General features: G+C 40.6%; 2 protein-coding genes across 2 annotated transcripts; both read right to left on the minus strand.

Annotated features, from left to right (window-relative positions):
• Window positions 1-2,859: 2,859 nt before the first annotated feature.
• On the minus strand, window positions 2,860-21,793 carry LOC137652050 (mitochondrial import inner membrane translocase subunit Tim13). Its single transcript, XM_068385260.1, has 3 exons — window positions 21,491-21,793; window positions 18,959-19,027; window positions 2,860-3,484 (listed from the first exon to the last, which is right to left on the minus strand). The coding sequence occupies exons 1-3, from the start codon at window positions 21,599-21,601 to the stop codon at window positions 3,386-3,388; spliced, it is 279 nt and encodes a 92-aa protein (XP_068241361.1). The 5' UTR covers window positions 21,602-21,793; the 3' UTR covers window positions 2,860-3,385.
• A 4,444-nt stretch (window positions 21,794-26,237) lies between these two features.
• LOC137652376 (propionyl-CoA carboxylase alpha chain, mitochondrial-like) lies at window positions 26,238-109,544 on the minus strand. Its single transcript, XM_068385746.1, has 16 exons — window positions 109,384-109,544; window positions 98,775-98,969; window positions 89,576-89,686; window positions 81,996-82,164; window positions 81,465-81,703; window positions 77,040-77,134; window positions 74,106-74,256; window positions 72,003-72,072; window positions 67,787-67,935; window positions 59,289-59,433; window positions 56,565-56,701; window positions 56,232-56,411; window positions 54,287-54,423; window positions 52,887-52,968; window positions 33,266-33,371; window positions 26,238-32,428 (listed from the first exon to the last, which is right to left on the minus strand). The coding sequence occupies exons 1-16, from the start codon at window positions 109,453-109,455 to the stop codon at window positions 32,313-32,315; spliced, it is 2,154 nt and encodes a 717-aa protein (XP_068241847.1). The 5' UTR covers window positions 109,456-109,544; the 3' UTR covers window positions 26,238-32,312.
• Between the last annotated feature and the right edge of the window lie 5,061 nt (window positions 109,545-114,605).

A 114,605-nucleotide genomic window follows, 5' to 3' on the forward strand; every position in this document is an offset into this window, starting at 1 on the left:
CCTCCGACGACAGTGTTTTACCCTGACTTCCTCCTCCGACGAGAAATAAACATCCGACGAACCCGACGACACTGTGCTTATCGCATGTCGGCCGGTAGCGGGGACTGCGGGGGACTTCTTCGGGCGTTGAGTGCCCGAGGTCGACGGCTGGAGGAAATCTTCGGGGACTTCCGTGAGGGGGGCCGGGAACGATTCAAAGCGTTCCATGCCAGGGAGCCAGGGGTCCAGGGCCACTTCCATCCTTAAGGGTGACCTACCTGGCGTCTTCGGAAGCCTCCAACCGAAGGCATCATTACCCGAAGGTCGTAACTTCTTCTGGTTGTCTCCGCCTAACGAAGATCCAGAAGCACAGGCCCACGAGGGCGGTGAAGATACAGACACCACGTTACTACCCCACAAGGGGTCATCGGAGGACACGTGCCCCCCGAGCACAAGGGCCGACTCTCCGGACGCACTACTGGGTTCTTCACTAGCCCTAGAAGGGCCCGCAATCGGCATTGCACTTTCACTAGGTTCCTGGGGAAGGACGCCTTGTTCTTTCTCTACACCAGTCTTACCTCGTCCCCTACTCTGTGTAGGGGACGGCGAAACAGAGGCCCCGTCGGACCGCTCACTGGGTGATGGTAGCGACGAAGTAACACTAGCTTTCCTGGGGGAACGTTTCGCCGATTTTCTCTTTCGTACCGTACCGTACCCACTGGATATCGCTCCAGTCTACACACTCGGGGCACGTATCTGCTGACGAACAAACCCTTCCCCTACAAGAGGAGCAAAGGGAGTGAGGATCCACTTCAGGCTTGGAGAGGAACGCTCCACACGATTTACCGGCTCTAGGCCCCGGACAACGGCGGATTTGCTCCATAATGCACACAACGCAAGACACAAGCACGAAGGGAATCAATGAAAACATTGGGTAAACACACGGGTGGAAGGTGAACACACAGGAACACCCGGGAAAAGTACACTGGAAAACACAAGTTACCACACGAAGGACACGTGGGGCACTAGAACACACACAAAGGATCGATAGAGAACGAGGGCGACGTGTTTACACGTCGCGACCAGAGAACTTACTGATGAGGCTGACCCGGCCGGACATCGACCTACGATAAGCCTACCCTCGGGGCACATTCCTTAATGCCGGGGGTAGGCCTCCTTAGAAAACGGGGTTGGGGGTAAACTACACAAAACTCTGGTCGGTAGAGAGGAGGTTACTGGTAACTCCTAAGAAAGTAGTTCGAGGTAAGTATTCGTGTTGGAACAACTTCATTTTAATAAATTTCTGTACCTTTACAGTTGTGAGATATAAACACTAATAGATTAAAGAACTGTGTATTGTTGACTATAGACTTAACTAAAATAATTAAAAACCACTTACACTTCTAACATTAAACACCACTGGAACATAAAAAAAAAAAAAATCAGTTTACATTATTTCATATTTTCAAGTCTTCAGGTCTGTTAAGTTAGACAATTTAATAATCTTTTACTGCTTATAGTAATTTAGTTCACAACTGCCTTTTATTTTCAATTTCTAAAATATAAAAAGGGTACAATACTGAATATCAATAATTCGTAATCCAGGTTTGTTACTAATCCAAGCCAGGCCAGTGCATAAAAAGAATTTAGTGTTTTTTGCTAAAATCTAACTTTCCTGATTACTATATGGTGCAGTGTATAGTTATAACATTGCTTCAAGATGTTTTATAAAGTAGGTAAGTAATTTTCTGCAGATTAAAAGTAAATACACTACCTGCTTATATTAGTTATAAAAATCTCAATCTTATAACATAAACTTATCAGTACGAAATGATTTCTATCGATCCTGAGCTGTGTATTGTGCAGACGTTTCTGATAGGCTAGTTTACATACATACGTAGCAAGTGTAAATTAGCTTCCTAACTGGTTCACATATATTAGAAGACTTAATACTTGATAGCCCAACAATCATAAAATTAAGTTTGTATTGATATGCCAACTTAAGTTATCCTAAGCCAAGTCTGTTGATGCATAATCTAACCTAGAGTACTAACATTCCTGCCAATAAGCTTATCCACACAGCTAACCTCAAATTAATCAGAGTTATCAAGATTTTAGTGTACTCAATGCTCATCGTGTCATAAGAGTTGTCAGTTCACGAGGATTGGTCCCAAAGCTAGGAAAAAGGTTGATAACTTTCCCTTTACTTAATAAAAAAAGATACTGAGGATATATTTCACATGTGAAGCAGTTTATGTCCAACCTCCCTCTCCTTAATAACATTCAATGCTTAGTTCGGATCAACAACAAATATTTGGTCATGACAAAGCAAGAATTAAAAATTAAGCATTAAAAAGAGAAAGCCTGTCTACTTCAGTTTAGGGAAACCACATCAGGCCGAGTAACAAAAGTTAGCTTTAGAAAGCTGCTGGAATCCAAAGACAAAGGGATAATAGTTTCTAGCCCCAGTGAAGTGAATTTGAAAAAAAATGACATACAGAAAAAGAAAATCTTGTTATTCAACCATTGAAAAAAAGACTTTTAAGAAATCCAAATAAATCACACGCTGGCACTCAGCTGTATAGACAGCGAGAAAGGTGGTAGATCATAAGGTGGTTTTGATTGATCACTGTTGACTAGACAGTTTGAATTCACCAATGGAACATGCAACACTGACGAATAAAAACTTTTGTGAACAATGTTTAACCCCATCTATAAACCCAATGACATTACTGACATTTAATAAATAAAGTTAGTGATATTCACCTATAACATTTTGGGATGTAGCCTTCTTTTTAAGATTAATTTCCTCATTTTAGAAAGATAGTATTCGATGCAATCCAGCAGCGTCTATCATCTATATTGGAATGAAACAAAATCAACTTTTCAACAATTTATTTGTAAAAAGCAGCATATTGTACAATATTACACATTACCAGCAAAGCTGCCCCATGTTGCCTTCCAAAATCTAAAGAACAAAGTTTTCATATGAAGTATGCAAAAAAATTTTAAGCAAATTTTATCTAAATGCTCTCAGTATCTATTCAATGACATGATCAGAAGAGAGAGAAGTGAATAATATTTTTTGCTCCATTTAATATCATTGATGTTGAAAACACATTCCAAACATTTTTCTCCAAGACAATATTGAGATTATCACTGATGTGTCTAATGGCTTCTGATAAGAATGAAAACAAGTAAAATCAAGTACCGATTATTAAGTTGACAATAAAAAGATAAGAGAAAATAAAATTTCAATATACTTGAAACACTATAGTAAAGAAGTAGATGTCGGATATGACACAGTCCATTTCTGATATCAAAGAGAACTATAAAAGAAAACAATAGCTAAATATATATAGTTCTAGTAGCTTACTTATGTACAGATCCATTCTTAAACTATCTATCAATGGAAATTCTTCTCTCGCTGAAGTCGAGTAGTATAAGTGCGCGAAACTAAATTCCAGGAGTCCATATACCTATCCATACACATTGCCAAACATTTCTGAAAATTTAAATACAGTACATTATCTATGTAAAACAGTCATTAAAATATCCCTCAAAATCCATACAAAATAATGCATCTGTATTACCCAACTCTTGATTCATTCAAAGCAATTTCATGTTGCACTTTCACAGACAGTATTAACCCTTTTACCCCCAGGGTATTTGGAAATTTCCAACCCTTAACCCCCAGGGATTATTTTTTTTCAACCACATTTTGCAGTAATATGTTATTTTTATTAATAAAATAAATTTTTGAATATACTTACCCGATAATCATGTAGCTGTCAACTCCGTTGCCCGACAGAATTCTATGGAGGGATACGCCAGCTATCACAATACTAGAAGGGGGTGTATTTACCAGCGCCACCTGTGGCCAGGTACTCAAGTACTTCTTGTTGACACCTCCTCAATTATTCCTCGGTCCACTGGTTCTCTATGGGGAGGAAGGGAGGGTCGATTAAATCATGATTATCGGGTAAGTATATTCAAAAATTTATTTTATTAATAAAAATAACATTTTTCAATATTAAACTTACCCGATAATCATGTAGCTGATTCACACCCAGGGGGGTGGGTGAAAACCAGTGTACAAGATTAAAGGATAGCTAAGTATCCCATATTTCATATAATCAGTTATCCACAATAACAATGAAATAATAAGTACCTGGTAAGGAAGTCGACTTGAACCGCTACTCTGCCTTTAATAAGATCGTCTTCCTTACTGAGCGCAGCGTTCCTCTTGGGAGGCTGAATCAACTCAAAGGTGCTAAAGTATACAGGGCTGCAACCCATACTAAAGGACCTCATCACAACCTTTAACCTTGGCGCTTCTCAAGAAAGAATTGACCACCCGCCAAATCAACAAGGATGTGGAAGGCTTCTTAGCCGACCGTACAACCCATAAAAAGTATTCAAGAGAAAGGTTAAAAAGTTATGGGATTATGGGAATGTAGTGGCTGAGCCCTCGCCTACTACTGCATTCGTTGCTACGAATAGACCCAGGGTGTAGCAGTACTCGTAAAGAGACTGGACATCTTTGAGATAGAATGATGCGAACACTGACTTGTTTCTCCAATAGGTTGCATCCATAACACTCTGCAGAGAACGGTTCTGTTTGAAGGCCACTGAAGTAGCCACAGCTCTCACTTCATGTGTCCTTACCTTCAGCAAAGCAAGGTCTTCTTCCTTCAGATGAGAATTTGCTTCTCTAATCAGAAGCCTAATGTAGTAAGAAACTGAGTTCTTAGACATTGGTAGAGAAGGCTTCTTGATAGCACACCATAAGGCTTCTGATTGTCCTCGTAATGGTTTTGACCTTTAGATAGTACTTAAGAGCTCTAACTGGGCAAAGTACTCTCTCCAGTTCGTTCCCCACCATGTTGGACAGGCTTGGGATCTCGAACGACTTAGGCCAAGGACGGGAAGGAAGCTCGTTTTTAGCCAAAAAACCGAGCTGCAAGGAACATGTAGTCGTTTCAGATGTGAAACCTATGTTCCTGCTGAAGGCGTGGATCTCACTTACTCTTTTACCTGTTGCTAAGCACACGAGGAAAGAGTTTTTTAATGTGAGGTCCTTAAAAGAGGCTGATTGGAGCGGTTCAAATCCTGATGACATTAGGAACCTTAGGACCACGTCTAGATTCCAGCCTGGAGTGGACAACCGACGTTCCTTTGAGGTCTCAAAAGACCTAAGGAGGTCCTGTAGATCTTTGTTGGAGGAAAGATTCAAGCCTCTGTGGCGGAAAACCGCTGCCAACAAACTTCTGTAACCCTTGATCGTAGGAGCGGATAGGGAGCTTACGTTCCTTAGATGTAACAGGAAGTCAGCAATCTGGGTTACATTGGTACTGGTTGAGGAAAACTGCATTGGCCTTGCACCAGCTTCGGAAGACTTCCCATAAAGACTGATAGACTCTGAGAGTGGATGTCGTCCTTGCTCTGGCAATCGCTCTGGCTGCCTCCTTCGAAAAGCCTCTAGCTCTTGAGAGTCTTTCGATAGTCTGAAGGCAGTCAGACGAAGAGCGTGGAGGTTGGGTGTACCTTCTTTACGTGAGGTTGACGCAGAAGGTCCACTCTAGGAGGAAGAGTCCTGGGAACGTCGACCAGCCATTGCAGTCCCTCAGTGAACCATTCTCTCGCGGGCCAGAGGGGAGCAACCAACGTCAGCCGTGTCCCTTTGTGAGAGGCGAACTTCTGAAGTACCCTGTTGACAATCTTGAACGGCGGGAATGCATACAGGTTGAGATGGGACCAATCCAGCAGAAAGGCATCCACGCGAACTGCTGCTGGGTCTGGAATCGGAGAACAATACAAGAGGAGCCTCTTGGTCATCGAGGTAGCGAATAGATCTATGGTTGGCTGACCCCACAGGGCCCAAAGTCTGCTGCAAACATTCTTGTGAAGGGTCCACTCTGTGGGGAAGACCTGACCCTTCCGGCTGAGGCGATCTGCCATGACATTCATATCGCCCTGAATGAGCCTCGTTACCAGCGTGAGCTTTCGATCTTTTGACCAAATGAGGAGGTCCCTTGCGATCTCGAACAACTTCCTCGAATGAGTCCCTCCCTGCTTGGAGATGTAAGCCAAGGCTGTGGTGTAGTCGGAGTTCACCTCCACCACCTTGTTAAGCTGGAGGGACTTGAAGTTTATCAAGGCCAAATGAACTGCCAACAACTCCTTGCAATAGATGTGAAGTGTCCTTTGCTCCTGATTCCATGTTCCCGAGCATTCCTGTCCGTCCAGTGTCGCACCCCAGCCCGTGTCCGATGCGTCCGAGAAGAGACGGTGGTCGAAGGTCTGAACAGCCAATGGTAGACCTTCCTTGAGAAGAATGCTGTTCTTCCACCACGTTAGAGTAGACCTCATCTCTTCGGAAACAGGAACTGAGCCCGTCTCTAGCGTCATGTCCTTTATCCAGTGAGCAGCTAGATGATACTGAAGGGGGCGGAGGTGGAGTCTCCCTAACTCGATGAACAGGGCCAGCGATGAAAGTGTCCCTGTTAGACTCATCCACTGCCTGACTAAGCATCGGTTCCTTCTCAGCATGCTCTGGATGCATTCTAGGGCTTGGAAGATCCTTGGGGCCGACGGACAAGTCCGAAAAGCTCGACTCTGAAGATCCATACCCAAGGAGACAATGGTCTGGGATGGAACGAGCTGAGACTCCTCAAAATTGACCAGGAGGCCCAGTTCCTTGGTCAGATCCATAGTCCATTTGAAAATCTCCAGACAGCGACGACTTGAGGGAGCTCTTAAAAGCCAGTCGTCTGACGGAGCCGGACACAAGATCATGATACTGCTGCACAGTCTGTAAACTGTCAATCATGGGCAAGCGAGGAAGTACAGTGACAACCCGAATCTGTCTAGACTGTCTGGGTCGTACAGACAACTCCTTAACGGGTTGCTGAGGTTGCCCACTGCGTCACAACAAGTCCCTTCTGTTGGTTGTTGAACGTCTTCCCCGTGACACATTGACTCCGTAAACAAAAAATCCTCTAACAAGGACTAAGCTTGGACTGCATGTCATGCAACACAGCTCAAGGTCTATGGGAGCAGGTGTGGTAACAGACGGGATTAGCGGCTGAAGTGTAACCATTACCTTCCCTGTAAGCATGTTATGCTTAAATAAAAGTCCATAAGAGGTTATGCAGCTAAAGGCTCCCTCCAAATGACAGAGTCTTCAAGGGAATATCAGAAGGAGGGAGAAAAGAACTTTCTCATCTACAGGGACCTTATCCTAGAAAAGCTAAGTTCTCTGAGTGAGGGTTCACTGGTGCAAAGCAGCAGACTAGAAGGCAACGTTATGAAACTGCTTGACAGTCTAGTGAGTTGGCAACAACCCAAGATGTGTTGAGAAGCATGCGGTAAGGTATGCAGAGCATGATGTATGCAGAGTATGCTGTATGCAGAGCATGCTGTATGTAGAGCATGTTGTATGCAGAGCATGCTGAATGCAGAGCATGCTGTATGCAGAGCATGTTGTATGCAGAGCATGCTGAATGCTGAGCATGTAGTAAGCAGAGCCTGCTGTAAGCAGAGCCTGCTGAAAGGAAAGCAGAGCATGTGCATGGCGTTCCATGACCAGTGCTAGAGTGCTTTATGCATGCTTGCATGGGGTTTAAACCATGGTATGCTGAACAGCAGAGTCAGAACGAGCTGGAACAACAACAGAGGTTTCCTCAACTTGAGGGAAAACCTGAGGTTCAGACTGCATAGGCTGAACAACAGACGGAGCAGAAGGCAGGTGCAAGGGTGAAGGAGGTTGACTCCTAGCAAGAGTTGCACCCAAGGATTGCACCAGCTGAGCGGAGGACGGAGGCGGAGTAGTCCGTTCCTGTTCCTGAGAGATGAGTGGAGCATGAGAAGGTTGAGGCTGCGCAGAACAAGGTAACTGAACTTTAAGTGGTTTGTACCTGAAATACGCAATTCTATCCTTTCTCAAAGTTAGTAATTGCGAAAACAGAATTACAATGTAACAGAAAATTCTAATGAAAGATAATTCAGTGGTTGGAAAGAGACTAAACACTAGATCACTCTAGAAACGTTTAGTTTCTTCCCCTAAAGAGACTAGGGAGAAGAGCAAAAAACGATAACGACGTTACTCGTACGCCTGGCAGGCTTGAATGAAACGTTTACCCTCTTTCTCCCTCCGTCTCTATCTCTCTCTCTCTCTCTCTCTCTCTCTCTCTCTCTCTCTCTCTCTCTCTCTTGACTTAGAACCTGAGAGAAGAGCCCAATCATATATATCGTTAAAACATATTATTGTTAAAGGAAAAAAACTGAAAAGTTCCTTTATTAGGATCAAAACCATTAAGTTAAGAAAGAATGAACAAAACGCTAGACACGGTTACTCTTACTGCAACGTGAAACCGTGAACATTCTTTCTCTATCGTAACGATAGAGTGCAAGTTGAACGTTCTGAACGTCAACAACTGCAGAGACAAAACAAAACGTTAGTTCAACTTTGAAAACAGTACGAGACTGTCAAAGAAAATCTTTCAAACTCTGTGGTGGAAATAGCATAATATGTTAACAGGTAAAACCGAAATGACGGGCTCAAAGTTTATTAACTTCGGTAAAAGACCGCCTACTATTAGGAAGGTCGAATATAAACAAATATAAAAATTAATTTTAATGAGTTTATAATAAAAGGAAGTTAATCGAAGAGGCCTATAAGAGGCGGAGAGATATAAAATAAATCTATAACTTTTGTTAAGCAAAATTAAGAAAGAGAGTCTATACTCTCTTAGACACCAACACTTCCGTCTAAGGGAAGGGTCGGCCATTGAAAGGTGAACGAGAGTTCATACTCTCTCGTCACCAAAATTAATCAAATTAATTCCAAAAGCTAACTAAGCTAATATAGAAGTTTTCCAGTAAAGCGACAGCCGAAATCAAAGAGAAATACTTCACCAAAGTCGTGAAAATACTCCAAGAACATAAGCGTATCCCAGAACGTCTTGCCGGAAGCACGACAGAGGAATAATTGAGGAGGTGTCAACAAGAAGTACTTGAGTACCTGGCCACAGGTGGCGCTGGTAAATACACCCCCTTCTAGTATTGTGATAGCTGGCGTATCCCTCCATAGAATTCTGTCGGGCAACGGAGTTGACAGCTACATGATTATCGGGTAAGTTTAATATTGAAAATTTTTTTTTAAATTGCTCTAACAGCCTTAATTTTTGTCATAGAGAGATCAGGTTGGTCTCATTCTCTTGGAAAATTCCTGAAGTTTCTCAAAATATTATCAAAAATGTCAAAAAAAAAAAAAAATTAAATAGCAGTTTTTTGCAAGGACGTACCGGTACGTCCATGGGGGTAAAGGGATGAGTTTTGTGAAACATACCAGTACGTCCTTTGGGAGTAAAAGGGTTAAGAAAGTTCCCAAACTCATCTAAAATAAAAACAAAAGTAAGTCTTATGGAATACTGTACATGAAAACCTCTACTATAGAAGTATCCTAATTTCTCAAAAAATTTAACTGCAATCAATATATTTTTCAATAAAAGAAAAACATTACTGATAAAAACCCAAAGAAAATAAGATTTAGTTAATGTAATGATAATAGCACAATTGCAGTCTTTTTATCAATCATATTATTACCGTAGAGTAATACCCCACACCGAGTCATTAATTGATTCCAAGAGACAAGACGTGGTCAACTTTCCATGTAGGTTGGATTTTCACCTTGTAAGGGGACTTATATATTCCCTATAAATGTATTGGATGCATTCAAGTATAGTATTTACAACCTGCTTTTATTTTATAAAAACCAGATACCTGCATTAATAATATTCCATGTGAAGTACAGTACTGCACATTGCAGCTCTTCATTGTTATTTTACGGCATAAAACCAAGGTAAGGTCTGATAGAACAGTGTATAGTGGATTTAATTTTTCTATTTAATACTTACGGATGAGCAACATAAAGTTGGAACCAACATAAGGGTTATTATTGTATGAAGTATAGTTAAAATGTTATTTTCATTAGTAAAATAAATTTTTGAATATACTTACCCGATGATCATATAGCTGTCAGCTCTGCTGCCCGACAGAAAAACCTACGGGCGGAATACGCCAGCGATCGCTATACAGGTGGGGGTGTACATCAACAGCGCCATCTGTCAACTAGGTACTCAAGTACTCGATGTCAACATAGAACCAATTTTCTCCTCTGTCCACTGGGTCTCTATTGGGGAGGAAGGGTGGGTCCTTTAATTTATGATCATCGGGTAAGTATATTCAAAAATTTATTTTACTAATGAAAATAACATTTTTCAATATTAAACTTACCCGATGATCATATAGCTGATTCACACCCAGGGGGGTGGGTAGAGACCAGCATTACATGTTGACATTATTATGAGCTAAGTATTCCGTATTTCATTTTAGCAGTTATTCAAAATAACAAGCATAAAATAAATAAGTACCTGGTAAGGAAGTCGACTTGAACAATTACTCTGCCTTTTTAAGTACGTCTTCCTTACTGAGCCTCGCGATCCTCATAGGATGCTGAGCGACTCCTAGGAGCTGAAGTATGAAGGGTTGCAACCCATACTAAAGGTCCTCATCAAAACCTCTAATCTAGGCGCTTCTCAAGAAATGACTTTGACCACCCGCCAAATCAAGTAGGATGCGAAAGGCTTCTTAGCCTTCCGGACAACCCAAAAATATTAATAAAACATTTCAAGAGAAAGATTAAAAAGGTTATGGAATTAGGGAATTGTAGTGGTGGAGCCCTCACCACTACTGCACTCGTTGCTACGAATGGTCCCAGAGTGTAGCAGTTCTCGTAAAGAGACTGGACATTCTTAAGATAAAAGACGCGAACACTGATTTGCTTTTCCAATAGGTTGCGTCGAATATACTTTGCAGAGATCTATTTTGTTTAAAGGCCACGGAAGTTGCGACAGCTCTAACTTCGTGTGTCCTTACCTTCAGCCAAGCTTGGTCTTCCTCATTCAGATGGGAATGAGCTTCTCGTATTAACAGTCTGATAAAATAGGATAAAGAATTCTCTGACATAGGCAAAGATGGATTCTTAACTGAACACCACAAAGCTTCAGACGGGCCTCGTAAAGGTTTTTAAAATAGAACTTAAGAGCTCTTACAGGACATAATACTCTTTCTAGTTCATTTCCAACCATACGATAAGTTTGGAATATCGAACGATATTGGTCAAGGCCGAGAAGGCAGCTCGTGTTTGGCTAGCAAACCAAGTTGTAGAACATGTAGCCGTTTCGGATGAGAATCCGATGTTCTTGCTGAAGGCATGAATCTCACTGACTCTTTTAGCTGTGGTTAAGCATATCAAGAAAAGAGTCTTAAAGGTGAGATCTTTCAGGGAGGCTGATTGAAGCGGTTCGAACTTGTCTGACATAAGGAATCTTAGAACCACGTCTAAATTCCAACCAGGTGTAACCAAACGACGCTCCTTCGTGGTCTCAAAAGACTTAAGGAGGTCTTGTAGATCTTTATTGTTGGAAAGATCTAAGCCTCTGTGACGGAAGACTGATGCCAACATGCTTCTGTAACCCTTGATAGTGGGAGCTGAAAGAGATCGTTCTTTCCTCAGATATAAGAGAAAGTCAGCTATTGAGTTACAGAGGTACTGGTCGAGGATACGGATACTGACTTGCACCAGTTTCGGAAGATTTCCCACTTCGATTGGTAGATTCTAAGGGTGGATGTTCTCCTTGCTCTAGCAAACGCTCTGGTTGCCTCCTTCGAAAAACCTCTAGCTCTCGAGAGTCTTTCGATATTCTGAAGGCAGTCAGACGAAGAGCGTGGAGGCCTTGGAGTACCTTCTTTACGCGTGGCTGACGTAGCAGGTCCACCCTTAGGGAAAGTGTTCTGGGAACGTCTACTAGCCATCGAAGTACCTCGGTGAGTTATTCTCTCGCGGGCCAGAGGGAAGCAACTAGCGTCAACTTTGTCCCTTCGTGAGAGGCGAACTTCTGCAGTACCTAGTTGACAATCTTGAACGGAGGGAATGCATATAGATCTAGATGTGACCAATCTAGTAGAAAGGCATCTATATGAACTACTGCTGGGTCCGGGATAGGTGAGCAAACTATTGGGAGCCTCTTGGTCATCGAGGTTGCGAAGAGATCTATGGTTGGCTGGCCCCAGGTGGCCCAAAGTCTCTTGCATACATCCTTGTGGAGGGTCCAATCTGTTGGAATTATTTGTCCCTTCCTACTGAGACAATCTGCTATGACATTCAAGTTGCCTTGGATGAACCTCGTTACTAGTGAAAAGTCTAGACCTGTTGACCAGGTGAGGAGGTCTCTTGCGAACTCGTACCATGTCAGAGAGTAGGTCCCTCCTTGCTTGGAGATGTACGTCAAAGCAGGGTGTTGTCCGTGTTCACCTCCACCACTTTGCCTTGAAGGAGAGACCTGAAGCTTTTCCAGGTCAGACGTACTGCCAGTAGCTTCTTGCAGTTGAAATGCATTGTCCTTTGACTCGAGTTCCATAATCCCGAGCATTCCCTACCGCCTAATGTCGCACCCCAGCCTACGTCCGATGCGTCCGAGAAGAGAACGTGGTTGGGAGTCTTAACAGTCAGGGGAAGACCCTTTCAAAGGTTGATAAAGTCCTTTCACCAAGTCAGACCAGACTTTATCTTTCCGGAAACCGGGATCGAGACCGCTTCTAGCGTCTTGTCCTTTTCCAGTGAAAAGCTAGATGATACAGAAGAGGACGGAGGTGTAGTCTTCCAAGTGACACAAATTGAACCACGGATGACAGTGTCCTAACCAGACTCATCCACAGCCTGACAGGGCAGCGTTCCTTCTTCAGCATCTTCTGGATGGATAGCAGGGCTGGGGGTTGATCGTCTTGTTCAGCAACGTCCTCATCAGAGGGTTCCTCATCCGAACTGATAAGGAAACGGCAACGGAGTGGGCAACGTCTGACTCGCTGAATCCGGTCGCACTGGTGGATGCGTGACGGAGCCGGACACAATATCATGGTACTGCTGCACAGTCTGTGAACTGTCAACCATGGGGACGCGAGGAAGTACAGCGTCAACCCGAAACTGTCTAGATTGTCTGGGTTGTGCAGTCAACCCCCTACCGGGTTGCTGAGGTTGCCGCACTGCGTCACAACAAGTCACCTCTGCTGGTTGTTGAACGTCTTCCTAGTGACACACTGAACGTCCACAACCACCTCCGAGAGTCGCTTAACGTCAACGTGCGACTGGCAACCCGCACTGGGTCGCATCGGTGGAGGAACCACCTCAACTGGCGGACGCGAGTAGGATACCTCAGCGTCAACAGGGCGCACAACCAACCGGTAGGAAGGTTGTTGGCCAGAAGGTTCTTCTCCGTAAAAAATCCTCTATCAAGGACACAAGCTTGGACTGCATGTCTTGCAGCAAAGCCCATTAGGGTCTACGGGAGCAGGTGTGGCAACAGACGGGGTTAGCGACTGAAGCGGAACCATTTACCATCCCTGGAAGCCTTGTTATGCTTTAATTAAAGTCCATAGGAGGCTAAGCAGCTTAAGGCTCCTCTCCAAATGACAGAGTCCTCAAAGGAATATCAGTAGGAGGGAGAACAGCACTTTCTCATCTACAGGAACCATGTCCGAGAAAAGCTAGGTTATCTCAGTGAGGGTCTCACTGGTGCATAAGCAGCAGACCAGAAGGCAATGTTATGTAACTGCTTGACAGTCTGTGAACTGTCAAAAACTGAACTGTCAACCACAACAGGTGCGTGAAGACATGCAGCACTGGTGCATTAGCAGCAGACCAGAAGGCAACGTTATATAACTGCCTGACAGTCTGTGAACTGTCAACCACAACAGGTGCGTGAGGACATACAGCACTGGTGCATTAGAAGCAGACCAGAAGGCAACGTCATGTAACTGCTTGACAGTCTGTGAGCTGGCAACAACCAAAGCTGTGTGGGGAAGCCTCAACTCCTGACTGACTAGTCTGCTGCGGGCGAGTGGCGGTAACCACAGTGGGTTGCGGAGGCTGACACACCGTGTCAAAACACGGCAGCTTGTGGTAGCTCACGCACGGCAACGGAGTGCTCCGTGTGTCTGTGGGAGTCAGCATGCGTCTGGCAGGGTCGACTGCGCATGGGTGGAAGAGCTCTCACAACAAGAGTGTGGGAGCAGGCAGCCGCAGCGTCTGCTGGGCGCACAACCGTGGCAGGTTGTAGGCAAACGGGTGCATCGTCAACCTTCTCCGCAGTCGGAGTGTGGGAGCAGGCAACCAAAACGGAGTGGTGGTGCGTGGTGGGGACTGCCGTGGGTTGCGGAAACTAACGCATCGCGTCAAAAAACGGCAGCTTGACTCCACCTTCCCACTGCTGATGCGGTAGCTCACGCATGTCAACGGAGGGTGCCGCACGTCGGCTAACGTCAACATGCGTCTGGCAGGGTCGACTGCGCATCGGTGGTGGAGCTCTCCGCAGCCGGAGTGTGGGAGCAGGCAGCCTCAGCGTGAGCTGGGCGCACAACCGTGGCAGGTTGTAGGCTAACGGGAGCAGTGTCAACCTTCTCCGCACGAAACTCCTGCATAACCGCAGCTAACTGAGTCTGCATAGACTGCAGTAAAGACCACTTAGGGTCTACAAAAGCGGCAACAGACGGAGCTACTGTCCGTTGTGACTGAGGGTCTAAAACAGCTGGTGCGGCAACAGACGGAGTTACTGCCTGTTGCGGTACCACCTTGCCTCTCTTGGGAGGTGTGCAGTCGTCGGATGACTGCAGCGAGTCCGAACTGACCCAGTGGCTACACCTGGGCCGATGGACTTGCGCGGAAGGGACCGACTTGCACTTAAAAAGCTGCGAGATGTGGTCCATGGTTTCTTACGAGAAACCTCTTCCGCAGACGAGGAATAAATGGGCTCTCTCGTCTTTGTGTGGGTGGGGCGATCTTGGGTAGATACGCCCGAAACCACGGAGGGAAAAACGTCTGTTCGTTGATCAAGGCCTGTGGAACCCATAAGTCGTTCGACATTACTTCTCCCCTGGGCTTGGGAGCTTGTAAGAGGTCCCGGACTAGGTGAACGACTGGCACGAACAGACGAACCCTCGGACGCAACACTGTAACACTTTGCGCATATCACTTTATCACTTTGATTTTCAGTTTTGCACTTATTTCACTGAAATCGAAACTTTAACTGATTTCTACCTGAAACACGCAATCCTATCCTTCATTAAAAGGTAGTAATTGCGAAAACAGTCGTACAATGCAACAGAAAACATATATAAAGATAAAGAATTCAGTGGCTGGGAAAGAGACTAAACACTATATCAAATAAACTACGTTTACAATCTCTCACCGCACATAGCCTGGGAACAAGAATAAAACCCTAGAAACGTTTTACCTTCTTCCCCTACAGCGACTAGGGAGGAGAGTAAAAAACGAGAACAACGTTACCAGCTTGAACGAAACGTTTATTCTCCTCTCTCTCCCTCCGTCTCTATCTCTCTCTCTCTTTCTCTCTTGATTTCGCACCTGAGAGAAGAGCCCAATTATATATCGTTAAAACATGTTATTTGCTAAAGGAAAAAACTGAAAGGTTTTCCAAATAAAAAGTTCCTTTAATTTAGAATTTAAACCATTTAAGCTAAGAAAGAATGAACGAAACGCCAGAATCGGTTTACTCTTACTGCAAAGTGAAACCGTGATACACTCTCTCTCTATCGTAACGATAGAGCGCATGTTGAACGTCCTGAACGTCAACAACTGCGTAGACTAAAAACTAAACGTTAGTTCATCTTTGAAAACAGTACGAGACTATCAAAGAAATTCTTTCATAAAACATTAAAATTTAAAAAGTATTAAATTCTTTAAAGGTTAAATACGATGTAACGGGCTCAATGTTAATTAACTTCGGTTCCAAGTTAGGACCGCCTACTATCAGGAAAGGTCGCATATAAACAAACATAAAAATTTATTGTTATATGTTTATAATAAATGGAAAGTTAATCAAAGAGGCCTATAAAGGCGGAGAGATATAAAATATATAGATCTATAACGTGTTAAGCAAAATTACCAAAAACCTAAACACACTTCCGTCTAAGGGAAGGGTCGGCCATTTAAAAGTGAAAGAGAGTCCATACTCTCTTCGTCACCATAATTAAATTTATCCAAAACGAGTTCAAGTTTTGAAATGAAGATAAAACCCCTGCATAGCGAAAGCTCAAAACTGGAATAGTGTACTTCACCAAATCGTTGTGAAAACAAATCCAGTTAGTAACAGCGTATTTAGTAGGTCTTGCCAGTGGCACGACAGAGAGAAAATTGGTTCTATGTTGACATCGAGTACTTGAGTACCTACTTGACAGATGGCGCTGTTGATGTACACCCCCACCTGTATAGCGATCGCTGGCGTATTCCGCCCGTAGGTTTTTCTGTCGGGCAGCAGAGCTGACAGCTATATGATCATTGGGTAAGTTTAATATTGAAAATTAGCATTACTCCCATCGAACCCTGAACAGCTTTTCATTGCTAAAGCTTACCCTTAGAAAATTAACTAAAGGACATAAATTTCCAAAACCAATAGCCATGAAAAACTTAGTTCTTTCCAAAAACAAACGGTTGTAATTCACTATCAAAGTGATATTACTGTGCTGTATCACCCTAGCAGTACCAGCTGAACTCGGTTGAGTCCCTTGTTAGGCTGGGAGTAACGTAGAGAGTAGAGGTCCCCTTTTTGTTTTTGTTTCTTTGTTGATGTCGGCTACCCCCCAAAACTGGGGGAAGTGCCTTGGTATATGTATGTATGTATCATTAATGAGCAAGCTTTTTTACTGAAGATATTGAAAAAAGTCAAAAGGCCATGAACTGAACAGAAAACTTTCACATAATGGATAGCTCTAATGAAAAACATCATTATATTTTCTACCACAATCATCTTCTAACCAATGAATTAGGATAAACTCTCAGTACATAAAACAAAACCTCCATTGCACAAGTTACTTTGTAACACCTTCCTAAACAATTTATCATCCATCCCTACCTCCTGTGCATTATTGCACTTCCTGAACATCAAAGCCTTTCTTTTAAAACTGTAAGCCTTTTCTATCCAATCCTCTTCTATTTCCTAAAACTTCTCTAGTATTCACTTATCTATAGTTGCCCATCCTTTCCACATGACTGAGTCACCTAAAAGTAACTTAATTCACCCTTTCACATGATTTTTCTGCTGAAGTGATCAGCGGCATCATCATTTTTCATAATTTTTAATGGCAACCATCTGTTCCCTCATCCAGCCCAAGACTTGAATTTAGTTCAATTAGCTTAAGCTATGCCCTCTACAGACAGATAGACAGACAGACAGACAGAGAGAGAGAGAGAGAGAGAGAGAGAGAGAGAGAGAGAGAGAGAGAGAGAGAGAGAGAGAGAGAGAGAGAGAGTACTAGTTTCTTGCATACAGTCTAAAGAAAGCTCTATAGGTTACATAGATAATTTCTTATAATAGAAACTAAAATATCTAAACTAATTCTTGTTACTGAAAATTCCTTATGTACCCATCTATATTATGGATTAGTTTGACAATTTAAATCTTCCAAAATGGTACCTTTGTTGAACTGGACAGATATTGTGGGAGATATTTGTTTCTTGTACAAAGCTGGAGGCCAGAGGCATTCAACAGACGACCTTTAAATGATTAAAAGTCGTCCATGAATAGCAGAGACAAGGGACAGTGACAATGCCCTGAAGACTGACAATATACATAGAAGGTCAGTGCCAAGACCCATCTACACCCAATCTAGAGGCAAGGTCAGACACCCAATCTAGAAGCAAGGTCAGACAATGTATGGTGAGATAGACAATACAAGTCTCAAACCCCAATCCAGCAAATTGCCCACCAGGGACTTTTTCAATAGGCTACCACAACCACTGAATGTACCCATTGAACTGGTAAGTCTTCTCCAAAGTAATTTCAATGAGGGAAAAGTTATCCCTAGACAAATAAGTTCTACTAGTCCCAGTGGGATTCCTGGCTGAAGGTTTCTATAGTATAATTCTGATAGCCTCCCACCAATACAAAGCCAATCCTTAGGAAGTAGAAATCCAATCACTCCTTACACACTACACAAAAAGATTTCGACCAGTGGCAATGGACTCTGCATGCCAGACACAAAGTCTGAGAAACTACATCCACTCGACTCGTATTTCATTCCACGTTGATTTTCCATCAACACTAGGACACATACACATCACAGCAACTTGCTTCATACTCATTCTGAAACAAGAAAAAGTAATCACAAGAAAACACTTCAAAGGCCAGATGAAAGGCATAAAATGGTAAGTTACAATGCTTTGCCAAGTGTAAGTCAGACCTTGCCCAACATACGAACTAGTGGAAGGAGGCTGTTTCAAGGTTTCACTAGAGCATACCCTTTGAAAAGATGAAGGTTTGTTTCACATAGGAACAGCTGGATGTAAAATCCAGCCTCCCACAATGAGTTTCATGCTTCACAATAACAATAAATAGCTATTGCTCCATCTCTGAAACAAAAAGAAAATGAAAAATTCACTTGAAGGCGGATATGTACTTCCATACTCGATATGGCCGATAACTCAAGTGAAACTGTTGCTTGAGGGTGCACTCAGGCATACTATTCTACCTGTTTTCCTCTTTCCTTTCAACACTTAGAACCCTTGGCCTTACAGCCTTCTGTTTTCCCAAATGGGGTTATAGCTTAGCTAGTAAAAATGATAACAATAATAATACAGTAATAGTAATGAGACTTTGACAGATCTGGGAGTGGGGCTCATTTCCTGCACTCCCACCTATCATTAACTACCTTATTAACAATTTCAACAGTAGTTCCAGCTTGCTCAGAAATTATCCCTATATAAAGGAATATGGTTTGTATCTCTGTAGGAACAATATATAAATCAGGGATAGAAGTACAGTAAACAAATGTAAAGTGATTTATCAAGTAAATCACATACCAAGACATGTCTCAAACAAAATATTCATACTACAGTACTTACTTGTTCCGAACTATCTAGGGATGATCCTGGTTTTGATATACATTTAGAGAAACATTTCTCTCCCATTTTCTGGAAAGAAAAAAGATTATGATGAAGCATAACTTTATTCACTAAATCTGTCAAGAGATTTATTTCTTACACTGGTATATATAGTATTGTACATAATGTTACGCACTCCAGAGCTCATGACCTTAATAACAAAATCACAACAGTAAATATTTTCTTTTAAATTTCAAAGAAATTTTTATTTTTCCTAGATATACAAACTTGGGTACTTTAACATAAGGATATATTTTCAGTGGGAGCTGCCCCAGCCAATGAATTTGTTAATAAAGTAGTCAACAACAGATGGTGAGCGAGGGTGAGAACTATTAGCCTTCCACCAATCAGAATTTAGTCACTTTTGAATTTTAGTCAAGGGCTAATAAGGTTATTGAGGTGGTAACTCAACTTTTAAAGGTCTCAAGTTTGTATATATAGGAAAAATAAAAATTACTTTTAGAATTCACTATTTGTTCCTACACATATACAAGTGTTCCGCCCTTTAAAATAGGAGGTCCACTGATTGGTGGATCAGAAGTCCCCTTAACAACAAACTAGCTGGTTCTTTTTCTTTCCTTAAAGTGTCAATCTACTAGGTAAGTAAGGGAGCAAAGGAGTTGACTCTAGCCACCTTCTATCTACCTTACCCAGGAGTGAGAACACTGATAGGACCTGGCCTGTCCAAGATTGGTTCGGGGTAAAATGAGGGACCCCTTCCCGTAAAAGATAATACCAGTCAAGAATAATATACCTTGCATATAATAATTACTGGGTTGATATAAATTCCACCATCCTTCCCATCAGCAGAAAAGATGGGAAGATGCTTACTTAGATCTATAGAATGGAGCTCAGAAGGATCTAATACAAGTAGGCTATATAGAATGGAGCTCAGAAGGATCTAATAGAAGTATAAGTACAAGATTTTTTAACATGCAAGACTTAAGAAAGTTCTGATAAAAAGTCTAATCAACTCAATTCTGCGCCAAACCAGCCAAATCTGACAAGGCAGCTCCAAGGATGGCTTCAACCCATGAGGGGCCCCAAAGTGCCGATCAATGACCAAGGTTCTCCCTGCAAGAGGCTCCAAAGGTCACACATCCCAGTCCATTGCTCACAGGATTGAGTGCATGGGCATCCATGTAGAAACACTGGTTTGGGACTACAGTATTCGCCTCCATCCTTACCGGTCCAAGGTACGGTGTCTTAAGCGCAGACAAATCACGCAATCAGGAGTGAGCCCCAACCAGCCTTCCATTTATCTGACAACAGTTGCATGTGTGGAGGAGGGGAGTCAAGGTGAAGTTTTAGTTGTTCAGCCAGCGGGTATGAATAACCCGAGCCTCCTGCCCAACCGACTTGAACGAGAAGGTAAAGGTGATCCCTGGAGGCTGACAAGTGATTCTTCAATAATGCTGAAGGGATCTCTGATGAAGGCACCCACGAGGACCAAGCTTCTTCACCAAGAAAAAATGACAGAGAAGACTCTTATACAGAAATGGTTGCATTACCTACTTGACCGTGCTGATGCAAACATCTGATGGAAAGCCTCTCGCTGCTACTTTATCTATCAGCATGCCCAAGTACTTCAACTTTGGTATGAGATCTGACCTCTCCCCGCTTATCACAATCCCCAAGTTGTAACTAAACGTGAAAAGCCAATATCAATGCAGTAGCACAGCCTCACAGATGTGGTCAGGATCATTGTCGAAATGTGACAGATGTATCCCTTTGCAAATGGACCAAATTTGCTACCATAGTGAACACTTGAAGAGCAGTACACAGTTTGAAGTACAGTCTTGAACTCATTAACCGTAACTAAGAGGCAGAAGTGGAGGTACTTTCGAGAGGATTGATGCACAGGTACTTAGAAGTATGCATCTTTCAGAAACAAGGAAAGTATTAAGTCTCCACTGACGGAATTCAGCACAAAATGTACTACAGTATTTCCATCATGAACTTCATGTGAAGCACAAATTTGTACCGTGGAGAGGTCAATAACTGGTCTCCAGACCCCAGTTCATTACATATCTTGTAGTTTAATTACCTTGCTTTCTTTCCTCACTGGGCTATATTTCCCTGTTAGTGCTCTTGGGCTTATTGCATCTTGCTTTTCCAACTAGGGTTGTACCTCAGCTTGTAATAATAATAATAATATTAATGATAATAATATGGTGCTGTGGGTTAGTCTGGGGAACAGGAGGTTTGTTAGTCCCTAAACAAAAGGAGGACTGAGTACCCTAGATTAGGTTAGGTGGCTGGGTTTAGGTTACTCAGATATGTATTTTTTTTTTTCATTGGTGGTTTCAAACGAGTCCTGTGTCTATGAAACTAATCTTTATCTATGGAAATGAAGACCAAATTTACCTGAAACACATAATGTACAGAAATTAGATTTTACACAAAAAGATGCACTCCGTAGCCTACGGTCAGAGAAGCCTAATTCAATAACTTGATTTGAAATCTAAATTGTTTTTTAAATCTTATACTTACTGTCAATAATTCTTGTGTATTTGCTATGACAATTTGCTGTTTAACTTGGTCCATTAATTCCTCGCGCTGAGAGGACGATAGTCTGCCACCGGCACCACCTAAACTCTCCATTTTTACCAATTTTCTTATTCGATTTCTTGACTATCAGTGATTCTGTGCCAGAATATGTGCTCTTTTCGATCCTTTATAACAATCTATAATCACTATTCTAAATAAATATCTATTAATTGTTACAAAAAATTTTCAGAATTGTTGTCGGTCGACTGTAGGTATGATTACAGAAGACCTGACTCTTCGTTCTTCTACTTCTTGTTTTCTTCTATGAAAACTGATGGTCCTCTATATTGAGCAATCTTCCTCTCGATTGCATCACAAGATTTCAAGTTATGAAATTTATCTCATTTTGAGCATAAAAGCCTTAACTAAAAAATTTCTGACACTACTACAGAGTTTCGAATTGCTGTTCACATATGAAGATCTCATTAAAATATCTTTTTAAGCATAAAACCCTTAATTTAAAAAATTTCTGAAATTACTACTGAAATTAAAATTGTTGTTCCCATGTGAAGATCTTAATAAAATATCTTTATGAGCTTAAACCCCTTAATTATTTTTTTCTGAAATTACTACTGACATTACAATATGTTCCCATGTGAAGATCTCAGTAAAATATCTGATAATATCAGGTGTTTTCCAGAAACGTTGTGTTGGAGCCTACAATGATTTCGAAGATAAATTGTTTACATATATTGTGCAATGCTTTTGTATCTCGTGAACTATTGCAACTCAGTCTATAATGATTCATCTAAAATAGTATAATAAAATAAACTAAATTGAGGTGTAATACTAATAAACGTTGTCACACCTCGGGATAAGATTGTTTTTACAATGTTTGAGTCGCACTGGCTGCCTATTTAAGCCATTATAATGACTGAATTTATGTGATGACCGCTATAGCTATTATATTTCTGTGCATAAAATATATGGTATCATTACAATACCAGTTACAGATCATCTATATATTATTTCAACAAACTTTCAACTGGGCTCCACAAGGCACTAGAAGAGTTGGAAGACCCATGTCTACATGGCTGAATGGAGAAGTATGGATTTAAAAGCTCAAGATAGAGACAACTGGTGGCATCTAACCGGGGCCCTTTGAATCAATAGGTGTATGAGATTATGATGAATTGATGATTATAATGAATACATTTTGCTCATTCACCCAAATACTCGCAAAAGTTTGATTAGGCCTAGTTGGTCTAGAAATAAAGTGCTCAACTATCAACTGCAAAACAATTGACATAAATTTCCCTATATCTTAAAAACTGTCTCTAACTCTGTTTACTTTTGATCATGTGGTAAGTCGAAAAAAGAGTGCTGCAAATGTTTGAAAAGTGTTTTTTCTGGTATTTTTTGAGCCATTGTTCCTCAGCCCAACGTTCAGTAATTGCATGTTTTGCTGGCTTTTTCACAGAAACATTTCCTTCAAGTTTTAAACTGAGGTTCCATTGAACAAAGTCTATTACTATTGTACAATATGGATTTTAGAATGCGGATCTCTTATCCTGGGTACTTATATATCCGAATATTAAATTTCTTGCCACTCAGTCATGATTACCATAGTAGTGGACTATCTAATCTTTCTAAATTCATTGTAGCCATTCATATTTCATTTGTGATTTGGAGGAGTTCAATTTTCTAATTTTTCCTCCACATGATTTATTCAAACGTCTAGTAGTCTTCCTTCTCTTCTGCATTCATTGGTGCCTCAAATTATTCATATTTGTGACATTCACTATTCCCTAAGTTTTAATGACTTATACTTGGTCGTTGTTGTTTTTTAAAAGGGTTCTAAAGTGAAACACATAAGTATGCCATTATGCATGGTCAATATATATTTTCAATCTAGCTTTTCTCAAGAACAGATCATTCTCATATTTTGATCCGAAATCTTTATAAATAATGTAATGTATGAACATGAGTTTTAAATTTGAGTACCAGCATGGGTTGTGTCTTGTTACAGTGCCCTTTTGTGGATTCCTATTCAATAAGAGAGACCTATCAAATAAGGTGCAATGACTAACTTTATTATTATAGCTATCAGAAAATAGGCTACAATAGCTCCATGATGTAGTCGTTATGCAAGTTACATAAGATTTTTCACAATTCTGATCATCCTTTACATTAAGATCTTCCCAGACAGTTCCATCCTGTTTGTAACACTAGGCATGCAGTTAATTCTAATAGTCGAGCCTTCTCCTTCATCAGGCTCAATACTACACAGTTTTCTAGAAATTTTATTCCAGCTGTGACAAGTTGTGGAATGATCTTTCTAATCGGGTAGTTGAACCGGTAGAACTTAAAATGTTCAAACTTGAAGCAAATGTTTTTATGTTGAACAGGTGGACACAAGTCTTTTTATAGTTTAATTGATATCTGTTTTGATGTTGTTACTGTTTATAAAATATTTTACTAATTATTAATTATTTCTCATTTTTATTTCTTTATTCTCTTTCCTCGCTGAGCAATTTTTCTCTGTTGGAGCCCTTGGGCTTATAGCATCTTGCTTTTCCAACTAGGGCTGTAGCTTAGCTAATAATAATAATAATAATAATAATAATAATAATAATAATGATAGTAATAATAATGATAATAATAATAATAATCCCATCCATCCATATACCAAGACACTTCTCACAATTTTGGGGGTTAGCAGACATCAAACAAATGAACAAAACGGGACCTTTCCTCTCTACACTCCTCCCAGCCTGACGCGGGACTCAACCGAGTTTGGCTGGTACTGCTAGGGTACCACAGTCCACCCTCCCTCGTTATCCACCACAGAGGAAGCTTCATAACGTCTAATCCCCTACTGCTGCTACCACCATGTCATCCAAGGCGGCCGTACGAAGCAGCAGGGCCTACCGGAACTGTGTCACAATCGCTCGCCATTCATTCCTATTTCTAGCACGCTCTCTTGCCTCTCTCACATCTATCCTCCCATCACCCAGAGCTTTCTTCACTCCATCCAACCACCCAAACCTTGGCCTTCCTCTTGTTCTTCTCCCATCAACTCTTGCATTCATCACCTTCTTTAGCAGACAGCCATTTTCCATTCTCTCAACATGAACAAACCACCTCAACACATTCATATCCACTCTAGCTGCTAATTAATTTCTTACACCCGTTCTCACCCTCACTACTTCGTTACTAACCCTATCTACTCAAGATACACCAGCCATACTAATCAGACACTTCATCTCAAACACATTCAATTTCTGTCTCTCCATCACTTTCATTCCCCACAACTCCGATTCATACATCACAGTTGGTAGAGTCACTTTTTTATACAGAACTCTCTTTACATTCATGCCTCATCCTTTATTATTTACCACTCCCTTCACTACCCCCAACACTTTGCATCCTTCATTCACTCTCTGATGTACATCTGCTTCCACTCCACCATTTGTTGCAACAACAGACCCCAAGTACTTGAACTGATCACCTCCTCAAGTTCTCCATTCAACATGACATTCAACCTCGTACCACCTTCGCTTCTCGTACATCTCATAACCTTACTCTTACCCACATTAACTCTCAACTTCCTTCTCTAATATACCCTTCCTGATTCTGTCACTAATCGGCCAAGCTTCTCTTCCGAGTCTGCAACCAGTACAGTATCCTATGCAAACAACAACTGATTTACCTCCCATTCATGATCATTCTCGTCTATCAGTTTCAATCCTCGTCCAAGCACTCGAGCATTCACCTCTCTCACATACAAGTTAAACAACTATGCCGACATCACACATCCCTCTCAGCCCCACTCTCACCGGAAACCAATTGCTCACTTCATTTCCTATTCTGACACATGCTTCCTACCTTTGTAGAAACTTTCATTATAATAATAATGATAATAAAAATAATAATAATAATAACACAGTATTTAGAAATAAGTTTGTTAAGATCACATCCAAAGCTGTGGGGCAAACTATCCTTCCTGGTCTGAAACTAATCAAATAATTTTCAGTGTTGCATCAAGTTCGCTAACCCAGGATCAATCACAACTGGAAATAAGAAAAAAGGTAACATAGCCTTGGATTATTTGACTAAGGACTGTAAGATAATAATATCTGATGTACGTAGCTGTCCATATCATCCCCCCATAAAGCAACAAGGAGTTATGAATTTGAGGGGTAACACTAAAAATGTAAAACTCACTACAGCAAGAAAGTCAACCTCTTTTTTGGTGGTACAGGTATTTGTACAGTATATGATTTTACTACAAGTATATCAAACTTATAGCAGTATAATACTAGTTTCTGTAATGTTCCACCTTAACAATGTCATTTGAACCAGATAGATTTATGACTATAACCTTTTGGTAATGAATATTTGCCTTATTAGTTACACTGACATCTTAAGAGGCAATCACAGTACAGTAATATTGATTTTCACATTTGTGAAGAATGTCATGAAGGATTCAGAGTACTTTTCATATAAAAGACTCCAATAAATCTAGTATAAAAGGTACTTAATATAGCTTAGGTATATTTCCTTTTACTATAAGATGTTGAAGAATCATAGCTAGTATGGAAATAAGGTATGGGTGTCCATTGTTTAGAAACATTCAATAATAATATGAAAACAAGTAAAAACTACAGTATATTATTTTCATTAAAATTGTATATCATGACTCTATCAAAATTACAGAAAGCTCTGTATTTCCAATAAAACAAATGCATAATTTTGATTATTTTATTCTACAAATCTATATTCCATTCATGTCACAACATTTACTAATTGCTAAACCCAAAATATATAAATATATCTACTGTACATATTAATTAGTAAAACAGGCTGTCAAGATTGCCTTTGAACATAAAATTTGAGATGCAAGATATAAGATCATGTACATACATAGCTGGTCATTAAACTATTGTTATAATATCTTGTTATACAACTAAATGTATTTCATACAAGGTGAACCATTATTTACAATTCAGCAGTTTTACACCAAAATGCTAAGGTAATCAAACACAATGTTTACCAACATGACAAAGTGTCTAGTGGAACTCCTCTGTTGAGCAACAAAAGGCAGGGTCTATGCCCTGCTCTACCCCCAAGAATTCAGTTTTACTTCATCTGTTCTTTACAATTCACAGGCATCTATTTTACTTCCTCACTAGTCTTCACTCATTTTCATTTACCTTTCTGTGTATGTTACTAAACTTCCTTGTCCTCTAAATTTTGTTTTCCCTTTGAAATGGCACGGAATATAGAAGTTATGCTTAATGCCACACACTGGGACCCAAGTGGTCATTCAGGGCTGCAGTGAATTTGTAATGAAATGAAGTTATGAAAAACGGAATAAAATTGATATAGAAATATTTTACCCCAAAAATATAAGAATTCAGTAAAATTCCCAATTAAAAGTTCTGCAACTGCATACATGATATGCATGTAACCATTCATAAAAATAATAAATTAAATACATAAGTATAAAATAGCATTGTGATATACCAACCATATTTAAATTAAATTGTAGAAGTTTGTTTTGCAAACCCATGACATTAGAAATATCCATACTAGGACCTAGTATGTCCCCAATGCTTTTGTTGAAAAGTTCTTGTACATGGCATGGAACAGTGTTCATGATAATATTTTAACATGTTTTAAGGGCAAGGACACTCCCACTGCACACACATAGGTGTAGGTCCTCCCTCTAAAAGAAGTGCATTTATCAAGCAAGTCTGACAAATTCTTTGATAAAATTACTTATTTTCTTATTGTCAGATTATCAGTGAAAGTACTCTGTTTGGCAAATTTATGGCAAGAATGGTTACAATCTATGTTATTTTTTAGCCTGGTAAAAGAACCTATTCTTAACCTAAAGTTTGCCTTCTGGATATAATAATTTCTATTGTATTCTGTTTGGTTTTCACACAAGTTCACAACCCACAACAGATAAATCAAGACATTTCTAGCATTTGATGTGGATTTGTGTTACTCATCTAGTTTAGACAGACAATTTTCTTTCAATTTTTATGTTTCCCATCAATTTGGTTCACTTCTTTTGTATACCAACTCTACTGACAGTATGTTGCATTTTTCTGTGGCATTATGAATTATATTTTTTCCCATTTTGCTTTGCATAGTCATTCAATTTGAAAGTACTGTTTATTCGGGAGATATTCTAATGATGAGTCCATTTATTCCATCCTGAGTTCCAATAAGATTGATCTTTTTGCATCAATTACTCAGACACAGCAAGTTTGTAATTGTGTTCTTTAGGCTGTCATGCCTTATAATAGTTTACAATATATTTTCTCCAATTACATAACTTGGCTATGTTTGTACAGCAATCTTGCAATTGAAATCAGAGCTGCATAAATTTTGCTTCACACAATAACACTTGCCATCACACCCATCACAGCAGTTTTGGTTAAACTGACTGATATATCAAATGTCATGAAACTTCTTCAACCTGAAAAAAATCCTGTGTATCTTAAAATTCATTCCTACTCTCCATCACTTACTGAAAGGCCAGTATTTTTTCCCTTATCTTTTCATTACTTCTTTTTTTCAGTCTTGCATACCTCATGAACTGAGGCTTTCAAGACTTTTACTAACCATCTCACAAAAATACCAGATATCTGCAGCACATCTTTTGCCTATGTGTCATCAGCTTGCCTTTAAATGCTTTCATGGGATATAGTCTTCTATCAGGAGGAGGTCCACAGGATTTGAAAATTGCTAGATCAAACGTTGCAAATCTCATTTAGTAAAGTGGGCACAATTCCAAGACTACTTTTAGGGGAGGTCTTGATACTACAGACTTTTTTATTAAACAACCTTATTCTTCTCAGGGAATCTCAGCTTTCTGTCTCAGCCATTAAAAGTATGGATCTGTCCTTTCCTGAAGATATATGTCACATTTGGGATCTACACATGAAAAATACATATATAAAAAATTTTTCATCCAAGAGCAGGACTTTACTTTGGTTCTGTATAAACTGTTTCAAATTACACACTAGTTTTTAAGAGATAAAATCCATCATCCTACTTTTTATGACAAAGTCTTTCAGCTAAAGTGATTTATTACAGAGGTTGAAGGTCAGTGTATTGCCATGTTACCTCAAACTTTGTAGCCTTCAAGGGAATAATTACCATTCCTACCTCATAGATGCCTTTACCATTCCTGCACGTACTAATCTTTTGGGTAAAACCAAAGAAGAGTCCCATTAATGCCCAGTTCAGGCCCATAATGAAATGTTATTAGTTTACTCAAACAATTTCAACTAGTTATAGTTAGAATATTTCAACACAATCCTTTATGAAATGAAAATAACCTCAGAGATTATACAAGTACATGTTACAAGACCAACCCATAACCCTTTCTTGATAGTACCGAAATTAAGTTTTAGCTTTCTTCAACAACAGAAAGGTCAAATGAAGTAGTATTAAATTTCACATCACTTCTTCATTCTTAAAAAACAAGTTTTTTGAAATTAGAGTACAGCAAAGATCCATTTTTTAAATAATCAAATGGTTACTTTGATGTTTCATTATTCCTCATGTACCAGGCACACTATAATCATGAAAACTGATGAAATGGTAGAGGGCAAGGGCTCACACTCCCTTAGGATGATGTTTCTAATACTAGAGGACATCAAACTAGACCATCCTCTTTGGTAAACATTTTACTGATCTCCTATCAAGATATAGCAGAAATTCATTCAGTAAAAGTAATGACTTGTACTTGTAAACAAAACTTACTTTATAATCTTTTATATTTCTAAACTGTTATCAGACTTTAGAGGGCTCCGAATAAACATGCCAAAACAAAGCAAGATAACGAATGAGGCTACTTAAAGAAAACAGGCCCGAACATCTTTTTTTTTTTTTTTTAACCAAGTGGGTGTCTGAGCAGTAACTTAATCAGGCAAGCATTTAATCTTGAAAGAAAAAGCTTTCCCAATAACACTTCAGTACAACCTTTTGGGTGTAATATTATCATTGCCATTGATATTCTTTTACTTGGTTAAAGATATAGTCAAAATAAAAAATATAAAACCTTATCCACACTGCTGCAATAAAAAACCATTTGCTTAATCTACAGAAGCTTGCAAAACAAATGGGATTTCTATTTTGTAGTTATCTTGCTTTTACATTTTACAAGTATATTCTTAAAAAAATAGACATCTATTCTTGATAAGCATCTTTTGTGCATAGATGCATGGAGAGGTTTCATTTCTTACTATTGAATACAAAAACATTTACTACCTTTAAATCACCAAGAATAAAGAAGTTTCATAATTTGCAAACCTATGGACTCGAGTACAGTATTTCACAAATATCATACATTTTAAAATATCAGCAAATAATGTACAAGATAAGTGCTATATATAGATAAATTTAAATAACATTTCATATGCATTTAATGCAACAAATTTCAAAAACTTTATTACAGGTTCTGAAAATTTCCATTAATAAAATCTTCCCTTGAGTGTACCATACATTTAAGATAAATACATTTGTCTGAAGAAAAACAGTGATGTCATCTTTGGAGTGAAAAGAACTGAATTATTGTGAATTATTGCAGTTGCTAAAAGTTATAATGTAATATCAAAAATATGATGTTCATAGCAATTGACCTACCGGTACTCTAAATTCAAGAAATAAAAATAAAATACTAAAGAATATATCTATGAAAATAAATCTAGGAACAAAATAAATCTCTACAACTATCAAAATGGGGCCAAATACTTTTGGTAAACTGTTTGTACAAGTTTTCATTACAAAAGTCAAAAGATGGATTTTCCTTGAAAATTCACAAATTTAATTTGAGAAAAATTCATTTCTACTATATTATTCGACATTGTCGGTCAGCACAATATTTTCTGTAGAACTACAAGCATAAGTAGACAATTATGAAAGACATTCAAAACAAAATAAAAAACTAAACCATTTCTACTATAAACCATATCTAAAATACACTACAGCACATGGTTTCTCCAATTTCATCTCTAATTATACCATGGTATTAGATCTAGAATGAGAGAAAAATCTCTCACAAGTAGTTATTAGAACATACTTGGCATACATAAGTTTGAAGTTGTATAAAATATAGCAAAGTCACCCCAGTACATATTTTCTATACTTCAAGATAACTCAATTGACAGGTATCATTGGTCAGGAGGTAATTTACTCCACAAAACAAGATTCTGTGGAACAAAGGCATTTGACCATAATCTATTTATGTGCACCAGGAAATTGTGGTAGGAAAAAGGTTTTTTTAAGCTGGGCAGAGGCACAATTATTGATGAAGTAAAAATATGTTATTTAAAATCCATGTTATACTTCAAAATGAAGTTGAATATTCTGCTTAAATATGACATTCATAGACAACCGTTTATTACAAAAAGTTAAATAGTTATGGAAGAGCCTTCACTTTGAGGGTACAGTACTAATAACAATTTTCAGATGCATTGAAAAAGATATTTTATGTCTTACACTTAACCTCCTCATATTCTTTGTTTAGAATCATAAAGCCCAATACTGTACTCATTTAAAAACCCTACAGGAATTCCTATCAATTAACATTTTCATCTCTATTCATTTGAATTGCTACCAAATCGAAAATAAGAATATACGATTTCATTAATAAAACAAAACTAAATAAAATCAAGTAGACATGGTGGCTTGACTTTAGAACTCTTCCAGAATAGTTTGAAAGAAGCAACTACACTCTTAATATCCTTGAGATAAAATACATGTCAATTGAATAAACTTTTATTAATTCTTGATATTATCTTTATCATTCAAAATTTGACAACCTATGGGGGTAAGAAAACTTTTACTTTCCAATACAGCTCTTGTTTATATCTTAGAGAGACACTGTCAATTGGTCTCTCGATCTGTTTCTATGGTAAATAATAGATCCTCCTAAATCAGGACTGTTGGTTGATAGGAAAATTTCTTAATTGCCACATCATGGTACATTTTGTTCAAAGGGGTAACAATAAATGGAAGACAAAAAATATGTGAAAATGCAAGACAGGTCTAGCATGAGGTTTTTGAATTATCAAAGATTTAGTATTACTATATGCACTTCAGTTAGGAAAAATTTAACAGGTCATAATAGGATAAAATTTTTACTGTGATTTTCAGTTTAACCAACATGGGCTGTTAATCAGCTCAGCAGGATATAAAACTGATAGAAATTTGGCAATGAGTGAATCAGATGATAACAGGACTTGCAAAATTTCAATGATACGTACCCTCAAAAATCTTCAGGTTCTCCGTGGATAACAACTGAATATAGCATTGGATTTTATAGCATCAGAAGAGTCACTTGAATTGTAATACAGTATTTTATAAAAATTATGCCTAAGTACAAAACTACCACAAACATTATCAGTATCCTTTTCTTTCACATACCTGTAGTATCATGGCTTAGTAATAATGTACATCATATCTATTCTAAAGTATATGTTCAATGGACTACAGTAAGAACAAAATATATCATTTCAAAGGTATTTTCTTTCAGACAACTACAGAAATCAAATCACAAGTGCCCTGTACCAGAGATTTTCTATGTTATTAAAACCTAACATTCATAGTAAACTTGAAAGAGAAAAAAAGAATCCATTTAAATAATTAACCAAGGAATTAAATATATTTGATATTTTGTTAATTTAAATTTGAATTAAGTGTCAATATCTAATTACTATAGTATTTTCAAATCAATTAAGGCTTTGCACTTTCTTATCTATCACAAAATTCTACACTAAACAGTTTATTTACATGAAAATATCTATTCTAGCTCAACTAATACTTGTTCTTCTTCCACAGTATCACCAACCTTTACATGAACAGCCTTCACTTTGCCTGTTGCAGCTGCTGCAAGAGAATTCTGCATCTTCATAGCCTCTGTTAAAATCAAAGGAATAGATTTTAGAATTCTATAAATTTAACTACATAGCTATATAGTAATGCTGACAGTTAGCATGATAGTTAAACCAGCCCTTCGACCTAATAAGCCTCATTTCAGGACAATGTGTTAAATCAAGGAAAAGGAGTTGGGCATTGAGGATGGAATAGCTGATGTTAGCAAGTGATAGAGTGTTGACTGGTATTGTAATGACAAGCAACAAAGACTGGTGAAAGAGTTTAACAGTGTTTACAAAAAGAAAAATTTTTAAAGGTGAATGTTAGTTAGAGTTACAAAATTAAGGGAAATGGGAGTAAGGAAGACTGAGAAAAGAATGCATGTATGGATGGTAAAAAAAGTAATATAGATGTTCTTTCCTTGAATCAATTACAATTAACTAAATGCTACAGATTAAGGTCAAATAATTATTCTCAGTAAAGCCTCCTCATCAATAAGCATAAATGTGTAAAAAAAAATTACCATAAACGTAAACTAATAAGAGATTCTTTAATTGACAAGACAGTAACCTGCATTAGAATTACAACTCATAAAAGGTGATGTTACATCCCAACCCCCCATCAATCTAAAAATTCTAGATAACCTTCAAATTCAAAGCCTACTTCAGGGGACCTTTCAGTGTATAAGTAAATCTACACACATAAAACTTCTACAGTTAATGGTCTACTCTCCATAGTTTAAGAAACAAAATACAATATTAAAAAGCAATATATTTAATACTGTACAAAAACAATATTTGGTAATTAACATTAAAGTGACAGAAATTTAAAGTAAAGAATATTTCTTAAAACTAGAAACAGAACAGTAAAATATCATACCTATAACACAAACTTCTTGTCCCTCTGCAACCATATCACCAGGCACACATGCTACTGATTTCACCAAACCAGGCATTGGGGACATAACCTGTTTGCTCATATCAACCTGTGTTAAACAAGAAACAATTAAGAGGCTGAAAATAACTCATTACATACCAATACCTGAACATTCAATACTAAAGTAATAAGATTGATACATCTTTCAAGATAATTATAATGATTACCAAAAATTACAAAAAATGTAAACATTGTTTGCATTTCTCCTTGCAATACAAGCTTCAGTCCTTTGAAATAGGGAATACTATTGCATTTGTCAACAATGTACAGTAGTTCACAACAGGGGGTGTACATAGGCAAGTAGCCCCAGGCACCCAGATGCCTGTTGAAGACTTCACTTTTGACCTTCGGCTCAGAACAGAGAGAGATGGTTGAGATACGAAGTTTGTCTTTAAAGGATCCAGGTTTGTATAGCTATTAAAATTTACAAATTCTAAAATTAACTTTGATTTTTTCTAACTATTCACACACGAATCCTTTCTTAGGAGTATAAATTCAGCTAAGTTAGAAAATCGACTGTTAAAGTTTTACAAGGTATCAGTAGTCACTAGCAGGTGGCGGAGAAGCCCTGTCCCTTGACGGGATTACCGAGTAGCCACTTTGACCTTCACCAAGTAATTACAAGGTGGATTGAGGTGGCAAGTCGAGATAAAGGTCTCGGGTTTGTGTAGTTAGAAAAATTTAAAAATTATTAATAGATTTGTGGTTTCTTCCTAAATGGATACAACCCTTGTACAGTGATGCCTCAGGATACGAAAGTAATCCGTTCAGGATACGGTTTCGAATCCTGAGTCACGTTTTACATGTAAATAGCCTAATCCGTTCCAAGCCTTACAAAAAGTCACCTTTTCTTTCATAAACACGCTAAACTGTAGTGATAAACATGCAATGCAGCCATTTCTATCATTCAATAATTAACCCAACCTTTAAAAGCAGCCTAATCCATTCCAGAAACCACCATGAGATTATTCAATAATGTAGTTATAGCATAGTTATCCCCTCCAAGCCCTAAGAAAACGGTCCATTTTCTTTACTACTGTAAAAAAGTTACGGTACTGTATGTAAAGCATTTGGATCAGTGAAGGTGTATTGTTACCTGTACACCTAAATTAAGGGTTGATACCCTGAAAAAAAAGGTACTGTACTCTCGGCGACGAGTTGGGATCTCGTAAGCTTTTCGTATCCTAAAATTTTTTTCGTATACTGAGGCATAAAAATCTTTGTATCACTTTTCGTATCCTGAATTTTTCGTAAGCAGAAACTTTCGTATCCAGAGGTATCACTTACTTTGATAGGAGACTTATCCTTAGGAGGGAAGAAGTTTCTATGACCAAACTGGCTTGTGCAAAATCTGAGATGTTGGTGTATCCAAACGAAAAGAGGTGCAGGGTTTACCTAATATATTTAGGTTTCTGCTATTAGGTAGATGGTCAATTTAGGAATCTTTATACACACTGGGATAACATGTAAGAATATAAAGCTAATACTTCTTAGATTAACAGGTTTACATTTATATACAGTACATTCCCCCATATTAAAAGGATGGAGATCTTACTTGTACTTACCTGCATCAGTAACCACTTCAGCAACTGCTACACCACCAGGGATGGAAAGAAAAGAGGAAAAAGGCCAGACATTCTCGCTCTTACCCTAGACTGATCCGCAACCTTTACTACAATGATGATGCTTCTTGTCCTGTGAGAAGCTAAGTCTGCTACACTCCTTGTTAAGTAGTTACTGCAATTCCAAGAAAAAAACGTATTGAAAGACATGGGTACAATCCCTAAGGTAATGGGCTATGAAAGTCATCTGGTGCTTCCAGACTCTTTGCCTCCAAAACTTGCCCTACTGGCAGGTTCCTTTTGAAGGCTACAGTAGCGCCTACTTCACTGATTTCATGAGCGCAATTTTGGGATGGTTCTGGCATGTCATTATTGGCTCAAAATTTCTGCACCCTGGTCATTATGCTTCAAAGCCAGAAGATGGTGTTCTCTGAGACTTACTTTACACCTCATTGTACCATTAAGAGAGATTTTGGAGCTGTGGTTTGAAGGGTTGAGCGCATTTCAGATAGCATCTTGGTGCCTTAACAAGACAAAGAAGCATCTGTCGTAGTGGTCTGTTGCCTCTAACGATTCCCCACTCATAGGTGGTGGAGTCAAATCCTTCTGTTACACTGCTTTAGGTTTTATCTGGGCCAAGGACCAAACCTAGACTGAAGTCCATTGAAGTATAACGGGTTGGACTGTATCTTGAGGCCTGAGGTGAATTCTCTGGTCCCCATTCGCCTTAGGTAACTGCCTAAGGGGCTGTACCTACGAATGGCTTACTCTGCTGTGTCGCAATTGTCTTTCGACTGAGGTGTTCTTAGTATAGGTGGTTTCTTTTATAAGAAAGAACCTACAATGAGGTCATAGAGAATGAAAGTCTCTTTTCTGCCTTAACTTCCTGGAATCTTCTTCCAGACAATGACTTCATCCCATGCTCCTAGGCTGAGGAGATCTTGGGGTATGGAGGGTGTACTTGAGACTTCTCATAAGGATTATATGGATGACAGCGTCTGTTAGTTTACTCCATTATCTTGATGTTGTGGGGTCTTCCCCTACTGCTTATGAGCCATGAGGAATGCATGCCCTTGGTGATGAGCGTGCTCTAAATCCTGATGAGTATGGTCTATCCGAAGAGTAGTTGTGCGTTGCTGCATGGGATTGGAATGAAGAATGCTTCCTTGCCTGCTAAAGCTCCTCAAAAGGTAGGTGTTTTCTACTACCTTGACAAGTGTGGTCAAGTCACTTGCTCATACCCAGGAGAGTATTTTCTGAAAGGCAATTATACCTCTATGGTAGGACACCTGTGCTGCAGTGCACTTGCTAACTGTTCTGAAAGGTGTTACCTGATCCAGAGAATCATCTCTACAAGTGGGGAAAACTCTTATCTGATGAAGAAGAGTGCCCAAGCTCCTCCAACATATTTCTGATAGAAGGTACATATGGCAGTGCACCTTTGCCTCACCTAGCTACCTGGTTAGGGCTATGGCTCCAATAAACGAAGCATGGGACCATGGAATATTAGGGCATCGTCCCCATCCCACCCATCCCCAAGAGTGTTGGTGTCATAGGGAGCCCTCTCCTAATGGCTACCACTGGCTTCCCTGGACCTTTTTGACTTCTTAGATGGCACATCAGAATTAAAAGTAGAAGAGGAGGCAGACAAGTAGAAGTGGGAAGAGGAATGCAAATTTCTTCCACTAAGCGACCATCGACAACAAAGCTCCCCCAGGGGAGAAACCGCACTGGTTACCCTAACATGAACCACAAGACTGAGATGCATTGTACAGAGGAAGTGGAAGGCACACTCACTGGAGCCTGCAACACAGACGCAGGGGCTAAGGTTACATACACAGAGCAGGAAGGACCTATAGGTCCTGGAACCCCAGACACAGGGTTAACCAGATCAGGGGTTAAAACAGCAGGGGTAACACGAGGCACCAGGGCAACAAACACTGACAATTAAGCATCAGAGTCAACTTAGATTCAACTTTAGTCAAGGTACTAACTTATGCTGGAGCCTTCTTTTTCACAGGCACTGGCATATTTACAGGACAGTGGGCCTTAACAGTACATATGCGCTTGAGGACCAAATAGGGTTTCACCAATAGGTACATCGGCATTGGAGTCACTGTCGCTGGTTTCACTGCTGCACCCACACCTGAAATTACAAACGTCACCTCAAGAAACATTGGCATTGGGGATACCCGAGGCAAGGAAGACTTGCCTACCAGCTCCCTCACAATAGACAATATGGGCCTACCTGCCACACTTGAGTAAATTCAGGCCTTCCTTAGGATAAACTCGTTACAGCAATCTGCAAGGAAACAGGGGGAACTCCACACACAAGCAAATCCTGAAAAACATGACGGCACGGATCTGAGAAATCCTTGTACCCACTGCATATTCCCCTTGGACCGATCCAAGGACATATAGAAAGAAGCCATAGTAGCATGTGCATTCAATGATAAAAACAAGAGGTGAAAGACTTCCTAGGTGTCGTCTTGGGCATTGCCAAGACCGACCTTTGAAAAATGTTATTTTCATTAGTAAAATAAATTTTTGAATATACTTACCCGATGATCATGTAGCTGTCAACTCTGTTGCCCGACAGAAATCTACGGTCGGGATACGCCAGCGATCGCTATACAGGTGGGGGTGTACACAACAGCGCCATCTGTGGTCAGGTACTCCAGTACTTCTTGTCAACACCACCTCAATTTTTTCCTCGGTCCACTGGTTCTCTATGGGGAGGAAGGGTGGGTCAATTAAATCATGATCATCGGGTAAGTATATTCAAAAATTTATTTTACTAATGAAAATAACATTTTTCAATATTAATCTTACCCGATGATCATGTAGCTGATTCACACCCAGGGTGGTGGGTGGAGACCAGCATACATGTTAACAAAGAAGCTAAGTATCCCGTATTTTATTTTATTAGTTATTCAAAAATAACATAAAATAAATAAGTACCTGGTAAGGAAGACGACTTGAACCATTACTCTGCCTTTATTAAGTACGTCTTCCTTACTGAGCGTAGCGGTCCTCTTAGGATGCTGAACGACTCTTAGGTGCTGAAGTATAAAGGGCTGCAACCCATACTAAAGGACCTCATCACAACCTTTAACCTCGGCGCTTCTCAAGAAAGAATTGACCACCCGCCAAATCAACAAGGATGTGGAAGGCTTCTTAGCCGACCGTACAACCCATAAAAAGTATTCAAGAGAAAGGTTAAAAAGGTTATGGGATTATGGGAATGTAGTGGCTGAGCCCCCGCCTACTACTGCATTCGTTGCTACGAATGGTCCCAGGGTGTAGCAGTTCTCGTAAAGAGACTGGACATCTTTGAGATAGAATGATGCGAACACTGACTTGCTTCTCCAATAGGTTGCATACATAACACTCTGCAGAGAACGGTTCTGTTTGAAGGCCACTGAAGTAGCCACAGCTCTCACTTCATGTGTCCTTACCTTCAGCAAAGCAAGGTCTTCTTCCTTCAGATGAGAATGTGCTTCCCTAATCAGAAGCCTGAATTAGTAAGAAACTGAGTTCTTAGACCTTGGAAGAGAAGGCTTCTTGATAGCACACCATAAGGCTTCTGATTGTCCTCGTAAAGGTTATGACCTTTTTCGATAGTACCTAAGAGCTCTAACTGGGCAAAGTACTCTCTCCAGTTCGTTCCCCACCAAGTTGGACAGGCTTGGGATCTCGAACGACTTAGGCCAAGGACGTGAAGGAAGCTCGTTTTAGCAAAAAACCGAGCTGCAAGGAACATGTAGCCGTTTCAGATGTGAAAACTATGTTCCTGCTGAAGGCGTGGATCTCACTTACTCTTTTAGCTGTTGTCAAGCACACGAGGAAAAGAGTTTTAATGTGAGGTCCTTAAAAGAGGCTGATTGGAGAGGTTCAAATCTTGATGACATAAGGAACCTTAGGACCACGTCTAGATTCCAGCCTGGAGTGGACAACCGACGTTCCTTTGAGGTCTCAAAAGACCTAAGGAGGTCCTGTAGATCTTTGTTGGTGGAAAGATCCAAGCCTCTGTGGCGGAAAACCGCTGCCAACATACTTCTGTAACCCTTGATCGTAGGAGCTGAAAGGGATCTTACGTTCCTTAGATGTAACAGGAAGTCAGCAATCTGGGTTACAGTGGTACTGGTTGAGGAAACTGCATTGGCCTTGTACCAGCTTCGGAAGACTTCCCCTTTAGACTGATAGACTCTGAGAGTGGATGTCCTCCTTGCTCTGGCTGCCTCCTTCGAAAAGCCCCTAGCTCTTGAGAGTCTTTCGAAAGTCTGAAGGCAGTCAGACGAAGAGCGTGGAGGTTTGGGTGTACCTTCTTACGTGAGGTTGACGTAGAAGGTCCACTCCTAGAGGAAGAGTCCTGGGAATGTCGACCAGCCATTGCAGTACCTCTATGAACCATTCTCTCGCGGGCCAGAGCGGAGCCAACCAACGTCAGCCGTGTCCCTTTACGAGAGGCGAACTTCTGAAGTACCCTGTTGACAATCTTGAACGGCGGGAATGCATACAGGTCGAGATGGGACCAATCCAGCAGAAAAGCATCCACGTGAACTGCTGCTGGGTCTGGAATCGGAGAACAATACAACGGGAGCCTCTAGGTTATCGAGGTAGCGAACAGATCTATGGTTGGCTGACCCCACAGGGCCCAAAGTCTGCTGCAAACATTCTTGTGAAGGGTCCACTCTGTGGGGATGACCTGACCCTTCCGGCTGATGCGATCTGCCATGACATTCATATCGCCCTGAATGAACCTCGTTACCAGCGTGAGCTTTCGATCTTTTGACCAGATGAGGAGGTCCCTTGCGATCTAGAACAACTTCCACGAATGAGTCCCTCCCTGCTTGGAGATGTAAGCCAAGGCTGTGGTGTTGTCAGAGTCCACCTCCACCACCTTGTTAAGCTGGAGGGACTTGAAGTTTATCAAGGCCAGATGAACCGCCAACAGCTCCTTGCAATGATGTGAAGTGTCCTTTGCTCCTGATTCCATGTCCCCGAGCATTCCTGTCCGTCCAAAGTCGCACCCCAGCCCGTGTCTGATGCATCCGAGAAGAGACGGCGGTCGGGTTTCTGAACAGCCAAAGGTAGACTTCCTTGAGAAGAAAGCTGTTCTTTCACCACGTGAGAGTAGACCTCCTCTCTTCGGAAACAGGAACTGAGACCGTCTCTAGCGTCATGTCCTTTATCCAGTGAGCAGCTAGATGATACTGAAGGGGGCGGAGGTGGAGTCTCCCTAACTCGATGAACAGGGCCAGCGATGAAAATGTCCCTGTTAGACTCATCCACTACCTGACTGAGCATCGGTTCCTTCTCAGCATGCTCTGGATGCATTCTAGGGCTTGGTAGATCCTTGGGGCCGACGGAAAAGCCTGAAAAGCTCGACTCTGAAGCTCCATACCCAGGTAGACAATGGTCTGGGATGGGACGAGCTGGGACTCCTCAAAATTGACCAGGAGGCCCAGTTCCTTGGTCAGATCCATAGTCCATCTGAGAATCTCCAGACAGCGACGACTTGTGGGAGCTCTTAAAAGCCAGTCGTCTGACGGAGCCGGACACAAGATCATGGTACTGCTGCACAGTCTGTGAACTGTCAACCATGGGGAAGCGAGGAAGTACAGCGACAACCCGAAACTGTCTAGACTGTCTGGGTCGTACAGACAACTCCTTATCGGGTTGCTGAGGTAGCCGCACTGCGTCACAACAAGTCACTTCTGCTGGTTGTTGAACGTCTTCCCAGTGACACACTGACTCCGTAAACAAAAAATCCTCTAACAAGGACTAAGCTTGGACTGCATGTCTTGCAACAAAGCTCAAGGTCTATGGGAGCAGGTGTGGCAACAGACGGGGTTAGCGCCTGAAGCGGAACCATTACCCTCCCTGGAAGCATGTTATGCTTAAATAAAAATCCATAGGAGGCTAAGCAGCTTAAGGCTCCTCTCCAAATGACAGAGTCCTCAAGGGAATATCAGAAGGAGGGAGAATAGCACTTTCTCATCTACAGGAACCATATTCGAGAAAAGCTAAGTTCTCTCAGTGATGGTTTCACTGGTGCAAAAGCAGCAGACCAGAAGGCAACGTTATGAAACTGCTTGACAGTCTTGTGAGTTGGCAACAACCAAAGATGTGTGCCTGAGGAGCATGCGGTAAGGTATGCAGAGCATGCTGTAAGGTATGCACATGCTGTAAGGTATGCACATGCTGTAAGGTATGCAGAGCATGCTGTAAGGTATGCAGAGCATGCTGTATGTAGAGCATGCTGTAAGGTATGCAGAGCATGTTGCATGGCATGCGGCTTATGCTGCATGGGATGAGGCTCATGCTGCATGGGATGAGGCTCATGCTGCATGGTATGAGGCTCATGCTGCATGGGATGAGGCTCATGCTATAGTATGAGGCTCCTACCTCATGGGTTGAGGAGGTTGCCGCATAGCATGAGGCTCCTGCCTCATGGTTTGAGGAGGATGCCGCATAGCATGAGGCTCCTCATAGCATGAGGCTCCTGCCTCATGGGTTGAGGAGACTGCCGCATAGCATGAGGCTCCTGCCTCATGGGTAGAGGAGGTTGCCGCATAGCATGAGGCTCCTGCCTCATGGGTAGAGGAGGATGCCGCATAGCATGAGGCTCCTCATAGCATGAGGCTCCTGCCTCATGGGTTGAGGAGGATGCCGCATAGCATGAGGCTCCTGCCTCATGGTTTGAGGAGGATGCCTCATAGCATGAGGCTCCTGCCTCATGGGTAGAGGAGGTTGCCGCATAGCATGAGGCTCCTGCCTCATGGGTTGAGGAGGATGCCTCATAGCAAGAGGTTCCTGCCTCATGGGTAGAGGAGGTTGCCGCATAGCATGAGGCTCCTGCCTCATGGGTTGAGGAGGATGCCTCATAGCATGAGGCTCCTGCCTCATGGTTTGAGGAGGATGCCTCATAGCATGAGGCTCCTGCCTCATGGGTAGAGGAGGTTGCCGCATAGCATGAGGCTCCTGCCTCATGGTTTGAGGAGGATGCCTCATAGCATGAGGCTCCTGCCTCATGGGAAGAGGAGGTTGCCGCATAGCATGAGGCTCCTGCCTCATGGGTTGAGGAGGTTGCCTCATAGTGCTGGAACCCGGCAACTCCCGATGCGGCAACTCACGCATGAAAGCAGGAGGCGCAGCAAGAACATGCGTCTGGCAGGGTGGACTGCGCATCGGAGGTGGAGCTCTCACAGGTGGAGGGTGGGAGCAGGCAGCCGCAGTATCTGCTGAGCGCACAACCTCGGCGGGTTGTAGGTTAACAGGCTACATTGTCAACCTTCCAGCATGATACTCCTGTACGAAGGAGCAAGCTGAGACTGTATAGTCTGCAGCATGGACCACTAGGGTCTATGAAAGACAACAACAAACGGAGCTACTGTCCGTTGAGACTGAGAGTCTAAAACAGCTGGTGCGGCAACAGACGGAGTTACTGCCTGTTGCGGTACCACCTTGCCTCTCTGGGAGGTGTGCAGTTGTCGTACTGCAGCAAGTCCGAACTGACCCAGTGCTAATGGCTACACCTAGGAGTTGGACTTGCGCGGAAGGGACCGACTTGCACTAAAAGCTGCAAGATTTGGTCCATGGTTTCTGCGAGAAACCTCTTCCGCAGACGAGGAATAAATGGGCTCTCTCGTCTTTGTGTGGGTGGGGTGATCACGTCGGCTACGTGAGTTGGATACACCCGAAACCAAGGAGGGAAAAGTCTGTTCGTCGATCAAGGCCTGATGAACCCATAAGTCCTTCGACATTACTTCTCCCCTGGGCTTGGGAGCTTGTAAGAGGTCCCAGACTAGGCGAACAACTGGCACGAACAGACGAACCCTCGAACGCAACACTGTAACACTTTGCGCTTATCACTTTATCACTTTTGATTTTCTGTTTGCACTTATTTCACTGAACTCGAAACTTTAAGTGGTTTGTACCTGAAACACGCAATTCTATCCTTCATTAAAAGTTAGTAATTGCGAAAACAGTATTACAATGTAACAGAAAAACATAATGAAAGATAAATAATTCAGTGGCTGGAAACGAGACTAAACACTAGATCAAATAAACTACGTTTAAAATCTCTCACCGCATAAATCCTGGGAACAAGAATAAAACTCTAGAAACGTTTAACTTCTTCCCCTAAAGAGACTAGGGAGAAGAGCAAAAACGATAACAACGTTACTCGCTTGAACGAAACGTTAATCCTCCTCTCTCTCCCTCCGTCTCTATCTCTCTCTCTCTCTCTCTCTTGACTTAGAACCTGAGAGATGAGCCCAATTATATATATCGTTAAAACATATTATTGTTAAAGGAAAAAAAAAAAAAACTGAAAGATTTCCCAAATAAAAAGTTCCTTTATTAGAATTAAAACCATTTAAGCTAAGAAAGAATGAACAAATCGCTAGAATCGGTTTACTCTTACTGCAACGTGAAACCGTGAATACTCTCTCTCTATCGTAACGATAGAGCGCAAGTTGAACGTTCTGAACGTCAACAACTGCAGAGACAAAACAAAACGTTAGTTCAACTTTGAAAACAGTACGAGACTATCAAAGAAATTCTTTCAAAAACATTAAAATAGCATAAAATCTAAACTTTGTTAAGCAAAATTAAGAAAGAAAGTCTATACTCTCTTCGACACCAACACTTCCGTCTAAGGGAAGGGTCAGCCATTTAAAAGTGAAAGAGAGTTCATACTCTCTTCGTCACCAAAATTAAATCAAATTAATTCCAAAAACTTGCTAAGCTAATGATAAAGCTTCCTGAATAGCGAAGGCTAAACTCTAGAGCAAATACATCACCAAATCATGAACAATAACTCCAGAATCAACAGCGTATCCATGTAGGTCTAGCCGGTGGCACGACAGAGGAAAAATTGAGGTGGTGTTGACAAGAAGTACTGGAGTACCTGACCACAGATGGCGCTGTTGTGTACACCCCCACCTGTATAGCGATCGCTGGCGTATCCCGACCGTAGATTTCTGTCGGGCAACAGAGTTGACAGCTACATGATCATCGGGTAAGATTAATATTGAAAAAGCTTAACTCTCTCCCTCCCCTTCAAAACATACATTTCTTGCCAATGCACTGGAAGAAATTATTTACCTACAAGAAGTGCAGAGAAAGTATAGTTCTACAGGCAGTTAAGCCATAAACCAGTTGCAGTGGTCACCCTTTTCCAGGCAAGTACAGATCTTTTGCTTCACATCCAATATCAAAAGCCAGCATTCCAGCATTCACTTTTGAAAAACAAAAGAAAAAGATCAAAGCTTTTGGTTAGATTGTAGAAGTACATCCATAACTGTTGCAATTGAAGACAAAAGTGAAGTGTCTTCAATAAGCAACTGAGCAGGGCTACTCGCTTGTGTGCACCGCCAATCATTGATTACATCGTTAACGATTTCAATATCGTTCCAGCTACGCTGAAGAAATGCTGACAAAAGATTTATGAATGCATAGGAGCAAATTATCATCTGAATTAAATTTTTTTTAGATACTTCAGCTAGACCCCAAAGTCAACAATTTTAATTTCTATAAGATTGGATGCAGAGGCTTTGCTTTCAACAAATAAATGAGATCTTATTTATCAATTTGTAAATCAGAATATAATGAGTGGATAAAATGACAATCTTGAGGATGGCAGTTTTCATCAAGGGCTATGTTTTCAGACTTGCTATTTGTTTCTGGTTAAAAGTTACTTGATAAAAAAAATTACTGGCTACTGTTGAAGTTTATATATATTGTATTTTCTGGGCAAATGGAACATGTCAAAATCAAAGGCAAGACCAAAGTACAACAACATGGCACTCTCCGAAGTGAAGAATGTAATGATTCAACAAAAATTTTTTAAAATTTTCTAGTATAAGATTCATCATTACAAAATATTTATTATTTCTGAATGAGGAAGGGTGTTAAAATATTTAAAGATCAATGCCGGGAATAGCCATACTGTACTAGATCTGGTCACAGTTTAAGCTTTGGTGGGTTTGATAGCAATTTCTTTTCCTCTAATGCCAATGTGGCCCTGGATTACAAAAATCTTAACATTTATACTGCTTCACATAATTCAATATGTTAGAGGAATAAAAACTTAATCAATTGAACAATAAAATTTGTAAAATGTTATTTTTATTAGTAAAATAAATTTTTGAATATACTTACCCGATAATCATGTAGCTGTCAACTCCGTTGCCCGACAGAATTCTATGGAGGGATACGCCAGCTATCACAATACTAGAAGGGGGTGTACTTACCAGCGCCACCTGTGGCCAGGTACTCAAGTACTTCTTGTTGACACCTCCTCAATTATTCCTCGGTCCACTGGTTCTCTATGGGGAGGAAGGGAGGGTCGATTAAATCATGATTATCGGGTAAGTATATTCAAAAATTTATTTTACTAATAAAAAATAACATTTTTCAATATTAAACTTACCCGATAATCATGTAGCTGATTCACACCCAGGGGGGTGGGTGAAAACCAGTGTACAAGATTAAAGGATAGCTAAGTATCCCATATTTCATATAACAGTTATCTCAAATAACAATGAAATAATAAGTACCTGGTAAGGAAGTCGAATTGAACCGTTACTCTGCCTCTTTTTTAAGTTCGTCTTCCTTACTGAGCGCAGCGTTCCTCTTGGAGGCTGAATCAACCCAAAGGTGCTAAAGTATATAGGGTTGCAACCCCTACTAAAGGACCTCTACAAAACCTCTAACCCAGGCGCTTCTCAAGAATGAATAGACCACCCGCCAAATCAAAAGGATGCGGAAGGCTTCTTAGCCTACCGTAACAACCATAAAAACAACAATAAAAGCATTCAAGAGAAAGGTTAAAAAAGGTTATGGGATTTATGAGGTAGTAGGTTGGCCAAGGCACCAGCCGCCCGTTGAAATACTACCGCCAGAGAGTTATGGGGTCCTTTGACTGGCCAGACAGTACTACGTTGGATCCTTCTCTTTGGTTACGGTTCTTTCTCTTTGCCTACACATACGCCGAATAGTCTGGCCTATTCTTAACAGATTCTCCTCTGTCCTCACACACCTGACAACACTGAGGATACTAAACAATTCTTCTTCGCTCAAGGGGTTAACTACTGCACTGTATTTGTTCTGTGGCTACTTTCCTCTTAGTAAGGGTATAAGAGACTCTTTAGCTATGGTAAGCAGCTCTTCTAGGAGAAGGACACTCCAAAATCAAACCATTGTTCTCTAGTCTTGGGTAGTGCCATAGCCTCTGTACCATGGTCTTCCACTGTCTTGGGTTAGAGTTCTCTTGCTTGAGGGTACAATCAGGCACACTATTCTATTTAATTTCTCTTCCTCTTGTTTTGTTAAAGTTTTCATAGTTTATATAGGAAATATTCATTTTAATGTTACTCTTCTTAAAATATTTTATTTTTCCTTCTTTCCTTTCCTTACTGGGCTATTTTCCCTGTTGGGGCCCCTGGGCTTATAGCATTTTGCTTTTCCAGCTAGGGTTATAGCTTAGCAAATAATAATAATAATAATAAGGGAATGTAGTGGCTGAGCCCTCACCTACTACTGCACTCGCTGCTACGAATGGTCCCAGGGTGTAGCAGTTCTCGTAAAGAGACTGGACATCTTTAAGATAAAATGATGCAAACACTGACTTGCTCCTCCAATAGGTTGCATCCATTATGCTCTGCAGAGAACGGTTTTTATTAAAGGCCATCGAAGTAGCTACGGCTCTTACTTCGTGGGTCCTTACCTTCAGCAATGCAAGGTCTTCCTCCTTTAAGTGAGAGTGGGCTTCTCTAATCAGAAGCCTTATATAATACGAAACCCCGTTCTTGGACATGGGCCTCGAAGGTTTCTTGATGGCACACCATAAGGCTTCTGACTGTCCTCGAATAGGTTTAGACCTCTTAAGATAATATTTGAGAGCTCTGACAGGGCAAAGAACTCTCTCTAGTTCGTTACCTACCATGTTGGAGAGGCTAGGTATTTCAAACGATCTAGGCCAAGGACGTGAAGGAAGTTCGTTCTTTGCTAGGAATCCGAGCTGAAAAGAACATGTTGCAGATTCGGTCGTGAAACCAATGTTCTTGCTGAAGGCATGAACCTCACTGACTCTCTTAGCTGTTGCAAGGCAGACGAGAAAAAGAGTCTTGAGGGTAAGGTCCTTGAAGGAAGCTGACTGGAGAGGTTCGAACCTAGGTGACATAAGGAACCTTAAGACTACGTCTAGGTTCCAGCCTGGAGTGGATAGACGACGCTCTTTAGACGTCTCAAAAGACTTAAGAATGTCTTGAAGGTCCTTGTTGGAAGAAAGGTCCAAACCTCTGTGGCGGAGAACTGAAGCCAACATACTCCTATACCCTTTAATCGTAGGGGCTGAAAGGGATCTCTCATTCCTAAGATGTAGAAGGAAGTCAGCTATTTGGGTCACAGAGGTATTGGTAGAGGATATTGAATTGGCTCTACACCAGCTTCGGAAGACCTCCCACTTAGATTGGTAGACTCTACGAGTGGAAACCCTTCTTGCTCTGGCAATCGCGCTGGCTGCCTCTTTCGAAAAGCCTCTAGCTCTAGCGAATCTTTCGACAGTCTGAAGGCAGTCAGCCGAAGAGCGTGGAGGTTTGGGTGCAACCTGTCTACGTGAGGTTGACGTAGAAGGTCCACTCTTAGAGGTAGAGTCCTGGGGATGTCGACTAGCCATTGAAGTACCTCTGTGAACCATTCTCTTGCAGGCCAAAGGGGAGCAACCAGCGTCAGCCGTGTCCCTTCGTGCGAGATGAATTTCTGCAGAACTTTGTTTATTATCTTGAACGGTGGGAATGCGTAAAGGTCGAGATGGGACCAGTTCAGTAGAAAAGCATCCACATGAACTGCTGCAGGGTCTGGAACAGGGGAACAGTACAGCGGAAGTCTCTTGGTTATGGAGGTGGCAAACAGATCTATGGTAGGTTGACCCCACAAGGTCCAAAGTCTGTTGCACACACTCTTGTGGAGGGTCCATTCCGTGGGAATGACCTGATTCCTTCTGCTTAGGCGATCTGCTGAGACGTTCATATTGCCCTGAATGAACCTCGTGACCAGAGTGAGGTTTAGACCTCTTGACCAAATGAGGAGGTCCCTTGCGATCTCGTATAGGCTCCTCGAATGGGTCCCTCCTTGCTTGGAGATGTAAGCCAAGGCTGTGGTATTGTCTGAGTTCACCTCCACCACTTTGCCTAGCAGGAGGGACTTGAAGTTCAACAGGGCTAAATGAACTGCTAGTAGCTCCTTGCAGTTGATGTGGAGTAATCCCTGTTCCTCGTTCCACGTTCCCGAGCATTCCCGTCCGTTCAAGGTCGCACCCCAGCCCGAGTCCGATGCATCTGAGAAGAGATGAAGATTGGGGGTCTGAAAAGCCAACGATAGGCCCTCCCTGAGAAGGAGATTGTTCTTCCACCACAGGAGAGTGGTCTTCATCTCTTGGGTGATTGGGATAGAGACTGCTTCGAGAGTCGAACCCTTGTCCCAATGAGCTGCAAGATGGAATTGAAGAGGGCGGAGGTGGAGTCTCCCTAGCTCGACGAACAGGGCCAGTGATGAAAGGGTCCCTGTGAGACTCATCCACTGTCTCACCGAGCAACTGCTCCTCTTCAGCATGCTCATGATGCACTCTAGGGCTTGGCTTATCCTGGGGGCCGATGGAAAAGCCCGAAAATCCTGACTCCGAATCTCCATTCCCAGGTACACAATGGATTGGGAGGGAATGAGCTGAGACTTTTCTATGTTGACTAACAGACCCAGTTCTCTGATTAAGTCCAAAGTCCAGTTGAGATTCTCCAGACAGCGACGACTCGTGGAGGCTCTCAACAGCCAGTCGTCTAAGTAGAGGGAGGCTCTGATGTCCGATAAGTGTAGGAATTTTGCTATATTCCTCATCAGATGAGTGAACACCATAGGAGCTGTGCTTAGGCCAAAACACAGGGCTTGGAATTGGTAGACAACCTTTCCAAAAACGAATCTCAGGAAAGGTTGGGAGTCTGGATGAATAGGAACGTGAAAGTAGGCATCTTTCAAGTCCAACGAGACCATCCAGTCCTCCTGCCTGACCGCTGCTAGGACCGACTTCGTCGTCTCCATCGTGAACGTCTGCTTGGTGACATACGCGTTGAGCGCGCTGACGTCCAGCACCGGTCTCCAACCTCCTGTCTTCTTGGCCACAAGAAAGAGACGGTTGTAGAAGCCCGGGGATTGATGGTCCCGGACTATAACCACTGCCTTCTTCTGCACAAGTAGCGACACCTCCTGGTGCAATGCTAGCCTCTTGTCCTCTTCTTTGTAGTTGGGAGAGAGGTTGATGGGAGATGTGGTCAGAGGTGGTTTGAGGCAGAATGGAATCCTGTAACCGTCCCTCAGCCAACTGACAGACTGGGCGTCTGCACCTCTCTTCTCCCAGGCTCGCCAGAAGATCTTGAGTCTGGCTCCTACTGCTGTCTGGAGATGCGGAGAGTCAGTTTTTTCCTTTAGATGTCTTGGAGCCTTTCCTAGACTTGCTCCTGTAAGAGTCTGGACGGGAGCTTCCTCGGCTGGGGGCTCTACCACGAAAGGGCGGTATGAACCTCGTAGCAGGGGTATCAGCCACTGGGGAGCGATAAGTCTTGGGGACTGAGGTAGCAACCTTAGACTTACGAGCCGATGAGGCTACAAGATCGTGTGTGTCCTTTTGTATCAGGGCAGCAGACAAGTCCTTAACCAGCTCTTCGGGGAAGAGGAACTTCGAGAGCGGAGCAAAAAGGAGTTGTGACCTTTGACAAGGTGTAATGCTGGAGGAAAGGAAGGTACACAGCTGTTCCCTTTTCTTCAAAACCCCTGATACAAACATCGACGCAAGCTCACCAGATCCATCCCTAATGGCCTTATCCATGCAGGACATTAATAGCATGGCAGAATCCTTGTCCGCAGGAGAGGTCTTCTTGCTGAGGGCCCCCAGGCACCAGTCTAGAAAGTTGAACATCTCAAATGCTCTAAATACTCCCTTCAGTAAGTGATCAAGGTCTGAGAAGGTCCAGCAAACCTTAGAGCGCCTCATTGCAGTTCTCCGAGGCGAGTCTACCAGACTTGAGAAGTCAGCCTGGGCAGAGGCAGGTACTCCCAAGCCTGGTGCTTCTCCTGTGGCATACCAAACGCTCGCTTTCGAAGTGAGCTTAGTCGGCGGGAACATGAAAGAAGTTTTGCCAAGGTGTTGCTTAGTCTGCAGCCACTCCCCTAAGATCCTTAACGCTCTCTTAGAGGACCTTGCTAGGACTAGCTTAGTATAGGTGGACTTAGCTTGTTGTATGCCCAGCGAAAACTCAGATGGCGGAGAGCGGGGAATAGCAGAGACAAAGTGGTCTGGGTAAACCTCCCTAAGCAGAGCCAAGACCTTACGAAAGTCAATAGACTGTGGAGAAGGCTTGGATTCATCCACGTCTGACGAGGGATCCAGGTGTGCCTCCTCATCATCAGACACCTCATCACCAGAGTGTAGCGAAGAGATCGGACAAGAATGCTGAACAGCAGAGTCAGAACGAGTAGGAACAATATTAGTGGTTTCCTCTTCAAGTAACTGTTGAGGGAAAACCTGAGGCTCAGACTGCAAAGGCTGAATAAAAGACGAAGCAGAAGGAAGGCGCATGGGTGGAGGAGGCTGACTCCTAGCATGAGTGGTTGAACCCAAGGGTTGCGCTTGCTGAGCGGTTGGCGGAAGCGGAGTAGCAAGTTCCTGTTCCTGTGGTGTGAGCGGAGCGTGATGAGGTTGAGGCTGCGCAGAACAAGGTAAATGTCTCGCAAGCTGAGGCTCCTGAGGCGCAAGGCCAAGGTGTAGTGGTGCTTGCCTTGTGGAGGGTTGAGCTCGCTGCAGCGAGAGCTGAGGAGACCGACTCATGGACGGGAGAGGTTGTTGTACCTCAACCGAGTGTTGCACCACTGGTGGAGCAGCAAGGGGAGGCAGAGGAAGAGAGGTATAATCCTCCTGATCCCATTGTAAAGGTTGCCTTAAAGAAGGCGGAGGCTGAACACCACTGGGAACAGCAAACTCAGAGCGTGGCTCAACATCGTACGCCTGGCAGGTGGTACTGCGATCAGGCGGAGCGAGCGCAGGCGGAGCGAGCGCAGGCGGAGGGAGTGTAGGCGGAGGCGGAGGCGCAACACTCTCAGCCCGACACTCACGCATCAAGTCCGAAAGCTGTGCTTGCATGGACTGTAGTAGAGTCCACTTGGGGTCGGCAGAAACTACAGTAGGCTGAGGTAAAGCCTTAACAGTCGAGCTCTGTTGTGGCAGAACCTTACTCCTCTTGGGCGGAGTGCAGTCGACAGATGACTGCGGAGAGTCAGAGCTGAGCCAATGACTGCAACCTGGCTGAGCACTCGCGGACTGGACTCTGCGTTTAAGTGGTCTCGAGACCTGAGACCAACGTTTCTTCCCTGACAGTTGATCAGCGGACGAGAAAAAGACGGGCTCAATCGTCTGCAGGTGGGAGTGACGGTCTTTGGAAGACACGCCCGCAACCACCGAGGATACTTCTGTGCGCCTAACAAGGCCTGCCGAACCCTTATGCCCTTCGACATTGCTTCTCCCCTGGGCTTGGGAGCTTGCAAGAGGTCCCGGACTGGGAGGACGACTGGCTCGCACAGAAGTATCCTCACGCACCACACTGGCACTGACACTAGCACTTGGCACTGCACTGACACTAGCACTCGTCACAGCACTGGCACTAATTCCACCCACTGCACTCTTGACCTTAAGTTCCTTGACTTCGGCCATCAGAGACTTATGATCACTTACCACTGACTCTACTTTATCGCCTAAGGCCTGAATAGCACGCAAAACAACAGACATATCAGGCGGAGGGCAAACAGTAGGTTCGGGGGTAGCCACTACAGGGGTAGGAAAAGGTAGGGGATCATGAGGTGAGGAAAAAAGTGAAGAGTGAGAAGAACTCCTCCTAACTCTACCTCTCTCTAACTTAGTTGAATATTTCAAAAGACGGACAAATTCCAGTTCCGAAAGTCCGGCGCATTCCTCACATCGATTTTCTAACTGACAGGGCCTGTCCCTACAGTCAGAACAAGCGGTGTGAGGATCTACCGAGGCCTTCGGAATACGCCTATTGCAAGACCTACATCGTCTATGGGAGGGGGCTTGCGAAATGTCAGACATCTTGAATCCAAAGAGTTAGCCAAAGGGGGTTCCAAAATCAAGCAAAAGATCGTTAACCATTAATCAGGACTATATAAAAGCTATCTAGCTAATATAAGAAGGTTTCCAGTAAAGCGACAGCCGAAATCTGAGAGAATACTTCACCAATTAGCCGTGAAAATACTCGAAGATCATAAGCGTATCCCAGAACGTCTTGCCGGAAGCACGACAGAGGAATAATTGAGGAGGTGTCAACAAGAAGTACTTGAGTACCTGGCCACAGGTGGCGCTGGTAAGTACACCCCCTTCTAGTATTGTGATAGCTGGCGTATCCCTCCATAGAATTCTGTCGGGCAACGGAGTTGACAGCTACATGATTATCGGGTAAGTTTAATATTGAAAAATCCTCAAGTTAAGTGAAAATTTCTAGAATGGCCAATTTTTATTTAAAGTGTTAACTACATGGTAGGCATTTCTGTTGAGAAAACAAAAGCACTCTTATACATATTAACAAACTAACTGTGTGATGTTGCAGCAAATCTTACACCTAATGTACAATAAAAGGCATAAGTATAAAAAAACACACCCTCAGATAGACCGGACAGCATCTCCGGTTGGGGGTTTTTAGACTCAAGGTCATAGCCCCCAACTTAGTATAAATTATAGATGTGACCCTATATGACTAACATGTTTTGCCAATTGTTGTTCATGATGTTCAAAGGCAAATCTTTTTTGATGACCAATACTGTAAATGAGTACAGTATATATTAATTTTGAATTGTTCTATGAAAACTTACTAGCAACTTTCTTACAGTTATGTAAATCTACCCAAAATATATGTTTATACATAGTAAAGCCTTACCTTAGGTTTCTCTGGCATTAATGACCGATAATGGCTGGCATTTGCAGGTAGGACTAGAGTCTGAAAAGCAGTTCCTTTGTATCTGCAACAAAAATGTTTTTTAAATAAAATTATTACCCACAAAATTCTGAGTGATGTTTATACATGGATGTTTTTATTAAATAACATTCAGTCTGCTGCCATACTCATATACTATTAAGGTATAACAGAGTCGATGAAAATGGGTTTGATAATAAAAAAGCATAAATAATCAAATAGATACAGTTCCCTTGTAGACTGTGTAAAATGTTACAAATATCTCAGCATAACCCCATCATGGCTTTATTTTTTGCAAACATTTATTTATTCCAAATAAATTTTTGGTGTTATATAATTATAAAGATCTGAGTACCTTAACCTTTTGGATTTTTTGCAAACATTTATTTATTCCAAATAAATTTTTGGTGTTATATAATCATAAAGATCTGAGTACTTTAACCTTTTGGATTTTTTGCAAACATTTATTTATTCAAAATAAATTTTTGGTGTTATATAATTATAAAGATCTGAGTACCTTAACCTTTTGGATCTTGGCTCATCCAAATCCCCAACCCTGGGGGTGACCTATGACTTAAACTTTCAACTTGTTATTTTGACCTTATGTTCTCTACTTGCTTTTTGTAATTCACAATAATTATGCTTTAAAATTACAAAAGAATTTGTATCAAAACTTGAATATCAAATTTGCTTATGGTAAATAAATATAAATATAAACATAAATATAAACATTCCGCAATGTGCCTTTCTACAAACATTCTATTTCCCAAAAGTTCTAAAGAAGTTCCCACATATAAATAAATAACTGAATCTAAAACCTTCAAGTTGTGAAGCAGAAACTGCCCAAAATATCTGTAAGTTTATTTTAAACAACTGAATACACAATGCAGTATAATAATTGTATTCCTAAATTGAAAGATTTTCACATCCAACATAATTAGCCTAGGCATCCAGCTCATAACCGCCCATCACCCCCTACCAAATCGAAATACCACCAGTAATCTAGCTTTCTTATGTAAAAAATTATTACAGCTATTAGTGCATAATATGCCTTAAAAAAGTTACATTTAGCGCTCGCAGGTTTTTATCTTTGAAAGTTCCTTAGTTGAATGTTCCTATGCAAGTGAAATATTCTAAAACATTTTATTTTAATTTTTCATGACATCTCATATTGTTTATTTTCTTAGTTCCTTTCCTCACTGGGTTATTTTTCCCTGTTGGAGCCATTGGGCTTATAACATCTTGCTTTTCCAACAGGGTTGTAGCTTAGCTAGTAATAATAATAATAATAATAGTAATAATAATAATAATAATAGTAATAATAATAATAATAATAATACAGGAAAGAATTGTAGCATGTTTACCGTATTCTGATCTCTCCTGCTGGTCCCAACTTGATTAACTGCACAGTTTCCTCAACACCATTTATTTGAGCTTCAATTAAAGGGGTTGCCAAGTCAAAATTGCTGTTTACTGTGACTTCTTTACCTCCAACACTAACCTGAAATAGTCAAGATATGTATTAGCTGGTAAATATTGCCCCTACAAATATCTTACTTGGTCTAACTTTCAATAGCAAAAGAATGATAAAATTCATAAATAGGAAGAGAGGCCCATGCAATGAAAAAACAAAAACTAAGAAATTTAGGATTTAAAAATAAACACATTTTATACTTTATCAAAATATCTCAACATCATAATATTCAGCTTAAAACAGAAAATAAACTACAGTAAGTTCTATATGCGTTTCTGAAAATAAACAAAAGCACCACTTTTTTTCCAGGAAAAATAGCTACTACAAATAAGTAATATTCTACTGTCTATAAAGTTATTTCTATATATATATATATATATATATATATATATATATATATATATATATATATATATATATATATATATATATATATATATATATATATATATACAATTGGCTCACAACTGCCAATTAACCTTGAAAGTACCAGTCGATGTGTGAGCTCAGTATCGGTATGAACAATATCCCTATCAGCCTACAGTGCAATGTTAAGAGATCGGTCCAGGTAGGACCATTCCCCCCAACTGACAAATCAGTGGTGGCTGATACATCAAGCTTACGATAGCTAACCAACTCTGAAGGTACCAGTAGATGCATAAGCTCCATATTGGCAAAAAGCTGTCCACAAGGCTAAGGTCTTCCCATGTGACTTTCCTCTAGTCTTTTTCTAAAACAAGTAGTGTCTGACAGAGAGAGAAGAGGAATAATAGGTTGGCAGAGGAAGAAGAGAAAGAGCAAACTTCTACTTCTCCTTACTAACCAATTTTCCTTGCTATCACAGAAGAGTAATGGTCTAGGCAACCGATAAAGACTGCTTTTCTTCAGAGGAGAAAGCTACAAGAGCATACTCAACCGAAACATAAACCACTAAACTGTGGGTTTTATCCCAAGAGAAGCACATGGAACACTCACTGACACTGCACAAGACAGAGGTTAGTAACACCTAGTAAACACTGGCAGTATTTGGTATGCCGAGCTCGCAAAATATGTTAAGGGGGTGCTTACAGTTACCCTATTACACAGGTACACAATACATGGGGCTTCAAATGTTTTTAGGTCTATACGAACAAGATTCACTTAACCACATGCATAACTTTAGGTTCGCTTCCACTTGCAAGTGAGTGTTCACAAAAACAAAAACCCCATATTACAAACGTAAGTACAAAAGATCCAATAGTCGAGAGTGTAACACAACAGTAAACTGTATCTGTATCTCTGACAGTTGGGTGTACGGAGCATCCACCTAGTACCACCTGTCAACACAAACTCCTTTAATAACGATTCCATGGCTGTTCCAACACTCATGAAGACAGATACCCTACTTTCTATCTTGAAGGATTAAAGCTTTACATACATGTACGAACAAACATATGAACATAAAAGAACCGAGATATATACTGTAATAACATTTAAATATGGTAGTGCATAAATTAATTTGGAAAAGCAAATTATGGAACACAATACAGGACACGTATAACTGTAGAAACTAAAAGAATATAGTACATAAACTACAACTTGAGGAGTAAATTATTTCACAATATAATCCATTTCACCCATATAATGCTACTTAGGATAACAGCTTTGTCATAGTTGCCAAACATTTTGAGAAAATTTTCATTGATAAAACCTATACAGAACTGTAAGGCAAGTCCAAACTAACATTTATATTACCTTTTAAAATCAAATGATAATCTAAACATAAAATGATACACTAAAACAAAGAATAAGAATTCTAAGCACTCGTGCACAAATGGATTATGAGAATTACTTACTTTGAAGCTACCATCTAATACAGTGACGGAGCAAGGAGTCTCCGTGCCACCAACTTGAACAACGATATTCCAACAGGCAGGTAGTCTACTGTTGATTTTACCTCTAGACTCATTCAGTATGTTTGAAGACCGAAGGGAATTTTTAACACTAATTGATGCCAGCATAGCAATTAGTTCTTCCTGGAAGGTAAAAACAGCAAATTTATTACTAAACTTGAAGGTATCATCCCAGTATCTATCCAAAAGCATTTGTCATGAAACTGTTACTCACAAAGTAGAAAATGAAAGAAAAGACTGAAAAAAGTAAACTTTAAAATATTCATAGTGTCTTACTCTTTCTTGGACAGACAATTGTTTTCCTTTGAAGCCATCAGGATACACTTCAGGTAGGTAGTTTGTTGAAATGTCCCCCTTATTGAACCGTTCTTCAGTCAAAATGTCTCTTAACAACGGGATGTTATGAGTAACGCCTGTGAATACACAAAGTGTTTTAATGTGATTCTGCAACTAAATTCGGACTGAAATCAATAGGCTATCTCGCTAATATTACTCCACCATTAATAAGTGATTTGGTATCTTTCACTGGGCTATGACAAAATTTACAGAAGTTGGGATCACAACCATTTACATTCTATGATGGGAAATGGTAGCAGTCTGAAACATCACTGTACCACATTATTAGTCTCTATGCGATTTATTGAACATGTATAAAGAAAGTTTTTGAAAAACTACAAAATTTTATATAATTTGTATTTTTCCTGACTATACAAACCTGAATCATTTATATGGGGGTTACTTCTAGTTTCGTTTTCTATGAAGACAATGAAAAAGATATAGGTTTGATTATGTCCCGCTGCGTTGCTAGGCAACTGCTGCGCATGATGCAATACGTTTGTTCCAAGCTCTTACTTCTGGTCAAAGACTTGAGGGGAAGTTGAGGCGGGACCTTAGGTAAATGACCCGGGTTTGTATAGCTAGAAAAAAATACAAATTATATAAAATTTGTAGTTTATTCCTATGCAGATACAAACTTCTAAGTCATTTATATGAGGAGTCTTCTATAGTTGGGAGAAAGTCCCAGTGAAGGTATGAGGTCTGCCCTCCTCTCTGAAGATACAAATACTACAATAATATCAAGAGATCAAAGTGAATTATTTGTGAAGAGTGTAGCCGGCTCGTAACGAGGCAGGGCTATCTGTTCCCTTCTAGAGAGTTTTGTCAGGGTGAAGTGATATGAACATCAAGTGTTGCATATTGTTAATATATTCAATATATCCGCCAGTACATAAATCTAGGTATTCTTACTTGCATTAGGGTGGATACAATTAAGGGCTTCAAGATTGATCAAGATTGCCATCCACCTTAGTACTCATTATATGCCCTTATAATGCAGAGAATAACAAATGCCTGGGATAATAAAGGGATTTTGACGAAGGAAAAATATATTTCTGGGCTCAACCAGTGTCACCCAGTGAAATGCTCCTTAAAGCACCATTTCTAAGGTATAAATACTGCTAAATATACCAGAGAAAAAAGTGGAAGGAATGCCAGGAATATACCCAGCTCGCTCATCCTTATAGGGTGTCGGTATAATAACTGGGGCGTGTTAAAACTACTATCAGAGGTCCCTTACCAATTAGTCTTCTTCCTCAACATCCCCCGTTACTACGAGGTGCCGTTCTCTACAGCTACTGCCCCCCCCCCCACATAGCTCTGTGTTATTTTGTGTTTTTGAATATTGTCAGACGTTTTGGAGATCCCTGCTCCCAAGTTGAGAATCGTTACCTGTCCCATAAGAGCTTAATGTTAGACTACAGTATTCGCTCATCTATCGCTTATACAGTACTTGGTTCTGGGCAAATTGTCTTACTATCTTATCATTTATGTATATTTTAAACCTTTATAAAGCTCCCGCATACTAACATTAGACCACCCTCTATCTGTATTAACTTTTCACATGCTCTTATATAGTATCACACAGAAAACCCTTTTGTATATATGAAAATTTTCTTTGTGAACAGAACATACGTACTGCAAAAAAGTATATAAGCAGTTACAGTAAACATTATTAAAAGTTATTTAACCATAAAGCAGTTTTAATTTTACATTCTTTCTCTCTCTTTTAATTTTAAATTCGCCTTCTCTCTCTGAGTATGAGGTTCTACTTATGTAGAACATGGGCTAACTGTATCTAAAGGATCTAGTTCAGGAAGCACATTGTCCATAGCTAGGGGATCCACAATAAGAACAGGTTCAATCTAATAATGCACATTATCAACAGTGGGTGATAAAATGTTGACAAAATTACTGCCTTCGTCCTTCATGACTGAAGCCTCAGAGGGATCTGACACGAAGAACCTGGAGGGGAGATAAAGCTCGCTGCTGAACCCAACTTACGCTACTTCTCACTGCTAACAGAAGGCAAAGGAGGAGAACAATCTCTCCTAGATCATTTCTTATGGTGAGAACGATATCTCTCCCACTGAGAGAACCACCACTCCCTACAATACGCACATGGTGAGTCCACAGAACATATTTTACCCCTAAGTGAATAACAAACCAGGTGTGGATCCACTTCTACCCCGCTTATAAATTACCACAAGGGTGACCCTCTCGACCAGGGCAAGAACGCATCATATTCGACATAATGTCGAAAGGCATACACCCGTAACTCCCAAGTAATGAAAGCACACGTAACAAAGAATCTGAAAGACACAAGAATGAAGCACTATAAGGGTATCAAGTAGGCGATGCGGTTGTCTGATCACAGAAGAGAAGGAAGGCACATCTGACCTCCTTCCTGGACAGAAGCGTCGTGAGTAAGCACTTGGAACAGGCGTAGTGCATCATGCACAGCAGTTGGTTAGCAATGCAGCAAAACTTAATCAAACAGATTTATTTATGATTGTCTGACCGTAGAAAAAAAACTAAGTAATCCATATAACTGACTCAGAAGTTTGTATCTGTGTAGGAATAAATATTTTTTAATGTTTTCCCATTCAATTGTGTCTACCAGATGTCAATAAATCCTAGTATTTTAAATCAAAATATCAATACCTCTGATTACATAAGCATCCAAAGCTTTGATACTACGTTGTATTGCCTCATCTCGAGTATCCCCATAACACACCAACTTGCAGATCATGGGGTCATAGTAAATACTAATTTCACTTCCTTCCTGAATTCCACTATCGCATCGAACCTGAAAAATGAATAAGTATTTCATAAAACTTGCAAATCCAGGTTCTAACTAGGAACATTAAAAAGATTTTTTTTTTGCAAAAAGAATGAAAAATAAATTAAGGAACATAATAGCCTGTGAATATTCTTCAATTTTAAATAAAAAAAAATCATGTAATATGTACTCCATCTTTTTCTATATATACAAAACAAAATCAAATATAGTAATATTGTTTTATACTTATCAAAATAAATGTTTGTTTATTTAGAAAAGATGTCTTATTGCTATATGAATTTTCCTTCTCATTGGTACCACACTTCAGGTTAATAGAGAATTTCTTTCCCTGGCTCCACATATCAAATTACAACATAATTTTTATATTTTACTAAAATGTTATTTTCATTAGTAAAATAAATTTTTGAATATACTTACCCGATAATCATGTAGCTGTCAACTCTGTTGCCCGACAGAAATCTACGGTCGGGATACGCCAGCGATCGCTATTCAGGTGGGGGTGTACACAACAGCGCCATCTGTGGTCAGGTACTCTAGTACTTCTTGTCAACACCACCTCAATTTTTTCCTCGGTCCACTGGTTCTCTATGGGGAGGAAGGGTGGGTCAATTAAATCATGATTATCGGGTAAGTATATTCAAAAATTTATTTTACTAATGAAAATAACATTTTTCAATATTAATCTTACCCGATAATCATGTAGCTGATTCACACCCAGGGTGGTGGGTGAAAACCAGTGTACATGTTAATCAAGAAGCTAAGTATCCCGTATTTTATTTTATTAGTTATTCAAAAATAACATAAAATAAATAAGTACCTGGTAAGGAAGACGACTTGAACCATTACTCTGCCTTTATTAAGTACGTCTTCCTTACTGAGCGTAGCGGTCCTCTTAGGATGCTGAACGACTCTTAGGTGCTGAAGTATAAAGGGCTGCAACCCATACTAAAGGACCTCATCACAACCTTTAACCTCGGCGCTTCTCAAGAAAGAATTGACCACCCGCCAAATCAACAAGGATGTGGAAGGCTTCTTAGCCGACCGTACAACCCATAAAAAGTATTCAAGAGAAAGGTTAAAAAGGTTATGGGATTATGGGAATGTAGTGGCTGAGCCCCCGCCTACTACTGCATTCGTTGCTACGAATGGTCCCAGGGTGTAGCAGTTCTCGTAAAGAGACTGGACATCTTTGAGATAGAATGATGCGAACACTGACTTGCTTCTCCAATAGGTTGCATCCATAACACTCTGCAGAGAACGGTTCTGTTTGAGGGCCACTGAAGTAGCCACAGCTCTCACTTCATGTGTCCTTATCTTCAGCAAAGCAAGGTCTTCTTCCTTCAGATGAGAATGTGCTTCCCTAATCAGGAGCCTGAATAGGTAAGAAACTGAGTTCTTAGACCTTGGAAGAGAAGGCTTCTTGATAGCACACCATAAGGCTTCTGATTGTCCTCGTAAAGGTTATGACCTTTTTAGAAAGTACCTAAGAGCTCTAACTGGGCAAAGTACTCTCTCCAGTTCGTCCCCCACCAAGTTGGACAGGCTTGGGATCTCGAACGACTTAGGCCAAGGACGTGAAGGAAGCTCGTTTTAGCAAAAAACCGAGCTGCAAGGAACATGTAGCCGTTTCAGATGTGAAAACTATGTTCCTGCTGAAGGCGTGGATCTCACTTACTCTTTTAGCTGTTGTCAAGCACACGAGGAAAAGAGTTTTTAATGTGAGGTCCTTAAAAGAGGCTGATTGGAGAGGTTCAAATCTTGATGACATAAGGAACCTTAGGACCACGTCTAGATTCCAGCCTGGAGTGGACAACCGACGTTCCTTTGAGGTCTCAAAAGACCTAAGGGGGTCCTGTAGATCTTTGTTGGTGGAAAGATCCAAGCCTCTGTGGCGGAAAACCGCTGCCAACATACTTCTGTAACCCTTAATCGTAGGAGCTGAAAGGGATCTTACGTTCCTTAGATGTAACAGGAAGTCAGCAATCTGGGTTACAGTGGTACTGGATGAGGAAACTGCATTGGCCTTGTACCAGCTTCGGAAGACTTCCCCTTTAGACTGATAGACTCTGAGAGTGGATGTCCTCCTTGCTCTGGCAATCGCTCTGGCTGCCTCCTTCGAAAAGCCCCTAGCTCTTGAGAGTCTTTCGAAAGTCTGAAGGCAGTCAGACGAAGAGCGTGGAGGTTTGGATATACCTTCTTTACGTGAGGTAGACGTAGAAGGTCCACTCCCAGAGGAAGAGTCCTGGGAATGTCGACCAGCCATTGCAGTACCTCTATGAACCATTCTCTCGCGGGCCAGAGCGGAGCCAACCAACGTCAGCCGTGTCCCTTTGCGAGAGGCGAACTTCTGAAGTACCCTGTTGACAATCTTGAACGGCGGGAATGCATACAGGTCGAGATGGGACCAATCCAGCAGAAAAGCATCCACGTGAACTGCTGCTGGGTCTGGAATCGGAGAACAATACAACGGGAGCCTCTAGGTTATCGAGGTAGCGAACAGATCTATGGTTGGCTGACCCCACAGGGCCCAAAGTCTGCTGCCAACATTCTTGTGAAGGGTCCACTCTGTGGGGATGACCTGACCCTTCCGGCTAAGGCGATCTGCCATGACATTCATATCACCCTGAATGAACCTCGTTACCAGCGTGAGCTTTCGATCTTTTAACCAGATGAGGAGGTCCCTTGCGATCTAGAACAACTTCCACGAATGAGTCCCTCCCTGCTTGGAGATGTAAGCCAAGGCTGTGGTGTTGTCAGAGTCCACCTCCACCACCTTGTTAAGCTGGAGGGACTTGAAGTTTATCAAGGCCAGATGAACTGCCAACAGCTCCTTGCAATAGATGTGAAGTGTCCTTAGCTCCTGATTCCATGTTCCCGAGCATTCCTGTCCGTCCAAAGTCGCACCCCAGCCCGTGTCTGATGCGTCAGAGAAGAGACGGCGGTCGGGTTTCTGAACAGCCAAAGGTAGACTTCCTTGAGAAGAAAGCTGTTCTTTCACCACGTGAGAGTAGACCTCCTCTCTTCGGAAACAGGAACTGAGATCGTCTCTAGCGTCATGTCCTTTATCCAGTGAGCCGCTAGATGATACTGAAGGGGGGGAGGTGGGGTCTCCCTAACTCGATGAACAGGGCCAGCGATGAAAGTGTCCCTGTTAGACTCATCCACTACCTGACTGAGCATCGGTTCCTTCTCAGCATGCTCTGGATGCAATCTAGGGCTTAGTATATCTTTGGGGCCGACGGAAAAGCCCGAAAAGCTCGACTCTGAAGATCCATACCCAGGTAGACAATGGTCTGGGATGGGACGAGCTGGGACTCCTCAAAATTGACCAGGAGGCCCAGTTCCTTGGTCAGATCCATAGTCCATCTGAGAATCTCCAGACAGCGACGACTTGTGGGAGCTCTAAAAGCTAGTCGTCTGACGGAGCCGGACACAAGATCATGGTACTGCTGCACAGTCTGTGAACTGTCAACCATGGGGAAGCGAGGAAGTACAGTGACAACCCGAAGCTGTCTAGACTGTCTGGGTCGTACAGACAACTCCTTATCGGGTTGCTGAGGTTGCCGCACTGCGTCACAACAAGTCACTTCTGCTGGTTGTTGAACGTCTTCCCAGTGACACACTGACTCAGTAAACAAAAAATCCTCTAACAAGGACTAAGCTTGGACTGCATGTCTTGCAACACAGCTCAAGGTCTATGGGAGCAGGTGTGGTAACAGACGGGGTAGGCGACTGAAGTGGAACCATTACCCTCCCTGGAAGCATGCTATGCTTAAATAAAAGTCCATAGGAGGCTAAGCAGCTAAAGGCTCCTCTCCAAATGACAGAGTCCTCAAGGGAAAATCAGAAGGAGGGAGAATAGCACTTTCTCATCTACAGGAACCATATCCGAGAAAAGCTAAGTTCTCTCAGTGAGGGTTTCACTGGTGCAAAAGCAGCAGACTAGAAGGCAACGTTATGAAACTGCTTGACAGTCTAGTGAGTTGGCAACAACCAAAGATGTGTGACTGAGAAGCATGCGGTAAGGTATGCAGAGCATGCTGTATGCAGAGCATGCTGTATGTAGAGCATGCTGTAAGGTAAGCAGAGCATGTTGCATGGCGTGCGGCTTATGCTGCATGGGATGAGGCTCATGCTGCATGGGATGAGGCTCATGCTGCATGGTATGAGACTCATGCTGCATGGGATGAGGCTCAAGCTGCAAGGGATGAGGCTTATGCCGCATGCATTGAGGTACTTCACCTCAGGAAAGGGAAACTCGCCCTGTTGGCAACACTGCATTACTTCATGCATGCTTGCAAAGGGGTTTAAATATCAACATAATATTTACATTACATTCATAACTCATGATTCATTTTTGTTTTGCAGATATTTTTGCCATATTTTTGCGATTTTGTTAAAAATATATTGCAAGAAATACATATATATTTTTTTTTTTTTTTTTTTTTTTTTTTTTTTTAGTAATACGAATAACCTCCATCATCATAATGTTTGTGTAGGCATACATGTATATGTTTTACAAATGCAAGTTATGAAAGTAATGAGGTGTTATTATTGTCATTTGTTATTTCATTAATGACATAATATTGTCTTCAGAGTGCCACCTAGCCACCAACAATAAATGCCCCCCCAAAATTTATATTGGCCCTGAAGTGGCCCCCCCACTTTCAGAGTCCTAGAATCGCCACTGCGAAAGAGTTGAGGTTGCTGCCTCAAGGATGGTGGAGGTTGCCGCAACGCAAGAGGTTGCTGCATAGCGCTGGTATCTGGCAACTCCCAATACGGCAGCTCACGCGTGGAGGTAGGTTGAGGAACCTCAACATCATACGTCTGGCAGGGTGGACTGCGCAGAGGTGGAGTTGAGGTTGCTGCCTCGAGGATGGTGGAGGTTGTCGCACCGCAAGAGGTTGCTGCCTCGAGGATGGAGGAGGTAGTCGCAACGCAAGAGGCTCCTACCTCAAGGGTAGAGGAGGTTGCTGCAAAGCATAAGGCTCCTGCCTCAAGTGTTGAGGAGGTTGCCGCGTGGCAAGAGGCTCCTGCCTCAAGGAAAGTGGAGGTTGCTGCACAGAGCTGGTATCTGGCAACTCCCAACGCGGCAGCTCACGCATGGAGGTAGTTTGAGGAACCTCAACATCATACGTCTGGCAGGCTGGACTGCGTAGAGGTGGAGGAGCGCTCGCAGGAGGAGGTGTGTTAACCTTCTCTGCCTGAAACTCCTGCATCAACTCCGCAAGCTGAGACTGCATTGTCAGCAGCATAGACCACTAGAGTTTAAGAAAGACAACAACAAACGGAGCTACTGTCCGTTGAAACTGAGGGTCTAAAACAGCTGGTGCGGCAACAGACGGAGTTACTGTCTGTTGCGATACCACCTTGCCTCTCTGGGAGGTGTGCAGTTGTCGTACTGCAGCAAGTCCGAACTGACCCAGTGCTAATGGCACCACCTAGGAGTTGGACTTGCGCGGAAGGGACCGACTTGCACTTAAAAGCTGCAAGATTTGGTCTATGGTTTCTGCGAGAAATCTCTTCCGCAGACGAGGAATAAATGGGCTCTCTCGTCTTTGTGTGGGTGGGGTGATCACGTCGGCTACGTGAGTTGGTTACACCCGAAACCACGGAGGGAAACGTCTGTTCGTCGATCAAGGCCTGCTGAACCCATAAGTCCTTCGACATTACTTCTCCCCTGGGCTTGGGAGCTTGTAAGAGGTCCCAGACTAGGCGAACAACTGGCACGAACAGACGAACCCTCGAACGCAACACTGTAACACTATGCGCTTATCACTTTATCACTTTTGATTTTCTGTTTGCACTTATTTCACTGAACTCGAAACTTTAAGTGGTTTGTACCTGAAACACGCAATTCTATCCTTCATTAAAAGTTAGTAATTGCGAAAACAGTATTACAATGTAACAGAAAAACATAATGAAAGATAAATAATTCAGTGGCTGGAAAAGAGACTAAACACTAGATCAAATAAACTACGTTTAAAATCTCTCACCGCATAAAGCCTGAGAACAAGAATAAAACTCTAGAAACGTTTACCTTCTTCCCCTAAAGAGACTAGGGAGAAGAGCAAAAACGATAACAACGTTACCCGCTTGAACGAAACGTTTATCCTCCTCTCTCTCCCTCCGTCTCTATCTCTCTCTCTCTCTCTTGACTTAGCACCTGAGAGAAGAGCCCAATTATATATATCGTTAAAACATATTATTGTTAAAGGAAAAAAACTGAAAGGTTTCCCAAATAAAAAGTTCCTTTATTAGAATTAAAACCATTTAAGCTAAGAAAGAATGAACAAAACGCTAGAATCGGTTTACTCTTACTGCAACGTGACACCGTGATAGACTCTCTCTCTATCGTAACGATAGAGCGCAAGTTGAACGTTCTGAACGTCAACAACTGCAGAGACAAAACAAAACGTTAGTTCAACTTTGAAAACAGTACAAGACTATCAAAGAAATTCTTTCAAAAACATTAAAATAGCATAATATGTTAACAGGTAAAAACGAAATGACGGGCTCAATGTTAATTAACTTCGGTTCCAAGAAAAGACCGCCTACTATTAGGAAAGGTCGAATATAAACAAATATAAAAATTAATTTTAATAAGTTTATAATAAAAGGAAGTTAATCAAAGAGGCCTATAAAAGGCGGAGAGATATAAAATAAATCTATAACTTTGTTAAGCAAAATTAAGAGAGTCTATACTCTCTTCGACACCAACACTTCCGTCTAAGGGAAGGGTCGGCCATTAAAAGTGAAAGAGAGTTCATACTCTCTTCGTACCAAAATTAAATCAAAAATTAAATCAAATTAATTCCAAAAACTTGCTAAGCTAATGATATAGCTTCCTGAATAGCGAAGGCTAAACTCTAGAGCAAATACATCACCAAATCGTGAGCAATAACTCCAGAATCAACAGCGTATCCATGTAGGTCTAGCCGGAGGCACGACAGAGGAAAAATTGAGGTGGTGTTGACAAGAAGTACTAGAGTACCTGACCACAGATGGCGCTGTTGTGTACACCCCCACCTGAATAGCGATCGCTGGCGTATCCCGACAGTAGATTTCTGTCGGGCAACAGAGTTGACAGCTACATGATTATCGGGTAAGATTAATATTGAAAAACCACTTTTCCAATTGCTAATTTTTTTTTTATATTTTCAATTGCACAAGGTATCATATCAGATTACTACATAATTATTTTTTTCATCTGACACATGCCAAATTGTTACAGAATATTGTTTTTACTAGCAATACATATTAGACTGCTACAAAACTATTCTTATAGGCACAACATATCAGACTGCAACAGAATTGTCTTTCTTATTATCATTACATATTGGCAACACATTTGAGATTGCTACAGAATTTGTCTTATTTACAGAACTTGTCTTATTTATTAAGAGTAATTAGTAGCCAGATATACACATTCTCCAGTCTAAGAGCTTGCATCTACGATGTAACAAGAAGCAAAAAGGCCTTGGACAAGTACTCATGGTGCTGTTAATAACTTTGGTTACAAAATCAGATGCAACTGTGGCAGGAGAAATGGCGTTTGGTGCTTTGTACTTTTCTGACTATAAAGTGAGTTCTAAGATGATATAGAAAAACTGACTCAAAAAATTTGTGTGTTCCTTAAGATATCTGGGTTTCCTTAGGCCTTACTAAATAATAAACAAAGGTCAGTTCCCTACAAAATTCAAAATTTTGTTAATTTCTGAATCTTTTATGGATACATTTTCTGAATAGTTCTATATTTTACTAAAACTTCTACCGATTGATAAAAAAAAAAAAAAAAAAAAAAAAAAAAAAAAAAAGAGAGAGAGATTTTGACAAAGGAAAAATCTATTTCTGGACTCAACCTGTGTCGCTCCGTGAAGTGCTCCTTAAAGCACCATTTCAAAGGTATACATACTGCTAAATATACCAGAGAAAAAAAGTTGCATGGAATGCCAGGAATATACCCAACTCGCTAAAGGGTGTCTGTATTAAAACTGGGGCGAGTGATACCACTACTGTACCAGAAGTCCCTTTCCAATTAGACTTCTCCCTCCTCAAAATCCCCCGTTACTACGAGGTGTCGTTCACTACAGCTACTGCACCCCCAACCACTACCTACCCTTCTCCCATCATTCTTTGTTAGCACCCATGTACGTTCGGACATGTTTTTCGTAGGTTTACTTTTGAAAATCACATCCTTTCTAATTGCTATAAGAATGGTTTAGACTTTCTTGGACTTGCGAATGGTTTTGCTTCGCATAAAACTTGATCAGGTGCCCTTTTAATAAAATACCTAGGGAAAGGTTCTATTCATAGAATACAGGTGTAAGAAAGCTCTTATAATTTTGATACTCACCTTATCTAAATGAAGAGGTTCTTGATACTTTGATAGTCTACCAATGGATGGAAGGCCAAAGTTTTTGAAAGGGTCTTCTGCGTATACTCTGCTTTCAACAGCCCATCCACGAATTGGTACATCACTCTGAGATATCTTTAAAGGATGACCTACAAAATAAAAACATGAAAGTTATTGTAAGAAAAACAACTTTAAAATAAGTAGCTCTTGTAACTAGGACAAAAGTACAATACTTGGATTACTGTATTTGACGTTTATTACTCTAGTCAAAAACAGGGCTGACTAGGTCAACAGATTTTCACTATCAAATTCAAGTATAAACTAAACTAAACAATAATTAAGAAATTACGTAAGGATGAATGCAGATGTAACAAAACTTATTTTTACTTACTAATAAGTTATTCACAATGCTCAAAAATTTTAATTGCATTCTACAAAATGCCAAAGGTGTCATCAAAGCATAGCTCAAATGCCTTTTACTGCAACACAGGTTAAATATTCTTTTAATATTATGAACATATACTTTAACCCCATGGTGATCTTGGCCTTGACAAAATCACTATCAGGCTCATGAGTTGCAAATTTTTTTTACAGTGAGCAACGACATTATGTGTCAGTCTACTTATGTTGACATTTTATACATACATACATATACCAAGGCACTTCCCCCAATTTTGGGGGGTAGCCGACATCAACGTTAGAATAGCGCCAACGTTATCCCTGCGTGTCGTAAGAGGCGACTAAAAGGGACAGGACGAGGGAGCTGGGAACCCCCTCTCCTGTATATAATCCTGAGAGACGTTGACATTTTATAGCATAACTAATCTATGTAGCTACAAGAAAGGATGTTAGAAGGTCAATATCTCAGATTACTTTTTAAAATAAAAAATGTTCAAGTAATTTGTATTTTTCCTGGCCATACTAGTCTGAATCCTTTAAAATAGGAAATACCTTCAGCAGAGCTCAAACAGCCATTAAATTTGTTAACGAAAGCAGTTAACGGCAGGTGGTGCGTGCCTGCAAGGAAACCTGCCTAACCCCCTGTTGGAGAACCTTGATTTTTTACCTTTAGCGAAGGACTAAGAAGGATGATTGAGGTCACTCACTAATTGGTGGGTCAGAAGTCCTTTTAGAAGCAAATTGGTTGGTTCTTTTTCTTCCTAAGAAATGTCAGTCTGCCTGGTCCCATACAGGAGAAGAGATGACTCCAACAATCTACTATCTGTCTGCCATGGGAATGAATAGGCTGATAGGGCCTAGCCTTTACTAAGAAGATTGGTACATGGTAAAGAGGGATTCCTTTCCCAGAAGGGGATAGCAGTCTGGAATGATATACATAGTGTATGGTGATCAATGGGTTGGCATAACTTTCCTGTTACCAAGAGAGGATGGGGGAGATACTTCTCTAGATTCTAAAGAATGGAGCTCAGAATTGTAGCTTACTAGCATCAAGTCAGATCCTGCGTTTAACAGTACGACCGCTTCATCCCCATGAAAGGGGAAGTAAATATGAAGGAGAAGAGAGTCATTCTATCATTCATTCCAGACTTACATCTATACATTACCATACATAAGAAGCTTCCTGTTCCATGTAGGAGCTGAGCCAGCAATAAAACTACTCAAGCAGCCCCCAAAAGAAAGTACAAAGTTGTTGAGGGATTTATGGGTATACTCCTCTAAGTAAAAGGCTGTGAAACTTGTCTGGCATTTCCAAACTCAAGCCTTCAACACCTGGAAGACTGTGAGATTCCTCTTGAAGGCTAAGGGTGGGGCCTATACCCCTGACTTTGTGAGCCCTGGTCCTGGCTGGTACCACAATCTTCTCTGTTATTGAGTGTTAAGCCATATGGATTGTCTCACGAAGCCAGAAGGAAATCACGTCCCTGTCACCTCTTTCTTGGTTCTGTGCTAAGGAAGAGGCACTGACATTCATGCCTGAGATGTAGGGTCTCCTTCAGATAGCACTGCAGAGCCCTCATGAGACAAAAGTATTGCCTCTTGATTGCCACCCTATGCTTCATGTAGAGAAGGGATGGAGAAGGTCTTGAACCTGGGGTTGTGTATCAAAAAGTTCTGGGATTTAGCCACGAACTCTGGCACAAACTTGTTTACTCTCTTTGCCAATGCTGTGGCTAGAAGAAAGATAGTCTTGACAATTGGATATCTTTCTGATAACCTTCTCAAAGGCTCAAATGGTGTACGTGTAAGAAACTCGAGAACTTGGGTCACTTTCCACTCTGCGGTGGGCAAGACTGCTCAAAGTTCCTCACGATCATAGACAACTCCCATAAGGAGAGGTCTATACATTTCAGCCATAAGACTGTACTCAAGGCTGAGCAATTGCATTTGACAGCCATGAGTGCGAGGTGGTCCTCTCAGTAAAGGAAGACGAGGATATCTGCAACCTACACTAGAGATAAACTAGAGAAGTATTCCTTCTATGATACCAATTGCAGAAGCTTGCCTACTTTCCCTAGTAGAATGCTGTAGATGATCATCACAGGTATGCAGATACCTCCAGTGCAGAGCTTCAAAAAAAGAGCCTTTCACTCGAAGTGGGTGCTGAATAGTCTCCAAAGATGAAGTTCCAGAGACTTCACGGATTGGTGTTAGATCTGAAGATGCAGCTGACCGAAAAGTGTGGACCATTGAGATAGTTGTCTCAAGACCTCGAATAAAAGTACCAACAGATCAAGATACCACTCAGCATGTGGGCATCTTGGAGTCACCAGGGTCATTCTGAAGCCTGACATAATCAACACTTGTAATCAGTGAGCAGATTAGGCTAAATGGAGGTAAGGTGCAAGCATTCATGTGGTCTTATGGGTCTTGGAAGGCATCTTCGAACACTACTGAAGGGTCTGGAACGGGGGAACAAAAACACCTGAAGTTTCCTATTTAGCTACATGGTGAAGAGGTCAATCCCTGAAGAACTCCACAGAGTAAGAAGCCTTTCCGCTATGCGAGGATGCTCAGACCCTTCCAACCAAAATATCAGCCCCTAGTGACTGAGTGTGTCCACTAGTATATTCCTCTTCCCCGATATGTATATGGCTAACAGCTCTAAAGGAGTTTAACACTAACCAGATGTGCTTCTAGTTTGTCAGCCTGCAAAGTGGGAGTGAAACTGTGACCTCTTGCTTGTTGAATTAGGCTACAATGGTGGTGTTGTTGCTCATCAACACTAAAGAAACCTGTTCAAACGCTCTTAGAATGCTTGCAGAACTAGAATTTGCTTTTACTGACCACACTCCTATGAAGACCATGTCATTCAAATGTGCTTGCCACCCCTGTTTTGATGCATCTGAGGCCAGCTACATTTCTGTTGTTGAGGAGTCAAGTGGGGCTCCCTTGATAAGATTTTCCTAATTTAGCCATCAGGTATGATTGTCCCCAGCTTCTTGCTCCACTGGAACAGGAAGGTTTGGATGATCCCTGTAGGATGATCAGTGATCCTTCACTCCACTGGAGGGATAAAGGCGCTTGTGTGGAACGAGGTTTTCCAGGAAGGAAAGGTGGCCGAGAAGACTACCAGAACTAAGCTGGGAGCACTGTCTTGGACAGGAATGGTCTTCCTACCTAATTGAGCTTGCTGATGTGATCGTCTGACGGAATGACTCGCTACTGCCATGTCTATCAACATACCCAAGTGCTTCAACCTCTGCTTGGGTATGAGATTTAACTTCTTCCAGTTTATCAAAATCTCAAGATTGTGACAAAATGCGTAAGTCGAGCAGGAAAATAAGGTAAGGCAATACTACTATTTCTTTCCAACTTATCTCCCTTCATTGAAGTCAGTATCACATCAGGAGTGTTTATAATTTGGCTGAGGATTTTTACGATTGCATAACCCTGCAGTCATCGACAATAGTTATTAGCAGCCAGCTTAACGGACTTAATAGCCCAACTGCAAGGCAGAAGTTTCCACAGTTATTGGCATCAGGCATAGTTTTTTGCTAATAAGGAAGACTGCAAGTTAGCAGCTGTCTTATCAGTTCCTTTCTATGATACGCAGGACGTATGGTGGTAGTATTCTCACACCCCCACCACAGGGCATGAAAATAAGGAAATACAGTACTGTATATGATTAACGAGTCTGAGACAAAATAAACGATATACTGTACAGTATATGGTTATACAACATGGTCTCTATGCTCTCATTTAGCTATCCCTTATAAAATCAGCAAAATACTTTATGAAAATATGCACAAGTTACCTTTGGCTACCCTTATCATCTGCTGTACAAGGTCAACTCCAGTAATGCACTCTGTGATGGGATGTTCCACCTGAGTAAAAGAAAAAAATATGGGAATTCAGTACAATACATAAATACTGTATATAAGATTCACAGAATCTGACCACATTTAAATTCAAATGTATATCCCTAAAAAATAATTTTATAGCTTTCATACATTTTACAGGAAAGACTGTTTATTCCTCAACACTGCAATGGAAAATATTAAAAAAATTCCCAATTACCCAAAACAATAAAAAACCATGATGATAAAATTGAAATAATCGAGTATATTGACATAAAGCGATTATATATTTAAAATGACCTTTTCTGCATACAAATATTTTAAATCCTGAAAAAGAATGATAACTATCATCTCTTGTAATTCTCAGTAATGTTTACCATTAGTTTCACTACAGATCTCTGCTATAATTATAAGTGATGTAAGAGTTAATGTATTTGACAATGGTGATATACATGCTATCAATGTTATTTGTTAAACTTTTCTTGCAACCTTGATGCTTCACATTACAGATATATGATTATAAATAATGAATACAGTATGAGTTCAAACAACTTATGTTAAACCAAATTTGCTTTCAGATATGAAACTTTAAGTTTCCCAAGCCATGATACCACAAATATCCAAATAGGACAACCATAAAAAATACTTTCAGAGGGTAAACTCAGCCAATCCTAAAGTAGGTCAATACACAAGAGGTACTCAGCCAGTTAACCACAGAAACTATTAACCATACATACTGGAATATTATGAAAATATGGGAGAAGATCATTGAGAAGAGATTTTGAGATGAAACAACAATTGGTGAGGAACAAATTGGATTCATGCCTGGAAGAGGGACTGTAGATGCAATATTTGCTTTGAGGCAGATGATAGAAAAACATTGGGAGAAACAGAAAGGATTATATATGGTCTTTATTGACCTGGAGAAGGCATACGATCGAGTACAACGTCAGGAGCTGTGGAGATGTATGAGAGAAAAGGGAGTCCCTGAGAAATACATAAGAATCACCTAAGATATGTATGAGAGGGCACAAGCAAATGTTAAGAGCAGTATAGGCCTAACAGAAAGTTTCCCAGTAAATGTGGGACTACATCAGGGGTCTGCATTGAGCCCTTACCTATTTGATCTGGTCATGGATGTAGTTACACAAGGTATTAGAGATCAGTCTCCTTGGTGTATGCTTTTTGCTGATGATGATATACTGTGTAGCACTAGGCGAGAAACAGTATAAGAGAAACTGGAGGAGTGGAGAAGAGAAATGGAAAATAGAGGATAGAAGATCAGCAGGAAAAAGACAGAGTATTTGAGATTGAAAAATGGGGAGAATGGGGAAGTTAGTTTACAAGGAGAGATTGAAAAGAGTTGAAAATTTCAGGTATTTAGGATCAACAGTGCATAGGATGGTGATCTGAGGGCAGAAATAAACCACAGAATACAAGCAGGATGGAAGAATTGGAAAAAAGTGCGTGGAGTACTATACGACAGGAAAATAGGGGTTAAGTTGAAAGGTAAAGTACACATGACACTTGTGAGACCGGCAATGATGTATGGAGCGGAGACGTGGGCAATAAAGAAGACAGAAGAGAAGAAACTAGATGTGGCAGAGATGAGAATGTTGAGATGTATGTGTGGGGTGACAAGAAGAGATAAGATAAGGAATGAGGTAATTAGGGGTACCACAGGAGTTAGAAAACTATCAGATAAGATCCAAGGAAGTAGACTTAGGTGGTATGGTCATGTCATGAGTAGATATGAACAGTATATTTGGAAAAGTGATGGAAATGGAGGTAAAGGGAAGGAGAAGGAGAGGGAGACCAAAGTGAAGGTGGATGGACTGTATCAAGAATTACCTTCGATCAAAGGGATTAACCAGTGATGAAGTGTGGGGCAGAGGTAGATGGAGAGTGCTGGCAAGAAATATCGACCCCACATAGAAGTGGGAAAAAATGCAGACAAAGAAGAAGAAGAAGACTGGAATACACACTACAATTTTCAGTCATTTACAGTAATAAAGTTTAATAGTAAGTGCCAATGAAACTAAGATATGAAAGATTCTCACCTGTAGTCTGGTGTTCATTTCCAAAAAATAAAAGTTTTTGTTGGAATCAACAAGGAATTCAACTGTTCCTGCTGATGAGTATCCAATTTGTTTCGCAAGCGCTACAGCTTGTTCCCCCATAGCCTTACGAGTGGCAGGATCCAAAAACACACTGAAAAAGAGGGCTATAATATCAGGCCAATTTCACTAACATGAATTGTCTCACATTTCTATTGTTTGGCAGTATCACTGCAGAATAACCATACCACAGTTTTGCCGCAAAATCATTAATACTAAGTAGTGCGCATTAGCCCCATCAAAACAATGTTATTTTGGGGTTACTTCAAACTCTATCTACTTTTTTGTTTCTCAACCAATTTCTTATATTTAAGAAGCATTGGAAAAACAAATTTTTGCAAAAAAAATTTGGGAAGAAGAAATTTTTATAACATTTCAATTTTATTAGTATATAGAAGATTCTTTCAATTACAACTATTTTTCGAATGGAAGTTCTAGTTTTTTGGAAAGTGATTTTCCAGATTTTAGGCAATAAAATTCCCTATCTTTTCGTTTGAATGACAAAAATTGGTCAATAATACAAAAGTAAAAGCAATTTTTCTCTAAAAAATCTCAGTTTCAGAAATTATGCTTTTAAAGTTTCTTTGATTCATTTTAGATTGATTAAATAGACTATTTTCAACTACAACATGGGGTTTAGTGGTAATTTTCTTCACTTTTTAGGATCGTAAGGACATACAGTAATTATATTTCAGGGTTATTTACGAACCAGTTGTGAGCCCAGATCTTCTTGCAACTGTTTAGTTTGCTTGCTAGCCCAAAGTCCAAGTCATTCTTGTATGAAATGGAGCAAAACATGTCCTATTAATGTAATCTCTTTCTGTTTCATGTTCTTTGCCCTAGCCATTCTTCGAACCAATCTCACACTTTACCAATGATAATCATACACCTTAAATCTTTAGTGTGGCATGTTCTCAAATACCTTCTGGAAAGCTAGACATAGCATATTTACTGCTCTGCTTTCATCAAAGGAACCAAAATGTATTAAAAAAAATTATCAAGTGTTGGTTAGGCTTGATCATTCATTAAGAAATCCATGTTAGCTATAAAAAATCACATGCAATTCAAATAGCTTGAATTATGTTATCCGCTACAATATATTCTAGCATCTTCCCATGAAATGAAGTCATGCTGACAGGCCTCAAAATGCCCCATAAGATTGAGGAGGAAAGGTGGCCCTCAATCCACTAAACATCTACTCTTATAAATGATGCAATGTATTACAAGAATTAAGAGCATTTCCCAATAAATATTAAAGAGAAACTTTTGCTTTATCATGTCATTTTACAAAGACCTTGTCAAGCCTTAGCAGCATGACAGCATCAATGCCTCTATAATATGGATGGCCTTAAATTAATGCTCTCCAGAAGTCCTTTCCCTTACAAGATTATCACCTCAGGGGTGCCTTACGTTGCACAAATTAGATGGTGCAAAAGCTTCTATAAAGCTTCTGAGAGGCCCAAGCTGCATTGCTTTTGGGCTTGCTTTTATCTGTCCTTTTGGTCTCTTCTGACCTATAGTCCATTTCTTTTAGCGATGCATATTTGCACTGACTCGCGGCGGTGCCCTTTTAGCTCGGAAAAGTTTCCTGATCGCTGATTGGTTAGAATTATCTTGTCCAACCAATCAGCGATCCGGAAACTTTTCCGAGCTAAAAGGGCACCACTGCGAGTCGGCGCAAATATGCATCGCTAAAAGAAATGGACTATAGGTTTCCAACTTCTGTAACTGTAGCTTGTTCTAAATTTGAACATATTTGAAAACTAATCCTTTGGAGGAGTCCCGTTGGAGTCTAGAGTGAGGACCCGGTGGTCAAATTAAACTAATTTGATGATAAAACTAATACTGTAATGATACAAGTAATGATAATGAAAAAAAAAATAATAGAAATAATAAATATAACAACATACTAATAAAAATAACAATCCTAAAATTCTTCATCTCTAGGCATGTGCCCCAATGTCTGAAGTGAAAGTCCTCATCTGTCCTTTGTCAAAAGTATTCTTTTCACAATGATTCTAGGATAATCTGCCTTTTGAATAATGTAAAATACACTGGTAACTTACTGGCCTGTAGTTTAGTACAGAAAGCAGCAATAGTATATAAAATACTGCATGAAAATATCATCTTAACCCTTTTACTCCTAGGCTCTTTGGAAATTTCCAACCCTTAACCGACAAGGGGTTATTTTTTTCCCAGCACATTTTGCAGTATATTTTTTTCAAATTGCTCTAACAGCCTTAATTTTTGTCAAAGAGAGGTCAGGTTGGTCTCATTCTCTTGGAAAATGCCTGAATATTTTCAAAAAATTATCAAAAATATGAAAAAAAAAAAAATTAGCATTTTTTTGCAAGGACGTACGGGTACGTCCATGGGGGTAAAGGGATGGGTTTTGTGAAACGTACCAGTACGTCCTTTGGGGGTAAAAGGATTAATAAGGGAGCACATATGAAAAAATATTTTCTATCTATCAGGGTCTTATCCATCACCAAGTAAAACTGTATCATTTAAACTTTAGAGATGCTGAATGCCTTACTTTGTTTTCTATATCCTATTATAATTTGCTTATGTATTTACTAAATATTGTATGTGTTAGAGAGCTTTTATGCAGACTTTGTTTTTTATTTAAACCTTTAACAATTCTAATCAACTGCAGTTCCCCCTTAAAATATCATGAGCCACTGTATGGTGCCCTCAATTTAGTTATAATGGCTTTAATATGTTATTGACTAACACCAGATTAATGTATAAACAAAACTGTACTTGTCATTTCATGATAAAGTTTAAACTAAACAGGACATTATGTAATAAAAATATTAGGTAAAAATATCAGATTACAGTAAATAGATACTCTCAACTTTACTGACAAAAACATACCTTGGAGCTTCTTCAATAACTTTCTGGTTACGTCGCTGAATTGAACATTCACGCTCATTAAGGTAGATGGCATTTCCGTGTTTGTCACCCAATACCTGCAAAAACATATCGTGAAGTTATCCTGTATACAAATTATGCATACGGACACCACAGCATTTCTATTCCTTAACAGTTTTCTCAACTTGAATGCTTTAAAAGCTTACACAAGAGCATTATGAGAGAAAGTACAGCATACAGTATTTTTCATGATGAGAAAAAGAAAAGGCTATGTCTATGTCAATTTGCAGTCCAGGAAAAGTCAATGGATTTGCTGTACAATAAGTAATTATCTACATCTCATTTTCCGAAACTTGGTAAATAATTGAGTATTCTGTACAGTACTGTATACAGAAACCCAAGAATTCTACATCTTAAGTGTGAGAACAACTAAGAACTAATCAAACCACTTGACTCTCCAGTTTACACCTTCCATATAGTACAGTACAATTGTTGTCTATTACAGATCTCTCTCTCTCTCTCTCTCTCTCTCTCTCTCTCTCTCTCTCTCTTTCCCACTCGTTACAGCTCATTTCGTCTTTGCCTGCACATACACTGAATAGTGTGGCCTATTCTTTCTAAATTCTCCTCTGTGTTCATACACCTGACATTAGATTATCTAACAATTCTTCTTCGCTAAATGTAATCATTCAGTGGTTACTTTCCTCTTGGTAAGGGTAGAAAGGAGTCTTTTGCTATAGTAAGCAGCTCTTCTAGGAGAAGGACACTAAAAAATTAAATCATTGTTCTCTAGTCTTGGGTAGTGCCATAGCCTCTGTACCATGGTCTTTCACTGTCATGGGGTAGAGTTCTCTTACTTGAGGGTACACTGTATCTTATTTCTCTTCCTCTTGTTTTTTTTAAGTTCTTATAATTTATACATGAAAGATTTGATTTAATGTTGTTACAATTTGTAAAATGTTTTATTTTGATTGTTTATTACTTCTCTTGTAGTTTATTTATTTCGTTATTGCCTTTCCTCACCCGGCTACTTTTCCCTGTTGGAGCCCTTAAGCTAACAGCATCTTGCTTTTCCAACTAGGGTCATAGCTTAGCTTGTAATAATAATAATAATAATAATAATAATAATAATAATAATAATAATAATAACAACAATAAATAATAATAATAATAATAATAATAATAATAATAATAATAATAATAATAATAATAATACACAGAAGTAGGGTTATGTCTTTGCCTCTGGTTCACAAAGAATACTATTTCTCCCAAGCACAAAGAGGGAAGTACTTGGAATCAATCCTGTTTTTAGATAATTGGATAGTTCCCATTTTTTGTAAGAGGCATAATTCAGTAATCCTTTGGAATGGAAATAGGATGTTACTGGTAGTATGGAAATTTTATGATGTTTGCAATGGCCCTTGGGTATGGCTTCCATGTATTTAGGAAGTCAGGGTATGTAACATTCCCTTGAAATGCAAAGAGGGTATCACAGTACTTTTATTCCAATGAATTGACATATAAACTCTGATTAAATACTGTATAAGGATGGATCTTAGTTGGGACATTAGGATTTGTATTACACAACGGAGATGGAAAGAAATTATTGTAAAGTTATCCATGGAAGTGGGTTATGGGGTATACCAATCTTTGCAAGTAGGTTGAGGAATTTAATCTCAAAATAGTAATATCAATGAAAATGAAAATGCACTCGGATTCAACATTATGACCCATTAATGTAAAATACAATAACGTAAACATTCTCTAAAGCCATACTATACTGGTACGTATATAGGTAGAAATTTCCAAGTATTGGTGAGGTGTGGTTGTGAAGTAATAGCATAAACACTAAGCTGGCAAGTCACTAATACAGTTCCAATTCCTCCCTTTTACAAATCCCTGTCTATTGTGTGAACTGTTAATCAAGGGAGTTCTTATAATCAGCTGTTACTCTAATTTTAGCAAGAAAATTACTGTACAGTACTAATAATCGACTTTACACTGTTCAAGGCTGAGTGTTGTACGTTAGCAGTATCTCTAATGGTAGGAATAGAACTGTGAAAAATATTACCAACTGGGTGATATCATCAAAGCAAAAGCTTCAAGACCTTGTAGATAAAAAGCATTTCCTCCCTCTCCACAATCCATTCCCTTTAGTTGACCAACCAGTGCAGAATCGCATTCATACTGAGAGACAGAAACTGCACCTGGCAGGCTGCATAAAGCACCCAAGCCTAGTGCATCATATTATATACTGTACACATGATGCAGTTTCAACCTATTTGGATCTCCCTAATTTTGTGGTTAGCTTTTTATGAACAGTATGTAATGCGAATGAGACCCAATATGTCAAAATAGGCACTATAGAAAATTCTGGAACCATGTCATCTAATTCTAGTCCTAGGAGAGGTGAACAGTAGAAATCAAAGAAGCTTGTTCAAAAGGATTTCAACCTCGTTCGAGCTAAGATTGAATAAAATATGATCAGTAAACTCAGAGACTCTTATATTTTTTACTGAAAGAAACTTGAATTAAAAATATTGACTGGGCTGTCATTTAGAATACCATAGGTTAAGCTATTAGCAACACTTGTAGCCAACTCAAGTGAAGATGGAAAGGATGTGCTATTGGTTAATGAGACAGAAAAGAATTCATAAATAACAGAAGAGAGAAGAACCAGTAGATTGCATACAATTAAAAAATTTATCCTTAAACAAAACAAACTAATTTAACCCCTAGAATCTTTACCCTTACTTCTAAAATCTCATTTGGTACTAAAACATTACTCTCACCTCCCGAGTGCTAAATGACAAAGGAGTAAAAGCCTGATCAAAATATTCCCCAGAGCTACTTCCTTCTTTCCTATCACACTTCCTACCTCTATCATGCATTCTCTGAGCCACCAATTTGATATGTAATTGTTTTTCCCAGAGTATTGCACACTTCAATTGTTAAGAACACATTATTGAGCCCTACACATGGTAGAAAAGGTATGTCTTTCAAGAACAGCCTGTTAAAGGTGCAGTTAGCACAGAAATATAATTTAAAAGCAGAACACATACCTTACTAACCCTGACATAAGTCCTATGTACTACACTATATTAAAGTTTAAGATTACTGTATCTAATAGTTGTTCACTAACCCACTTCTTAAGGAATGTGGTCGTCAGCTGTGTGTTTCACAAGTGAGCATCATCAAATTAAATAGAATTTAAATATTAAAATATATTATTCTAATAATTGCCTGTGAGTCACAATCATCCCAATCCTCCCCACTTAATGATCTAAAGACATCATCGGAGTTATTACAAGTATTTCACAACTTAGATGATACAATGCATTAAGTATGAGTGCGATTCTGAACTGGTTGGTCCCTCGTAAGAAAGGGATATAGGGGAGTGATGAAACATTTTATATTGAGACGTCAAAATGTTCGGTCTTTGATGATATTAGCTGTGTGAATTGCAGACAAATGTCCGAAACCAAATTTTATTCAAATAATCTTTTTATATAAACTGTATATCCACATTTTTTTTTATTTATCTTCAATTAGGTAATAGGTATAGTTAGTTCATGAGAGTTCCTTTGGTATACATGAAGAATTTAATATACAAAATTGATTTATAATAAAGATATATATGGTCTAATTTGCAAGGCCTCTTAACTAGGATATGCTGCAATTCTTAGCAAAAGATACTTTAAAATTGAATTAATTTCTAATCTTGGATAATGCCATAGCCTCTATACTAAGGTCTTCAATTTCTTGGGTTACAGTTCTCTTGCTTGAGAGTACAATTAAGCACACATCTGTCAATTTGCCTTTTTATATCAGTGTATAGCATGCTTAATAGGAGGCTAGCTGGTTTATATAAAAAAAAATTTGCATATTCCTTATGTTTCTATATCTTCATGTCTGATCTTACTTTGCAAAATCATCACTACTGTTCTCTCTCCATACAGTACTGTACAGTCAAATTTATAGTTATAATCTTTAGTTTCTATTTTATGGCTTTTCTTTAGTTGTGTGTTTCGTTCTTCATACCAGGCTATTTTCCTTGTAGCCTTAAGGCTTGTATCATTCTTCTTTTACTACAACGGCAATTTTCACTTACCCTTATTAACCTTAAAGGCATATAAGAAAAAATCTTTTTGACATATGAGGAAAAGGACGATCACATTCATTATTCTACGATATGAAAAATTATATGAATAATAAAATATGAACAATAATCTAAAGTATGTCAAACTTAGGAACATTTATAACAGTGAATATGATGTTTCATTAAACGTTATAATGCAAAAGTAGTGTACAGTACAGGTAAAGAAGTGAATCAACATGTCATAACTCAAACAGTCCACCAATTCATGTCAGAACTCAAATAGTCCATTAATTAATTTTTTCACAAAGTTTGAAAGTTAATTCTCTAACCTGTATTTCTATATGCCTTGGTTTGTCAACAAATTTTTCGACAAGAATTCTATCATCCCCAAAACTTGATGCTGCTTCCTGAGTGGAAAGTTTGAATCCTTCTCGAGCTTCATCATCATTCCAAGCAATTCTCATTCCTTTCCCACCACCACCAGCTGATGCTTTAATCATAACAGGATACCCTATTTCATTACTGATGCGCACACAGTCTTCGCCATCCTTGACAATGCCATCAAAACCTGGAAATAATTTGTACTCATTAACTCAATTGCCCTACAACAAATAGGAATAAAACTTTCAAGGCATACTTATTATATTCTTCCTTATTATCATCATTTGATTACAACATTTTAATAATAATACTTAGTCATGAACCTTCATAACCTCTGCTGGTAAAGTATTCCAAAGTAGAGTAATTGATACCTTCTAGATGGTTCATATCACTGGGTAACACCATACAATGGCACATAACAAATAGTGTTGATGTGGAATCAAAAAAGTTCCTAAATAAACAAATGCAAAAGGAATTACCTGGAATAGTGTTGACCCCTGCTCCCATTGCAAGTCTCTTAGATTCTAGTTTATCACCCATTCCTGTTATGGCACTGGCACTTGGACCAATGAAAGCTACATTTAGGTCTTCTAACTTCTGAACAAACTCTGCATTTTCGCTCAAGAACCCATAACCTGGATGAACAGCCTGTAAAAAAAATAACAAATATTAAGTAAAGAAATTATATTTTGGAAGCCAATATACACAATTGTCATAATTAATAAACCAAATGGTTTGAACAGCAGCATCCTATGAATAAAATTTACAGTTTTAGTCAGTATGCCATTTTAGCTTACCTGAAAACTTTTAGCTGTAACCAATACTCTTTTTGTGTCGATACAGAAAAATGTTATTTTTATTAATAAAATAAATTTTTGAATATACTTACCCGGTGATCATATAAGCTGCAACTCTGTTGCTCGACAGAAAAACCTACTGTCAAAATACGCCAGCGATCGCTATGCAGGTGGGGGTGTACATCAACAGCGCCATCTCTCGAGCAGGTACTTAGTACTCCAAGTAAACAAAGAACCAATTTTCTCCTCGGTCCACTGGGTCTCTATTGGGGAGGAAGGGAGGGTCCTTTAATATATGATCACCGGGTAAGTATATTCAAAAATTTATTTTATTAATAAAAATAACATTTTTCAATATTAAACTTAGCCGGTGATCATATAAGCTGATTCACACCCAGGGGGGTGGGTAGAGACCAGCATTACATGTTTACATTATTATGAGCTAAGTATTTTGTATTTCATTTTAGCAGTTATTCAAAATAACAAACATAAAATAAATAAGTACCTGGTAAGGAAGTCGACTTGAACAATTACTCTGCCTTTTTAAGTACGTCTTCCTTACGGAGCCTCGCGATCCTCTTAGGATGCTGAGCGACCCTAGGATCTGAAGTATCAAGGGTTGCAACCCATACAACAGGACCTCATCAAAACCTCTAATCTAGGCGCTTCTCAAGAAATGACTTTGACCACCCGCCAAATCAAGTAGGATGCGAAAGGCTTCTTAGCCTTCCGGACAACCCAAAAACAATAATAAAACATTTCAAGAGAAAGATTAAAAAGGTTATGGAATTAGGGAATTGTAGTGGTTGAGCCCTCACCCACTACTGCACTCGTTGCTACGAATGGTCCCAGAGTGTAGCAGTTCTCGTAAAGAGACTGGACATTCTTAAGATAAAAAGACGCGAACACTGATTTGCTTTTCCAATAGGTTGCGTCGATTATACTTTGCAGAGATCTATTTTGTTTAAAGGCCACGGAGGTTGCGACAGCTCTAACTTCGTGTGTCCTTACCTTCAGCAAAGCTTGGTCTTCCTCATTCAGATGGGAATGAGCTTCTCGTATTAACAGTCTGATAAAATAGGATAAAGCATTCTTTGACATAGGCAAAGATGGATTCTTAACTGAACACCATAAAGCTTCAGACGGGCCTCGTAAAGGTTTTTAAAATAGAACTTAAGAGCTCTTACAGGACATAAGACTCTTTCTAGTTCATTTCCAACCATACGATAAGTTTGGAATATCGAACGATATTGGTCAAGGCCGAGAAGGCAGCTCGTGTTTGGCTAGAAAACCAAGTTGTAGAACATGTAGCCGTTTCGGATGAGAATCCGATGTTCTTGCTGAAGGCATGAATCTCACTGACTCTTTTAGCTGTGGCTAAGCATACCAGGAAAAGTCTTTAAGGTGAGATCTTTCAGGGAGGCTGATTGTAGCGGTTCAAACCTGTCTGACATAAGGAATCTTAGTACCACGTCTAAATTCCAACCAGGTGTAACCAAACAACGCTCCTTCGTGGTCTCAAAAGACTTAAGGAGGTCCTGTAGATCTTTATTGTTGGAAAGATCTAAGCCTCTGTGACGGAAGACTGATGCCAACATGCTTCTGTAACCCTTGATAGTGGGAGCTGAAAGAGATCGTTCTTTCCTCAGATATAAGAGAAAGTCAGCTATTTGAGTTACAGAGGTACTGGTCGAGGATACGGATACTGACTTGCACCAGTTTCGGAAGATTTCCCACTTCGATTGGTAGACTCTAAGGGTGGATGTTCTCCTTGCTCTAGCAATCGCTCTGGCTGCCTCCTTTGAAAAGCCTCTAGCTCTCGAGAGTCTTTCGATAGTCTGAAGGCAGTCAGACGAAGAGCGTGGAGGCCTTGGTGTACCTTCTTTACTCGTGGCTGACGTAGAAGGTCCACCCTTAGGGGAAGTGTTCTGGGAACGTCTACTAGCCATCGAAGTACCTCAGTGAACCATTCTCTCGCGGGCCAGAGGGAAGCAACTAGCGTCAACCTTGTCCCTTTGTGAGAGGCGAACTTCTGCAGTACCTTGTTGACAATCTTGAACGGAGGGAATGCATATAGATCTAGATGTGACCAATCTAGTAGAAAGGCATCTATATGAACTGCTGCTGGGTCCGGGATTGGTGAGCAAAAAATTGGGAGCCTCTTGGTCATCGAGGTTGCGAAGAGATCTATGGTTGGCTGGCCCCAGGTGGCCCAAAGTCTCTTGCATACATCCTTGTGGAGGGTCCATTCTGTTGGAATTATTTGTCCCTTCCGACTGAGACAATCTGCCATGACATTCAAGTTGCCTTGGATGAACCTCGTTACTAGTGATATGTCTAGACCTTTTGACCAGGTGAGGAGGTCCCTTGCGACCTCGTACAATGTCAGAGAGTAGGTCCCTCCTTGCTTGGAGATGTACGCCAAAGCCGTGGTGTTGTCCGAGTTCACCTCCACCACTTTGCCTTGAAGGAGAGACCTGAAGCTTTTCCAGGTCGGACGTACTGCCAGTAGCTCCTTGCAGTTGAAAAGCATTGTCCTTTGACTCGAGTTCCATAATCCCGAGCATTCCCTACCGTCTAATGTCGCACCCCAGCCTACGTCCGATGCGTCCGAGAAGAGAACGTGGTTGGGAGTCTGAACAGTCAGGGGAAGACCCTCTCTAAGGTTGATATAGTCCTTTCACCAAGTCAGACAAGACTTTATCTTTCCGGAAACCGGGATCGAGACCGCTTCTAGCGTCTTGTCCTTTTTCCAGTGAAAAGCTAGATGGTATAGAAGAGGACGGAGGTGTAGTCTTCCTAGTGACACAAATTGATCCACGGATGACAGTGTCCCTACCAGACTCATCCACAGCCTGATTGGGCAGCGTTCCTTCTTCAGCATCTTCTGGATGGATAGCAGGGCTGGGGGCTGATCGTCTTGTTCAGCAACGTCCTCATCAGAGGGTTCCTCATCCGAAACTGATGAGGAAACGGCAACGGAGTGGGCAACGTCTGACTCGCTAAATCCGGTCGCACTGGTGGATGCGTGACGGAGCCGGACGCAATATCATGGCACTGCTGCACAGTCTGTGAACTGTCAACAACCATGGGTGCGCGAGGAAGTACAGCGTCAACCCGAAACTGTCTAGACTGTCTGGGTTGTGCAGTCAACACCCTACCGGGTTGCTGAGGTTGACGCACTGCGTCACAACAAGTCACCTCTGCTGGTTGTTGAACGTCCTGAACGTCAACAACCACCTCCGAGCGTCGCTTAACATCAACGTGCGACTGGCAACCCACACTGGGTCGCATCGGTGGAGGAACCACCTCAACTGGCAGACGCGAGTAGGTTACCTCAGCGTCAACAGGGCGCACAACCGACCGGTTGGAAGGTTGTTGGCCAGAAGGAGGAACCACCTCAACTGGCAGACGCGAGTAGGTTACCTCAGCGTCAACAGGGCGCACAACCAACCGGTTGGAAGGTTGTTGGCCAGAAGGTTCTTCTCCGCATTTAAGTCCTCTATCAAGGACGCAAGCTTGGACTGCATGTCTTGCAGCAAAGCCCATTTAGGGTCTACGGGAGCAGGTGTGGCAACAGACGGGGTTAGCGACTGAGGCGGAACCATTTACCATCCCTGAAAGCCTTGTTATGTGTGACATAATAGTACAGCAAAACTTCAAAGGCTCGACAAAAGTTGAGAAGTTGACCTGTAAACAACTTGGAGCGTCTCCTGGCTAGGCGCCAGGGCGAGTCTACCAGAATTGAGAAGTCTATCTGGGCAGAGGCATGAACTCCCAAGCCGAGAACTTCTCTCGTGTCCTATCAGACTCTCGCTCTATAAGCCAGTTTAAAAGAAGGGAAATCAAAGGCTGTATCCCTAAAACTCCTCCTGGTGCAAAAACCAGTCGCCTAGCCAACGTAACGCTCTCTAGGAGAGCGAGAGAGCACTAGCTTAAAAACAACGGCTTCGAAGTAGCTAGGCCTAGTGTAAGTTCTGACGTTTAGGCGAACGAGGAGCAGCAGTTACAAGATCCGGACGAAGATCCTTAAAAAATCATCATGATTTAATTAAAGTCCATAGGAGGCTAAGCAGCTTAAGGCTCCTCTCCAAATGACAGAGTCCTCAAGGGAATATCAGTAGGAGGGAGAACGGCACTTTCTCATCTACAGGAACCTTGTCCGATAAAAGCTAGGTTATCTCAGTGAGTCTCTCACTGGTGCATTAGTAGCAGACCAGAAGGCAACGTCATGTAACTGCTTGACAGTCTGTGAACTGTCAACAACTGAACTGTCAACCACAACAGGTGCGTGAGGACATACAGTGTCCACTCGAGACTGCTTTGACTGTCTATACTGAGCAGTCAAAACAACTCTAGAATGCGGAGGTTGACGCACCGCGTCAAAACAAAACAACTTAGACTGTTGTTGTACCTCGCGAACGTCAACAGAAGGTTCCGTGCGTTACTGAACGTCAACATGCGGCTGGCAGGGTACACTGGAACGCATGGGTGGCGGGACTCTCTCAGCTGGAGTGCGGCAGAAGGTCGCTTCAGCGTCCACAGGACGCACAACCGTGTTGGTTGTAGGCTAGAGGTTGGTGCAGTGTCAACCTTCTCCGCACGAAAGTCCCGCATCAATGACGTTAACTGAGACTGCATGGTCTGCAGCAAAGACCACTTAGGGTCTACAGGAGCAGGTGCGGCAACAGACGGTGTGACTGCCTGATGCGGTACCGCTTTGCCTCTCTTAGGAGGTGAGCAGTCGTCGGAAGACTGCAGCGAGTCCGAACTGACCCAGTGGCTACAACTGGGCCGTTGGACTTGCGCGGAAGGGACCGACTTGCGCTTAAAAAGCTGCGAGACCTTGGTCCATGGTTTCTTACGAGAAACCTCTTCCGCAGACGAGAAATAAATTGGCTCTCTCGTCTTTGCGTGGGTGGGGCGATCTTGGGTAGATACGCCCGAAACCACGGAGGGAAACGTCTGTTCGTTGATCAAGGCCTGACGAACCCATAAGTCGTTCGACATTACTTCTCCCCTGGGCTTGGGAGCTTGCAAGAGGTCCCGGACTAGGTGAACGACAGGCACGAACAGACGAACCCTCGGACGCAACACTGTAACACTTTGCGCATATCACTTTATCACTTCGATTTTCTGTTTTGCACTTATTTCACTGAAATCAAAACTTTTACTGATTTCTACCTGAAACACGCAATTCTACCCTTCATTAAAAGGTAGTAATTGCGAAATCAGTCGTATAATGCAGCTCATTAATACTAGCAAAAAACAGAAAACATATATAAAGATAAAAAATTCAGTAGCTGTGAAAGAGACTAAACACTAGTTCAAATAAACTACGTTTACAATCTCTCACCGCACAAAGCCTGGGGACAAGAATAAAACCCTAGAAACGTTTTACCTTCTTCCCCGTACAGCGACTAGGGAGGAGAGTACACGAGAACAACGTTACCCGCTTGAACGGAACGTTTTCTCTCCTCTCTCTCCCTCCGTCTCTATCTCTCTCTCTCTTTCTCTCTTGATTTCGCACCTAAGAGAAGAGCCCAATATATATCGTCAAAAAAACATATTATTTGACTAAAGGAAAAAACTGAAAGGTTTTCCAAATAAAAAGTTCCTTTAATTTAGAATTTAAAACATTTAAGCTAAGAAAGAATGAACGAAACGTCAGAATCGATTTACTCTTACTGCAAAGTGAAACCGTGATACACTCTCTCTCTCTCGTAACGATAGAGCGCATGTTGAACGTCCTGAACGTCAACAACCTCTTAGTCTAAAAAACTAAACGTTAGTTCATCTTTGAAAACAGTACGAAGACTATCAAAGAAATTCTTTCATAAAACATTAAATTTAAAAAGTTTTAAATTCTTTAAAGGCTAAATACGATATAACGGGCTCAATGTTGATTAACTTCGGTTCCAAGTTAGGACCGCCTACTATCAGGAAAGGTCGCATATAAACAAAACATAAAAATTTATTTTTATATGTTTATAATAAATGGAAAGTTAATCGAAGAGGCCTAATAAAGGCGGAGAGATATAAAATATATAGATCTATAACGTGTTAAGCAAAATTACTAAAAACCTAAACACACTTCCGTCTAAGGGAAGGGTCGGCCATTTAAAAGTGAAAGAGAGTCCATACTCTCTTTGTCACCATAATTAAATCTATCCAAAACGAGTTCAAGTTTTGAGATGAAGATAAAACACCTGCATAGCGAAAGCTCAAAACTAGAATAGTGTACTTCACCAATTAGTTGTGAAAACAAATCCAGTTAGTAACAGCGTATTAGTAGGTCTTGCCGGTAGCCCGACAGAGAGAAAATTGGTTCTTTGTTTACTTGGAGTACTAAGTACCTGCTCGACAGATGGCGCTGTTGATGTACACCCCCACCTGCATAGCGATCGCTGGCGTATTTTGACCGTAGGTTTTTCTGTCGAGCAACAGAGTTGCAGCTTATATGATCACCGGCTAAGTTTAATATTGAAAAATTTGTGATGATAATACTCAGTGGATAATGAAGACCAAAGATAAAAATACTAATTTCTTATCACATACTTTGGTAATAACCGTGTTTGAGTACTGAACTCAAAAATGTAGCTGTATTATACAGAGGTGTTTGCCAATTGGTTTAATTAAGTACTTCTGATTCCAGAAGTATATGATATAACTAAAAATTGATTTGCTATAACATCATGATAAGAAAGATTTGTATATTACCACACCTAGCTGTGCCAATAAGGCAGTAAAGCTAATTTATTCCAAGAGTCATCCTCAATATAAACTTGGCATGCTAGAAATGAAAGTCTTCTTAGGTAAAATATGAAAACCTCTCTAAAATCATATGCAGTTAACCTTTTTACCCCCAAAGGACGTACTAGTACGTTTCACAAAACTCATCCCTTTACCCCCATGGACATACCGGTACGTCCTTGCGAAAAACTGCTATTTACATTTTTTCTTTGCATATTTTTGATAATTTTTTGAGAAACTTTAGGCATTTTCCAAAAGAATGAGACCAACCTGACCTCTCTATGACAAAAATTAAGGCTGTTAGAGCAATTTGAAAAAAAATATACTGCAAAATGTGCTTGAAAAAAAATAACCCCTGGGGGTTAAGGGTTGGAAAGTTCCAAATAGCCTGGGGGTAAAAGGGTTAAAAAAACACAACACAAGGTTAAACTTTAAAATAAAAATAACTATAAGGACTCCTCCAAAAGATGAAAAATTTTAAGATGCAAGTGAAAAGATAAATACAGTACCTGTGACCCTGTTTTCTGTATAGCATCCACAATTCTGTCCATTCGCAAATATGAATCTTTGGCTTGTGCTGTTCCAACGCATACTGCTTCATCAGCTAATTTAACATGAGGCTGGAGGAAATAAAGGACATTATAGTGTATTCACCTGTGTTTGAAATCTATAATACAGTATGTACATATCACACAAAAATCAAAATTCCAATAAATTATACAAATAAAAGCAATTTAAACAATAAAACATTAGTGTTTGTTCTAAACACTACTAGAGAAAGCGAAAGTAATGTCTCAAACCATTTCAGACTTATTTTTCATCTATCTCCCTTGGTTTTTCATCGTATCTTGCTTTGATTTCCACTTCATATTTATGAACAAATCCATCCGGCTATCCTAATGATCTAGTGGTCTGGTTAACAGTAAATGGATCCCAGCATCATCTGGTATCAATAAAAGTGGCATGGAAATAGCAACATAATCTACAGCCAATTGATGAGAACCAGAGGACCGTAATCTTCAGAAGCCACCATTTGTAAGGTGGAAAATGGCAAGTAAAAAACAAAATAATAATACTCCAACAGCAAAGGCCTAATTTTATTATACTGTACATTACAATTAGTCACACTGACTACCTATTGGTTTCCATTTATATGACAAAAAAAAAAAACTACTTTAATTCTCAGTATTTTTTACACTATTATATTAGATAAAATAAAACTTCTATACTATTCCTCTCTGAGATGTTAAAATTTAGAAAAAGAAATTCAAATAAAACTTTTTTTACTCATTGCAAACCCATCCATCTCATTGAACCAAAATTTCAGCCTTGTCATCATAAATGGTATTCTGAAGTCATCAAAAAAAAAATGGCTAGAACTACCAAAGGTTGACACTGCATACACACAACTGTAAGATGAATATAAAGATAAAAGAGAGCAAAAGTGCAAGAAGCTGAAAAGGAATCAGCCAGACCAATAGAAATTGAAAAGCCTAGCATAAGGCCATACATCTCTTGCCAACTTGGCTACTACGGTAGTCAGACCAGTAACCAGGTACATGGTATGGTGCCAGCACCGAAAGACATTCACCTCCACCAAAAGAGGTGTGAAGTCGCCAAAAGCCCTAATCTTGCGACAACAACTAGCCTTAATAGACTTCTTCAACTTTTCTTCTTATTATTATTGTTGAAGGAAGGGGTTAAAATCAGAAAAAAGGGGGAAAAAGGGGAAGGAGCAAATTTGTTTCTAACTCTTACTAACTTTTCCCCCAGATTCTGCTAGCAGATAAGTTGTCTGAGTAACCACTGATGACAAAGCTCCCCAAGGGAAGAACCACAGGGGTTGCTCCAAAAAGAACCACAACACTAGGTGTCACTGTCGCAGGGAAAAGGGTGGACACCCTCACTAGCACCCATAACATCGACACAGGGACTGGGATCACTGGTACAGGAAGTGTGGGGGCAACAGGCCCATGGGTCACAAGCACAGGGGTAAATGGCACTGAAGATACTATCACAGGGACAGGCATCAGGGCAACATGCACAAGTATTACCAGCCTCAGAGTCTTCTTACAACCTTCAGGCTTCAGCACTTCACTTTCATATATGCTGAAGCCTTCTTAGCTGCATTCTTTGGCTTAAGAGTACTCTGCGGGGATCACCACTGGGGTCACTGGTACATGGGTCACCGACACTGCTGAGACTGGGCTCACCATTCATATCCCAGAGGTTACCACTAGGGTCACTATCACTGTAGACACCAGGAGCAAAGTAGCTTTGGCTACCAGCTCCCTAAAAAATTACATTGAGGGCCTACCTACAAGAACTAAAAAGGGCCCAAGCCTTCCTTAGATCAAACATGTCAGAAGTGGTCTGTAAGGAGAGCTTCCAGCACATGTTGGAGTGTGGTGATCACTTTGCACACCAATAAACCTGGAAAAAATTGACACTGAGTTCCCTCTTGTCCAGAAGCATACTCCCAGGGCCTATGAGGGAGGGGCATATAGCCAGAATCTCCATCACTCGGCAAACTCGACAAAGAGAGCAAAGTACTAAATAGTGTCTTAGGCATCATTTTAGGTGTTATCTAGAATAGCACAGGAGAAGACTTAATCTTCCCGATACTCAAAGAATACTCGCACCCTTAACGGGAGGCTATGATCAACATTTATCATACAAGGATAATTACAGTACAAATAATCATGCCCCTCAAAATGCAGAGTTAGTGTGTATCTTTCACCACGATAGTTATAGACCGATGAGTGTTCATCTTTTAACCGGCAAATGAATTCTTGCTACATTTTATAATTAACACGCAGCCAATATCAACCATTCAAACTAAAAAGTATGAAAAAAAAATTAAACAGACTTGGATAGTATGCAATAGTACGTCTATACTCATTGCAGTTGAATACAAAAATTAAGTGTCTTTGACAGGAGAGTGGGCAGAGCTTCTCACCCACACTTACCACCTATCAACTACCTAACTAACAGGTCAGCCGAAGACAATTCCTATTTCAAAGGACACAAGGTTGTATACACGTTGGAAAGAATTAAGGTTAGTTAAAGAAAAACTATTCATATTCGCAGTTTAGTTTTTATACCTACTGTCCTTTCAAAGACAATCACCTTGTCTTGATCCCAGTCCCCATTTTATGAATATTCATGATTGAAAGGTTTTGAATTTACAGTGGTTCTAATTCCTCATAGAAAAATGTTATTTTCATTAGTAAAATAAATTTTTGAATATACTTACCCGATGATCATGTAGCTGTCAACTCTGTTGCCCGACAGAAATCTACGGTCGGGATACGCCAGCGATCGCTATACAGGTGGGGGTGTACACAACAGCGCCATCTGTGAGCAGGTACTCAAGTACTTCTTGTCAACAAGAACTCAATTTTCTCCTCGGTCCACTGGTTCTCTATGGGGAGGAAGGGCGGGTCCTTAAATTCATGATCATCGGGTAAGTATATTCAAAAATTTATTTTACTAATGAAAATAACATTTTTCAATATTAATCTTACCCGATGATCATGTAGCTGATTCACACCCAGGGTGGTGGGTGGAGACCAGCATACATGTTAACAAAGAAGCTAAGTATCCCGTATCTTATTTTAGCCATTATTCAAAATAACAAACATAAAATAAATAAGTACCTGGTAAGGAAGTCGACTTGAACCATTACTCTGCCTTTTTAAGTACGTCTTCCTTACTGAGCCTAGCGATCCTCTTAGGATGCTGAGCGACTCCTAGGTGCTGAAGTATTAAGGGCTGCAACCCATACTAAAGGACCTCATCACAACCTCTAATCTAGGCGCTTCTCAAGAAAGAATTTGACCACCCGCCAAATCAACCAGGATGCGGAAGGCTTCTTAGCCTTCCGGACAACCCAGAAATATTTCAAGAGAAAGATTAAAAAGGTTCTGGAATTAGGGAATTGTAGTGGTGGAGCCCCCACCACTACTGCACTCGTTGCTACGAATGGTCCCAGAGTGTAGCAGTTCTCGTAAAGAGACTGGACATTCTTAAGATAAAAGACGCGAACACTGATTAGCTTTTCCAAAAGGTTGCGTCGAAAATATTTTGCAGAGATCTATTTTATTAAAAGGTCACGGAAGTTGTGATAGCTCTAACTTCGTGTGTCCTTACCTTCAGCAAAGCTTGGTCTTCCTCATTCAGAAGGGAATGAGCTTCTCGTATTAACAGTCTGAAAATAATAGGATAAAGAATTCTCTGACATAGGCAAAGATGAATTCTTAACTGAACACCATAAAGCTTCAGACGGGCCTCATAAAGGTTTTTAAAAAAGAACTTAAGAGTTCTACAGGACATAATACTCTTTCTAGTTCCTTTCCAACCATATCGATAAGTTTGGAATAACGAACGATATTGGTCAAGGCCGAGAAGGCAGCTCGTGTTTGGCTAGAAAACCAAGATGTAGAACATTTAGCCGTTTCGGATGAAAATCCGATGTTCTTGCTGAAGGCATGAATCTCACTGACTCTTTTAGCTGGTAAAGCATATCAGGAAAAGAGTCTTAAAGGTGAGATCTTTCAGGGAGGCTGATTGAAGTGGTTCGAACCTGTCTAACATAAGGAATCTTAGAACCACGTCTAAATTCCAACCAGGTGTAACCAAACGACGCTCCTTCGTGGTCTCAAAAGACTTAAGGAGGTCCTGTAGATCTTTATTGTTAAAAAGATCTAAGCCTCTGTGACGGAAGACTGATGCCAACAAGCTTCTGTAACCCTTGAAAGTGGGAGCTGAAAGAGATCGCTCTTTTCTCAGATATAAGAGGAAGTCAGCTATTTGAGTTACAGAGGTACTGGTCGAGGATACGGATACTGACTTGCACCAGTTTAGGAAGATTCCCCACTTCGATTGGTAGACTCTAAGGGTGGATGTTCTCCTTGCTCTAACAATCGCTCTGGTTGCCTCCTTCGAAGAACCTCTAGTTCTCGAGAGTCTTTCGATACTCTGAAGGCAGTGAGACGAAGAGCGTGGAGGCCTTGGAGTACCTTCTTACGCGAGGCAGACGTAGCAGGTCCACCCTTAGGGGAAGAGTTCTGGGAACATCTACTAGCCATCAAAGTACCTCGGTAAGTTATTCTCTCGCGGGCCAGAGGGAAGCAACTAGTGTCAACTTTGTCCCAACGTGAGAGGCGAACTTCTGCAGTACCTTGTTGACAAACTAGAACGGAGGGAATGCATATAGATCTAGATGAGAGTAATCTAGTAGAAAGGCATCTAAAAGAACCACTGCTGGGTCTGTTGAGAGCCTCTTGGACATCGAGGTTGCGAAGAGATCCATGGTTGGATGGCCCCAAGTGACCCAAAGTCTCTTGCATACATCTCTGTGGAGGGTCCAATATGTTGGAATTATTGTCCCTTCCTACTGAGACAAACTGCTAAGACATTCAAGTTGCCTTGGAAGAAATTTGTTACTAGTGAAAAGTCAAGACTTGTTGAACAGGAGAGGAGGTCACTAGCGAACTCGCACCATGTCAGAGAGTAGGTCCCTCCTTGCTAGGAGATGAACATCAAAGCAGCGAGTTGTCCGTGTTGATCTCCATTACTTTGTCTTGAAGGAGAGACCTGAAGCTTTTCCAGGTCAGACTTACTGCCAGAAGCTTCTTGCAGTTAAAATGCATTGTCCTTTGACGCGAGTTCCATAATCCCGAGCATTCCCTACCGCCTAAGGTCGCACCCCAGCCTACGTCCGATGCGTCTGAGAAGAGAACGTGGTTGGGAGTCTGAACAGTCAGGGGAAGACCCTATAAAAGGTTGATAAAGTCCTTTCCTCAGGTTAGACCAGACTTATCTTCCGGAAACCGGGATCGAGACCGCTTCTAGCGTCTTGTCCTTTTCCAGTGAAGAGCTAGATGAAACCGAAGAGGACGGAGGTGTAGTCTTCCAAGTGACACCAAATGCACCACGGATGACAGTGTCCTAACCAGACTCATCCCCAGCCTGACAGGGCCGTATTCCTTCTTCAGCATCTTCTGGATGGATAGCAGGGCTGGGGATTGATCTTCTCGTTCAGCCATGTCCTCATCAGAGGGTTCCTCATCCGAAACTGATGAGGAAACGGCAACGGAGTGGGCAACGTCTGACTCGCTGAATCCGGTCGCACTGGTGGATGCGTGACGGAGCCGGACACAAGATCATGGTACTGCTGCACAGTCTGTGAACTGACAACCATGGGGAAGCGAGGAAGTACAGCGACAACCCGAAACTGTCTAGACTGTCTGGGTAGTACAGACAACTCCTTATCGGGTTGCTGAGGTTGCAGCACTGCGTCACAACAAGTCACCTCTGCTGGTTGTTGAACGTCTTCCCAGTGACACACTGACTCCGTAAAAAATCCTCTATCAAGGACTAAGCTTGGACTGCATGTCTTGCAACAAAGCCCAAGGTCTATGGGAGCAGGTGTGGCAACAGACGGGGTTAGCGACTGAAGCGGAACCATTTACCCTCCCTGGAAGCATGTTATGCTTAATTAAAAGTCCATAGGAGGCTAAGCAGCTTAAGGCTCCTCTCCAAATGACAGAGTCCTCAAGGGAATATCAGAAGGAGGGAGAACAGCACTTTCTCATCTACAGGAACCTTCTTTCAGTGAGGGTTTCACTGGTGCAAAAGCAGCAGACCAGAAGGCAACGTTATGAAACTGCTTGACAGTCTGTGAATTGTCAAAAACTGAACTGTCAACCACAACAGGAGCGTGAGGACATACAGCACTGGTGTATAAGTAGCAGACCAGAAGGCAACGTCATGTAACTGTATGACAGTTTGTGAGTTGGCAACAACCAAAGTTGTGTGGGGAAGCCTCAACTCCTGACTGACTAGTTTGCTGCTGGCGAGTGGCGGTAACTACAGTGTGTTGCGGAGGCTGACACACCGTGTCAAAACACGGCAGCTTGTGGTAGCTCACGCACGGCAACGGAGTGCTCTGTGTGTGGGAGTCATCATACATCTGGCAGGGTTGACTTGTGCATGGGTGGAGGAGCTCTCACAACAAGAGTGTGAGAGCAGGAAGCCATGCCGGGCGCACAACCGTGGGAGGTGTAGGCCCACGGGTGCATCGTCAACCTTCTCCGCAGTCGGAGTGTGGGAGCTGGCAACAGCAAAAGCAGAGTGCTGGTGCGTGGGAGGGGCTGCGGTGGGTTGAGGAGCATGCGGTATGGTATGCGGAGCATGCTGTAAGGTATGCGGCTCATGCTGCATGGTATGCGGAGCATGCTGTAAGGTATGCAGAGCATGCTGCATGGGCTGCGGAGAATGCCGCATAGTGCTGGAACCCGGCAGCTCTACAGAACCTTCCCACTGCTAATGCGGTAGCTCACGCATGTTAGCAGATGGTGCAGCAAGAACATGCGTCTGGCAGGGTGGACTGCGCATCGGTGGTGGAGCTCTCACAGGTGGAGGGTGGGAGCAGGCAGCCGCAGTATCTGCTGAGCGCACAACCTCGGCGGGTTGTAGGTTAACAGGTGCATTGTCAACCTTCCAGCACGATACTCCAGCATGAAGGAGCAAGCTGAGACTGTATAGTCTGCAGCATGGACCACTAGGGTCTATGAAAGACAACAACAAACGGAGCTACTGTCCGTTGTGACTGAGGGTCTAAAACAGCTGGTGCGGCAACAGACGGAGTTACTGCCTGTTGCGGTACCACCTTGCCTCTCTTGGGAGGTGTGCAGTTGTCGTACTGCAGCGAGTCCGAACTGACCCAGTGGCTACACCTAGGCCATTGGACTTGCGCGGAAGGGACCGACTTGCACTTAAAAGCTGCAAGATTTGGTCCATGGTTTCTGCGAGAAACCTCTTCCGCAGACGAGGAATAAATGGGCTCTCTCGTCTTTGTGTGGGTGGGGTGATCACGTCGGCAACGTGTGTAGATACACCCGAAACCACGGAGGGAAACGTCTGTTCGTCGATCAAGGCCTGTGGAACCCATAAGTCCTTCGACATTACTTCTCCCCTGGGCTTGGGAGCTTGTAAGAGGTATCAGACTAGGTGAACAACTGGCACGAACAGACGAACCCTCGAACGCAACACTGTAACACTTTGCGCATATCACTTTATCACTTTTGATTTTCTGTTTGCACTTATTTCACTGAACTCGAAACTTTAAGTGGTTTGTACCTGAAACACGCAATCCTATCCTTCATTAAAAGGTAGTAATTGCGAAAACAGTATTACAATGTAACAGAAAAACATAATGAAAGATAAAGAATTCAGTGGCTGGAAAAGAGACTAAACACTAGATCAAATAAACTACGTTTAAAATCTCTCACCGCATAAAGCCTAGGAACAAGAATAAAACTCTAGAAACGTTTTACCTTCTTCCCCTATAGCGACTAGGGAGAAGAGCAAAAAACCAGAACAACGTTACCCGCTTGAACGAAACGTTTATCCTCCTCTCTCTCCCTCCGTCTCTATCTCTCTCTCTCTCTCTCTTGACTTAGAACCTGAGAGATGAGCCCAATTATATATATCGTTAAAACATATTATTTGTTAAAGGAAAAAAACTGAAAGGTTTCCCAAATAAAAAGTTCCTTTATTAGAATTAAAACCATTTAAGCTAAGAAAGAATGAACGAAACGCTAGAATCGGTTTACTCTTACTGCAACGTGAAACCGTGAAATACTCTCTCTCTCTATCGTAACGATAGAGCGCAAGTTGAACGTTCTGAACGTCAACAACTGCGGAGACTAAACTAAACGTTAGTTCAACTTTGAAAACAGTACGAGACTATCAAAGAAATTCTTTCAAAAACATTAAAATTAAAATAGCATAAATTCTTAACAGGAAAAACGATATGACGGGCTCAATGTTAATTAACTTCGGTTCCAAGTAAGGACCGCCTACTATTAGGAAAGGTCGCATATAAACAAACATAAAAATTAATTTTTATAAGTTTATAATAAATGGAAGTTAATCGAAGAGGCCAATAAAAGGCGGAGAGATATAAAATAAATCTATAACTTTGTTAAGCAAAATTACCAAAAACCTAAACACACTTCCGTCTAAGGGAAGGGTGGGTATAAAAAGAGAAAGAGAGTCTAAACTCTCTTCGACACCAACACTTCCGTCTAAGGGAAGGGTCGGCCATTTAAAAGTGAAAGAGAGTCCATACTCTCTTCGTCACCATAATTAAATCAAATTAATTCCAAAAGCTTGCTAAGCTAATGATAAAGCTTCCTGAATAGCGAAGGCTAAACTCTAGAGCAAATACATCACCAAATCGTGAACAATAACTCCAGAATCAACAGCGTATCCAAGTAGGTCTAGCCGGTGGCACGACAGAGGAAAAATTGAGTTCTTGTTGACAAGAAGTACTTGAGTACCTGCTCACAGATGGCGCTGTTGTGTACACCCCCACCTGTATAGCGATCGCTGGCGTATCCCGACCGTAGATTTCTGTCGGGCAACAGAGTTGACAGCTACATGATCATCGGGTAAGATTAATATTGAAAATTTAACATTGGATACAATTAGGACTTAAAATAAAAAAAATATATATATACAGTATAATTAACCTTCAGATGACATGCCAAAACAGTAGAATAAGTATTATTACCAATACCCATTATAGCTTTTCTCTATATTGTGCACTTAAACCTTTAAAAATAATTAAGTTTTCAAAATAATATAAGATCAAGAGATCTTAATAACAATGAACAAAACAACAACTAGACAACTTACCGCATATGAGTCCACATCTGAGTGAATTGCTACAGTCTTAATACCCATTTTTCTTGCTGTGTTGATGACTCGACATGCAATTTCACCACGATTTGCAATAAGAATTTTATCAAATGTTTCTTCATTTGGGTCTATGGGGTCTGTAGTATAAATGGACAATAACCTGACACGGGATGTTTGAAACTGTCTTCGACTCTGTAAATAAAAACAAATACTAATGAATAAATCACAAATTCTTCAAGTAATTTATATTTTTCCTAACTATAAAAATCTAAGTTCTTTAATAGGAGAATGGTTTCAGCAATGCTGAATACAGTTGGGAAAACTTTAACAAGGAAGGGGAAGTTATTACTGCTACGTGGGGAAGCCTGGCCCACCCGACAGCCCAAAGCCCTCACTTTGATCTGCAGCCTAGGACTTGTGGGAAGTATAACTTGAAGGACTCGGGTTTGCATCGACAGGAGAAATACAAATTACTTTACATACAAACCCTCATCCTAGAATAAGAGAATTATCCATAGGAGGGAGGAAATCCCTAAAACCAAAGTGGCTGGTTTACTATCCTAGGAAATTTCAAAGTACTCTGATCCTACACAGGAGCAAAAGTAATGACTCCTGTCAACCTCTTAATGACCTGGTCATGTGGCAGGTGTTAGTATAGGTTATTGCCTGTAACTGGTAGACGTCAAGGAAAACCTAATCTATGTGAAGGATTTCTTGTCAGAAATCTCTTTAGATATGGTAAGCAGCTCTTCTACGAGAAGGACAGTACTAAAGTTTTGTACTCCCCAGGTCCTATCAGTTTTTCATCTCTATGATAATCAGATAACGGGTGGTAGTGTCTCCCCAGATCAAGCATTTGATCACTTTCAGAGAAGTTTCAGAATCTTCAATTATGATTCATTCTAAGAAGATTTTGAACCCTCCAAACAATGAGTCCCCTTTATTAAAGGACCCAGGTCTGTATACTGTAGTTAAGATAAAAATACAAATTACTTCCAAATTTGTCATACTGACATTGAAATAAGTGCAGTACATTTTCATCACCTTGTTATTCTGATATCATCCATGTTTAAATACTATAGATAAATTTTTTTTAATGTTACTTAGGCTTCCAGTTCAATACTAGTGTAATCAAACTTTACATTTCTGCTCGAGTTTCGATTATACCTTCTAAATTTGTTTATTAAAAATTCCATAAATCATCTAATTTTCTATAACAATAACATAACCACCCGGAAGGTTCATTTCCAGTTAGATCATCAAAGCAGATACACAGTTCAGTACTGATTATGGGGCAAATTATTAATACAGTAGGTAATCTATTTTTCCATAGAATTGTGAAGGCTACACTACTGTCATACTACAATTAGTGTCGTTGTTGTAAGATGTATTATTTCCTCTTAAAGATGTACTATACTAATCTCAAGCCCTTTTGGAAGATTTTTTTATATGTATAACCATTACTAACCAATATTTTTAAGCTATTAAACTTGAAAAATTTTCATGCTTGAATGCCTGGAAGTTTTTAAACTTCAGCCATTTTACATAACATCCTCTTCAGTTAGACCGTGGCGAAGGTTGTTCCCTCAAGGGCTTGGAAGTAATGTCACATATCTTTAAAAATTATGAGCATTTAATAATCTCTTTGGACATGCAATGCCAAACCTGCTAAAAGTAGTAGGTTTAACCCCTAACTCAATCAATCGACTTGTAATATGATATTTTAATTTTAAAATAAATTTTTGAATAACTTACCCGGTGAATATATAATAGCTGCAACTCTGTTGCTCGACAGACACATACAGTAAAAACTCGCCAGCGATCGCTATACAGGTTGCGGGTGTGCCCACCAGCGCCAACTGTCGGCCAGATACCACTCTCGATGTAAACAAAGACTCAATTTCTTCTCATCCCACTGCGTCTCTATTGGGGAGGAAGGGAGGGTCGTTTAATTTATATATTCACCGGGTAAGTATATTCAAAAATTTATTTTATAATTAAAATATCATTTTTAAATATTTAACTTAGCCGGTGAATATATAATAGCTGATTCACACCCAAGGAGGTGGGTAGAGACCAGAGTTAAATATGTTTACATCGTATAAGCTAAGAGTTTTTTATTTCATTTTGACAGTTATCAATATAACAAAACCAAAATAAATAGGTACCTGGTAAGGAAGTCGACTTAGACGATTACTCTGCCTTGTAAGTACGTCTTCCTTACGGAGCCCAGCGATCCTCTTAGGATGCTGACAGACCCCCAGGAGCTGAATTATCAAGGGCTGCAACCCATACAACAGGACCTCATCAAACCCCTAATCTGGGCGCTCTCAAGAAATGACTTTGACCACCCGCCAAATCAACCAGGATGCGAAAGGCTTCTTAGCCTTCCGGACAACCCATAAAAACAACATTAAAACATTTCAAGAGACAGATTAAAAGGATATGGAATTAGGGAATTGTAGTGGTTGAGCCCTCACCCACTACTGCACTCGCTGCTACGAATGGTCCCAGTGTGTAGCAGTTCTCGTAAAGAGACTGGACATCTTTCAAGTAAAATGACGCGAACACTGACTTGCTTCTCCAATAGGTTGCGTCCATGATACTTTGCACAGATCTATTTTGCTTAAAGGCCACGGAAGTTGCTACAGCTCTAACCTCGTGCGTCTTAACCTTGAGCAAAGATCGGTCTTCCTCACTCAAGTGTGAATGAGCTTCTCATATTAACAATCTGATAAAATATGACAAAGCATTCTTTGACATAGGCAAGGATGGTTTCTTAACCGAACACCATAACGCTTCAGATTGGCCTCGTAAAGGTTTAGTATGAGCTAAGTAGAACTTAAGAGCTCTAACAGGGCATAAGACTCTTTCTAGTTCATTGCCTACGATCTCCGATAAGCTAGGAATATCGAAAGATTTAGGCCAAGGACGAGAAGGTAGCTCATTTTTGGCTAGAAAACCAAGTTGCAGAGAACAAGTAGCTTTTTCTGACGAAAACCCGATGTTCTTGCTGAAGGCATGAAGCTCACTGACTCTTTTAGCCGAGGCTAAGCATACCAGGAAAAGAGTCTTAAGAGTGAGATCTTTCAGGGAGGCTGACTGTAAAGGCTCAAACCTGTCTGACATGAGGAATCTTAGGACCACGTCTAAATTCCACCCAGGAGTAGCCAAACGACGCTCCTTAGAGGTCTCGAAAGACTTAAGGAGGTCTTGCAGATCTTTATTGTTGGAAAGATCTAAACCTCTATGCCGGAAGACCGAGGCCAACATGCTTCTGTAGCCCTTGATAGTAGGAGCTGAAAGGGATCGTACTTTTCTCAGGTATAAGAGAAAATCAGCTATTTGGGCTACAGAGGTACTGGTCGAGGATACGGAAACTGACTTGCACCAGTCTCGGAAGACTTCCCACTTCGATTGGTAGACTCTAATGGTAGACGCTCTCCTTGCTCTAGCAATCGCACTGGCTGCCTCCTTCGAAAAGCCTCTAGCTCTCGAGAGTCTTTCGATAGTCTGAAGGCAGTCAGACGAAGAGCGTGGAGGCTTTGGTGTACCTTCTTTACGTGTGGCTGACGTAGAAGGTCTACTCTTAGAGGAAGACTTCTGGGAACGTCTACTAGCCATCGAAGTACCTCGGTGAACCATTCTCTCGCGGGCCAGAGGGGAGCAACTAACGTCAACCTTATCCCTTCGTGAGAGGCGAATTTCTGCAGTACCTTGTTGACAATCTTGAATGGTGGGAATGCGTAAAGATCTAGATGTGACCAATCTAGGAGGAAGGCATCTATATGTATTGCTGCTGGGTCCGGGACTGGAGAGCAATAGATTGGAAGCCTCTTGGTCAGCGAGGTTGCAAAGAGATCTATGGTGGGTTGACCCCAAGTCGCCCAAAGTCTCTTGCACACATCCTTGTGGAGGGTCCATTCGGTTGGAATTACTTGACCTTTCCGACTGAGACAATCTGCTAGGACGTTCAAGTCGCCCTGGATGAACCTCATTACTAGGGAGATGCCTCGATCTTTTGACCAGATGAGCAGGTCCCTTGCGATCTCGTACAAAGTCAGTGAGTGGGTACCTCCCTGTTTGGAAATGTACGCCAAGGCCGTGGTGTTGTCCGAGTTTACCTCCACCACCTTGCCTCGAAGGAGATTCTCGAAGCTTATCAAGGCCAGATGAACCGCCAAAAGCTCCTTGCTGTTGATATGCATGCTCCTCTGACTCGAGTTCCACGGACCTGAGCATTCCCGACCGTCCAGCGTCGCACCCCAGCCCAAGTCCGATGCGTCCGAGAAGAGAACGTGGTTGGGTATCTGAACTGCCAGGGGAAGACCCTCTCGTAGGATGATATTGTCCTTCCACCAAGTCAGACAAGACTTTATCTTTTCGGAAATCGGGATCGAGACCGCCTCTAGCGTCTTGTCCTTTTTCCAGTGAAAAGCCAGATGGAATTGCAGAGGACGGAGGTGTAGCCTTCCTAGCGAGACAAATTGCTCCAGGGATGACAGCGTCCCTACCAGACTCATCCACAGCCTGACTGAGCAGCGTTCTTTCTTCAGCATCTTCTGGATGGAGAGCAGGGCTTGATCTATTCTGGGGGCCGACGGAAAAGCCCGAAAAACTTGACTGTGAATCTCCATCCCTAAATACAGAATAGTTTGGGATGGGACCAGCTGTGACTTTTCCAAATTGACTAGGAGTCCCAATTCCTTGGTCAGATCTAGAGTCCAATTGAGATCCTTCAGACAGCGATGACTGGAAGAGGCTCTGAGAAGCCAGTCGTCCAAATAAAGGGAGGCTCGGATGTCCGATAAGTGGAGGAATTTTGCCACATTCCTCATAAGCCTCGTAAACACGAGAGGAGCTGTGCTTAGGCCAAAGCACAGGGCCCGAAACTGGTACACCACATCTTCGAAGACGAATCTCAGAAAGGGTTGGGAGTCTGAGTGAATGGGGATGTGGAAGTAGGCGTCCCTTAGGTCTAGAGAGACCATCCAGTCTTCCTTTCTGACCGCTGCTAGGACTGACTTTGTGGTCTCCATGGTAAACTTCGTCTTTGTGACAAAGACATTCAGAGCACTGACGTCTAGCACCGGTCTCCAACCTCCTGTCTTCTTTGATACTAGGAAGAGACGGTTGTAAAACCCCGGTGATTGAAGGTCCGAGACTTTGACCACCGCTCCCTTCTCTAGCAAAAGAGACACTTCCAGTTTCAGGGCTTGTCTCTTTTCTTCCTCTCTGTACCTGGGAGAGAGATCGATGGGGGACGTCGCTAGAGGGGGTTTGCGTACAAAAGGGATTTTGTACCCCTCTCTGAGCAACCTCACAGATTGTTGATCTGCGCCTCTCTTCTCCCAGGCTTGCCAGAAGTTCTTGAGTCTGGCACCTACTGCTGTCTGAAGTTGCGGGCAGTCAGACTCTGCCCTTAGAGGACTTGGATCCTTTTCTCTTCCCTCTCTTCCCTTCGGCACGAGCACCTCCCCTGCTGGAGGCTCTGCCACGAAAGGGCGGGATAAACCGAGACGCTGGAGTGTCTATCCTAGGTCTAGCAGACAATGCAGGCAAAGGGGGAGCTTTGCGAGCCGAGGACGCAACTAGATCGTGGGTGTCCTTCTGCACTAAAGACAAGGCAATATCCTTAACCAAGACTTCAGGAAACAGGCACTTAGACAAGGGCGCAAAGAGTAGCTCAGATCTTTGGCATGGCGTCACTCCAGCAGACAGGAAAGAGCATAGAGACTCTCGTTTCTTCAGGACTCCGGACGTGAATGAAGCGGCAAGTTCGTTGGACCCATCACGGACGGCCTTGTCCATGCAGGACATAATGAGTAAGGAAACATCCTTATCAGCAGAAGAGATTTTCCTACTCAGGGCTCCTAAACACCAGTCTAGGAAGTTAAAGACTTCGAACGCCCTAAATATACCTTTAAAAAGGTGGTCCAGGTCCGAGGGTGACCAACAAATCTTCGAGCGTCTCATGGCAAGGCAGCGGGGAGAGTCTACAAGACTTGAGAAGTCGCCCTGGGCAGAGGCAGGAACTCCCAAGCCGAGAACTTCTCCCGTGGCATACCAGACGCTCGATCTAGACGAGAGTTTAGATGGGGGGAAGGCAAATGCTGTCTTCCCTAAACTCCTCTTGGTCTCTAACCAATCGCCTAACAGCCGTAAAGCTCTCTTGGATGAGCGAGAGAGAACGAGTTTAGTAAAGGCAGGCATGGTAGTAGGAACGCCTAAGACAAACTCTGATGGCGGCGAACGAGGAGCCACAGAAATAAAGTGATCAGGGAACAACTCTTTAAACACAGCCATGACTTTTCTAAAGTCCAAGGATGGTTGAACTGCTTTAGGCTCATCAAGGTCTGAAGGTTGATCCTCAGGATGTGGTTCAGCAACGTCCTCATCTGACAGTTCCTCATCCGATAACTGATGAGAAAACGGCAAAGGTGTGGGCAACGTTTGACTCGCAGAGTCCGGTCGCACTGGTGCATACGTGACGGAGCCGGACGCAGCGTCCTGGAACTGCTGAACAGTCTGGGAACTGTCAACAACCACAGGTGCGCATGGACGCACAGCGTCCACCCGAGACTGTTTAGACCGTCTGGGTTGTGCAGTCAACACCATACCGGGTTGCGGAGGTTGACGCACCGCGTCAAAACAAGTCAACTCTGATGGTTGATGAACGTCCTGAACGTCACCAATCACATAAGTGCGTTGCCTAACGTCAACGTGCGGCTGGAAATCCACACTGGGTCGCATCGGTGGAGGTACTACCCCAACTGGTTGATGCGAGAAAGCTACCTCAACGTCAACAGGACGCACAACAGACCGCTTGGATGGTTGATGGCCAGTAGGTTCAAAGGAAACCTTCTCCGCATTGTAGTCCTCCATCAAGGACACAAGCTTGGACTGCATGTCTTGCAGTAACACCCATTTAGGGTCTACGGAAGCAGGTGCGGTAACAGACGGGGTGAGCGAATGAGACGGCACAACTTTGCCTCTCTTAGGCGGCGAGCAGTCATCAGATGACGGCAACGGGTCCGAACTGTCCCAGTGGCTACAACCGGGACGTTGGACTTGTCCTGAAGGGACCGACTTACGCTTTAAAGGTCTGGAGACCTTGGTCCAAGGTTTCTTACGAGAAACACCTTCGGACGACGAAGTAAAAATGGGCTCTCTCGTCTTACGTTGGTAGGGGCGATCTTGGAGAGATACACCTGATACCATAGAGGGAACACCTGTTCGCTGATCAAGGCCTCTCGAACCCATGAGTCGTACGACATTGCTTCTCCCCTGGGCTTGGGAGCTTGCAAGAGGTCCCGGACTAGGTGGACGACAGGCACGAACAGACGAACCCTCGAACGCAACACTGTTCACAACACTTTGAGAAACACTAGGCACTTTAACACTTTCCGCCGTGGCACTTTGGCACTTTAGTTCCTTTACGTCCGCCATGAGTTGATTTCGGTCACTTGCTAAGGCCTCAACTCTCTCCCCCAAGGCATGAATAGCACGCATCATGTCTTGCATCGACGGTTCCTGAGTGCTAGGAGGGGGGTTAGGAACAACCACTACAGGGGAAGGATTAGGTTCAGGGGCATGTGGAGAGGAAAAATCTACCGACCTAGAAGAACTTCTCCTTACCCTATCTCTCTCTAGTCTGCGTGTATATTTATCAAATTCGATAAAATCGAATTCCGAAAGGCCCACGCATTCCTCACACCGATCTTCCAATTGACAGGTTTTACCCCGACAATTGGAACAAACAGTGTGAGGGTCGAGAGAAGCCTTTGGAAGATGCCTATGACAGTCCCTAGCATTACATTTTCTGAACTTGGGAACTTGTGAAGGGTCAGCAATTTTGAATTAGTCAAGGGAAAAATCCAAAAAAACGATCTAAGTCATCAACAATTAATCCGATTCAAAAAAGAGTTCAAGGATTTATTTGAAGAAAAACACCTGTACTGCGAAAGCTCAAACCAAATTAAAGTACTTCACCAAATATGATGGGAAAAACCCCAGGTTCAACAGCGAGTAAAGTACGTCTTGTCGACACGTCGACAGAGAAGAAATTGAGTCTTTGTTTACATCGAGAGTGGTATCTGGCCGACAGTTGGCGCTGGTGGGCACACCTGCAACCTGTATAGCGATCGCTGGCGAGTTTTTACTGTATGTGTCTGTCGAGCAACAGAGTTGCAGCTATTATATATTCACCGGCTAAGTTAAATATTTAAAACATTAAGTTAAAGGTGATAAAGAGGTCAAATATTATCCAAGTGGGATTGTAATTTCTAGGAAAAGGTTCATGATGAGGTATGGAATTGTTCCTCTTCATAAAAAAGTTTCTTTCATGGTCCTTCACCCAAGACACAATCAACCACAGCTCTTGATTAAATGCAACAAACTTCAATTAACTGAGGAATCTTTTATTGAGAGGTCACAGAAAATTGCATCCAAAACTTTGTCATCGAAACAGAGGACTCAAAGTTTGGAAGGTCAAAAAAACATTAAAGTACTGTATCTCAGTATCCCGTGTGGGTGCTTCATGGCATAATGTGAAAGACGAAAGAGAGATCTGCAGATTTACTAGTAAATGAACCAAGAAATGTTTATACTCTTATACCACTAATAATGTGTTTTACAATAGCATGGAGCATAAATCACAAAGATACCTAAAGAGGATGTAGACATCTGTACAGTTAATCATTCAGGAAAGTTTGCTGATCAAAAAACAGATGGAGAATAACATAACATTGAAAGGATATGGAGGGATGTTAAAAGTTAAAATTTTCCATGATAGAAAATAAAGCAATATTCTAGACAATGTGTTATTAATTACTGTACAGTATATCATAATCCACAGGGCAAATTTAGCAATTTTAATGAGTAACACAAAAATTACATTTCCCTTGAGATCCATATAATTGGATATTCTATGACAGATTAGGTGGAAAGGTTGCCAGCAAAGCAAAGGACCCATGACCCCAGCATGGTAAAAATCTGTCATACTAAGTTAGGTTTGGTGAGGTTAAGTCAGAACGCATCCTTCTGCTTTTGGGGACTAATAGACACATATCCTAGGTTCAACGGTAGGGGAGGCCACACTCAGGCAAAGACCTAGTTTAGAGGTTAATTTAGGTTAGCTTACAATACACCACTGTATTTTTGATAACTAATTTGTTAGGTAAGGTGAAATGGAATTATAGGCTGGGTGAAGTGTGTTAAGGGATACCCCCTGGTCAAGTCAAGCCCTGACAAACTAGGTTAATTTAACGTATTACTGTACTATAATTTTCATTGCTATATTTACGTGTTTTATCTGCACTTGCAAGATTGTTACTGATGACTTAAGAACTAATTATTTTTTCAATACACTCATTTATGGATAGTTTGTAGAATTGTGGATACACCAGCATTTTTTTATGCAATTGATTTGTTTTCTTGCAAGATGTTCAATAATAATACATCTATGGTATTTCTATAATGTTTATTTGTATGCGTGAAGTAAATCAAAATAACTTTTTTCAGATGTTAATCTGGGGTACCTGTAAACTCTTTTTTTATCGTCACTCCCCGGTCCAAGAGGTACGCAGGGTCAGAATTTGTTTGTCGGTGGTTTTCCTCGTCTAATAATCTTTTAATATCACTATGGATTTGTTGCATATTAATACTGATATAATTTAGTAATTTTCAGGCCAAATCTACTGGAAATGGTCATTACTCCCACTTTACACGCATCTATTCGCTAAGAATTCCTTCCTAAAATGCTATAACACACCCGTTCTTCACTCTTCAATTCCAAGGTCAATAGAAGCATAAAGTTGTCTGTAAAGTTTTACTGTATTACAGGTGAAAACCGGTTAAATCACATTATAAACTATTCATTTGCGATGGGAACGAGTGTCATTTTTTAAAAGAGCGTAATTTTTTCGATAAGAAAAAGTAGTTTCTTTCCTAGGTTACATTGCCCTGTAATACAGTAACATAATACCGGTGTGGCACACACCAATATAGGTAAGGGCAGGAGGAGATATTTTAGATTAGGCTACACATCTTTGATTTAGTAATATATGAATAAACTTCCATTTTACTATGCCTGAGTTGACTTGTCTCTTAACAATTTACAAACCTTCCAGCTTCTAAGAACAAAATCCAGTGGGTGCAAAGGGTATACAACTACGTGTTGAACGATGAATCATGACAATTTTTTTTTATCTTGCATCAAATAGTTTTTTTCAACATCGAGTAAACATTTTCAATGTGGGTATTTTTGCAGTGAATTACAGGGCAATGTAACCTAGGAAAAAAAAACTACTGTTTCTTAAAGAAAAAAATACGCTCTTCAAAAATGACACTCGTTTCCGTCTAACTGGAAATATTGACTGTACCACAATATACAATCCATGATAAATTACCAAATATTCTTTAATATACATTGACTGTTTAAAATGGCTATTTAACCATATAAATTACGGCCCATGAACTATGCCCTGAAGGACTACCTGGCACGGTTAGCCTTTTAGCTTTTAACCGGCCTGACAAGTTTCCCTATTCCAATGTGTTGTCCAAATCTACATGATTAACATTACTCGTCAGCTAAATCCATACTTACATTATTCCACAATGAAATCAAACATGATTTCCGTAACCTGCAGACGTTCGTAGATTTAACAAGCAAAGACATCTTTGGTGATGTTTATCCTTTTATGAATGGCGAGGAGCCGAGAGTCGGAGACAAAACAACTTGGTCTCGGGTATGACCTAAAGGTAAAAGAAGAAGAAATTGTTTATATAATAACAGCTGAAACTAGTTTGTGTTCTGCTGAGAACAAAATTTAATAATACGCTTTTTAAATTTGTCCTATTATAGTAACGTTACATCAGAGACTAAAAAAGTTAATGATAGATATATCAAAGGCCAAATAAAGTACATTATTAAAGATTGCCGGAGCCAGGAGACAGTGTGATAGAGATGAGAAAAAAATATATATAAAACAATATACAGTGATTAAAAATAGGAAATTTGTAAAATGGTATATAATACAATGGCTTAGAATAAAAATATGGAAATAAAGCGGAATAATACAGGATGACTGACTAGATTCACTGATGCCAAGTGTAAAAAAAGAAAAAAACTAATAATTCACATTATTGTGATCATCAATACTCAACTAATGCGGTTGACATAATATAACTATAAAATCAACTTATGAGGTGTCACAGCTGTGGATTATAAATCTTGTCGCTTGCCACTAAAATTCTTCAACAGTTCGAAAATTGTTTTTCATTTTCCATATGACATTCAGTGTGAAAATAAAATATTTCAGAAATATAATAGGACCATGTTAATCATTCACATGTTTAACATTTTCTTTAAATATAAGTTCAAGGCTGGTGCAAATGCTTATCATGCTTACTCCAATTCTTTTAGCATACTTCTAATAATTAGGTTAATTGATAATTATATACAGAACTAAACACTGCATTTCGGTAGATTGTTTAGATAAGTTTAAAAATTCGTCTATAAACAGACATTGATAAATATAATTACCGGTCGAACGTAACGTTTATTAAAGTTATTAATGTAACGTCACAAAAAAATCGAAACATGTTCAGGCCAAATTAAAGTGTGCCTCTTTTTTAATTTATATTGAATTCAGTCAAGATGAGTTGTTCTTTTAGATAATGAAATTTTGTGGATTGTAACCTTATATTATATTTCAAAATTCCAATTGACGATCCTTGCAATGAGATTTAGGCTTACAGGGCCTGATTAAGCCCCCCAGAGACCCTCATCACATAAAAGAGTTTGGTGCCCTGTAGGTACATGTGTAATTGAAAATATAAACATAATAAATCAAACAATTTTCCCCACCAAAATCAAACGAAACTACCAGTAAGAAAGAAATCAATGTTTATTTTTTCTGTATATTTTCGCTTAAACTAGAAAAGTTTCCTCCTATTTTACAGTAAATGCAATAAACCACACAAAATTTTGTCCATCCAAGTTAAACAAAACTGACAGCAAGAAAGAAACCCATTTTATTTCTGTATAATTTGACTTACATTTAAAACGCTTCCTTCTGCTTGTTAACTGCAAAATCTTTGTTCAGGTCCTCAAAACTTGAAATGTAACAAAATACGAATAGCCTAACACTCATATAATGTAGTTCCTTCACTGTATCATCATCATCATTTCAGCCTTCAAAAGTACTTTTTTGGATGTAGGCATTCACCAGGTTCCTCCACAGACTTCTATCCCAAGCTATTCTGTGCCACTGCTGCTTATGTTGGTCTAAATCATCTCGCCAGCGGATTTTTTGTTTTCTTTGGTTTATTGTGTGTCCAGAAAGTTGTTCGTGACGTCCGTCTGTTGTCTGTCATCCTGGCAATGTGCCCCGCCCAGTTCCATTTGAGCTTGCTAATGGTTTCAAGGATATCCATTACTTTAGTTTTTTGACGTACCATATAAGCCCGATATAATAATAGTCTATATTTGATATCGATTATTAGCTACGTGTTACTCAATAGTTCGCTTAAACCAGCAAACAGAATTAAATAGGACATTTAAACAAGGTTTTTAATGTTCTTCCTACTCTTTATGGCGTCACGAAAACGTATTTTCTTTTCTTATTGAAAATACTTTTTCGGTAATTATTATGCACCCCTTTTATCAAAACAACCTACAATGGCCTTTCTATACTTTTTTAAGAGAATATACCTCTGATTTCCATAAAACAAAAACAGTCTTTAGGGCTGTCCCCTATAGATATAGCGTTTAAAAGTGATTTTATGGAAATTCGGACAGTTTCAAAATCAGCAACTCATAAATCTCCGGAACTCTCTTTTGGCGGGATATTCCAGTCCTCTGATTGGCTGTATCTTCTCAGCTGTGATTGGTTGTTGCCTTTGTTTACAAATTCGCACAGACACCTCCAACATCGTAGCCAGATTTCAATAAATTATTCCTTGGAAAATGACGTATTTATTTAGCTTACGAATTTGGTGAAGCTCCATTACATATTTTGACATTAGTTTGAGGATATTTCCAGTGGATTTCATGAAAATTCTAATTTTCAAGCATTAATTTATCATGAATAAGTATAGGTAGTTTACCTCCACCCAGATTAATTCATTCATAAAATACGAGATTTTATGCCGTCACATCCAACCACCAATCACAGCAGAGGATGGATCAACCAATGAGACGCCAGATATTTCCCGCTAAAGAAACGCAAAAGGCGAAAGGGTTCCTCTCTCTTATGGGCTGCTGTTGCCAAACAAGTCAAACTCTCCGAGATATTCGTTTAAACGCTATAGTTAAGGGCGACAGTACCCTTTTTCAACATCTGAGATTCATTAATTTTGTTACTTAATGAGCTTTGAGTTTGTTTCCATAAAATATTCAGTTTATGAGTTATCATTTAGGCTACCTGAAATGTGTATGTATATAGTTGGCATTTTACCCTACCATTTATGAAGACATATATTTCCTAATGAAAATAATAGAGTGTGATAATAGGCCTAATCTATTATATTTGAAATATAACAAATACGAATTAAAGTTATGTTTGAAGTTACCTCGCTATCTTAGCTTAATATAATGATAGCTCAAACCAGCAAGCAAAAGCAAACTCTAGCCGTGTAAAATTTATTCTATTTTTTCTATGAAGTCACAAATACAGTACGTATTTTCTGAATAAAATAATGATCACATTCTATCTCTAAATCAAATATGTTATTAAACATCTGATAAGGGAGTGTCTATATATTTTGACATATATATATATATATATATATATATATATATATATATATATATATATATATATATATATATATATATATATATATATATATATATATATATATATATATATATATATATATATATATATATATATATATATATATTTAATTACCATAAAATGATAATCATCTTCAGCTCTGTCCCATATCTGGAGCGTTTGAAAGCGATTTTATGGAAATTCGGTCAGGTTTCTCAGACTGCAACTCACAAGGTCCTGGAACACTGGGCAGAAATTTCGTATCCTTTGAAAATTTTATTGGCCAAATCTTCCTCAGCTGTGATTGTCGGTTCTCTTCAGTTACTTCAGCTTCACACACACATAAGATCGTAGCCAAAAAGCACAAGTAAAATAGTAGCATTCCTCATAATATTTGGACAGGAATTCGACACAGCTTATAAGGTCTTTAAACTATGTCTTGGCGATATTACAGTCTACTCCTCTGACTGGTTATATCTTCCTCAACTGTGATTGGTAGTTGCCATCGCTTACTACAGCTTAACAGACGTACACACGCACGTTTATCATCGTAGCCAGAAGACAGTCGAGTATTCTTTCGAATATGACATACTTACTTAACTTACACCGTCCAACAAGGTCTGTTATCTATTTATCAATAATATTAATGACTATTTTAGGTTTATATTCATGAAAATTTATTTTTCAGTCATAATTTATCTGCAATATGTATAGGTTTTTTCGCTCACTCATATACATTCATAAAAAGACAATTGTATGACGTCACAAACCTCCACCAATCATAGCTGAGAAAGAATCAGCCAATGAGACGCCAGATATTTCCCGCTAAAATGTATAATATGTAAGGGCCCCTTTTCATCATGGGCTGCTGTTGGTGAACGAGTAAAATTCAAAGGCTCTTACTTAAATTAATTTTACATAAAATTACTATATTTAAGTAGCCTGAGAAGAATATTTTCCTATTTCTTATATCTTTTAGGTCGATATCATTGAAATGTTTATCCATTACATACTTTCCCTTTAGTGCTCAAACCTTTCTTCTCTTTAATGTGTGAGAAACATAAATATGATAATTTTATGTATTTCATCATTATTATTTTGAGTTCATATTTTTTATTATATAACAAGAAAAGTGCCTTCCTCGTCCGAATCTAAAAAAAGAATACAGTAAATAGCCAATGTAGGCTACATGCCATGTGCATTGTACAGTATAGACTTAAAGTTCCTTTATATATATTGTTTGTTATAAATATCAAAACTGACTATATAAATACAGAAAAAGTGTTCTTATCAGCAGTAAAAAATCGCATTCAGAATTTCATTTTGCCATGGCTGAAAGCAATTGAGAATAGGCTTAGTGTTTTCTTATCCATTAGCTTCCTTTGTGAACTGGAATAGTTGAACTGTAAAGATATCAAAATAGCATAAGCAAAACTAATTGAGGAATAGGCCTACTTGTAAAATTTTCAGTCTTTAAAACTCAATTTCTTAACCTAACCTAATAAATCAGACTAGGCTACTATATTGTCAAAAGGTTTGATTTTCACAAATTGATGATTTTGAGATCTATAGACTATCGTTGGGTCAGAGAGGCTGTTCAGAGGCCTGTCTACAAACAGGTCTTGCTTCGTTGTGTCCGCAAATTTAACGGTTAAACTAACCGCATAAATGATGAATATGAGGTCATCCCCTTCCCTTGATACCCTGAGCACGTGCTTATTTTGTTTCATAGTAAATCCAGTCATGTGGTTTTATGTATATATATATATATATATATATATATATATATATATATATATATATATATATATATATATATATATATATATATATATATATATATATATATATATATATGCATGTGTATTATATATATTATATATATATAATATATATATATATATATATATATATATATATATATATATATATATATATATATATATATATATATATATATATATATATATATATACAGTATGTATATAGATACTGTATATATTACATAAAAGAGAGAGAGAGAGAGAATGCATTTCAATTAATTAGT

Source organism: Palaemon carinicauda, chromosome 13 (genome assembly GCF_036898095.1).
Source record: "Palaemon carinicauda isolate YSFRI2023 chromosome 13, ASM3689809v2, whole genome shotgun sequence".
NCBI lineage: Eukaryota > Metazoa > Arthropoda > Malacostraca > Decapoda > Palaemonidae > Palaemon > Palaemon carinicauda.

Coding starts and splice junctions, on each gene's coding strand:
- LOC137652376 (XM_068385746.1), bottom strand. CDS start 109,455: ATGTCTTTGCTTGTTAAATCTACGAACGTCTGCAGGTTACGGAAATCA. Junction 82,165..89,575: donor TACAGAAAACAGGGTCACAG/GTACTGTATTTA, acceptor TTTTTTTTACAG/GCTGTTCATCCAGGTTATGG. Junction 74,257..77,039: donor GTTATTGAAGAAGCTCCAAG/GTATGTTTTTGT, acceptor CCTCTTTTTCAG/TGTGTTTTTGGATCCTGCCA.
- LOC137652050 (XM_068385260.1), bottom strand. CDS start 21,601: ATGGAGAGTTTAGGTGGTGCCGGTGGCAGACTATCGTCCTCTCAGCGC. Junction 19,028..21,490: donor ATACACAAGAATTATTGACA/GTAAGTATAAGA, acceptor TTTTCTTTCCAG/AAAATGGGAGAGAAATGTTT. Junction 3,485..18,958: donor CCCTAGATAGTTCGGAACAA/GTAAGTACTGTA, acceptor TTAAATTTTCAG/AAATGTTTGGCAATGTGTAT.